This window comes from Gobius niger (genome assembly GCF_951799975.1).
Source record: "Gobius niger genome assembly, chromosome: 19".
Taxonomy (NCBI): Eukaryota; Metazoa; Chordata; class Actinopteri; order Gobiiformes; family Gobiidae; genus Gobius; species Gobius niger.
This window is the reverse complement of record NC_136870.1, coordinates 6,907,345-7,027,701: the sequence shown is the minus strand read 5'-3', so window position 1 is coordinate 7,027,701 and position 120,357 is coordinate 6,907,345. Positions and strand designations below refer to the sequence as shown.

General features: G+C 41.8%; 2 protein-coding genes across 2 annotated transcripts; both read left to right on the top strand.

Moving 5' to 3' along the window:
- The first annotated feature begins 15,482 nt into the window (after positions 1-15,482).
- On the top strand, positions 15,483-86,999 carry pemt (phosphatidylethanolamine N-methyltransferase). The gene is made up of 7 exons (XM_079578011.1): positions 15,483-15,863; positions 18,740-18,847; positions 48,579-48,694; positions 67,902-68,047; positions 77,613-77,724; positions 80,154-80,228; positions 86,818-86,999. The coding sequence occupies exons 1-7, from the start codon at positions 15,774-15,776 to the stop codon at positions 86,870-86,872; spliced, it is 702 nt and encodes a 233-aa protein (XP_079434137.1). The 5' UTR covers positions 15,483-15,773; the 3' UTR covers positions 86,873-86,999.
- A 9,256-nt stretch (positions 87,000-96,255) lies between these two features.
- rasd1 (RAS, dexamethasone-induced 1) lies at positions 96,256-97,762 on the top strand. Its single transcript, XM_079577504.1, has 2 exons — positions 96,256-96,557; positions 97,180-97,762. The coding sequence occupies exons 1-2, from the start codon at positions 96,287-96,289 to the stop codon at positions 97,707-97,709; spliced, it is 801 nt and encodes a 266-aa protein (XP_079433630.1). The 5' UTR covers positions 96,256-96,286; the 3' UTR covers positions 97,710-97,762.
- The last annotated feature ends 22,595 nt before the right edge of the window (positions 97,763-120,357 follow it).

The following is a 120,357-nucleotide window of genomic DNA, read 5'->3' as shown; positions in this document are numbered from 1 at the left end:
ATGTATGTACATGTGCACGGCATCCTCATCGGTTTGTGTTGCATAAGTGTGGATTGAACTCCAAATGCCAGAACTTTGACGTTCCCGTTATTCTTCTGGATGCCTTTCAGCCTCACGTAATATTTGATTGTGCTTCATCCATTTGTTTTGGTCCTTCTGCAGTTCTATGTACTTTCCCCACTTCCTGCAACCCTCCCATTTGACAGCTGTCATTGGCTGAAATTGCCGGGGTGATTATTTTTTTCATAGGCGTTTACAAAGAACAGCGTGTGGCCAGTTTGAGGGAACATATTGTGTCGTTTTAAATGAATCCCAGACATGACTTCCTGAACATTAGCATCTGTTGTTCTCATCACGGTTATTTGCCAACAACCAGGTAGCACATGGAAGGACACGCCTCTTTGTTATTTCCACCTAATGAAGTGTTGACAGAGAGTGACTCACTTGAGGTTATGTCACTGTTTCAACAACACAGGAGCAGCAGCAGGATTAGCCTTGAAGCTCTTAACCCCCACCTGAACCGAGCACATTTTCTCCAGCTCGGCTTTACCCGAGTCTAAAAGCTTCTTGAAGAAAGTGTCCAAAAAGCGACAAACAGGAGCCGAGAGCGAGGATGAAAACGGAACAACACAAAGACGAAAAAAGCGATGAAAAGGTGGCAAAAATGTGTGACGGAAAAGCAACAAGAGGGCTGGAGTTCACTTGTTTTGGGACTTCTATTCTGACCAGTAGGGCGGGGTACCGTTCAAAGATACCAGTCTGGTCTGGGAAAAATAGTTTAGGTTCTACTCTTATCGAAAAAATGAAAGTATCGAAAGCAGGAACCGAAAAAACGAAAAATCTACTCTCTTTAGATCCAAGTTTCGATGCTGTTGGTCCAGGTACAGCATTAAAGGAAGTGACATGGTTGTTTTAGCTCAAATAAAAAAATAAAACAATTTCTTTTTCAATTTCCCAATTTTTTTAGTTTTTTAGCCTTCATTTTTTTGCCATTTTTCCAATTTTTAAAAAATATTTTTGCCCTTTTTTTTTTCTTTCCCAATTTCCCCTCTAATTTTTCCTCATTTTTTATGGCTAATATTTCCCTATTTAATTCCCCCCCCCCAATGCTTCCCTATTTATTCCCTTTTTTCCCCCCAATTTTTTTTGGGCACATTTTTTCCATATTTTTACCACAATTTTTTCCATTTCTTTCCAGTTATTCCCCACTTTTCACACATTTCTTGACATCGGCGATGAACCCGATACTGTAAATGTGCAGCTCTTCCACACATTATTTCGTTTTCTGACAAACCTTTGAGTATTAGAAAAGCATTGTTCATTTATCGGTATTGAAAAAAAACAGAACGGCGCCCCACCCTACACTAGTGGTTTCTATCATGTAACCAGCAGCTTATTGTGAGTGAAGGTCAAGGTCAAGGTTTATTTATATAGCACATTTAAAAACAGAGTACTGCCCCAAAGTGCTTTCCATATTCAGTGCAAAATTACAGACACACAAAAAACATACTGCCTCAACAATGTACAAAAAATTAAAAAAAAACTGCAGCATAATCAAATGTCCAGCTCAACTTGGATTAAAAGCCAGTGCGAAGAGATGCGTTTTCGACAACGACTTGAAATTGTCAACAGTGGAGGCCATTCTTTTTGGCAGAGGCGGAGAGAGGAAAGCACAGTTGTAATGTGCTCTTGTCATCTGGTCCCTGTGAGCAGACGAGCTGCCGCATTCTGGACTAGCTGGAGTCTGCGGATGGACGACTGGTCGAGGCCGTAATATAATGAGTTGCAATAGTCCAGCCAAGTGAGTGAAGACACGAGGCCGGTGAATAAGACCACTTTTCTGTTTCACGCATAGAGGAGCTGATTTCTCCACAGACAAGCGTTAATCATTTACCCCCAAACCGCCTCGTACAATACATCGTTGGATACTAATTTCCCACAGACATGAACTGTTCCATTGTTTGCATGTGAGGAAGTGTGTGTGTGTGGACGAGCGGCACATGCCCCACGACCGAGGCGGAAAAACCAACACGGTCACTCGGGCCAATGTTTAACGGCGCAGCATTAGGCGTGACCTGGGCCCGTGTGCCACTCAGGGCGAGCGGGTAATATTTCATCAGCAGGAAGTTTTATTTACCTCAATAAAACCCGAATCTTCCAACAATCAGATTGACACATTCATTTCAGATTTTGGGCCTGTTTGCTCCCTTGACGTATGAACTTTCACAAATAATTTCATTCATCTTCACAGTAAAATCTTTTGTTTGCTTCTTTTTTAGAAAGATTTTTCAATATCTATTCCCTAACTTTTATTTTTTGAGCTTTGAACCAACAAAAACTAGGCAAAATGTGAATATCCCTAAATCCGTACATTAAACCACGGCTCTATGACGCATATTCAGACACCAAACATATTGGCAATTTTGGCTGTTATTACTCCTAAAAAGTGTGACATGAAAACATCCAATTTTGTGGATAAATCCTCTTACCACTCGCTTGAACCAAGCGCCTTTTCTCTAGTTTGGCTTTACCCAAATCTAAAAAGCTTCTCACTAAGACCTACAAAAGGTTTTTTGTCGCATTTGCGTCTCTTTTCTGTCACGTTTTTGCCACGTTTTTTGTGTGTGCGTTTTCATCACGTTTTTGTCACTTTTTTACCTTTCATCACTCTTTTCATTTTATTGTTTAAGCTTTAAGATTTGGGTAAAGCCAGACTGAGGAAAATGTGCTTGGTTGAAGCAGTACTAAGTAACTCATGCCCTAAGACAGTGTTTCCCAACTAGGGGCACGGGACCCCTGGGGGTACTCGAGGACCTAGCAGGGAGTACTTGGAACTATGTCAGATTGAAAAAAGGGGAAAATGTAACTTAATTTTTATAGGAAAAGCTTTATTTTTCAGTAAAATGTGTTGCTTTGGGAGAATTTTAGGCTTATTTTGACAGCAACATTGTCCTTTTTCTTACAAATACCACTTTTAAAGAATTACTTTCTGAATAAACTGCAACACCCTTGAGGTAGGGGGTACACGGTTGACCACTGAAAGGCCCAAGGGGTACGAAAGACAAAAAACGCTGGGAACCACTGGCCCATAGAGGCCATAAGCACAACTGCAGGTGTCGTAGACAGAGAGATATTGTACATCCAATTACACAATGGAAGTATTTTTTTTCTCTCAAACTACTAACTAAGTGGCGCAAGCCTGCAGTTAGCTTTGCTCGTTAGCCTGTTAGCTTCTTCTCCGTGATTCTATTAGGGTGTATTGGTGGCTCTGGCTCGGTGGCAGTCCAGCTGCAATTGTGGTTTTCTGGCCAGAGACACCAGGGGGAGATGAAAGACCCTCCAATCATCCCATTAACACTTGTATTACCCCCAGAGGGACTAATGAAAGGACTCATTAAGGTAAACACGTTACTTAGTACTGCTTTAAGGCGGGGGATAAGAGGATAACCAAGTCACAATTTCAAATTCCTCAATCAATATCCAACCAATTTAAGATGTGGACGTTTGCATCTGAACTGTAGAACTGAGAGTTTAATTATCGTAAAACATTATGTTGTTGTCGTGTCATTTGTAAATAACTGGCTTTGCTCCTGCAGATGCTTTGCAGACTGACAAGTAAAAGATTCATCCGGCACGTGCCAAGTACAAATGTGCAGCAGCGCTCTGATGCCGATGTGTTTTTCTTCTGATGTAATCTGAGATGGCTCCTCTCTGAAGGCACGTGCACCTCTCATGTAGTGAAGCACACTGGAAGAGGAAGCTGAATATGTACTCTTTGAAGAGGCGATCCAGAGCTCCTTGTTTTGCTCATTGGTTTATTGTTGTGAGGGACATTCTTCTGGGTTTCTTTCAGCGCATGGTGAAATGGGATGAAGGACAGGGGGAGACGTTCAGCAAACAATTGGAGCCGGGACAATTAACCACCACTATAGACTACAGTATCAGCTGTGCACGATCTTACTTTTGGGTCAGGAGATTTCGAATGCTTATGAGCACTGCTGATTTTCATCATGCATTATCCACACAGTATGTTGTTTCAATATTCACCCTTTAACAATTCAATACATATATTTTCAAGTCTTTATTTCATAGTTTTGATTAATGTTCCCCCAAAATACTTTCCCACTGCTTCTTTCCTACTGCTTCAGCTTCATTAATTAGCTGAGCCGAGTGCATTTTCTCCAGTTCAACTTTACCCAAATCTTAAAGCTTCTCGACCAATTTAAAAGCTACAAACCAACAAACTACAAACGACAACTTTTTTGTCACATTTTTTGTTGCTTTCTTGTCGTGTTTTTGTCTCGTTTCTGTCACTTTTTGTTGCTTTTTCATCACGTTTTGTTCCTTTTTTTGATACTTTTTTGCGTTTTAACAGGTTTTTCCAAGCTTTTAGATTTGGGTAAAGCCAAACAGGAGAAAATGTGTTCGGTTAAGGTGGGGGTTAAAGGAACAGGCCACTGAGATATGTTCTCACCTGAGCTTAGACGAGTTGATGCGTACCTGTCTGGTCTGTGTACGTCAGAGTCAATTTTGACAACATATTTTAATTTAGTTTGAGTCTTTTGACTAAAATGTAATTTGATTTTAGTTGAGAGTTGAGTTGAAACTTTTCAATTTTAGTCTAGTTTTAGTCGACTAAAATTGCATGTCAATTTAGTCGACTTTGCATTGATAATATTCATTATAATCATATTTAATCTTGTTCCTCTGCTTCATGGAGCTGCTCCACATGAACAAAGCTCAGAGCTGATCCTTTGGCAGTGAATTTACATGATCTGAGGCTCTTTCAGACGGTCAATAGAGGTTTGGATGATTTTAGTCTCTCCTTTTCATTTTTATTTAGTCTTATTTTAGTCGACTAAAATATCTGGACAGTTTAGTCATAGTTTTAGTCTCATATAAAACTTTTAATTTAGTTTTGTTCCAATTTTAGTCGGAAAAATATCACTTTGACTAAAATTAAGACTAAATATTTTAGTCGACGAAATTAACACTGGTGTGCGTGCCCTTAGTCACAAACAATGACCAAAGATGTATTTGGCCTCTCCCAGCACATTCCTATAGCTCCAAACAAGATGAAGTCAGAAGCGACCACGCTCTTCCACGGGCACAAAGACCAGACAGGTACACATCAACTCGTCTAAGCTCAGGTAAGAACATATCTCAGTATGGAAAAAACGGTGGCCTATTCCTTCAAGAGGTTAAGCCCAGACAAAGCACAGTGCACCCTGTACTTCAGAATAATATTCAGAATTTTTCATCATTTTTTTGTACCTTTGTGTATATTATGTAACCGTTTTGCCAAGCTCGTGTTTCTTCTTCTATCACGATGTTCCCGTATGAACATCACTGTCGGGTGCTTTCAGTAAAGTCCACACAGGATGTTCTCATGGGCCTGTGTTGCGTAAGAGTCGGTGGTACATGTCCTTGGCTTGAATTTCATGTGCAAAGATATCCATTTGATAACTTTTCTACTGATCTACTTGATGCATATTTGATTTGATGTGACTCACCTCCTCGCTCCGTTTCGACAGCGGCGGGTGAATGAAAATTGCTGGAGGGCTTATGTTTTCATAGACAATATTTGCCTCCAAAGAACAGCCTGTGTTGTCTTTGTACTTCAGTAGGTGCAGTTTGTTTACTCTACGCTCCCACTGGCAATCCTGGGCATGGCCTGTCGTCACATTAGCACTTCTTGTTCTTTGTCGCGTCGATTCATTATTTATTTCCTGCTGTCGTTTGGTGGAATCGTCTTGATCAAGAAAGTGAACTAGGTCAAAACGTCCTGATGAAGAAGATGAATTGAAGGAGGAAGTCTTTTTGGTAATTATTATTCATCTCTAGGTTATCTGGGTTGTTGTTACAGCCAGTTCGGAGTATTCGGGGATTTTGAGATTTGTCTAAATGAAGGGGGTGAGCATAAATAACCACTTCCGCTCACTCCTTTTCCTTCTATAACAGGAAGTCAGGAAGAATTTGTATTTTGGTCACTCTGCTTTTGCATATTCAGGGAAAAACAAGTCTTGGCTTCAGTATGACAGTAGCAGTGGTCTATTCCATGGATGAATGGCAAGATGGAGCACAAAATACACAAAGATATGTAGAAACATGCTGCCAGTGACGGTCCGCCATGTACTCTTGAAATACTTTATTTACTGCTAATCCCACGCAGGAATAATAGGATGGGAAAAGCATTTGATCCAATCCTCGGCCGAGGCTTTAGTCTTTGACAAGTGAAAAATTCATGCTGCGTGTGCAAAGTGCTAATGGACTGTTGAGTTCTGAATACTAATGCGTTTTTCTTTCTTCTAAATGCAAAGTAGGTTATATTACAATGGTGATTCTCTGAAGTTGCAGCAATTTTCATGGAATTATCTAAGTATTCTGTCATGCAGGGTCAGGGCATGGTAAAAGGTATAGCCAAAGATAACTTAGGAGCTCAGGTTGGGTTACACCATCCATGCCAGAGACTCGCAAAGTTGGGAGGTTGGGACCTTGCTGGGGGTTGGGAGACTATTTCAAGACACAATAATAAATGTCATTTAAAACAGGGTCAAATGGTCACATTTATTTAGAGCTTTTCTATCTACATTAGACGCTCAAAGCGCTTTACATCAAGGAACCATTCATCCACTCACACTCTCCATGTCAGATACTGGAGGAGAGGCGGGTGAAGCGTTTTGACCAAGGACTGCGGGATTCGAACCGTTGTCCATCTGGTCACCAGACGACCCGCTTCACTATCTACTGTTGCCCCACTTTAAGCAGTTTACAATACTAAAGTAAACATTAATGAACAAGATAATGGAAGCAGCAGTCTAAGCAGAGGCGTCCAGACTTACACATGCCAAGACATTCTCAGACCACATAGAGTCCAGTAGTGCCTCCAGCGTGTCCTATAGTTCTTCTCGCCTGGAAAAATCATTCATTAGACACATGTGGAGGAGCTGTCTCTCCTCTAAGCTCCTACTGGAGGACTGAATTTCTAACCCAGTCTCAACATTGGTGAAGTACTTTTTAATTATTACTTTTATTCGAAATGTCTCATAGAGATGCTTTTTTTTTCTTTGTTAGAATATCACTTTCTCCCCCTGAAGTATATTTTCTTTTTATACACTACATTGAAAGTACAAATTGGGTTGAGTGGCTATTAGGCATCTGAGGAACAAAAGCATCTGTGCTTGATGCTGCCACTTGTATCTGTCCTATTTCAGTCTCCTGCTACCCTGCTTTCTGCTATTGAACACAGTATAATTTTCCAGACATGTGTGTTTTTTAAAGCTTAACCATTCTCCCCTGTGTTTTGTCTGCAGAGGGGGGAGACATGGACACATTTGTACTCCTGCTAGCTGCTGGCTGGAGGTCATTTGTCCGGAGCTGATGAGGCGGGCTCCTGGGCACTGTGAGATGATGAGCGCTCTACATGCACAGTCAGGCAGACGCTCCGCTCATCTCGGCCTCTGCATGGGGCTGCTGCTGCTTAACAGGTGGAGGCCAAACACATGTAATGAGATAACAGGGGAGGGGCCGGGGAGAGAACAATTGTGCCCAGTCATAGGAACCAGGGATACAAGTCAGTTCTGGGGCATTTTGAGCTTTTCACAGATGGAAATCTGATCATATTTGGAGAAGTGAGAGCAAATTGAAGTTAAGGACCCAGAATATTTCTAGCCACAGAAATCGACCTCTAAACGTTTGGGCAGTTCTCACTCTCTCTGCTGCTTGGAGTGACAATATGGCTAATTTACATCTCATTTACATAAGCCATACTTATCTAAATGAAACAGGTAATATATAAAGACATATCTCTTGCATAAATCCATTTCCCATAGAGCCTGTACCTCTACAGCAACTAGCAACACAATGACAACTAGCAACATTATCCCAACACACACACATTTGACCAGAGGGAAAAAAGAACACACACACGGTCATTAGTGCCATGGACAATGACTACATGACTATTTATTATCCGTAACCTGCACACACAGCTTATGACCAAAAACAAAACACAAACAAATTCAATCCAACTGAACACACCACGTTAGCTTTCTGCACAACAATGGCCAAGCGAAAAAAAGCAAACTTTCACTCACCTGTCTGAAGTAACCTTTGCGGGCCTGCTCAGCAAACTCGTTTACTCTCTGAGGCAGGGAGCTGGCTCGGGAAAAATAATAGTCAGCAGGGCGCTGTGCATGCTTACAGCCAGGGCATCATCAGTCGCACTGGAAAAGCTAGCCTGGAAAAGTTCACTGGAAAAACGAACCTTTGTAGTAGTATTCCAGCGTTAGCATTCGGCTATTCAGAGCGTTTGCAACAGCAGCCGGCCTGTGTGAGACACACACGGGAAAGCGTTGCATAATCATGAAGCCACACACGCACAATGACAGGCCCCCACGGTGTGTGCTATTTCACCCTGAGATTTCACGCTTTTAAATATACCAATACTAATAGAAATTAATGAAAATGCATTGGTTTTATAGCACCTTCATGGACACTCAAAGACGCTTTACATTGCACTATTCATTCACTCCATACTTGGTGGTAGCAAGCTACTATTGTAGCCACACCTGCCCTGGGGTAGACTGACGGAAGCGAGGCAACCAGTCTGCGCCATCGGCCCCTCCGACCACCACCAACCACTCACTCTCTCACTACATTCACTAGGCTTCCTGGTGTCTCCCATCCAAGTACCGGCCAGGCCCTTCCCTGCTTAGCTTCAAAGGTCTGACGGGATTGGGCAAAGGCGGTGTGGCCACAAACTGTTATCTAAAACATGCTGAGGCTTCTTCGTGATCTCAACTAAAAGACTCTGCAAAAAAGCAAAAATCCCCATTAAAAAAAAACTGAGTCAGCCGACTTGTGTCGCTGGTTCTCGCAACGGGGGAAAAATATCTCAGTAAGTAAAAATGGTGACCTATTCTTTTAAAGTAATGGAGGAGAAATGGGAGAAAGTTTATTTTTTCTCTTCTTTGTTTTCCCTCTGGCTGCATCGAACATGACCATATATGGGCGATTCCAAAGCTGTTTCTATTGTAGCACAAAGTTAGCTTAAACATTCCGTGCTCAGTCTACTTCCTGTATTCTGATAGTGTTGCCAGGAGCAACGGCGAGGTCATCATTCCCTCAAGCTACATGATAGGAAGCGTAACGCATCACAAACGTCAGTTCGAAACAGCCTCTCCAAACAGACACTGCTTTCACAGGAACACTAGCATTATTGAAAACGTTCACAGCTAAAGACAGTCTTTGCTCATTCTGCCTTGTTCAAACTCTTCAACATGGACACAGGCAAATACTTCATAGCCCTTATTGCACGGGCTAAAGAGTGCAACCTTACCCTGCACCTAAATGAGTCCTATGAGACGCCCCACGACTCCGAGAACCTCTGGTCTCGTATTGAGGCCGGGGATTTCTGTGTAGAGGCACAAGGGACGAGCCTAACGGCTGCCCGGGACAAAGCCTCCATCCAGATGTTGGAGAAATTGGAGAGTTTAGCTCCCAACTCCAACCAAAGCACTGCATCTGTTGACAAAAGCCCCACAGAAATGGAGAACAGCGCGGTTAACACAAAGCCTCACGATCGTCCAGATTTCGGCTTGGGAAAGGACCCTACAATGCGTCTGTCCGAGCTACAAATGGCTCGTAAACAGCCGTACGCTACATACCGGCAAATCCATGGGGAAATCAAAGGAGCAGAATTGCTTTTCTCCATCGCAGCCTCCTTAAGCCAGTTCACCGCTGTCGGCACTGGCTCCACCAAAAAGGAAGCAAAGAGACGAGCATCCACTGCTCTGCTCCAGAAAATGGGCTACCAGGTCCCAGAAACAGACCTTCTGGACTTGGCTGCCCAACAAACCAGCTCCCCTCTTGTCCAGACGCTCAGAGAGGAGCCAACGCCAGTGGAAAGGCCACTACAGAAGCAAGCGAACCAGCCCCAAACAGCCCCACCAACAACCAAGAGGAACAAGACACCGGAGCACATCGGGCCAGACTTCGGTTTGGGAAAAGACCCCTGTTCTCGACTGTCAGAGCTTCAAATGCTCCGCAGGGAGAAGTACGCTGTGTACCGCACGCTGGAGGAGAAAGTGGTGGACAAGAACAACTATATGTTTACCATCGAAGCATCACTAAACGAATTCACAGCGACGGGAAACGGCCGCACAAAGAAAGAGGCGAAAAAAAGAGCGTCCAGGGCTCTGCTCCTCACAATGGGCTTCACTGTCCCACAGGAGGACCTGCTAATCGAGAACGTTCTCAAAAATCATCAGGTCCCATCTGACTGCCACTCCAGAGAAGATCAGCGTTCAGGAGAAACATCTTCACAAGAGCGAGCAGAGAACCTCGACTGTTCAGAGGTGAACGCCCAAGACCAACAGGCTTTAGCTGAATACAGCGAGAGCCAGGCAGACGGAGAGCAGAGTCACAGTTCAGATTCTCAGAGTGAGCAGCAAACTCTTGAGGACATAGAAACATGCTCCCCTGAGAACAGACTGGAAGACATTACAGCACATGAGAAACCAACAGAAGTCAAAACGCCAGAGGGACCCAGAGATGATGTGGATGAGTCTGTCACAGAGGAACCACATGTAGCTCCACTGTCCACTGCAGCACCAGACACTTCCACACACGACTTAGACACTTCCGAAGACTGTCAGACTGTAATCCTCGATCAAGGTCCAGAGGAGACCAGTCCAGTCCACACTTTGGGAGACAGTTCGAAGGACGCTGAATATCCTGATCAAAGTCCACAGCTCTGGTCAGACTCTGAGACCAGCCCCACCACAGAGGAGCTCAGTTCAGCAGATTTCATCTGTTACCAAGACAGTTCCAGCTGCGTTGACCATCTCTGGTTAGACGAGATTTCAAAGCTCTTCCAACTTCCAGAAAACTCCACAGATCTAGAAGGTCAGGAGGAACTTTGCAAAATCACAGAGACCACTGAAGCTGGAGAGATTCTCACCAACACCAACTCTGATGGCCACCAGATTCTGGAGCAGATCTTTAATCTTACATTAAACAGTCCACTGTGGGCTGAAACTCGAGAAGATGTAAACGAAGATCTCACAACAGAGGAGCCATGTGAAGAAAGTCCAGAGGAGCCTTCATACCCTGAAGACATCTGCTCAGAGAACTATCAAAGCCTGGGTGAGAGCCATGATCCAGCCCCAGAAAATCCATCTGAGTCCAAAATCCTACATGATCCCAGAGATGATCTGTGTGATGAAGACTCAAAACTTCACGCAGTCTCAGAGCCCACAGAAGCTCCTGAGACTTTTTCCGATCGCACTTTGGAGAACTTTGTGATCTGGGTCATGGTGAAGAAACTCCTCAAGAATCAGTCGGCCCACCTGAGGTCCTACCAAGATAAGCTAGTGGACCTGCTGGAGAAGGCCGCCCAGGACGACTTCAAAGTCCCTGAAGGAGTCCGCCTCAAAGCAAAGAACGTGCAGAAGCTGGGCAAAGCTGCCGCCCGGGACCTGATGCACGAGTACGGAGGTTCCCTGGAGGTTCTGCTCGCCGCTGTGGGAACAAAGACCGTGGAGTTCCAGAAGGATGCTGTGACACACCTCAACATCCGACTCGACTTCTTCAAGAACCGGCCAAAGTCTGGACTAAAACGGTTCTTCTCTAAATGGGACAAGCCGTATTATTAGACAGCGGCTCCGAGCTTTATTTGATTTATTTAGGTTTACTTTTCTTTATCTTTATGTGTTGTTTGTTTTAATTAATCTCGGCAGAATCAGGAACCTGCTTCAAAGTTACTTTAATGACTTTGGGGGAGACCTGTGTTCTCTGAATACAATAATTCTATTCAATTTATTTTAATTTGGTTTGGTTCGTATCTGCAGAGGTTCTCTGATTGTAGACATGTCTGCTCTGTGTTAGGTTTAAGATTGGTGTAGTGTAGTTTTTCTTTATTTAGTTCCAATTTCTTTGGTTAAGTTTATTTTGGCAGATCCAGGGACCTTCTTCAAAGTTACTGACCTTGGGGGAGACTTAACCCTGTGTTCTCTGAGTTTTAACACTTTATAATTTACCTTCACCTTATTTAGCCTTTATAAATGATGAGTTAACACTTAATTCATCGTGAACATTCATTCATCATTCATTAGTTAAGTGTGACTAACACTTCATAAATACTTAACAATGTATTTGTAAAGTATGTGGAGAACTTTTCATTATTAGTTAGGCATTAATTGCATTAACTGTAGTGCTTTAGTTATTGTTAGTCATACTTCACTAATGAATGATGAATGAATGTTCATGATGAATTAAGTGTTAATTTGTTGTTTATTATGGCTAAATAAGGTGTAGGTATTATAAAATGTCACAGTTTACTTTATTGTTATTTAGTTTCCTTAGTTTATTTAGTTACAGTTTTCTCTATTATTAATTAGTTTCCTTGTTTATTTTATTATGTTTATCTCGAACCAGGGACTGTAATTATTTATGAACATTGAATTATTATTACTTTACGTTTATTTACCTGATCATTCACAAAATAAATAATTAATAAATGCCATTTGTGTTGTTGTTTTCTTCTCTGCACTAATAATTTAAAACAGACTTTTTTTCTGTGTTGTCGTTGCAGGCCCGTACGGGCGCCTCTCGCTCCTGAACTCCACGGGGCAGGAGATCTCTCGACGCCGACAGCCCATCCATCCATCCATCCATCCATCCATCCATCCATCCATCCTTTCATCCTTTCATCCATCCATCCTTTCATCCATCCATCCATCCATCCATCCTTTTATCCATCCATCCTTTCATCCATCCATCCAACCATCCATTCATTCTTTCATCCTTTCATCCATCTATTAATCCATCCATCCATCCATCCAACAATCTATCAGTACGAAATACAAAAAGATTGATGGCAGGAAAATTATTTATCAAAAGTTCATTCTAAAGTTTAATAATGACAGTAAAGCTTTGAGCGAAACAACTTGATTGTAAAATATCCCACAATAAACATAAAACAGAACTTACTTACTAGAAAAATGGGAAAGAATGCAAAAAAATGTACAGATGAGATTTTATTGTGACAGCCTTAGGTATTAGTCACATCTCCACGGACACGAGGAGCTGAGCCGCTCACAGCAAACTCACACAGGTTTGTTTGGACAGTTTTTGGTTATTTTTTTAACAATAAAAATATGTATAATAAATTAAATGCTTGTATTTTACGCTATGTATGGGGTGAAATGTGTGTAGGCGTGGCTTAAGTCATAACTTTGTGTGTCAAGAGCCTTTCTCTTTGGTCGTCACGGTGAAAACGTCCATTTTTATCCTCCTGATCAATCCAAGTTGTGGAGACGGCCAGTCACAGCAATGTCTCCGCAACTTTCCTCCAATGAGATAGGCCATCTTTAGGACCTGATATTGTGTTTCTAAATGCAGCCTGTAGACTAGACTCTTACGCTGACGCTATGTGAAATCTTCAGCTTCAGACCCTTGCGCCATAAGTGGCTCGACTGACCCCCATGGCAATGTTATGTACAGCAGTGGTCCCTTCCCAAGCTTTACCTCCTGTTTGACTGTGTAGAGCGTTTTACCATGTTAATGTAATGTTGTACTCTCATCAAAAACAGACGTGGAGTTGTGTTTGGAGCCACTCACGCATCTTTGAGTGATCGTTGATTCTTCCCTTTGAATATTTGAGGATTAAAACTAGACTAAAAAGAATTTCCTGACGAAATCTTGACTAAAACCAAATCCAAATATGTCTAAATTAACACCATGACCTTTTGCGCAGCAGGTGGCGCTGTTCCAGCTGTCGGACATGTCGCTGCTCGTCTCCATCTTCATGGTGGGCTGGGTGGCTCTGGGCCAGAACAGCAGCGGGAGAGGCAGAGGAGCTGAGCCACTGGGCTGACATGAGGGACGCCAAGGGGTGGCAGGTCTGCCTCTGGCACGCTCTGTTGGAGGACTAAGCGGGATGTCCTGCCGCAACACCAGGCACGAAAGAGAAGGCAGCGAAATGAGAGCCGTACAGACAGTTATAGTTTCTTTTTTGGGCATTTTTGTCTTACGAGGGGCGCTAGAACCAAACGTTTACATCTTTAGGGTGAGACGCTGCAGGTGAAAACATGGATTTAACATAACAGTTTTAATGTCAAAGCAAAAGAAAGACCAAAGTCATATTTTCAGCAGGTTTTTTCTCTTCAGAAAGACAAACACAGCCGGCAACATCAGCTCAACAATCGACACAAAAAAATACAGTCACACACAAGAGAGAAATATTCACGGGGGGCATATGTAGACAAAGTGACTAAACTTTTGGACCGTTTTCTCCAAATGAGGTTTTTATTCCACTCTTGAACAACATCTCCACTTTAGTTGCTTCTAAAGACTCCACACTTTACAGACTCTGACTGAAGATTTTGAAAAAATCACAGGGATTGAAGTTTTACTGTTGTTTACTATGTTTTCACTAATGACTAGTTTATTCGAAAGCTAAACAAGATCCAACATCCCTTCTGAAATAATCTTTGTATCTAATATATCAACAAAATAAAACCACACATTTAAACCTGGCTCCATCCATTATTTTGATTTATTTTTTCCCATATTCACCTGCAGCGTCGCCTTGAGTGGTTCAATTATTGCACATTGTTCAGTCAGATGCCCTCCCAGAAGTCAAGGGTTGGGATAAAGGAAGACGAAGCTGAATTAATCCTGAACACAAAAAATAGTGCTCCATGGTGGTAGTGGTACAATATAACATATACATGCCTATAGTTTACTTTGGAATGCCTAAAATAGCATGATACATGCACATTTGAGGCTTAAGCCATGTTATACTGTTGTCAAAAACATACCTGGGGTAGTACTTTTACTCAGCAATTCTTCCTATATGGCTGCACATTACTGTATATGCAATATTCAATATGCTTGTCTTGAATAGTGCAATAATGTATCTCTATCTATCTATCTATCTATCTATCTATCTATCTATCTATCTACCTACCTACCTACCTACCTACCTCCCTCCCTCCCTCCCTCCCTCCCTCCCTCCCTCCCTCCCTACCTCCCTCCCTCCCTCCCTCCCTCTCTCTCTCTCTCTCTCTCTCTCTATCTATCTATCTATCTATCTATCTATCTATCTATCTATCTATCTATCTATCTATCTATCTATCTATCTATCTATCTATCTACCTACCTACCTACCTACCTACCTACCTACCTACCTACCTATCTATCTATCTATACAGTGGGGGAAAAAAGTATTTGGCCAAAATCCAATAGAATGTCTATGTGAAACTGACCAAATGCCTATAAAATAATGTAATGATAAAAAACATAACATTCTGTCAGTGTTACTTGCTAAGAACAGATATTATAGGTAAAGCTTCTGTAGTAACCCATCATTTGGACCACATAACAACAGGCCCATGTCCAGTGTATATACAAGCTGTCAATAGGTGGCGCTTTAGATGCTATTCAGTGCACTGTAAATGACAGGCATGAGCAGAGAGGAAGGTTGGTAAACAAAAGCCACCTGCAGACTGACTGGATATCGCTACATTGATGAATAAGTCAACAGTGCTGAAAAAGCGTGCACATTGTTAGGCTTTAGCCAACATGGACTGACTGCTATCTCCAGGAAGCAGAGCAGGTCAAGGCTGGACGGACTTTCAGCCTGTGCAGCCCAGATAGCAGCGTGCTTTTGTCACATTTAGATAAACTGGGGACAAAGTTTCCTCTTCTGCGCGTGTTTTAGCCCAGGTGCTGTGTCGGAGGTGAGGCTAGCGTTAGTCCGGGTCTGCATGAGCGACGGCAGAGAAGGACACGGAGCGAGTGGAAAGCCCTTTGCTCTCGACTGCTGCGGAGGACTGAACAACGTGGACTACTCCCAGGTAAACACCGGGCGGGAACGTAAGGGCAGGTCACGGTTTGACACGGTGTGACAGCGGTTTGAATGAAGCGAGGCTAGCCATGAAGCTAACACATGTGTTATGCTAGGAGTGACCGGAAGTCGGGCGAGCGGCTTCAGAATAAAAGCACGCTCAAAACGTAAACATTAAACCGTCTGAAACCTTCGATTTTTTAAAAATTCTATCAATTACTGTTAACAAAAATCACTTTGCAGCTTCTAAGATACGATAAATGTGCCTAAATTCAGCCTCAGTGGCATGTAAAATTAAAAATGTACTGGAGTAAAAGTAATGAGTTCTCAACACAAATATAATCTATATCTGTAATCTTCTTATGCAAGCCCTTATCGTCTTTTAGTTCTAAGTTATTATAGTTTATTATTTATCTAAGTTATGTGTTGTGTTTTAGTTTCATGTTGCACAACTGAACTGAAAAAAAAAAAATCCCAATTGTGAACCTGTTCACAAAAAATGGCCAAAAAAACAATTCTGATTCTGATACTTATCACTAAGTAAAGTAAAGATCCTCAAAAACTCTACCCCGCCTGAACAGTGCACATTTTCTCCAGTTCAGCTTTACCCAAATCTAAAAGCTTCTTGACTAGAGAGCAACAGTGTAACACCTCATTTGAAAGCTAAGACCTACTAAAGTGTTGTTGCTGTGATATTGTTTCATGTTTGAAGCTTTCTTGTCATGTTTCTGTCGTTTTTGTTACTTTTTCATTTTTGTTTTGCTGATTTTTGTTGTGCGTTCGCTACGTTTTTGTCACTTGTTGCGTTTTTGTTGCTTTCCCGGCACATTTTTGTTGGGTTTTGTTGCTTTTTCATTGCTTTTTTTTTGTTTTCGCTTTTTTGTTGTGTTCACTTATATGTTGCTTTTCCAACCTCGTTTCCGTCACTATTTTGATGCTTGTTTTTAAGCTTTTAGATTTGGGTAAAGCCGAACTGGAGAAAATGCGCTCGGTTTAGGTGGGGGTTAAGAGGTTAAGTAAATTTACTTTGATACTGACCCCCTCTGCTAGTATCTAGATACAAAACTAGATACTTATATATGTACTAAACTAAATACTTAATTTTAGTTTTGTGGCAATACTACTATATTTATACTATTCTTATATTAGTTTAGCCGTTGATATTTTATTTGTCTTTTCTTTAAATATAAAAATGTGCTCTGAGAACTGAATGTTAATTTCGAGGATCAAAATGAAATCACATTGAAGTGTTTTCCCAAAATCGTTCTGCTCTGTTTCAAAGCAAATAAAACAAGGAGCTGAACAGCTTTATTGCATTTTCTTCATGTTCTTCACTTTGTAAACACACATTGTCTCTCTGCCTCTCTGGCGTCATTACGCCTGAAGCGTGAAACCACTTAAGAAGTATGAACTCCACGTGGAAGACTGTTATGAGACCTATTCTCACAGAGCTGTGCTCAAAGGCAAAACACAAGTTAGAGGAGATCGGGGCTGGTTGTCACTTTCTTTAAATGTTACACTTTAAACTGTTAAGTTAAGTATATATTTAGGTGAGAGTAAAGGTTTCGGCTTTTTGCCTTGTGTAAACTATACGATTAGTTTCATCTTATAAGATTCTTAGATGTCACATTGCAAGATTCACTGAATGAAAAGTGCATTACAATTAAAATGTATTATTATTATTATTAATATGTGTGGATTGTGCTGCGCTCGTCTCCACTGTGCGATGGTTTAGAGATCCATAACCAAACGATCAAAGTTCGTAGTGAGTTCCAGGCTGCAGGCGACACATGTGTACAGTAACTGAGACGAGATCGGCTCGCTTGTTGTGTTTATTTTCATGGATTAAGTGCAGAGAAAGTAAATGGTCTTGTCTTGATCATGTGCTAATGTTGTATTTGTCACTACGCCTGACAGAGATCCTGGCTGCAGCGACAGGAGGCTCACTCTGCAACTAGCCTTCAAAAACATCAGACGTCCCTGTCCAGGTGGTACTTTAACAATACCAGTCTGGTGTCAGGGGGAAACAAAAGTTTAGGTACAACGAGTATTGAAAAAACGGAAGTATCAAAAAGCATTAACTGGGAAAAAAACGTCACTGTTGCCACGTTTTTGTCACATTTCTTGAAGTCTTTTCGTTTCTTTTTTTTGACGCTTTTTTGTCATGTTTTTGTTTATTTTTCATTGATTATTTTTGGTCGCCATTTTTATTTTGTTATTTTTGCATTTCCATTTGATATGATTATTAATTGAGTATTTGTTGCTCTTCTGTTGCTTCTTTGTCACTTTTTTGTGGCTTTTTTGTGGCTTTTTGTGTTACTTTTCCATCACCTTTTTGTCGCTATTTTGACGCTTTTTTTCAAGACGCTAAATTTGGGTAAAGCCAAACTAAGAGGTTAAGTTAAATATTTTGGTATAGATATTGGAAAAAAAAGTATTGTTCAAGTATCAAAAAGCCAAGTATTGTTAAAGTACCAGTACCCAGCCTGTCTCACTGTACTACAAACAAAATGGTATCCCGTTGTCGTTGTTTAATCCTTGCTCGTTGGGATACTGCATTTTCCCACCTGAAAATATCCAACTTCAAATTTGTCATCGCGACGGGCCTTTTCATTTGAATGTTTTCTGACTGCTTTATAACATACAGCAAGAGAAGCAGGATGTTCAAATTAGTCACAGCGCCCCCTAGTGTGGCTGTAAAAGCAATGAGACAACCAGCCTCAGTCCCCTCTGGCCAAAACAAAAAACAAAAAAGAAAGAGATATCAGGTTGTCAGTCAACAGAGAAATCCTCTTAGCGTGATGTAAGTAGCCGTGACTTCAGATCTGTGAAGAGCTGAAGTGTTTTCGGGCACAGGTTGTACTCGGTGATTACGATGTCTTTCAGATGGATCTGGCGCCGGCGCGAGGGCTCCTCAGGCTGATCGACTTTGGAGAGACGACCTTTTGTGTGGCTGTTGCCGCCATCATCTTCAACCCTTTGTTCTGGAACTTGGTGAGTACAGGACAACGTGTCACCTCCATTTGCCATTTGCATTCGACTTTGAAACGCGACGATGAGATGAGATGTGGTGGGAGTAGAGCAAACCGATTTGAAGAGTCAGACTTTGTCGCTTCATCCATCCCGCCTATGCTTATGTAACACCGAACACTAAATCAAATGAGTTATGATGCTCAAATGATTGTTGTTTCAAGGTTTAATAGAATTATCGTGCCTTGCGTACAAGTTTGTATGTTCTGTGGTGCGCTATGCAAAAGTTGTAGCGGTTGGTTGGTATGAAAGAAGGATGGCAGTTCAGTTAATGTATTATGTGTTTGATAAATGCGACATATAACTAAACAGCTTCAAATACCAAATAGACAATATTTTTGTATTATTGGCTGATCAACACAGATAAAAGGCCGATATCTCCGGAACGGAAAGTGATGGACTTCCCTTTTTTGCACTGGAAAGCTTTAAAGCAGGTGTGGCTAACTAGTCAGAGACCAAGAGCCAAAATTTTCAACCTTGATCCTGTGAAGAGCCACAAAGGCACCGACCATTAGCGAGACCCCGGGGCGGTAGTTTATCGTGATTAAATAGAATGTGACTGTTATATTTAATCACAATAAACTATAACTTTATGCCTGGCCTTTTTCCTTTTTTTGTTCAATAATTGTGTTAGATTTAATGGTTTTACTCCTCAACAAGATTGAAATAAATGTATATTAACTGACATTTTGTGCTGTTCTGCTCTGACTGAGACAGAATTATTTTTTGTTTTATTTTAGTTTTTTTTTATGCTGGGGTGTGTTTGTATGTGGGGCCCTGCCCACTGAGCCCCCTCCTCTGATTCGCCCCTGGCCTGTGTGCTCTGTGCCTGCAGCTTCGTCCTGACTGGACTGTGCAGAGAACGCACTCTAGGCTGCACAAAGTTCATAAACTTTAACCAGGAGCCTCTGGACGTCTGAGATTCTGTTTTAAGTCGCATTTGTTACAGTTGCAGTCACATGTGAAAGAAAAGTCATGACTTTGTGTTTTTCCCTGTTACGATGTCGCGCTTATTTCCTAATTTTGATCTTTTTCTGTGAATATGAGGACAAATTTCATCAAATAAAAAGTAGTCTAATCAGGCACCTGAAAAGCACAGAAGCTGATCCCAAAGCCACGATCTGCCTGCCTGTTGTTTAACCTACATCCCGCTGAACGGGCACCTTTTTCACGCCGCCTCGAAAAGGAGAGAGATACGGAGTCCGTATATCTCAGCATCTGTGCTTTTCAGGTGCCTGAAACAGGGTCTGTAGGACAATGGTTGGATTTTTGGTCAAGATTCATAAAGACTGTTGCAGTTTAAGGGAAACATTTACCAATTATTTTGCAAAGAGCTGCATTGTATTAAACATCTCCAATCATGCAAAGAGCCGCACTCTGAGAGCCGCATGTTCGCCACCCCTGCTTTAAAGGAACAGGCCACCGTTTTTCCATACTGAGATGTTCTTACCTGAGCTTAGACGAGTTGATGCGTACCTGTCTGGTCTATGTGCCCGTAGAAAAGCTTGGTCGCTTCCAACTTCACCCCGTTTGGAGCTATAGGAATACATTGGGAAAGGCCACATGCTAACAACATCTTTGGTCGCTGTGCGTGACTGAGCGCACTCACAAAGACCAGACAGGTACGTATCAACTCGTCTAAGCTCTGGTAAGAACATATCTCAGTGTGGAAAAACGGTGGCCTGTTCCTTTAAAGCTCAGTCAGAGCTTTAAAATGAGCCCTCCCACAACTGCCTCAGATCATATTAAATCCATTTTGCGTTGCAGACTTTTGCCCGTAATTTCGGAACCAAAAGAGATAGAGATTTGTTTTGGAATCATCTGAGTTTTGTCTTTCAAACAAGCTCCAGGGCTGGACTGGCCATCGGGAGAATCGGGAGTTTTCCCGGTGGGCCGACGTACTTTTGGGCCGGTTGGGCCAGTCAGATTGAGTTAAGGCCCGTAATATCTTACACCGGCCCAGAATTAGTGGGAAAAGCCATTAGAATCTCTAACCTTACCTAGATGCAATTACACAATTCCTCCAATAGAGGGATGTGACAACTTTTGTACCCTTCTGGTGGCGCTTTCTTGAGTCATGGTTCCCAGATAATCTCGTATAATGAGCAATGGGCCTCTGGGACATAACACTCATGCCCCTCACATTGTGAATATAAGAGGAAATAGTTTATTGTAACTCCCTCCAGGACCCACAGAACCTGAGACCTATTTTTATACATTTTAGACAAATGTTTGCAAAGAAGTGCATGCTGGGAGTTGTCAGGTGACTCCGTCTTGCCCCTCGTCGTCAGTGCAGTTTGGAAATCTTCTAATTTCCATTGAAAGGATTTACAATGTTTGGCCTTTTTGGGGCTTCTATTCTCACTCCACACCTCCTGAACTCTGTGGTGAGTTTTACCATTTCATCTTCAATCTACAGTGGGATCAGTTGGCTGGTTTTGAGAAGTTTATTTGTGTTGCAGTCGCGAGAGGAACTTCATTAACGAAAGGCACATTTTAAGATTGTTAAGTAATTTTAAGTTCAAGCCAAGGCCTTTTTGTTTTGCTCATCACCTCGACTATTGTGTTAAATATGACTGTTTTTTTTTTTAGAGGGCCGGTCTTGACCCAAAAGTCCCAGGCCGATTTTTTTCTGCTAGTCCAGCCCTGACAAGCTCCCTCTGAAGTACCTCCTTAGCATGGAGCTCCTGGATCAATCCACCCCTAGTAAAGCGCTGTCAGATCAACACATTTTACGGTTTAGAAGCTTCATGCACAGGGTTATAGACAAGACTTTTGGAAAAATCGTCCACAACATCGGCCGTGCATATCGGCATGAGGCTGTCCCAGAGCAGCACAGAGCCTCCGTCATTTTATACAGTACTTAAACATCTCCATTGATTTATTATTATGGAATAATAAACAACACAATCCTGTAACAGGGGCGGCACGGTAACACAGCGGTTAGTGCTTGTGCTTCACAGCTAGAAGGTCCGGGTTCGATTCCCACCAAGGACGGGGCCTTTCTGTGTGGAGTTTGCATGTTCTCCCCGTGTCTGCGTAGGTTTCCTCCGGGTACTCCAGTTTCCCCTACCACTAAAAACATGTACAATAGGCTAGGATGTATGAGAGTGTGTTTGAGAGTGCGCATGGGGGACGACGGATGAAAATTAGCCTAAGGCTACAATCCGGTGTGGCATGTTCATTAACTTGCACTGTCCCTACCAAATAAACCATAAATAAAATAAATAAATAAACTTTGAATGAGAAGGCCTCAATGAAATGTTTTTTTATGTGACCTCAAACTTTCCGAATCTTTTGTATGTAATGTCAGTTGAATACTACAAATTTAGCTTTCAGCAAATTCATACACGGAAATAGTTAGAACTTTGAGAAAGTAGATATAAAAGTAGATGCTGCAAAAATATCAGGGCAGAAATATCCCTGAGAACACGATCAGAGTAGTTTGCACTGATTTCCTATTGTGTTCCAACTTCTGCTCCCACAGCTCATCCCTTACGCACATACGTTGTCAGCGGTGAGGGACATAAAGCAGGTCTTTTTGCTGATATATATAGCCCAAGGCATATACAGTTCATACAATGGTCAATCATCGTCACACAGGAGAAGAACAGAGTCATTTGGCCGTCCACTCAGTGCAGACTTCATCAGCCGCTTGTTATGTAGGTATAAAACAAGTCCCATAGAAAGAAGAAGGAGAAAAACTTTTCTTTTTCAATCTAAAAACATACTCCGTAGTTATTTCATGATGTTTGGCTGTGACTGATGTAGTTTGTAAAAGTAGGACAAATACAGCTCGGGGCGGCAAAGATTAGAATCAGTCCTTTTTGCTTCACCTGAAGTAACAGAACTGATCTTCATAACTGGGGATCTGTGAAATAATATTCCACAAAGACACGTTTGTGTTCGGGAGTTTGAGAAGGGTCTGGTGTTGTGAATGCTTGAAAAGCAAAATTCAAGCTTCTCAAAACAAGAAGCTCTTTTGAAACTTCTGAACAAAGGCAAACACTGTTTAAGTCGTTTTTTTTATTAACTCGATGACTGTTTTTTTTTACCCAGTACCCAGCTGTGCAGCAAAGGGGAGCAAGAGGGGCGGGGTTGGGGCGGTGGGAGGGGCTTAAGGGGAGTTTGCATGAAAACCAGGAAGTGAAGACACTAGATATTTTGTTCCAGCTGATTTCGATGTATTTTGTTCTATGCAGCGGACATATTACTGCAGTACTTTGATTGCTTTGCCGCCACTTCACTTGTTGAGAGAGAAAATCACCAGTCACTTAAAATACATGCTCTGTCCAGTGTTGAAAACCTCTCAGGACATTGGCTGAACAGCTGGAAATGAGCTTGGACTTTCCATTTTATTAGTTTATTTGACCGGGACCATGTACAAAATACATGAATCGTATGTAAAGATGCTTTGTTCCAGATTTAGCTCATACTGACTTCCATCTGCAGTCCCTGGGCAGGTGCACACAGTATTAAAACCTTACATTACAAATATCTGTCAGTAGCACTAACAAATACATGCAATATTAGCTGAACACTAATCATTTAAAAGTCATGAGATTGTTTTCAAGTAACCATCACAGCCTAAAATGTATAAAATACTAAAAACCGTTATACCGATATAACTGAATACATTTGTGTGCTGATGCTGACACAGCTTGTTGAGGTTGTATTTCTTTAAGTTTCGAGAAAATGATTCAGATCTACAGAGAACTTCAGACTGTCTGGGGTAGTTGATTCCATTGTTCAGCAGTTTTATATTAAAGACTGTCTGTGTAAAGGCTGAGGATCTTTTCAAGACGGCTCAGTTTCTGTGAGCAGCGGAGCAGGTTTTTAGATTTGTACATCGAATTGTATTGTGAAAGGTTGAAGCAGTACTAAGTAATGTGTTTACCTTAATAAATCCTTTCCGTAGTCCCTGTGGGGGTAAAACAAGTGTTTATGGGATGACTGGAGGGTCTTTCATCTCCCCCTGGTGTCTCTGGACAGAAAACCATGTTTGCAACTTGACTGCCACCGGTCCGGAGAAAGAAATACACATTAATGGAATCACGAAGAAGAAGCTAACATGCTAACGGGCAAAGCTAACTGCGGGCTAACATCACTTTAAACAGTATTTACAGCCAAGTTTGAGTGAAAAAAAATATTTCCATTGTATAATTGGGTGCACAGTAACCCTCCCTCCCTTCGCCTTTCCTGTTGGCGTAGTATTTACTCTCCAAGACAATTAATAAGTAAAAAAATCGTAACTTGCTACGACACCTGCAGTTGCGCTTATGGCCTCTAGGGGGAAGAGTTACTTAGTACTGCTTTAATATTTTATAATTACTGAGAATATTGCAGTGATGTTAACGAAAGGGCTTTTCAGTCGAGCACCACTAGCACCTTTAGACTAACGGTCAATGAAATGTCTAATGCTTGAAAATAGTGAATGAAAAGTAAAAAGTCCCATTCATTTTATACATTTATTTTTGTTTAAAAGCACGGCGCAGGCGAATCAGCCATGTGCTAACTTTTATACTATACTTTTAAAGTGAAGATTTCTGTAAAACTTTATCATCTGATGAGTTATAAAGTCATTTCCCCATATTGTGTTTTCTTTCTTGTAAAATATCTGCGCGGTGGTCGGTCGTGAGCACATAACCCGGCGTCGTGCTTTTGAACTATTTCGAAATGCATTAAAATGACTGGGTGTTTAAGTGCTTCTGGCTCCCAGCAGGTGACGGAAAGTGGGTGGGGCTGTTGAGCCATGGTTTGAGAACAGGTTCACAAACTAGGAATGCGGAACATAAAACATAACACAGAATTTAGATTAAAAAAAAGCTATAAAAACTTTAAAGCTCTGAGGGCATGCATGAAGAAGGTTAAAATAAATAAATTCCCTTTCACCGCTCGCCATCAGAATAACACGTTAATGTTTTATCTTTGAGAATGAACCATTCACAAGCATATAAAATGTTAGTGATGTGCAAACTGCTGTAGCCCGTCCGGTGAAAAAGTGTGTACCTGCTTCTTAAACTTGATCAATGAGCCCATAGAATCACACACATCAGACCTTACATATGGGTGACTCACCTCTTCTCAAACAGCAGCTGCATCGGCCGACCTTCAGCGGTGACTCACATGACACGACCCACAGTCACCTCTCCAGAGAAACTCTTCATCAGAAAACTCCATTTCCACTTGTGGCTCAGAACAAGAGGGTCCAGACCTGAGCGTGTGAATGACTCTCATGAGTTATGTCATCTGCGCTTCAGATGACATAACTCATGATTTTTGATTTTTCCCCAAATCATTTTATGTTGTACATTTGCTCATTGCTTATTATTGCGTTTTCATTTTTGAATTATTATGCCCAAACTAGTCCATTCGAAACAATTTGACTTTGACGCCATAGAAAGTGTAAGGATAATAATGTAAATCGTCGTTCTAATGACATCAGGGTAAATCAGAGGTTCCCAAACTTAGGGCTGTGCAATTAATCGAAATTCGATTACGATTTTGATTATTACACTAAACGATTACAAAATTAGCATAATAGAAAAAAATATATATATATATTTTTTTTTCCAATTTTTTTTTTCATTTTTCATTTTTTTTTTCATGTTTTTCTGGCAAAGCAGACTTGCATTATTTCACGGCGCTGGGATTATTTTCCCTTCACATTTCCCGTGTCATGGCTCATGCTTTTGCCTGACATAAAAACAACAGCGCTGTGTGATGATGTCATCAGGCCGCGCTGCTCAGTTTGCTTGCGCAGGTGTGAGGGCCGGCCAGCAGGGGGCAGGTGTGAAACAGAGACCTCTCCTTAATCGAGGCGTACTTGAAATCATTTGTACTTTTATGACTGTTCAGAAAACAGAAAATATTCAGCATTGTTTTTTTTTATTAATAAATGTATAAATAAAATAAATACTTTTTTTTTAAAGGCAACAAATAATCGTTTGAATAATCGTGATTTCAATTATGACAAAAATAATCGTGATTATTATTTTTTCAATAATCGAGCAGCCCTACCCAAACTTTTCAGGCGCAACCCCAAAATCACGCAAGAACAACTCAGGATGGAACCCCCTTCTGTAAAATGTAATTAGCAATTATAATTTTTCAGCTTCAGACATTTAAAATCTGGTTTAGTGATGGTAATTTGGACACTGCATTTTGCTTGATTTCAGTTAAGCATACTCTTGAACATACTCTTTTCAAATTCAATGTCAGAAATGTGAAAAATATGGTCTTAAAATCATCCTGCGACCCCCCCCCCCCACACACTTCAGTGTCCTGCGACCCCCACTTTGGGAACCACTGTCTTAAATAACAGGACGAAATGAAAAACTATTTACTTACAACTTCCCACAAAAATGCTACTCAAAGTAAAGGCTTAAAGTGATAGTCTGTGAGATTGCAAAGTGAAGAGAGAGAGAGGTTAAACAATCAAGTCCCACCCCCTGTTCCCCTTCTGATTGGACCAGAAAGCCACTCCTGGTTTGCTGAATGAGGGGGAAACAAAAATTGCAAAAGTTAACGATCAAGCTCCCTCCCCCTCCTTCCTGATTGGACCTGAGAGGCCGCTTCACAGGATAAGGCCGTCTCATTGGTCAAAGTGATGACACCGGAGATTCTGATTAGTTGCGGGGAGGGACTTAGAAATATATATAATGATTTAATATTACTCGTGTTATATCAAATTGCAGGCCCAGACTGTCACTTATACGCAATCTGTTCAATTTGTGAAACATTTAAATTTACAGATTATCACTTTAAGATAATTCAATGGAAATGGTCGTCTTTTAAGGTGGTTTTAATCAGAGGCTTCTCTCTTGACATGTGTTAGAATTGACAAAAATCAGACTGAACTGTTCTTCTTCCCCCTCCTTTCGTTATATAGGGCACTGAAAGCTCATGCCCACACCGAGAGTCCGCCGTCTTCCATGTTTGGCAGCGTGCAGTCTCGCTCCATCACGTTTTCCACACCCACGCCCTCTCCCTTCTCCGACCTCAGACAGGAATAGTGCGTGAAGAGGAGGTGGACGGTGTGTTATTTGTTTATCTGCACGATCTCTTTTGTCATTTTGCAGTTGCATGTAGCAGGTAGGCCGCATGAGGTGCACGGTGCCCTCTCGGTTCGGCAACAGATTTGTTTTGTTCCGACCCACAGACTCCACGGAAATCGCAATCAGGCCGAGAAACTCCAGCGGCGCGGAGGACAGAGTGACCCAGGCCCCGCGTCTGGGATGAATCTGTATCGACCTGTATCCAATCTGTATCGAATCTGTAAAGATGAATCTGTACCCGCATCATCACCAATCACTTTTCAGTTTGATATCACTTTATTTATCTTGAACTATACTCGTTAGTTAAGTTATCTGGCATCTCAAGGAGTCTTCTGATCGGATATTCATCTCAAAACACCCAAGCAAATATATGAAAAAACATATCATGTAAGATGTTTTTGTACCTGTGATAAATCAACATTCACAAGTGGAAATTGTTGGAATGACCAGAATAATGAACCTTTTTGGGTTCATTTTAAAGCAGTATTTGAATTGAATATGTTTGCCTCATATCTGGGCACACAGACTAGCAATGTTTATGAAATACGTTAAAAAAAAATCGTAATAATTACTGGAATAACTTAGTAGCGTTTGCGATTTTCTAATGGTCGATTTAGACTTCTGCAGGGCATTCAAATGGATTCCAGCTGGAATCTAAATTTCTTGGGAACTGGACATTTCTCCACTGTTTTTAACGATATAAGTTCTTGCATCAATCCATCTTCTTCCACTTGTCCGTCGCCGGGTCTGGTTCACAATCGTGGAATCACATTGCACCAGCCCCCTATGGCTCCTCCTGCAGGTGGTGGGTCCACAGGAGGACGGCTTCACGATTCTAACCGGGCCCTAAGAGACTTCTGAACCGCTCTTCGTCTGACCCGTCACCTAGGACCTGTTTGCCCAGGGAGAAGCCCCTGACAACAGAGCTCCCAGGATCATCTGGATGCTCAAACCCCTCCACCACGTTAAGGTGGCGGTTCCAGGAGGGGATTTAAGTTCATTGAAAATACAAAACAAACAATGGTTAAAGCTCCTTCAACTGCAGTTTGGCTGTAATTGTACTATTCACTCAGATGTTGGCCGTTGTGTCCAATTTGCTTTTGAATATCAAATGATCTCCTCATTCCTGTGCTTAATGGAATGTTTGCAAATGTAGCAAATGGCATTAAAAGTATAATATTTGGGCATTAAATTTGATTTGCCGATTTAATCCTGCAACCCCACTTGTAAAAACAATGGGTTCACTGGACTTGACTTTCTTCAACAAGCTGAAAAGTCTGTCAGTTTCAGTGCTCTGAACGCCGCAGAACCAGTTGAAGAGTATCTCTCCTCTAACAATACTTCCGAGCGCTGCCGTTTCAAAACCGGAATAGCACTAATGACATCCCTTCGACTTCCTTTACATGATCACACTGAACATTGCGTGCCTCTTGGAGACTGATACCCAGCGAGGCCTCATCCCCCAGCGCTGTGTGCACGCCATGTGGATCAGGACGTACGGGCACAAGAGCGGCGGTTGGGAGTTTTTCCAATTTCCAGCCTCAGTGGGGTCACTGTGCCAAATGTGCTCCGTCTGTGGCACATTGACATAATATGGAAAAGGGGCCAGGCCCCTGCAGGACTCCCGGTGGCCTAAGGTGGCACTGGCTCGGCAGCTGCAGGCTCTGTCTGACTCCGTTACCGGACGCAGCGGGGATGGCTCGGTTACATGGATGCACTGTACATGGATGTATGCGTTTGGCCTACATACAGTATGAGTCAGCGGGGTTAAAGATATCCATCCTCTTATGGCTTATGGCTTCAAAACAAAGTTGATGCGCCTGTGCTGTTTGAAACGGGAGGATAAGGTAAGGTGTACATCGTGGTCCCCTTGGGGACATTTGTCCTACATTTGACACATCCGTTGAGGCTGCTGGTGCCTTTTCGTTCTTGTTTCATCGAGAACTTCTGAATTTTGCATATATAGCCGATTCACTATGTCATTTCGCCGGATTATTGTGGAGAATATCAAGACTATACTAGACTTTTGAAAACTTAAAGGGGCTAAATGCAAATTGGCCATGTTACACTCACTACTGCCACCTCAGGTTGTACGTGTATCTACACCTTCTATATTAAGCTTGTGCATGACGGCACTTTTGGACCCGAAGTAACACGTTTTTGAGTGACAGTGCAGGATTTTAGAGGCAGTTGTGGTGAACAGGTCTGAGCTCATTCTACACATTAGGACATCATTTTAACATTTTTAAACTCTGAAATAAGCAACCAGAAAAACAATGTTTCCATTTGGTCTGATATGTAGAAAAAAAAGGTGCGACGATTGCCAGAATAGCATTTATATGGGGAGTAAAAAATGTAGATTAGTGAAAATGTTCGTTTGGTCCAATCAAAGACGTCAGTGAAACCCTTGTCATCTTATCCACGGTGTTGCCGTAGCGATAACCAGAACTCCACAGTTACTGTAATGGAAAAATGGTATAATTGCACAATTTTACAAAATGACAAGGGCAAATGGAAACTGCGGACGGAAATTAGCTCTGAGCTAAATCCGGCATATTTACAGCACAAGATGTCTGTTCATTAATGTGCATTGTCCCATTGAAATAAATTCATAAATTAAATTAAATGAAACTGAAAATGTAAATAAATGAAAATGTTTTGCTCATTGCTTATACCATAAGGTTTCCAAAAATATATAGTTTTCATACTCAACATGAAAATCCAACAGTGAGCCTAAAATCTTCTCAAATATAACTACAAGTCAGTTCTGGAGTCAATTATTCCATTTATTTAATTATTCTGATACCTTTTCCTTTTTTTTTCAAGCTGATCCGATAGAATTACAAGTCCAGTCGGATACCACGTGGTGTTAATAAAAATGTACCCGGTTTAAGAGTCCGCAGAGCCCCAACGCCCACATATAATCGGTCGTGAGCGTTAGCGATAGCATTAGCAAACACTCACGACCACGGTGTACGTCCAAATGCGTGTTTATTTTTGCCCCCCCCCCCCCTGTTATTGTAGATCTGATAAACCCAACATTGTATGTAACCGTCCCACTGATAACGTTTAATATGGTCACTTCCTGTTCGCTCATCGCTGGAATAGAAGCGTTTAGATTCAGCCTGGTCTCCTCTTTGTGTTGGTTCACAGCCGAGTTCGATCCCCTTTGAGGATCTTTTGGATGTGTTGTGCTGTGTGGGTCAACTATCCCATCCACCTTTGAAAATCTTGGAGAGAAATGCAAAAATGCAAAACTGTCTGAGAATCTATCTTGTGACATTGCAGAAGCTTATCGGAACTAATCAAAGCTGAAGGCCATTCAGCAAAATAAGTGTATGACCTTTTTTGGGGTTTTGTTCTGAACATATCTTAATAATAATACATAATAAGCAGGGGCGGACTGGCCATATGTCCATTCTGGAAGAGCACAGAAGGGCCACTGGCTCTAGGGCCACCAGTCCCGCCTCAACCGAGCTTTACCCCAATCTAAAAGCTAAAAAGAAAAGCATCAAAATAGCGAGAAAAAGAGGATGAAAAGTCAACAAAAACATGAGAAAGACACAACAAAAAATTATAGAAAAAATAATTAAAAAAACAACAAAAATCTGACAAAAATGTGGCGACGTGACCAAAACTTTCCATCACTTTTGTAGGTCTTAGCTTTCAAATGAGGCGTTACATTGTTGATCGCCAGTCGAGAAGCTTTTAGATTTGGGTAAAGCCCAGTGTAAAAAAAACATGAATCTAAAAGGAATTCCGTGGAGTATGGTGTGCCACAAGGGTTAATTTTGGGCCCATTATTATTTATTATTTATATTAATGATTTTGCTTCTGTTTCTACGACCACCTTTCCCGTTCTTTTTGCTGATGATACCAGTCAAAAAAATAATCATAAAAAGCCGAACTGTTGTGAGAGGTTAACCCCTTAACTCCCACCTGAACGGATCCCATTTTCTCCAGTTTGGCTTTACCCCAGTCCAAAAGCTTCTGGAAGAAAGCTGTGAAAACGAAAACGAAGGAAATGTGACAAAAATGTGACAAAAATGTGACAAAAAATGACAAAAAAAATGACAAAAATGACAAAAAATTGCCAAAAAAATTACAACAGCGCCACCTACTCTCCAATCCCAAAACAGCTACGAGAAAGAACACTAGGCCCCGTCTGACTTTATGGTTGAATTCAAGAATCCCAACCTTCTGTATAAACTTGTTGACTTGTTATGGAGGAGTCTGCGGCTGCGCATCATTTTTTGTTCAAAACTGAACCCTCACAGTTTAGGTCATTTCCACATTGCAGCTCAGAATACTTTTCCCTTTGTAGCCGTTTCCTTCATAAATTACGTAACTGTACCTGTTAGATATTTCATTCTGTGTCATGTTTATGGAAAAAAAAAAAAACTGACATATTGATGCATCTGATTTGCAAAAATGATTCAGTGTCAATTATTACGTGTCTCTCTCACTATTTATAGCTGTTCAAAAACCTTATGCTGCGTCGATAGCTTGTCTCTTTTGGGGGAGACTCTGCAGGCAAGGACAATTTTTTTCAATTGACCTAATCTTCCCGCCAATTTTTCTTCATAGATTGACATGGGAAATGATTATTTTTAATCACATTGTGGCAATTACATCTGACCCAGTTGCTGTATGAGTGGTCAGCATGGCGCCTTTACTTTCCATCACCGTGCTCTCTTGGACGCTCTAGGATCACTTGTTTGGAAGGTTTTCACTGCAGACCTTCATCCTGGATCCTGGAGTGTCCTAGTGACCACTGTGATTGAAATCAAAGGCATCATGCTGACCACTCATACAGCAACTGGCAACCGGGTCACTACAAGGTCAAGCACGAAGTTTCTAGTCTTATTATTGAGTTTTGAACCCCAAAAACAAGGCAAAAATGGAATTTTACACTATTAACAACCTTTTTCAAAACTTAAAGGGACTAGACAGAGTTTAAAAATGTGAAAATTATGTATTTTCAACCCCAACATGTTCCAGCCATGTCCTAATGTGTAGAATGAGCCCAGACCTGTTCCCAAGTACTTAATATAGAAACAGCAGTGACGCATAAGACCTGAGGTGGCAGTAGCGAGTAAAAAAATGTTACTTCTAGTACCTTTTAAACAAGATTTACACATTTCCCACTGTACAAATCTTAAAAAAATAAATAATAATAATAATAATAATAATTTATTGATTAATTTATGTTGTTTAGTAATTTGTTGCTGGAAAGACCGGCAATTCTGACCATACAAGACCTTATTTTTATATTAAAAGACAGAAAACCTGCAATACAGTAGGTCAATAATCTACAGCAAAAATCTCCAATTGATATCACTATATAAATGTTTTTCTTCCCTTTTCTTCTGCGGTGTTTCATCTTATAGAGCTTATTTTATGCATACTTGTTTCTTTTTAAGCTTTGAATAATGTTCAAATGCTACACTCAAAAAAATATACCTGTTTCATTTGTGCAAAACGAAAAACCGCCAGCCCACTCTCCAGATGACGTCATACAGAGAAATCCACGAGGCTCCACACATGACGTGCGTTATTGTAAATTTGTTTAAAAAGTGTTACCGATTTGTCCTAACATAGACTATAGTGACTCATCATCTACTTTTTTTCTGCGAACTTTGGAACCGTCAAGTAATAACAGTCTTTTAATCCGATTATCTCTGCATGACGACCTTGTGACGGGTCTATCAGGGAGCTTGCTCAAATTTGACTTTAGTTGCACAAGTCTGGGCCGTCGATCCCTTTATCAAAGCACCCGATCGGCCGCTTATATAAGGACCTGCGCAGCGAGCTCGCCCCGGCTGAACCACCGGCGGGATCAAAACAAGCCCATTGTTCAGAAGCAGCCAGCCTTCTGAAGAAAAGACACTTTTACAAGATCATTGTGCTGTCGGAGTTTGGTCCAACAAGTGAACAGAGTGGTCCTGTTTAGTTTTTCAATCATTTGTCCATGCACTTATGCCAAATTGTGTGCAGACAAAGATGTTTGGAGGTAACAGATGAAACTTTAGAAACTCCACATCGACCAAACAAAGCATCATTTCCTCAAAAAATCAGTTGGTTTCATACCCAAACTCAACTCTGTATTTTTACCTCTACAGCAAATGTCCACATAATATCTCCCAATGGCTATGTTTCCATCATTTGAGTTGAATGCACATTTTGAGATTCAGAGCATTTAAAGTGATAGTCTGTAAGTTGGCAAAGTGAAGAGAGATAGGGTGAAATGTGAAAGTGAACTCCTCCCCTCTTGGACCAGAAAGCCCTTCTTAGTTTGGCAAAATGAGGAGAGCAGGAACAGAATTTTTAAAAGTAAATGATCAAGCTCCTCCCCCTCCCTCCGGATTGGACCTGACAGGCTGGTTCACAGGAAAAGCTCGTCTCATTGGTCGAAACGGGAGGATACTAGACTCTGAAATCTGGGATGGAGGGACAAAACAAAAAATAATTTAGGTATATTTGTACTTACTTTACATCAAAATGCAAAACCAGGCGGTCAATTTTGCACATTTTATAAAATTGGTAAAACATTTAGACTTCCAGACAATCACTTTAAAGCTGGGGTGCCCAAATTTGGCCCGCCAGAGAGTGACCTACTTTCGCACCGCATAATGTGGTTAACACTGACTCTCTTCCCATTCATTCTCAGTGGTAAATATGGATGCAGTACACCTTTTCACCACTAGCGTCAAATTGGGGGCGCTGTTTCACTCCTTTCGAAAAGTTAAGGAAACACTGTTGTGATGTCTAGGTGTTTATCAGTAGCCTGGCATCCAGACTAATCTCCGATGTTTATTAATTAATAAACGGGAGACTAGTCTGGCGACCGTGTCGTAGAAAAGCTACTGCTTGAGGCGGGACTAATGTGGGACAACGGAAGTGCATAGCAGCCAATGAGAACATAGCGGATGTGACGACAGAAACAGTGACAAGAAAGTTGTATCATTCGGACATTAACAATGGCGCTCCTGCCACACGGAGTTCAGTAAATGACTTCTGTCGTTTATGTCAGAAAGACTTAAGAATACAAGCATACTGGAGCATTATGTGAAGTGGTTGCTTGTGTTGAAAAACTACAAAACAAAGGCGCAACAACGTGACGCCCGTTCAGGGAGCTGATCTGATTGGTCGGTAGGCTCCATATCGCTGCGTCACTTCCTTTGAAAGCGCGCAATGGAGTGTTGCCAGACCCTCTTCTGTAAAGAAGCGGAGTCTGGTTGGCGAGACTAGTTTATCAGAGCGTTGTAGTATCAACTTTCCCAGTTTTCCAACTTTTATTTCAAAGGTTGTTGACATCAACAAAGGTGGGTGTTAAAAATCGACTTATAAAATAATATAAGCTGAACTGACACTTTAAAAATGATCTATAGGGCATTTTCTTTGAGTTACTAAATGAATGAGGCAAAGTCACTGTAGGTGCTGCAGATACAGGTGTTGTTGTTGTTTACATTTTGCACTATATTTCTACAGTTGTTGATTTTGTTTGCCTAAAACTAGGCTTTTGCCATAGTTAACATTTGTATTAATGTAACATGTTATTTGCGTAGATAGAATCAAATGCACATGTATATCGAAAGTGAAATAATATAATAATAATAATAACTAGAAATGCAATGGCTGCGCCATTGCGATTGACTGCGGAAATGCGGGAAGTGAATGCAGAAATTGCATAAACTGTTCAAATTGCATAAATTGCTAAATTTGCATAATATAATTTGCATAAACTGCATAAAATGTCATGTTGCACAAACTGTATGAACTGCATAAAGTGGTAAAATGCATGAATGGGTTAATTTGCATAAAATAAGTAAATTGCATAAACTCTTTAAAATTCATAAATCCTAAATGGCATAAACTCTTAAGTTGCATAAACGGTTTAAAATGCATGAAGTGGTTAAATCCCATAAAGTGGTTACTTTGCATAAATTGTTAATATTGCATAAACTTTTATATTCCATAAACTGGTCAAACTGTTGAAAGTGCTTGATTGGCAGAAGCTGCACAAATGGCTGAAAGTCCTGGAGTCTCCCCATTGGCTGGATTCCCCCATACACACCAATGCAAAAATTTCAAACTCTCATATAAAAAAACTGGAAAACTGCAGAAGGACGATTTTTTCTCAAAACCCACAAGTTGCATAAGCTGAACATGCACAAGTTGCATAAGCTGAACATGCACAAAGTGCAGAAATTGCATAAAATGCAGAAAAAAGTGCAGAAAAGCATGGATTTGCGGCAGCCCCATTATAAGTCAATGGGAAAAATCTCCGACATTTCGGCCGATTGCGGAAAAACCGCAAGTTGCAGAAGTCCCAAAAGTAATAGCATCCTTCTCCTCAACATGCGGAACATTTTGATGCATAACTTGCATAAATTGCACAAAGCATGAAGGTGCTGAAAGCTGGAGAAAATCGGGAAAAAGATGGAAGAGGAATAATAATAAAGAACATGAAAACCAATAATTGACTGCGGAAGAATTCCGCAGTCAATCAATAATATTCTTTGCAGGTATATGTGTTTCACGCTTGACATCGCCGTGTATGGCCCGCGACCCACAGGCACTTTTTCATTTTGGACCTCGGAGAAGTTTGGGCACCCCTGCTTTAAAGTTAATCCGCTTGTTCTGTGAGATTTCAGAGCAGTGATTGTAGTGCACACAACATTGAACACTTTTGTCATGCCCAGTTATTGTGGAAAGGGTAGACATAATATATATGCACACTTGAAAGACCCATCCTCATCTCAGTACGTGACCGACGTTGAGCCGTGTTTCATTCCGCCCACGTGTCCGCGACGCCACTATGTCCAATCTCGTCTCCCGGCTATTGTGCCGAGACCAAAGCGCTCCCTATCTCGGTATCCCGCGCGGAGCCGATTATCTGAAATCTCGGCTGCGTTTGAAACCGTGTCAAGCTGACCCAGAGCCGTTGCAGGGAGAAGCTGGTCAGCCTGTTCCTGCTGCTGACATCTCTGTAACGTACTGCCTGGCCATGAGAGGAGCCTGGAGATAACGCCACACTCTGACTTTGGCTACGTTGTCTTGTCTATCGAAGCTATATTTGGTCACGCTGCGGTCCGTTCAGAAGTGTGATGAATCTTTTAATGGGATCATTGGGTTCTTAAACTTGTCACTCCACATCAAATATTTCCCGTTCGATGTACCGCCAGGCCTAGATCATAGTCAAATGAGGACTGTGCTGAGTGTAAACAGCTAAATCATGGTGAAACTGGGTGTAAACCATGCCCCAGGGTGAGGAGTGGGTGGGGATGGCTTGTGTCTTTCCCCCATGTATTTTCGTTTACAATGCTAATGCTAGTTTACAATGCTGATGCTAAGGCCCACTGTTTGCTTCGTGAACTTGCTTACTTCAGTCGCATAATGTTTTCCTAAATTGCTATTACGATCCACGGTAACTCAGGAAAATGGTGACGGTGACAAAACAGGTCCAATGTCTTCAGTGTGTCAATGGGTTTCATCCAGTTCTGAACAGCGTAAAGGTCAAATTGACATTTTTGCGTTGTGAGCGGGTGTTTGTCAGCGTGATATGATCTGGTTGACTGCATTTAAGGTGATGCAGGCCAGAGATTTCCCATAAATAACTACAAGGCGTGGCCTCGTCTTCATTCATGAATATTGACATGTTTGGCGACCGAGATGACACTGTAATCCAAATGTGTTTTTTTCCCTTTCTTGGCTATATCCATTATTGTGTTGTCCATTAACATCAGAAAACACATCTTCAAAATCGTGCTGGCCTAGTTCCTCTATTGTTCCTACATCCATCCCTCCATTTTTTTCCCGCTCTATACTGCGTCCGTAAGGGAGAGGCGTGCTTGTCTGGAGGTTGGCAGGGCGGTTGTGTAAGTCCTTTTTTGGTCAGCGTTCTGCCTTGGATGGAAAAAGAACATCCACGTGAGTCATCAGAATTGATATGGAACTAGGTCTTGGACGAGACACAAGCCAGTGGATAGTTTTTAATGCTGTTTTTTTGTTTCGTCGTAAGAGCCTGGATGGATTGGGGAGGCGATGGAACCACACAAGCCGGAGGTCTTTTCCATATCAAGCTTTGCCATGTCAGTCCAGTGCTCGAATTGAAAGCGATTTATGGCAGAAAGAAATATTATAGATAAAGCATATTAATGTAGAATCAGCATATTGCCTCATGTTTTCCTAAGTTTTACGCTGGACGGACGGAAATTTATGAAACGCACTATTTGCTGAAAGACATTTTAGGATTTGTTTATCAGAATGTAATGTCTTTTTCTTCCGCGATCTCAATTTTGCATATGAAAATAGCTTTGGACATCTGAGATCTGCATTTACGTCACAAGTAAAGTTATTTTACCTTGTGATGATGTTTTGAGCTGATTTGAAGCAGGCGCCTGGAATGATGAAAAAGAGAGTTGGCAAAACAGACAAAACCTTTTTGATTGGCAAAAAGAATAAAGCCCAACTGTCTGAATATGACAACAGTGTTAATTAGCTCCGTGCAGAATGACGCATTTGCTATTTGTGTTGATTCTACATTTAGAAAGGTAGGAAACGAATCCTGCTCTCAGCCTTAATCATTTTAATCCAAATGTGTATGGTTCTCAGATGCCACAGGTTCGACTGTTGTTAAATCCCATCACGAGGCCACATCATGTGTGCTGTGAGTTTATGTTAACTCTTAACAAATTCACATGTAACAAATGTACTGAAATACACGGTCCACTTTATTTTACCGTGAACTTTCAAACACGTTGATTTATCAGCGGGCTGCTTGTAATAGAAGATGGAAATCAGATTGACAGAAAAGAAAATCTTGTCCGCTTTAGCAAAAAATGCGAGTTGCAAGGTATGTACATTTTCACTCATGTTAGGAATGGTTGGACATATTGGCTGCATCTATGCAGTAACACACTTTATTAACAGCTTTCCTGCACTGTTTTTAATGCGCACAACATAATTCTTTACAATCATAATATTTTAATAAAACCTCCAGGTATGTGAATCATCATGTTTATCAGGGGTTTCCCTGCGACTGTGGAGATTTCAAACACTTGTTTGCTTTCAGGTCTAACCGACCACAGTGTGTGACCTTGTGCGACACAGTCTGATCCAGCCTGTTGAAGTAGTTGCATGTTTTGATGGAAAAGCGTTGGCAAAAAGTCAAGAAAACCTTTGTTTGGACGATACCCCTGTTTTTGCAAATTTGCTTTCTGACTCCTCTCTATAAGACTAAATGGAAGTGCTCCGAAGGTAATTCTTTCTCTGTGATAATGTTGTTAGCAGGTGCAGAGCCTCCTCAGTGAGAGTATTAGCGGCTGTGGATGAAAGCGTTAGCATTAGCGAGTGCACAGCAAGAAGCCTGTTTATTTATGATGAAACTTTGTTTAAGTGGATGTTTGACTTAGTGATCAGGTGAGTGATACAGTGTGAATCAGATGTTTACATACACTTTGCAAAAAGACACATTTGCATGTTTTTCTCACTGTCTGACATGAAACCAGAATTAACTTTTACTTTTTTTAGATTTTTTGAAAATATTTAAATTTGCTAAATTCCAGAAGAATGAGATTTTTTTTTTTGGAAATGTTTTTGTTGTAGTTGTTGCTCCAATATTTCCACATAGAGTCCTTTCTTCATGATGTCATCTATTTTGTGATGTGCACAAGTCCCTCCCACTGCAAAACAACCCCACAGCATGATGCTGCCACCCCCGTATTGATGGTGTTGTCAGGCGTGCAACATTCCCACTTTTTCCTCCAAATGTGACGATGGTCATTATGGCCAAACAATTCTTTATTTTTTCTTCGTCAGACCACAGGATATGTCTCAAAATGTTTTAAGTATTTATCCTTTTATTAATAGCAAACTCCAAACTGTCTTTTTAATGTTTCTGTTGGAGTAAGGGCTTCTTCCTACAGAGTTCCCTATCTCAGCCAGGACTTGTTTCACTCTGGATAATGACAAACTCTTACCAGGTTCAGCATCAACAAAAACATTTCTAAAACAATTCCATCTCCCATTCTTCTTGTCATTAGCAAATAGAAATATTTTAGTTTTTAATTCTAATTGACCTAAAAGTTAATTGAACAGACAGTGAAAAAAAAGTGCATGTGAACATCAGGTTCTACCTGCTGACCAGCTGACAGGCAACATCCGCTTTTTCTTCTCCGTTTTGTGGAGCATATTCCTCATACTTGAGCTTTTCCGTGGCTTCGAAGGTTTTCCAATTTCCAATTGAACTACAATATTTTCGATTGAGATTCCCCTGTCCCACAAATAGTTCTTCAGTTCCGACACCTTTCGCCTGTTATTGCGCGACTCGAGTAAATCTTGGCCGAGAATGAAATTCGTAAATCAGGAATTTCATCAGACTTGCATTACCAGATTTGTGACCTCAAGAGCGTGCATTTGATTACCTTATTGAAGTAATCTATATTTAAGCACCATTCAATGTTCGGTCTCAGTATGACTTCAGCGTGCTGTTTCTGCGTGTTAAATTCAACAATATTATGATTTCATAACCTCGCGTATAAAGTCCCGTAATCTGTGACACCACAAAATGTCATGGTTGAATGTAAATCGGGGGTAACCGGTCTATGCCTTCTTTGTATACTGCTGCGGCCTCAGGCAAACGGGAGCGCGACTTATTGAACTTCAGTGCCGTATTTTTATGGAGTGACGCACTTTTGTGGCCTTGTGCATGAAGTCGTTTCAAGTCAAACTTAATGGATGTTATATTTAGAGTGATTATTAGTGGGCTGCGTCAGTGGAGGAGCTCAGCTTTCAGTACTTCTCGCCGTTTGTAGCTTGGGAGAGAAGTTCAGGCGAAAGTTAGCGGTCAGAGGGATGCGATACTGGCCACATGCATTATCAAAAGGGCCGTATGTGCTGCTGGAGCCAATGGAGCAGAAGCGCCGCATATTAAACATCATCTGATCTTCTCGCTGCATGAGTCATGAGGGTGCTCTGCCAAGTGACCCACATTCACAGGGCAACAGTCATACCAGCACCTCCATGAACCAACCCACCCACGATCCCACACGCAATTCAGCCGAGAGAAGTCAGAGTGATCGATAACATGAATAATGGCAGCACCTTGTCTACAGTCGCAGTCTGTCCAATCTGTTATATCTTCTATAAAATCGGAAACACAGTAGAATTAATAAATGCAAGAAATATATTAAGATTGCATTTGCAGTAATAAATAGTAAATATAATACATAATGGCCACTCAAAGGAAATATTCACAAGGGGTGCTTCAACTTTAACCTTAAGATCACAGGGTTCTCCTGACTTACAGCTTGGGTTGGTTGCACACTGCAATTAGGTTCACCGGAACATTATTTAATTGCACCACTTTTTAATCAATCTTCTAAAACTGTACATTTTGCATAATAATAATTTAACAATGATCTTAGCAGGAAAAAATCGGGATGCATGCCTGAATTATTGTAGGCTTTTACACTTCCATAATAGACAGACATGTTTCACTCCTGATATCTAAAATGATTTCATATACTGTACCCAAATCTCTTCTAGTGGTCCACTGTGTTTCATAACTTGTTTTTAATAAATACAGGCGCTTAATTGTGAGGACAGTGTGACCCTCTGGTTACCTGCAGATGCATTATATTGGATAAAATGGTTGTCCCCTTATTAAACCTTTGCTTCAGGCTAGAAGACGGACTAATCCTCAGATTAATCACAAGTGTATTACATAAGACCACGCCAAGGGGGGTTTTAGGGACGAAGAGGAGGCAGCACGCAAGTCGTTTCATTTACCTCTCAAGACCCACCAGACACACCAAAAGAAAGCAGTCTTTATGGCTGAATTAACACTTGAGACCATTCTTTGTTCATTTCTTCATTTGTTGATTATAAAACTTTCAGGGTCAAGGATTTCAGATGTTAACTTCTAGCTGGCAACAAATAGGAAGAAGTGCATTAAGCTACGGGCCTATTGAGCTGCACTGCTGTAAGGCAGCTTTGGTGAATCTGTTTCACACACCGCAGACTCACTTCATCAAAGTCTTTATGCAACACATCAATAACAAAAACAAACTGAAGTGTCTGACCTGAACTGACCCTTTACGTTCTCCTTACACTCTTTATCCATTGTAGCTGCGTAAACTGTACAAGTCTGGTTGAGACGTGAAGCATGAGTGCTAACAGCTGTGCTACCGTGCATACACTGCCTTAATCTAATATTAGCACTTTTTAACAGTTTTGCTTAAGCCTCTGCATCTGGCTCCATAAGGAATACATTTACTGTGAATCAGTGCGAATGATATAAGAAGTGATATACTGTAATATATTCTACCTCTCTTCAGCTCTGACGCACATGACGACAGCCATGTAAAAGGTCACACTATGAAAATACTTCAACTATCTTGAGGTTCTTGTAGCTTGGAAAAATAATGCCATTTGTAATGAGGTGGCTAAACCCACAGTTTAGACTGGCTCTCGGTGTCCAAATGTATTCCAAAAAGTAAAGTATGGGTGCTCTTGAGAAAGGGATCCAACTAGCAAAAAAACAGCAAACCCCTTACACACTAAGCACTGATGAAGACCGCATGGTCGAAACATGTTGGCTTGGCCATCTAAAGAATTAAAGGCCTTTTAAGTACCTCCTTGTGCTGTGAATATTTGTTTGGAGTGCCTGGGTTTGATGTTTTTTTCCACAGTTTCGACTGTTTGCATGTTGACGACAAACCTTTTAAAACATCTAGAGGTAGAGACAGTCTTGCTTTGTTTACATCTTACTTGTCTGATAGAAGACCATGTGGGTGATACCATCTCATTAATCCTAGAATGCCCTGCAGGGGTCCCGCAAGGCTCTGTATTAGATCCTATACTTTTTGTATAATTTTTTTTAGCTTCATTCAAAGAAATGGATTATCTCAATTTACACCTGCCACAAGGGGTCAGCAACGAAACAAGATTGAACTAATGAATCCGTTTAGGTAACAACGTCACCAAAACAAGTTCACCTAATAATAATTGGTGTCACTGGAATCGCATTGTCGTCACAAACTAATGACTGTATTAAACTAGACGCTACCAGCTCATGTGAACCTACCTCACAATAGGAGTTGTCTCAAATGTCTGGTGTCATACTGGGATACAGCCATTTGCAGCTGTAGTCAAGGTCAAAGAACAATGGGAAAGGCTCTTAGAGAAAGTTTCAGGTTCTCTCAAACCGTATAATCCCTTCTTAGTTGCTACGGTGCATCAGACTTGTTGCTAGTGTTCTGTGCCAGCTTTTTATTTGGCATAGCAACAAACAAAGTAGATTGAGAAGTATGCTATTTCATTCTTGGGTTTAGGTTTGTTACGAGGTTCCATTCGCAATATCACGCGCCTCTTTAAATTTCCAAATCCAAACTGTTAAAATGAAATCATCTATCCATCTGCTTCCGGGACCAGGTTGTGGAGGCAGCAGTCTGAGCGGAGATGCCCAGACTTTTCTCTCCACACACAAGCTTCCTCCAGCTCTTCCATGCAAAGGCCGGCCAGCCGGGACATCGCCTGTAGTTTGGGATCCAGCGTCATTTCCACAAGTAGAAGGGTGAGAGTAGAATTTGAACTGTATCTCCAAATCATTGCTCTCATAACCCTTCCACAAATCCTGATTTTGTGACTTAAATCTGAGTTTACTGTCATGGCAACACATTTCCCAATACATTAGTGGATATGTCCAGGTTAGCGAACGGTAAAACTAGTTCATAATACAATGCAGACTTCAAGCAGACGTCCAGTTTTTCACAAATTGCTGCTTTTTTACGAGGCTGCTTGTCTCGATAAACTTGGCACATTATGGTACAAAACCTTAATTCACGACATGTTTTCCCTTCGTGTTCGTCGAAGCCTCTTGTATCGCACCTGACTGGTGTTTTGTGACACGCTGTCCACAACGCACCAGAAGACTCGATTAGTGTGATCTGAATTAAGGAGCTTTTAATCAGTTTCTCCTTGTTCTTGTTCTGCCTTCGCTTTCCTTCGAGGGAACAGCACGTCGGTCATCAGACTTGCATGAGCCCACTTGTGGAGGCTTTCTACACCTGTTGCACCCACGCCTAATGAATCTGCCTGTCTTTTCACATGTCTTCGTGATCATAAAGGGATTTTATGACAAGTAATTAGATTTTGGATTTGTTTTTCATAAGCATGAAAGGGCCGTGTTGTCAGCTTTTTAGATCTCAACGAAAAACAGTGGCAATGAGTGGCAATGAGTGGTCATGCACCCGATCCGAGATGTACAAACTGGTCTTAGTCATGGCACGTGCGAGAAGGTCTCAGCTCTTCAAGTCCTTTGTCGTGAATCATGGAGGACGGTTGAGTGCTGACACGAGTCACTTTCTTGCGACCGTTACGAGTGTCACGTCTGTTCGAGTGGCTTCATCTGGGGCCTAAGTGGGCTGATGGGCACACCGGAGCCGCCTGTTATCCCAGCCATGATTGAATTTGCACTAACGAGAAAGAGCGGCGACTGGTCCCGGGCGGGCTCCTCTCGAATCTTCTGCCACCTCCATTTGATGAGTGGTGTGATGAAGGATAACAGCATTCATCTGTGGTCTCATGGCAGAACAGTATTTTTAGCCTTTTGAAGGAGCGAGCGGTGAGAGCAGCCACAGTGCGCTCGAGAGAAGATGGATCACTAAAAATACACATTTTACTGTCAAAGTTAGGGCTGTGCAATTAATCGAAATTTAACTATGATTTCGATTACAAAATTAGCATAATCGCAAAAAATCGCTTATAATTTGTTTTTGTTTTTTGCAATTTTTGCTTTTTTTGTTTTTTACAAACCAGACTTGCGTTATTTCAGGCTGCTGGGATTATTTTCCCTTCGCTTTTCACGTGCCACGGCTCATGCTTTTGTCTGACATAAAAACAAACAGCGTCATCTGGCCGCACTGCTTAGTTTGCTTGCGCAGGTGTGAGGGCTGGCCAGCAGGGGGCAGGTGTGAAACAGGGACCTCTCTTTAATCAAGGCATACTTGAAGTCATTTGTACTTTTATGACTGTCCAGAAAACATAAAATATCATCATAGTGTTTTGATTAATAAATAAATAAAATAAAGATCGACTTTTTTTTAAAGACAACAAATAATCGTTGAATAATAAAATAATTGTGAATAATCGTGATTTCAATTATGACAAAAATAATCGTGATTATTATTTTTTCAATAATCGAGCAGCCCTAGTCAAAGTTTGAACATCTATATTGTGCTTTTTGTCCAGTTGTAACCAGTGGTTTTGTTAGTGATCTTTCTTTCCTCGTTTTGATTGGGAGGGTCGCAAAAAATCCATCATTTTTTTTATGTCATTTTGTGTGTTTAAAATCTAGATGTTTATAAGAATAATAGTGCATGGCTTACACTTGTATTGCGCATTGCAAGCCTTTGTTAAAGGTGCACTATGCAACTTTTTATGTGAAAAAGAAAGTTTATTTGTGCGTATTTGACCTTTCAGTGACCCAGTGGCTGTATTGGTGGTTAGCTTGGAATGGAATGCGTATTAATATCAACATCTTTTTACATAAAAAGTAGCATAGTGCACCTTTAAAGGAACATGTTTTTTTCATACTGAGATTATGTTCCTACCTGAGCTTAGACGAGTTGATGCGTACCTGTCTGGTCTTTGTGCGTGCCCGTGGAAGAGCTTGGTCGCTTCTTACTTCACCCAGTTTGGAGCTATTGGAATATTCTGGGAGAGGCCAATGCTACAAACATCTTTGGTCTTTTTGCGTGACTGAGGACACACAGTTCTTCCATAGTGTGATATGTTCTTAGCTGAGTTTAGACGAGTTGATGCGTACCTGTCTGGTCTTTGCGCGTGCCCGTGGAATAGCTTGGTCGTTTCTTACTTCACCCAGTTTGGAGCCATAGGAATACATTGGGAGAGGCCACATACGCGCTACAACATCTTTACTCTTTTCGCGTGACTGAGGACACGCACAAAGTCCAGACAGGTACGTATCAACTCGTCTAAGCTCAGGCAAGAACATATCTCAGTATGGAAAAACGGTGAGCTATTCCTTTAAGTTTCTTTGTTCACTGTCTCCGGTGCGTAGGTGAAAGTAAAGCACGTGTCAAAGTTCAAAGGCCACAGTCACATGCTGCATGAGAAGTTTCATCACAGCTTGATTTTCAATCCATCAAAATGAAGGACGGTCTTTAAAATTTCCCGTCACCTAATAATAAATTCTCTTTTATGATGTCCTCCATTTAATATGAGGGTCATCCATTCAATCTATCCAAAATAATGGAAGCGCAGTTGAACAAAATGGTTTAGCAAGACAACCGATCAACAAATAACCATCAACTACTCGTATAGCCGTGCAAACCATGAACTGATCAAATAAGTCATTTAGTGTCTCATCAATCACAAAAAAAAGAAAGAAATGAAGCAACATGTGAAAAGAGTCTGACAGGTTTGCACAAAGAGCTCAGTGGTTACAGCGTTTATTGACAAACCTGAACGCTCTGCCCAGTGCAGCTCAGCCTCTCGAGTGGTGTTTTTGGAAATGAAACCAGCTTTTCTCACATAGCCTCTTTAAATGACTCACATTTGTTCGAGTTACACTTCACTGCATCTCGAGGAGAATGTATTTTCATGAAAGCGAGATTATTCGGCCCTTTTATTGGCCTGGCTGTAAGATGACTTTGGCAGGTTTGTGAATAACGATCAGGGTAAACATTTGGATATTTTTTTATCAAAACTGTCTTTCCTTTTGAGTTGTATCGGCCCCTGATCCCATGAAATTCTGACATGATAATCTCAAATATAATTTCAGCACTGTACATTCTATTAAAAGCACTTCTACATTTATAGCCTCTTTTGTTAGATTTGGAGAATATAATGTAAACTTGAACACATCAGGCTTATTCTTATTCCCCGCAAATTCCTACTTTTACATTGTACTTTTTTTAAATGAAGGTTTTAGGTTTTTAGGTCCTTTAAATCTAAACAAAAGTGGTGAGTGACAAATTGTGACAAAAGACTTAACAGTGCATTAGTCCTAAATTAGTTCAAATATCAAGACTAAATATATATATATATTTTTACACATAAGGAAATGAGAATAAATAAAAATAGAATGAAAATTAGAACAGACTGTAAAAAGTAGAATATCGAGGTTCAAAGTTTACAGTCCTAGTGCAGGTTGTCAGTAAGTGACGCTGGTGCAGGGAATAAAGTGACGCTGATACAGAGATTATTGCACGTAGTTTATCAAAGGGGTTATTGCACATGTTACTTTATAGTCTTGTTGTTCAGTCTGACAGCAGTGGGGATGAAGGTCCTGCTCCTTCTTGCACTGAGGGTGTCTCAGTCTGCCACTGAAAGAGCTGCTCAGCTCTTCTACAGTCCCATGCAGTGGGCGGGAGGTGTTGTCCATGATGGAGGTGACCTTGGCTAACACCCTCCTGTCCCTCACCTCCTCCACAGAGTCCAGGGGGCAGCCCTGGACGGAGTTGGCCCTCCTGACCAGCTTGTTCAGTCTGTTCTTGTCCCGCTCTGTGCTGCCCGGGGCCCAGCACACGGCAGCGTAGTGGAGAGCAGAGGCTACCACAGAGTCATAAAAAGTCCTGAGCAGAGGCCTACTCACTCCGAAGGACCTCAGTCTCCTCAGAAGGTGGAGGCCACTTTGGCCGTTGGTGTTGTGTTTGCGCTCACACCAGTCCACGAAGTCCATGATAACCGAATGGTTCTCCAGGTCGTTCCCCTCAGACACACAGCCCACAATGGCGGAGTCATCGGAGGACTTCTGCAGATGACAGCTGTCCGTGTTGTATGTGAAGTCCGATGTCACTGGTTATGTGGTTTGTATACTGGATTTTCGCGATAGGGACACTATATTCTCCGATGTAGTCTGCAGCCCTCTTTTACTTCGATATATCTTCATCCATTAATCCGCTAATGTAGGTCAGTCTAAGAAAGCCAGAGAAACAGCAGTGTCCTGAAATAAAATCCCATACTTTTCGAAAAACCTTTCTTTGTATTCAAGTGGCACAAATGAGTATCTTGACTGTGAGTCATTGAAGTTCTGATTAATTCATTTAAACTTTGAATAAACAAGTCTCGAAGTCTGGTAAAAGGAGGTTTCATAATCAACCCTATTAGTGTTATGATTTCCCCTCTCTCCATGTACTCATTAACGGCTATGACTAAGCAAAAATCAAAGGTGCTCACAGACGAACTTCTGAAAGTTTGATCCACCATTCATTCGTCTTCCTTATATCCTTTCCTCCTCTCCTTTTGAACGCTTATGTAGTTCCCATGGTAACGTTAGTGTCCTTTTGCGGCTGCAGTTCCTCCAGCCCACACACGGCGCAGGGTGTCAATAAGTTCAACGTAAGTCAAGGTGGACATTTATAAAGACAGACTTTCACGGCACTTATTACTTCCATTTGAGTGGGTGGTTCGGGGGGAAAAAGAGTGCTTTTCTCTTTTCTTGTTTGCTTTTTTTTCCCCTTAATGGCATAAAAGGGTTGAAATGCCTTGCGTAATGGGGATACTGTATGAAATGTGCAGCACTGTAGCACAGCGGTTGGCCTTTGTGCTTCACAGCTAGAAGCTCCGGGTTCGCTTCCCACCAGGGTCGGGGCGTTTCTGTGTGCATGTTCTCCCCGCGTCTGCGTAGGTTTCCTTCGGGTACTCCGGTCTGCCCTACCACTAAAAACATGTACATTAGGCCTGAATGAAACGAGTGAGTGACTGAGTGAGTGAGTGGAGGGCACAGACTTGGTTGCCTCACTTCTGTCAGTCTACCCTTGGGCAGCTGTGGCTACAATAGTGAATAATGCAATGTAAAGTGTCATTGAGTGTCCATAAAAGTACTAAAACCAATGCATTATTATTATTACTCACTTAAAAATGAGCCAAAATCTAGACGTAATGCAAATTCTGCCATTTACAAATGTGTGAAAGTCATCCACTCCACTCTATGATATTCTCCCATGTTGAATATTGTTTCACGGCCTGGTCCTTTGCTGGTGCCACTGCGCTTAAACCCATTCAGCAGTTGTACAAAGCAGCTAGTAAGGTACTTGATCAAAAACCCCAGTCTTTTCACATATGTGCTCTAATTAACAAATATACATTTTTTTATTTTGAAAATCTACAATGTTTTAAAATGAACTGTCTTGTTTATAGAGTGCTACATGACCACGCCCCGCCTCCTCTTCGAGATACAGTTCCGGAGGCGCATGTTTTCTTAAAACGTGCTTTCCATTCAGGCTTGTTCTAGTTGGAACACTCAGTTAGAGAGGTTCAGGTGTGTGAGTGGGAGGGATGAGGGGAGTGGTGTATGAAAGAGATGCACTTTATGTATTGTGTAGCTGTTGTCCTTACCTGTTTTGTCTGTAATGTACTGCTGTGTGTTGTGGCGTATGTGTTTTATATTTTGTATGTTCTTGTCTTGTTTTTCACCTCATGGGACTGCGGATGGAAACTAGCCTTGAGCTAAATCCGGCATATTTACAGCACTAGTTGTCTGTTCATTAATATGCACTGTCCCATTCAAATAAATTAATAAATGAATCCATACAGGCTCTCTACCCATTGGCTAAAAACACTGAATAATCTTCCAGTATTGAAATGTGGATTTTGTTGTGGACTAGGTGGCCAGATGGGAGCACCGCACAAGGAGGCTGACCGCTCTGTTTGGGAGTCCCTACGTGGCGTGTTACTGCCTGGGCTTCGTTATTCTCCTGCTGAATGTTTGCCGCAGTCACAGGTAAGACACTTTTGTGCCATGTAAAATGATATTTCAGTGTCATAAAGGTAAAAAAAAACATCAATCTCAGACACCTTTGATGATTAGTCGTCAGGTTAAGGGAAAAACTACTGAAAAAGGAGATTAACTATTATTAAGCAGACCACCATTTTTAAGCAATATGGGAAAGAAAAAGGATCTCTCTGCTGATGAAAAGCGTGAAATAGTTGAAAGCCTTGGACTAGGTATGAAAACCGTTGATATTTCATGAAAGATGAAGCGTAATCATCGTACTGTTAATAGATTTGTGGCTGATTCAGAGCACACACGGGTTTGTGCAGATAAAGGCACAATAAGGACGGTTTCAGCCAGACAAACACATACGATTAAGAGAACAGCTGCTACAAAGCAGCAAACAGGTATTTGAAGCTGCTGGTGCCTCTGGAGTCTCACGAACATCAAAGTGTAGGACCCTCCAGAGGCTGCAGTTGTGCATAAACCGTCTATTCGCCCCCCCCCCCTTCCCTAACAAAATCATCTTCATACAAGACAACGCACCATGTCATGCTGCTCTGCATCTTTGGCTGCTATGGGCATAAAGTCCTATGTTAAAATGTAACTTGACCTTTTAAGATTTTTTTAAATTCAAATAGCTTTTGATCTTCTAATGCCGCAGATTCAACAAATTACCATTTTCAGTTCTTTACAACCTATAAAATGTATTGAAACTATGAGTTGCATAATAATTTGCAACACTACATTTTAAGTTGTTTATTGTAGTTATTTTTGAATAAAATACTGTTGTCCCTGGGAGGTTTTTTCAATCTCATTCAAATGATCCTCGAACAGTTAAAGACTGACTGTCATTTGAGTTGAAAATCTGAGAAAATTGTCATTTGCATAATAATTTGGAACACACTTCACTCTTCATTTCGAGTAGTGCTAGATTTTGATGTAACTCTTGCTTTGTCTGATGGACAACATTTCCTCTCACTTCACGGATGTACGTTGAGTCACTATAGTAGAGTTCACATTCTGTCCAAACCATTACCTGGCTGCCTGAGACCGAACCGGACCTTGATCTGGACGTAGCGTCGAGCTTCGGAAATGTGACCCATTTTTCATCGCCTGTGTTCAAAAGCATCAGCATATTTTCTACAGATTCCAAGGCGTACAGTGAGTTCCAGGAAGATGATACTGATTGTGTGTTGAATACTTGATGTAGGATGTAAATACTTCAGAGGAGGAGAGGTCTTTGTTTAGAAAGCTCAGGCCTTGAAGCTGAACTGCTCATGTAGATATGATGAAGTAACACAATTGTTACTGTGTTCTTGGTCAGGAAATGCATTCCTGACAGCTGCAGTATGCCATGAACATTTTCTTTCTTTATTGTTAATATAATTGCCAGTTTCTGCCGGTGCTTTTTTGCTTAACCTATTTCCTGGCTTTCTAAATGGCAACTTTAATTTCCTGTCTTTCAAAAGGCTGAGTTCAGTGGGGGCAGGCTGTCTGTTATTATCCTCTCACCAGTCCACTGTGTGCCAGCGCAGCCCTCACAGGAGAAAGCGCACCCACGCCTCCCACCAACCAGATAAATGTCGACTTCACAATTTATTTACTTTTTACATCCTCCAGCCATTCATTTTGCCCGGGATCCGTTGTGCCCTCAGCAGTGGCTCAAACGTTTGAAGGATCAGCTACAGCCGCTCTTTTATTGCTTACCACTAACTTCTACCTTTGCACAGAAATGTAAAGAGGGAAAGGACATGATAAATGTGTACGTCGAATACGTTCGGGTCGAGACAGTGGAGGAAGATAGACATGAGAAGAGGAACACAGACCAATAGGGCAAGGAGCACCTTCTCCACTACTGCTGTCCCTGACTTTGGAGTCGCTGGTCGCTTTCGAAAGGCGATCCTATCTGCAAAGGGACTCCCATCAGCCCCGGGTCTGTCATAGCCTAACTGTCCAAAAGGAGTTGGATCATCTCCTTTGAGGCCAGACACGGCAAGCCAATAGGTTTTTCTTTTTTTAACATGAGGGAAAAAAAGCACTATTAGAAAGTGATGATAAAGCAAATAAGAGTGACAAAAGTCTGCTGATAGAGCAAGAATAACACTATTAAAAAGTGACACAGACGTGCTGAAGAAAGCAACAAAAAGACGACAAAAAGCATATGAATAAAGAACAGACAAAAACATGACAAAAGGCTTAAAATGTGACAAAAACGGGGCAGCAACACAACAGGTGTAGGTCTTAGCTTTCAACTGAGACGTTACACTGGCCTATAGGCTGTGACCTCCAGTTGAGAAGCTTTAAGATTTGGGTAAAGCTGAACTGGGGAAAATGTGCTTGGTTAAAGTGGGGGTTAAGCGGTTGTTTTCTCAGGTTTAAATAAAGGTCAAATCAAAATAAATACAAATACTAATAGGGATGATATAGATATGTTTTTAAAGTTAGGACTGAGTTTGAACCACACTAAACATTTGAATCTAGTGGTTTCCTATCTCAAGTGCAAGGCCTTAAAGTACAAGACGAGAAAGTTTGGCCCTAAAGTTTTGTACTGTCTCCACATGCGTCTGTACATTGCTACCTTTTTCTCCAAGAAAGGAAATGTGCTGCACTTTAAACCAAACATGTCAATGTTTGAGGAATGCTGAACGGATTTCCTGAAATACTGCGACAAGTCAAGGTAAAGTCAATAAATAAGCATCGTAAAGAGGGAATTTGGTCTTTCTTTTAAACTCGGAATTGGGTGATAGTAAAACTATTTGATTTGATGAGGCGTCGGAAATTATCAGAAAACATGTACGTTCTTATGGAAAATGAGCCCCCTACCTGTACATGGGAGATCTCTTGATATAGTAGACATCGTCCTACAGGTCACTGGGTTGTCTTTGAATCAAACTCTCGCCTTGCAGGTTTGTTGAGACTTTTGTGCAATACATTTGTAATTCTTTTTTCTACCACCTGCAGTCTAGACAGGCTCTAGTCAGAAGATAAGCTCTTCAAAAAGATACCGACGAGCAAATGGCCAGAAGAAGTACGGTTTTGAAATATCGTAACGGCCAGCGAGTTCACCGAGACACCTCGCCGACATTTCCACATGGCGCGCAGGATAATAGACTCTGTATGTTCTGCGTCTTGGAGCCTCCTCGTGTGCTCCATTAGGCGGGTGTTAGCGAGTCCAAACTGCAATTACCTTCACTCTCGTGCGGGAGTCTGTGGAGTGAGAACCTTAGCGTTGCAGCGGGAAGGGAACTTTTGTGCAGCATAATAGCACACAGGCGAGAGCAGCGGCTACAGGACCATTTGCAGCCTGATTAAAGCCTGGTTTTAGTCCATGGGGGGGATGAGAATTATGTGTGAGTAGCTGCATGGAGCGTAGACTTTGTAGACGGTCTCATCCTATGCTTTTATTGTGCAGCTGTGAGAAAGAAAACAGCTAGATTTTTTCAATGCCGCAGCCCTACATTGTACATCATTCAGCATTTATGAATATGAGTATGAATGGGTGAGTGGATCCTTGCTGTAAAGTGCTTTGAGTGCCTAATGTAAGTGGAAAAGCGCTATATGAGTTGAGACCATTTACCATTTAGGCTACATCCTCTTTAGCCCCTTAACTCCCACCTGAACCAAGCACATTTTCTCCAGTTTGGCTTTACCCCAGTCCAAAAGCTGTGAAAATAGCAACAAAACTGAGACGAAAACAATTATGGAAATGTGACCAAAAAAAAGTGAGAAAACACTGGCGAAAAATTGATGAAAAAGTGGCAAAAATGTCACAAATTTGACAAATATGTGACAAAATGTGGCCAAAATGTGACAAAAAAAATGATAAAAAATTGACCAAAAAATGACCAAAAAAGTGACCAAAATGTGACAAAAAAAATTACAAAAATTTGATAAAAAATTGACCAAAAAAATTACACAAATTTGATTTAAAAAATGACAAAAATTTGACAAATAAAATTACAAAAGTGTGATTAAAAAAATGACAAAAAAGTTACAAAAATGAGTTGAATACCTAACAAAAAATGATGGAAAAAAAATCTGATTTACATGAGGATAAAGATCCTCTCGGTTCAGGCGGGAGTTAAGAGGTTAAGCTCACACCGGACAAACTACAGACTTTATTTAAAGGTGCATTATGCTACTTTTTATGGGGAGGAAAGTTCCTATTAATGCATGTTGGGCTTTTCAGTGACCTAGCGGCTGTAGAGTTAACGTTAATCTAACACATGCTGAAGTTGCGCTGTCATCGGCAAAATGAACTGTTTCAACAATGCATGATGTTGTGAAATATTTAATTTAGTGAGGGCTGTCCTCTATCCACGTTAGTGTCAGCAAGGGCCTGGCCTGGACAGTGAGGGCCCTCGCCTAACAGGGTAGACCAGGCACTGGGCTGGGTAGAGCCTGACAGTGGAAACACGGCATTACGGCATGGACAAAGCAAAATGACAGTGGACAGACGTCATATAATGAGCCTCCTTTGTTTCCTCAGAACTTTAAGTGTACTTTGCTGAGCAATGCCGAGCCCAGAGTCTACTGTAGCCAATATTTTTGCTGGGTGGAATTTACCGATAATGCAGCAAAATGGAGCTACCTTTGTCATTCATAAAAGAGTTCTCTCTACAGTACGAGTGCATTAGCGTTCGGTCTCCCGTGGGAATGGAGTTTACGGTGGATGTAATTGAACAACAAACTGATTTTTAGAGATTGCTCTAAACGGTTCCAGGCATTAGGAGCAGAGAAAGGTTGTTCAGAAGCAAAATCTGTCTTGTACTACAGAAAGCATTCCCATCCGAATTTCAGTGCTGACGTTCTGTTCTTATTTTTTGTTTTTTACTTCGATACTAGTCACGTCTAAAGTGATGCTATTTCTGTCACGCAATTATCCCAGACGATGCAATCAACGCGCTGCCCTGCGGATTTTACCGTCGGCATATTGTCCGTTAATAACCAACCAGTTCTATTGTTGTAATTGTCTCGCTCAGTGAGGCAATAATTCTCACGGCGGCTCTCATTCTTTTCCCTGCTCTATTTTTAATTGACATAAAAAAAACGGCTGTTATTTTTAGCCGCTTGGGTCACAGCTTCATCAGGGACTTGGGGACGGTAATAAAGCGGTCTGGAAAAGCTGGTGTCGTTGTATTGAACCAGCACTAACAGAACTTAATTAGATGAAATCAACATCTTCATAGAAATGTCCGCGTTCATCTTTGCTTTTAATCCGTTACTTGCAGGGGGCTAGGGCTGTTGAACTAGTTTGTAATGGGGGCCAAAAATGTAAACAATGCCTAAACATTTTGGTTTGGTTATGATTTGATATGATATGCCTTTAAATATACTGCTACATTTTTTAAGCTTCCAGGGATTTTCATAAGGCTACTGTTTGTTGTGTATTTGAAAGTTAGAAATACCAACTCAAAGGCCACAAACTCAGTAGTTCGGTGTTCCTGATTACAGTGAGTGACCTGCATCCGACTGGTCCGACTCCTGAAAGTCCGTCCTGTGTACGGCTGGGTACCGTTAAACGGTACCTACTTGGTACCGACCGAAAAGCTCCGGTAGGGGGCGGTATCAAAAACCTTTTTTTTTTTTCAGTGCTAATTTTCGGTACTTTTTCTCTCCAAACGTCAATAAATGATCCGCAGTGAGTCTAAAAAAGCCTGAACTCATGAGCAGCTTCAGCGCAAATGCAGAAGCGAAGCAAAGCTGTAACTTACTCACACTTCTGTCATTATCAGAGATGGCAGAGCCGCGGTCTGAGCCAGGACTAAACCGGGACTAAACCAGGACTTACAGTAAACTGGTTAAAAACCAGGACTAAACCAGGACTGAATCAGAATCTAGAGCTCTTAGACAAATAGAAGAGCAGTGACAACACGATAGTGACAACACGGTAACACATTGGCTTTACCTTTAGCGAAAGCCCCGCAGAAGTTACGCGCTGTTGTTTACAACTCCATGCTGCACCGGAGCATTTGGGATCAAAGATTGTTTTTTGGAAAAGGTGAGCGCTCACTCTGCATTAGCCATGTTTGGAACAGTCATGGTACATTTTCAGTGACAGAGTGAGCACTCTCACTATGTAACAGATCTTTGACGTGTGAGGAGCTTTCACTGTCCAACAGCGCAATGTGTTTAGAAAAATTTAGCTGAAAGAAAACGGTGCCTGATGTGGATCTGGTCTGTTCCTTCAGCTCAGAAGGTGAAAAAATGTCCTTTCTCTCTTTTTTATCACTGCTTTAGTGGGAATTCTGCTCCAGGTGACGCTGCTGCTCCTGTTTTCTGATGTGTTTGTGCCGCTGTGCTGTTTTTTTCCTGAACGATACTTCTTATACACATTATTTTAACTCAATTAAAATAACATAGGTATCGAAAAAAGTACCGTTAAGGCACCGGTACCGAAAAGCTGGTATCCTTAAAGTAGTGGTATCGAAAAAAAAACGAACGGTACCCAGCCCTAGTCCTGTGGAGTTTGTTGAGCGCGTCTGATCGGCTGAACTGCGTGATGGAACTGTTGTATTTGTCGTGGATAATTTGAATATTTTTTATACGTAGCTCTTGAGATAACACTACTGAAAATGCTCACCTTTTGCTGAAAGGAGAACAGCTGTTTAGAAGCCTCGATATCCTTTGCCCAGACGCTGGTTTTGTGAAGAAGAGTCTAAAACTCTTCTTCAGGAGCAGATCTCAACGGAGCTCATAGCAAACTCGTTATGCCACTGGGATGATTGTTTTTGTTCCCCTTCGCATTTCACGCGCCACTGGCAAATGCTTTGGTCCGACATAAACAAACAGCGCTGTGTGATGATGTCATCAGGCCGCGCTGCTCGGTTTGCTTGGGCATTTGTGAGGGCTGGCCAGCAGGGGTCAGGTGTGACATAGAGCGTATTTTATATCATTTTGACTCGTCCAAAGAAATTATTCAGCTTTTTTTTTTTTCTAAGATTTTTTTTTAAAGTCATTTGAATAATCATGATTTCAATTGTGACTAAAATAATTGTGCTTACTTTTTTCTGTAGTCTATAGTCGAGTCCCACTTTATGTTTTTGTAACACTGGTTCACTGCAGCTGCATTAGGTTCAGCATATTTCCTCCTCCACAAATTCCCCAGTGCAACGTACTGAACAGTGCCCAGTCTGTTTGTAACTCAACCTTGTGCTTGATGTTGTGAGCAAATGACGCTCCGGGCCCATTACCGTGTCATTGCGTCGGACACGGGCCAGGTTCGGGCTTTGGTTTTTTCCTGCCAAACAAAGTGATATGTTGTGCTGATATTTTTTTACCCGCCAACTCTCGCCACAAACATGGACAACATAACCAAAAAGATTATGTATGGCCAACTTAAAACAGTGGACAACAAATGAGAAGACGTTGCCGCTGCTGGCACGTCTGGCCCGCTTGGTGCTGAGTGTCCCGGAGAGGAGGACTGGACTTGTCCCGGACACTGTTGATGCTGTTCTGTTTCTGCATGATGCCAAGTAGACAGATGTTTCCTTTGGAACAGAGGACTTTAAGGGGATCACTGCATCACATTGTTCAAAGTTATTTCATGAGGCTACTCTCAGTTAAGACAAGCTGTTATCTAATAGCTAGATATTTTATTTGTTTATTTTATTTTTGTAGGCTACATTTGGCTGCAAGTCAACTGTTCTGTTGCTGTGTGCGCCGCAGAAGAAGTGTTTATTTATTCTTATTATCCGGCTCTTCACAACATAAGTAGAACGCTCCATTGATTTGAATGGGATTTTCCAACGTTCTACCGGTCATTATTTTCTGATAAAGGACGTCTGAAAAAAATAATGACCGCTGCCAACGGCAACTGAGTACTAGCCTTGCTGCTACTAACCTAGCCAAACATTGCCAAGAAACGCGCAAACTTTTGGGAACTATTTGCAGCGGAAGTCATTAAATAAACCTTTGGGCCTTCATAAAAGTGTATGAAGTTTACGTTGTGTGTGTTCAGTTGGCAAATGGCCGTATGATAAGCGGGATAATGTATAGAACGCTGGTCATTATCGGGAAAATAAGCACCGACAGGGCGAACCGGACCCCGACGCGAAGCAGAGCGGTCTTGTTTCGCCCTGAAGGCCATAAATGTAAGCAATAGGCAGTGTTTATGTTTATGTCAGTGAAATGTAATGGACCACAAAACATTAACTTCATTTAAACTCTTGATGCTTTGTGGACAGTTATAAATTATAATGTCAATGATGTTTGTGTTTGTTTTGTCCTTGATTATTCAAAGCATAAAAGTGCATAACGTAACCTTATTATAAAGTGTCACTTCACAGTGGGATTGTGGAATAAATTACAGTTCTCTGTGAAACTGTGAAAGGATAAATGCAACTAAAATTTGAGAGGCTGCAGCGCGATGGAGATTTGGAGAAATGAACGTGAGCTGAGGGAGAAGGGGAAATGGAGAGAGCGCTGCCCGAGAGAGCCAGACATCGGAGCTGCACGTAACACATTCAGCTGATTCTGTCTGTCTTGGTTGAAATTTGTCATAAAGAGTCATCTCATATAGTCTGTAAATGAGTATGGGACACTGGTAGGCTAAGAGTAAATCAGTCGTATTGTCCCTGCACACAAAATGATCTTGTTGCTAGGTAATGGTGGAGAAATGTGGTGAAGTCAAGGAGTGCAGCTCAATCGTCTCGACCAATCTACCACCTCAGCCACTGTCTCGTCCATAAACGTAGATAAAAGAAACACAACAGCTACTCTACTACAGACTGATATCACAAATATGTTACAGGAAAGCTTTGCAGGAGGAAACCAGCAGCACACATTTCCAGGTGTATTTTTCGATTTGGAACCAGCATTATACATGATCTTTTTAATCTTGACATAAGGATGGGTTGCACATACAGTAAATAGTTCCAAGATGTGAGTCAGATCTGTAGAAGCCTCAGAATTAGGTTAAAGCGATTTCCTGAGAGACCACTCTACCACCAGCACCATTACAGTGTCGTGCGGTGTCCATTTTTAGGCTTGGATGGACAGACTGCCTGCGGCCAGTGTTCCAGCGTTTCTGTCCTTTACTGTGTGAAATAGAAAACCTAAAAATAGACTGTGTTGTTGTTCCATAAGTGCCGCTTTGTTATCGAATTTTGCAGTGGTGCCCTGAGACTGCGGAACACTTGTTACTTGGAAACGGGCTATTATTGTTTCTATAACATGTGTTTGTGCGTACAAGGATTTTTGAGGAGAAGTGAGCTTTTTAAAATGTATTTGTCTGCAATCAGATGTGTGGGTCTGGAAGAGAATCATGTTCCATGCCTTATAAAAATTAATTTGCCTGCATAATTAGTTGGATGTGTGTTCTAAATGACCGTGTTATTGTACAAGGAAAACCTATTCAAGAGAGAAATCTGGTGTACAACTTAAATGCTGAGTACCGGATTTTTGTCTTAAACAATGAAAACGGTAGCGTGAAAATTAGAAATAATGTCAGCTGCAGCCCAACTAATTTTCTAGCTGAACGTTTTTCTAATATCCCAGTTCCTCAAGACTTTATGAACATGTTTTGCAAATCTGACCTAGCAACACTGTGACATTAATGTGAACAACAATAAGCTTCACATTGATAATAAGGCTTTACACACCTCTTGCTGTAACTGTTCTGATCTGGAGTTGTTCATTGGATCTCCTTTAGCGGGGACCTATGCCTTAGAGCCGTGGTTCTCAACCCCTATTCACGGCACCCCTGTATATTTTTTTGTTATCCATACAAAGCCATAAATCAAATCTATTTATATAGCACATTTAAAACAACTTTTGTTGACCAAAGTGCTTCACAAAAAGGTCTAAAGTCTGATGTGATCATGTGTCGCTGTTTTATACTAATTCAGGGACATTGACAGAATGATGCAGGTTATGTCAACCACAATCATATTATCAAAAAAAGTTCTTATTTAATAATCCAAGTAATAATCCCTGTTTGAAGTGCCAGATCCAATCATTTTTGTCTCTTTTTGAAGATAATGGCCTAAATTGCGCTGTTTTAAAGGGACTAAACAGAGTTTAAAAATGTTACAATTATGTATTTTCCTCCCTTCATGTTCCAACAATGTCCTAATGTGTAGAATGAGCCCAGACCTGTTCACCACATCTGTCTCTAAAATCCTGCACTGTCACTCAGAAACGTGTTACTTCGGGTCCGAATTGCAGTCATGCACGAGCTTAATATAGGACCTGCAGTTACGCCTAAGACCTGAGGTGGCAGTAGCGAGTATAAAAATGACCATCTTGCATCTAGTCCCTTTAACTTGGACTAGTAAAAGTAGATACTTCCAACATAAATAAAGCATATCCTGCTTGAAGTAGTTATAAGAGTTATCAGTTTGTTGCAACATTTGCTGAAAGCCCAATCTCCTCCTCTCTCCTCTCTCCTCTCTCCTCTCTCCTCTCTCCTCTCTCCTCTCTCCTCTCTCTTCTCTCTTCTCTCCTCTCTCCTCTCTCCTCTCTCCTCTCTCCTCTCTCCTCTCTCCTCTCTCCTCTCTCTTCTCTCCTCTCTCCTCTCTCCTCTCTCCTCTCTCCTCTCTCCTCTCTCCTCTCTCCTCTCTCCTCTCTCCTCTCTCCTCTCTCCTCTCTCCTCTCTCCTCTCTCCTAGCACCAGCTTCTCCACTCAGCACTGGCACAAACATTATGGGAAGAGACTAATGCTTAAATACCTCCTTTTCAAGTCAAATGTCAAGGAAAACATTGTTGACACATGTTGAAGCACTGTGTGGATCGATCGGCATCGCTTGATCGTGAGCGCATTTGAATTCGCCTGGTTCTCGGATTCAAGACTTTAACAGGATGTTTCTCAGTCGTCCATGGGCCGAGAAATGTTAAAATTTCAACTGCTTCGATCTTTTCATGGGAGCTCGCTATGGAAAAAGAAATAAAGTACAGGACCTTTAAATACTCGATTGTAAATCTTTTCAGTTTTTTTCCAGATGCCTCCAAGCAAAGTCCATCGCAGTGGTCAGTTTGTAGCGCGCCTCCCCCCGGCCCCCTTTCAAGTCCAATTCCAATCTCAATCCCAGCGGCACGCCTCGCAGTGGTGGCCCATTCCGTTGCGTCATATTTGCCTAACAAAGCCAAACGTCCACAACATTCTCATTGCCGACCCTCTGACCCACTTTCCCCCAAAGACCCCAAACCTACTTTAGAGTCCGAAGCATTTGTCCAAGCTGGAGCTGTGAATTGTTCCAGATGCCCCCCACAGGTGCTCACATGGCTACTGCAAAAGTGTCTCTGTCCAGTGCCACCTGTGCGCCTTTCTATAAAGTTATCATTGGGAGCCTTTTCATCCTGGAAAATGTGAAATCTGGAGTCCAGTGGCGTGCGCAGTGAGGCTTATACAACATCACGTCTGCTAACTACATCAGCGAGCTTGTTAGAGGAAATGAGAGGCCATATTCATATTAGATATATTCACCAAGCAAAGAATAGATTGTCGCTTAATGTCTTCCACATCCGTAGTTTAGAACAAAATGGGTCAGTATGTCAAGGTTGCGTTAGCTGAAAATCGTAATCATAAGGAAGGCAATTCGAACATTAAATGAAATGAACGTGAAACATTAAAAACAAGACACATTTTCATTCCATCTATCTACACTTTCTATCTATCTATCTGAGGCGATGCAATAAACATAGTTATAATTCAGATTTGCAGCTGATGCAATGCAGGAAGAGCTTCTGGCAAGTGCAAATTTTCAACTCCTGTCCCTGACTTGGCCTTTTTACGCAATTTACCCCATCCATCCATCCATCCATCCATCCATCCATCCATCCATCCATCCATCCATCCATCCATCCATCCATCCATCCATCCATCCATCCATCCATCCATCCATCCATCCATCCATCCATCCATCCATCCATCCATCCATCCATCCATCCATCCATCCATCCATCCATCCATCCATCCATCCACCCACCCACCCACCCACCCACCCACCCACCCACCCATTTTCTTCCACTTGTCCGAGCTGCTTAAATCACATTGCACCAGCCCCCTATGGCTCCTCCTGCAGGTGGAGGGTCCACAGATTCTCAGGCCTGTTGGTCTCTCATAAGGGGCTTCTGAACCGTTCTATGTCTGAGCCGTCACCTAGGACCTGTTTGCCCTGGGAGACCCTACCAGGGGCACGAAGCCCCCGACCACAGAGCTCCAGGATCATTCGGTCGCTCAAACCCCTCCACCAGATTAAGGTGGCGAGGGGTACAATTTACAATAGTAAAATATAATAATGCAAAATGGGTACAACTTTGGTTTGTTTTCAGCCAAGACGTGACCCTTTTAGTGAACATTTTAAATTAAGTTCCATTGGTAATGAGTTTTGCAGCTTTGGACGTTTATTAGAGAAGATAGACTGACCAAACGAAGTCCTGCAGCACAGTGGAATCGTACACTTGTGACTGTGTTAAACCATTGGTTCTAAAAATCTCCTCATGCCATACATGAATGTATTATAAAGATCTGCGTAGGGAGATACACCCCACAGAGAATATTGACAGGCTCAATTTTTAAAAATGTTGGATATGGTGGAAATTACTTACATAAGATGTCATTTCTTTCCATTCAAAAAATCTTGTGTCCTGTATCTGTTGATCATACCTGAGCAGTACTGGCAGTTAAAATGCTCAAAATTACCCAATATTTTAACTGCAGACAAAACGGGGAACCACTTACAACCCGTTCCGATGAAAGTAATTTATCTTTTTCTTAAAATTTGATTCAGAACAATAAAAGGGTAAGTATATTTCTCAGTGACCAAGCAACCGACCAGGACCAAACGAGTAGGATTATTTGAGTGGCAGAGAAAATACAGGATTGCCGAATTTGACAGTGCGGCATGACGTCAATGAAAGTTAAAAGCTTTCCTTTTAAGAGGCACTTTCTGCCGCTCTGCACTTAAACACACGTCCAGCAGACACACTTGAAAAGCTGGTGGGAGGCAAAGTAACCGAAGAGGCACTTTCCTTCGCTAATGTTTTAAAAAGTAAATGAAATTTGTAGAATAATGGTGGTTTTCCACAAAGTTACAATTGACAAAATGTTTCAATGCTGCCAATAATCACTCATTTCACATGGATTCTGAATCAGGAGGAGTTTTGCTGTTATACAAGACCCGCAAGATGGGGAACAGCGGTGTCCATGAAGCTACTGAACCGCGTAGACTTTACTACCATGTTCACATTTTCACTGTTGTTCCCCAAAAGAATTCGCTTGTCATAGATTCCCTTTTAAATGTATAAATGATTGTGTACTTGTCCATCCATCCATCCATTTTCTTCCGCTTTATCCGGGGCCGGGTCGCGGGGGCAGCAGTCTCAGCAGAGATGCCCAAACTTCCCGATCCACACACACTTCCTCCAGCTGTTCTGGGGGGACCCCGAGGCGACACCAGGCCAGCTCGGAGACATAGTCCCACCACCGTGTCCTGGGTCTTCCACGAGGCCTTGTCCCACTAGGACATGCCTGGAACACCTCCCGCGGGAGGCGACCAGGAGGCATCCGAAACAGATGCCCGAGCCACCTCAGCTGGCTCCTTTCGACGTGAAGGAGCAGCGACTCTACTCCGAGCTCCTCCCGGGTAACTGAGCTCCTCACCCGATCTCGGAGGGTGCGCCCAGCCACCCTGCGAAGGAAACTCATTTCGGCCGCTTGTATTCGCGATCTTGTCCTTTCGGTCATTACCCAAATCTCATGACCATAGGTGAGGGTGGGAACGTAGATCGATCGGTAAATCGAGAGCTTTGCCCCGACTCTGCTCCCTCTTCACCACGACAGACCGATACAGCGACCGCATCACTGCTGACGATCCGTCTGTCCATCTCACGCTCCATCCGTCCCTCACTCGTGAACAAGACCCCGAGATACTTGAACTCCTCCACTTGAGGTAAGGACTCCCCACCGACCTGGAGAGGGGAAACCACCTTTTTCCGGTGGAGAACCATGGCCTCGGATTTGGAGGTGCTGATCCTCATCCCGGCCGCTACACACTCGGCTGCAAACCGCCCCAGTGCGTGCTGAAGGTCCTGGTTTGTTGAAGCCAACAGAACAACATCATCTGCAAACAGCAGAGATGAGACTCTGAGGCTCCCAAACCGGACACCCTCCGGCCCCTGGCTGCGCCGAGAAATTCTGTCCATAAAAGTAATGAACAGAACCGGTGACAAAGGGCAGCCCTGGCGGAGACCAACATGCACCGGGAACAGGTCTGACTTACTGCCGGCAATGCGAACCAAGCTCCTGCTGCGGTCATACAGGAAACGGACAGCCCTTAGCAGAGGGCCCCGGACCCCATACTCCCGGAGCACCCCCCACAGGGCACCACGAGGGACGCGGTCGAACGCTTTCTCCAAGTCCACAACATGTGGACTGGTTGGGCGAACTCCCACGAACCCTCGAGCACCCGACGGAGGGTATAGAGCTGGTCCAGTGTGCCACGACCAGGACGAAAACCGCATTGTTCCTCCTGAATCCGAGGTTCAACTATCGGCCGGATCCTCCTCTCCAGCACCCTGGAGTAGACCTTACCGGGGAGGCTAAGGAGGGTGATTCCTCTGTAATTGGAACACCCTCCGATCCCCCTTCTTAAAGAGAGGGACCACCACCCCGGTCTGCCAATCCAGGGGCACTGTCCCCGACCGCCACGCGATGTTGCAGAGACGTGTCAGCCAAGACAGTCCTACAACATCCAGAGACTTAAGGTACTCAGGGCGAATCTCATCCACCCCCGGAGCCCCGCCACCGAGGAGCTTTCTCACCACCTTGGTGACTTCAGCCCCGGTGATGGGCGAGCCCACCTCCAAGTCCTCAGCCTCTGCTTCCTCATCGGAAGACGTGACGGCGGGATTGAGGAGGTCCTCGAAGTATTCCTTCCACCGTCCGACGACATCCCCAGTCGAGGTCAGCAGCCCCCCACCCGCACTGTAAACAGTGTTGGTGAAGCACTGCTTCCCCCTCCTGAGGCGCCGGATGGTTTGCCAGAATTTCTTCGAGGCCGACCGATAGTCTTCCTCCATGGCCTCCCCGAACTCCTCCCAGACACGAGTTTTTGCCTCTGCGACCGCACGAGCTGCAGCACGCTTGGCCTGCCGGTACCTCTCAGCTGCCTCAGGAGTCCCACAAGCCAACAAGGCCAGGTAGGACTCCTTCTTCAGCTTGACGGCATCCCTTACTTCCGGGCGCCACCACCGGGTTCGGGGATTGCCGCCGCGACAGGCACCAGAGACCTTACGGCCACAACTACGAGCAGCCACATCAACAATGGAGGAGGAGAACAGAGTCCACTCGGACTCCATGTCCCCCGCCTCCCCCGGAATCTGGGTGAAGCTCTTCCGGAGGTGGAGTTGAAGACCCCACTGACAGAGGGATCCGCCAGTCGTTCCCAGCAGACCCTCACAACACGCTTGGGCCTGCCAGGTCTGACCGGCTTCCTCCCCTGCCAGCGGATCCAGCTCACCACCAGGTGGTGATCGGTTGACAGCTCAGCCCCTCTCTTCACCCGAGTGTCCGAGACACACGGCCGGAGGTCAGACGACACAACTACAAAGTCGATCATCGACCTCCTGCCTAGGGTGTCCTGGTGCCACGTGCACTTATGGACACCCTTGTGCTCGAACATGGTGTTCGTTATGGACAAACCGTGACTAGCACAGAAGTCCAATAACAGAACACCACTCGGGTTCAGATCGGGGAGGCCGTTCCTCCCAATCACTCCCTCCCAGGTCTCACTGTCGTTACCCACATGGGCGTTGAAGTCCCCCAGTAGAACAATGGAGTCCCCAGTCGGAGCACTATCTAGTACCCCTCCCAGGGACTCCAAGAAGGCCGGGTACTCTGCACCGATGTTGGGCCCGTAGGCCGAGACAACGGTGAGAGACCTGTCCCCGACCCGAAGGCGTAGGGACGCGACCCTCTCGTCCACCGGGGTGAACTCCAACACGTGACGGCTGAGCTGGGGGGATATGAGCAAACCCACCCCAGCCCGCCGCCTCTCCCCGCGGGCAACTCCAGAAAAATGGAGAGTCCAGCCTCTCTCCAGGAGTTGGGATCCGGAACCCAAGCTGTGCGTGGAGGTGAGCCCGACTATATCTAGTCGGTATCTCTCAACCTCCCGCACAAGCTCAGGCTCCTTCCCCCCCAGCGAGGTGACGTTCCATGTCCCGAACGCCAGAAGCTGTGCATGTGGACCAGGTCGTCGAGGCACCCGGCCTCGACTGCCACCCAGTCCTCTTAGCACCCGACCCCTACGGATCCCTCTGCGGGTGGTGAGTCCACAGGAGGGCTTGTCAATAGATAAAATACTATAGGTATTTTCACTCCAACTTGGCTGTAAATACTGTTTGGTGTGGCGCTAGCCCGCAGGTAGCTTTGCCCGTTAGCCTGTTAGCTTCTTCTTCATGATTTCATTAGTGTGTATTGGGGCCTCCGACCCGGTGGCAGTGGTTTTCTGGTCAGAGACATGAGGGGGAAATGAAAGACCCCCCAATCATCCCATTAACACTTGTATTACCCCCAGAGGGACTACGGAAAGGATTTATTAAGGTACAGTTACTTAGTACTGCTTTACGATCACATTTTTTAAAAGTTTCCAATTTTATCAGGAAAAAACGGCATCATCAAAGCTGCTCTTTTGCACACTTCTCCATAGCTATGTCAACAAACGCTGAATTACGGATGTATTTCTATCAAATAACGATACAGAGACAAACAACAAAATGTTTCACTGGCACAAATTTGCAAATTAATAAAATGGTGTTTCCACAGGGCATTAAAAGGTAATTAAAAAGCATTAAATTGGACTCTAATCTAACTTTATTGGAAAACTATGGCATCGCTCAATAACTTTCACAGAATAAGTTAATTGAAAATACCAAAATAATTGCCTAAAACGTGTTGCACTGCCATTTTGGCTGAAATTGTCCACATTCTTTTGCTTAAAAGTTGCCTGTTTTGAGGCGGCAGTAGTGAGTATAAAATAACTTGCATCTAGCCCCTTTAAGATATAATCATAAAAGTGCAGGAAGAGGCAGAAAACCCAAATGGACTTATAATTACGCCTCCATCTATCAATAGATATAAAACTGATACATTCTTGAGCATAAAATATTTAAAAAAAATTGAACAGCAAAGATACGTTAATTATAAAAATAAAATACAACAAAACTAAAACATTTCTCGTTCCTCTGGTTGATGAAATGTTTGCAAATCCTAAGAAATTAAAAAAAAAAAATCTGCATTTGGGGGCATTAAAATATAGTGTTTGGGCATTAAAAATTGATTTAAAGCATTAAATTTGACTTGCTTCTGCCTGTATAAACCCTGATGAAAAAAGAAGACTAAACATCCTAACATTAGCTGCATGCTACATGCTAGCGGCTAGCTTCAAGTGCCGATTTTTCACTCCTATTGGACACTCTTGTTAATTCTCTAATGTGAGAAAATGTCATAAGGACCTGATTTTGACTCGCTTCATTTGTGTGTTCTAAATATGCTCACAGTGTGCAAGAAAATATCTAAAAAAGTGAAAAGAATAGGGATTCCTACAGCTTTATCCCCCCACCAGGCCACGCCCCCTAGCATGACGCATTGCCCACTGCGTCTATGGGACTCGTGTTTCTGATTGGTTAACACGTCTGAACTTAACAAATGATATGATTCCCCTCTTGGGCCAGGACTCCCCTGTGTGTGGGACTATCCTGGTTAAATAAAGGTCAATAAAAAAATAAAATGAATAATAAATATGAATCTTTAGCCCACATTGTTTTATGATATCATTAAAGGAGCTATATCATGCTATTTTAACCATTCCAAAGTTAAGTATAGGCATTTATATGATATATTGTACCTCTACCATTATGGAGCACTCATTTTTGTGATAAATATAAGTGTTTTCTGGAGGTATTTTTCGAACCCGGAAGACACAACGCTTCGATTCAGTTAACTCCGCCCCCTCTCTCCGCACATACAACTTTACCATAATATAAATAAACAACAATAAGTGAAGTCGCTTCTCGATGCAGTTATACGGAGTTGACATCTGCAACACAGCTTCATAAATGGCTAACACACACAAGCTAATATGCTAACACACAAGCTAACCCGCGTTTGGACTGACTCACCGCTCTGCTCCATCGCTGTTTACATTATGGGACTCGCGTTGGTTATAAAAGTTAATCCACATTGATTCTGGCGAAGGTTCACCAAACATCCATCAGAGACAGTCACAGAAAAACAATATTTTGGCTGATAGTCGCTGAATCCCGGAGAAAAAAACAGCTGAGTGGCCTCTTCTTGAAAAAGGTTGAATAAACTCCTCGTCCTCGTAGCCAAACGCGCTTCTTTTTCTCCGTGACATTATCGTTAAGTAAGAATGAAGAACAGATGTGTCAAGAGTAGGCAACGAGCTCCATCTTCAGCTGCAGCGCAAACATGACTGATCTGTTCAGACGCTCAGGGATGTGTTTGTTTTGGCCTCAGCTGACCTGGAAGCACTTTGGGCACATCCTTTTTTTATTTATTTTTTTATGTATTTATTTTTTACTCTTTGTTTCTCTCTTACGACAGAAATAATGAAAACGCTGTTTTACAAATTAAAATCCGTCCGTAAGCATAGAATTAAGACATTACATTACAGACGTCGAGCACTTCCGTTCCGTTGTTACGACACAACTGAACACTCAGTCGTTCACCAGGAGAGGGAGGAGCAGCTGCTCAGAGAGCAGGATTCAGGAGGATTACTGAGAGCTGCGTGAATGAAGCCACAAACCACTCTGGGGGTGTTTTTGATAAGGAAATAGCATAACAACATGGCTAAAAGCAACAAAAAGTCGATTTTGCATGATATAGGACCTTTAATGACTTTCAAAAATGTCTGATTTATCAAATACAAAGATTTTTTTAAATTTTTTTTTAATACCCAGCCACTGAAGAATTCACACCTCTTCTGTAATAGCAGTTACGTTTCTAGCGTTTTTAGCGTAATGGTGCGACTGAACACGCTTTACTCAACTCTTTGTGTGACAGACACGCTTTACAAAAGGTCTGATTTAAAAACTAGGTCAGCACATCGCTTCCTTTTCTTGAAGAGCTGATTTCTCTTCTTCTCTTTGTCATCAAGCCATTCACTTTTCGTCCTGCTTTGTCATAAATACGATGTGCCTCTTAACGCGCTGCATTAGAAAAAACGCATGTCCTTGATGCTCTTTTCAGTATGACGGTGGCCATGAAGGCTCAGCCCAGGTGGGAGGTGCTGGAGCGGACAGAGGTCTACTACACGGGCGTGGTTCTCATGGTGGTGGGCACGGTGCTGGTGGTCAGCAGCTTCCTGGCTCTGGGATTTACTGGAACCTTCCTGGGTGAGTGTCCAAGGTGTCACCAGGGCATGTGGTTTTCAAACTCTTACCCCATTTATGGCTATGACTATTTCAAAAAAATACAGCAGAGAGATTCGAGGACACTTGACTAACTATAGGTATAGATTAATCCAGTGAGAGATCAAAAAGTGAGTACAAAATTTCAACACGAATAAAGAAAATTATTCTAGCATGCTCATAAAACTCATGTAAATGAAATAACTACATCAATGTTTGCATATTGAGTTAATTGTAATCAAATGTAAATGTCTCCAAGAAATGTACTGTCATTTCTAGGGATGGGTACCGTTCGTTTTTTTTCGATACCAAGTACTTTAACGATACCTGCTTTTCGGTTCTGGTGCCTTAACGGTACTTTTTTCGATACCTATGTTATTTTAATTCAATAAAAATAACGTGTATTAAAAGTATAGTTCAGGAAAAAATCCTAAAACGGCACAGCAGAAGCGACCCAGGCCACAGCAGCGTCGCCTGTGACTTTGTGTTTTGAGCACAATTTCCACTTAAGCAGTAATAAAAAGAAAGAAAGGACGTTATTACCTCTTAAGCTGCAGAGACAGGACAGATCCACATCAGGACATGGTTTTCTTTCAGCTAAACATTTCTAAACACACTGCGCTGTTCGACGAAGCAAAAGCAACTTCACACTCAAAGATCCTTAAATGGTGTGAGCGCTCACTCTGCCACTAACAATTTACCAAAACTGGACCAACAATGTCTAATACAGAGTGAGCGCTCACTTTCAACAAACAACAAACAATCTTTGATATTCCTGTCGCTGCAGCTGCTGTAAAGTTGTAAACAAGAGCACGTATGCTCAGCCTCCGGGTCTGTCGCTAAAGGTAAACACGTCTTTCTTGTTGTCACTGCTCTTTTTTGCTTTTCAGTTTGACTAAAAGCTCAAGTTTCTTATTCAGTCCTGGTTTAGTCCTGGTTCATAACTGATTTTGTTTAGCTCTGGGTTTTACCCGGTGTAGTCCACGTCCTGGCTCAGTCCTGCTCAGTCCTGACGCAGACCGCGGCTCTGCCATCTCTATTACAGAAGTTTAGCAAGTTATAGCTTTGCTTTGCTATAAGTTAGGCTACATCTATGAAATATATCTTTGCTTCGCTCCATTTGCGCTGAAGCCGCTCAGTACCTGCACACGTTCATGTTGCTTTTTTAAGACTCGCTGAGGGTCATATATTGACGTTTGGAGAGAAAAAGAACCGGAAGTTGGCACCGAAAGAATTAAAAATTTTCGATACCGCCTCCGACCGAAGCTTTTCGGTCGGTTCCAAGTAGGAACCGTTTAACGGTGCCCATCCCTAGTCATTTCTGGACTACTGTACTGGTACTAGGTCTGGGCGAAATGGACCAAAAGTCATATCCCGATATGTTTAGGTTGAATATCGATATTTTTTTGACAGCTGTGAAATGAAATGTTAAGTCAAAGTCAAAGCTGAGTAGTTTTATTGAAAACTCACTATAAAATGATAAACACTATGTAACAAATAGGGCTGCAACTAACGATTATTTTGATAATCGATTAATCGACCGATTATTTTTACGATTAATCGCTTGGCTGTGAAAGGTGCATGGAAATTGTATTTTTTTTCCAATTTTTTTATCACATAAAGCTAAGGTGGCGCCGCTTGAGGACACGTGGATGGAGTAAACTTAAAGTAAACATTTGTAGGAGGCTCTTTGGGCTAATTCTGCTTTGATTGGACGAGACAAAGACAGATATTTAGGTAATTTACGATGTACAAAACACTACAGACCCTAACTTTAAAAAACAAAGTAGGTTTTCATCCAAAATACATAATTATCATGTCGTTTTTGCTCAATTTTAGTCTGTGTTTTCTAGAAAACGATTAATCGATTACTGGAATATTTTTAGTAATCGATTAGTTGTCGATTAATCGATTAGTTGTTTCAGCCCTAGTAACAAAGCTCCGTAAGGTTGAAAATCTTAAATAAAAAGCCTATAAAATAAGGATTACAGCGCAAATTTGAACGATATCGATATACATATCATCTAATTCCAAATCTCATTTAAAAATATATTAATATATCTTAAATATCGATATATCACCCAGCCCAAACTAGTACTACTTACTTTTTTCCTATGCTTTGAACATGCAGCTTATACAACGGTGTGGCTAACGTATAGATTTTTTCGGTCATACTAAATACTGTGTCATGTCATCAAAAACACTTTGGCTGTTTCTAATGAAACTCCAACATGAGAAAGACACAAAAACAGCTGCAAATCCAAACATAGAGTAGTAGAGACGATGGAGAGTTAACTCGGTTCCTTTAGACTCATCTGCACAGTAAGTTTGATACTTATATTCAGGTGCACTCAATAGTTTAAAATGTTGAGGAAGTTCAATGGAAATCACATGTTTTAAGCTGAAATGCAAACACAATAACGAAGCCTCCACGGATGTTCCATAGAACAGTCCCTCTCACCGCTGAGACAAAGCAAGTCTGCTCAGATCTATGTAAAAGTACATTTCTTATCACGAGCTGTGGTTAATACTTGTATTTAGGTCATGTTTATTAATGCTTGTGATTTGGAGACAGAGCCGATCTGCCAAACGAGCAGAAGGTGTGAATTGTGCACGGATGGTGGTCAAAGCCTGTGAGAGCCGGCCATTTGTTTACACCTCATAATCCCCTGTATCAATGTGTGTTATTGTGCCGTTGGAGTCTCGAAAAGTAGGTCAAGCATCAGTGCACTTGTATGATCATGACACCATGGACGTGATTGGTTTGTCATGACAAGTACATATGACAAATACATATGACAGCTGTATTTGTCATATCGTTAGCCACATAGCATTATTGCCTATCTCAGTTTTCCACTGTTTTTGGAAAACATGTAAAAAGATGTTTTTTAGGAAACACATTGTTTTTCTCTTATTGCCATTTTAAAGGGACTATACGGAGTTTTAAAAATGTCAAAATTAAGTATTTTCCTCCCCCTTCATGTTCCAACAATGTCCTAATGTGTAGAATGAGCTCAGACCTGTTCACCACAATTGCCTCTAAAATCCTGCACTGTCACTCAAAAAGCACAAGTGATATTTAGTCTGGGGACCACCAATTCATTTTCTCATAGGAGAGGTGTGGTTTACGGGGCGCTACGAATGTCTATCGTAGCCACAGCCAATCGTATCATCGTATCCGATGACGTATGACGTACCCGCTGTAAACTTTCGAGCTAAACTATTTAGAACACGGCCTAAAGCTTGATCGAAATATAGCGTTGCGTCTGCTGCTGTCATGTTTGATCCGTAAATAAACTTTTTTTTTTTAATCCGTAAATAAACTACAAGCTTCCGTATATCGAATAGCTCGTCATCATCTTGCCGTCCCTTCTCGTTCTGTGATTGGTTCCCAAATCCATGTGAATTTTTCGGCCATGGTCCCCAGGCTGTTGTGCAGTTTGAAATGATTCAGCGCACACAGCAGCCTGGCGTTAGCCAGGTTACAAAAACATGTTATTTTGGGTCTAAAGTGCCGTCATGCTCGAGCTCAATAAAGAAGGTGCAGTTACACATTTGACCTGAGGTGGCAGTAGTGAGTATAAAATCGCTAACTTGCATCTAGCCCCTTTAACTATACAAAATGACTAACAATATGCATTAAAGTACAAAGTACCAAAAGCAATGAAGAAAAGTTTTTTCCCTTGTACTCTGTTGAATAAAGACTAGCAACAGACGCTTGTCCTTAGCAGGAGCCATGTCCTCTTTTTTGTTCGGTCTGGAGAAGAATGGGCACAGAATTTCATGAAAGGAACATTTGTCCAACAGTTCGGTCCGGAGGTGGATCGATCGTGTTTTGGGGCTGTGTTGCAGCGAAAAAGGTGAAGTTAAAAAGCAAATGGCTTTTGCACATGGGTAAGGAACGTAAACACACATCAAAATCCAGGATGGATTACATCAAGAGGGGCAGTCTGAAGTGTCAACAAAACGTTAGTCGCACTGTGTTCGTTTGTTTAACAGTTTATACAGCCTTCTGCCTAAAAACAGGCTCTGAGGTTTGGGCCTGATCAAAGAGTGAACCTGAACATTAAGTTAAATTATACTTTATTAATCTTTATAGAGAACTCTCTGCAGAGAAATGTGTTCTCTGTATTTGACCCATCCTCAATGTCGCTGGGTGACCTGTAGGAGCAGTGAGCTGCCAGCATGCTCGTGATTTGGAGACAGAGCTGATCTGCCAAACAAGCAGAAGGTGTGAATTGTGCACGGATGGTCAAAGCCTGTGAGAGCCGGGGCTCAAGGACCAATCTCCATGATGTGGAGCCAGGCTGGTGGTCAGAAACACCTGGAGGATTAACCTACACACCTCCTACTTTTATTTTGGTTCTATACAAAACACAAATAATCTCATTCTTAGAGATTCAAAACAGAGAAGTGTTTACTCATTATCTTGGCACTTTCATTTCATTGTCTAACAAGATTTTCCAAAAATACCTTTTATGTTTCTTAAATTACTGTTGAGTTGTTTCTTTTTGTAATATTCACCATAAAATATAAAATAAAACGTCTCAAAAGTAACTTACTTTCTTTTTAAGGTAAAAAAAAATATATATATATAAAAAAATAAAAAATAAATCACCCTCCGCGGGCGGTCTCTTTTTTTCCTCCAAGCTCGGGTCCTCTACCAGAGGCCTGGGAGCTTGAGGGTTCTGCGCAGTATCTTTGCAGTTCCTAGGACTGCACTTTTATGGACCGAGATGTTTGATGTATTTCCTGGGATCTGCTGGAGCCACTCCTCCAGTTTGGGGGTCACTGCCCCGAGTGCCCCAACGACCACGGGCTCCACTGATGCCTTCACCCTCCAGGTTTTCTCCAGCTCTTCTCTGAGCCCCTGGTATTTCTCTAGTTTCTCGTGTTCCTTTTTCATGATGGTGAAATCGCTCGTCAACCACAATAGCTTTCCTCTGCTCTTTGTCCACCACCACAATGTCCGGTTGGCTCGCCATTACCATTTTGTCCGTCTGTATCTGGAAGTCCCACAGGATCTTGGCTCGGTCATTCTCTACCACCTTTGGAGGTGTTTCCCACTTTGACCTTGGGGTTTCCAGCCCATATTCTGCACAGATGTTCCTGTACACTATACCAGCCACTTGGTTATGGCGCTCCATGTAAGCTTTCCCTGCAGCATCTTACACCCTGCAGTTATGTGCTGGATTGTCTCATTGGCCTCTTTGCACAGTCTACACCTGGGGTCTTGTCTGGTGTGATAGATCTGGGCCTCTATTGCTCTGGTGCTCAAGGCCTGCTCCTGTGCAGCCATGATGAGCCTCCGTGCTGTCCTTTAGTCCGGCTCTGTCCAGCCATTGGTAGGATTTCTGAATATCCGCCACTTCAGTTATGTTTTGGTGGTACATGCCGTGTAGGGGCTTGTCCTCCCATGACGGGACCTCCAGCACTTCATCTTCTGTTCCCCATTGTCTGAGACATTCACTGAGCACGTCATCTGTTGGAGCCTGGTCCTTGATGTACTTATGGATCTTGGATGTTTCATCCTGGATAGTGGCTCTCACACTCACTAGTCCTCCGCCTCCTTCCTAACGGCTAGCGTACAGTCTCAGGGTGCTGGATTTGGGGTGGAACCCTCCGTGCATGGTTAGGAGCTTTCGCGTCTTAACATCTGTGGTCTGTATCTCATCCTTTGGCCAGCTTATTATATATATATATATATATATATATATATATATATATATATATATAATGGGCGGCTCGGTGGTACAGCTGTTAGTGCTTGTGCTTCACAGAAGGTCCCGGGTTCGATTCCCACCTGGGCGGGGCCCTTCTGTGTGGAGTTTGCAGGTCTTCCCCGTGTCTGAGGGGCCGATGGCACAGACTGGTAGCCTCACTTCCATCAGTCTGGCTGCGCCGCCCCATGGCAGCACTGATGAAAGCTTCATTTCAACTCCCACAAGTGGTCCGGCTCCTGACCACTTGCTGTGTGTTGACCTGCATGTGACAAATAATCTTATCTTACCTTATCTTGTCTACCCCAAGGGGCAGCTGTGGCTACAATAGCAGCTTACCACCACCGAGTATTGTGTGAATGAATAATGACAGTGTAGCACTTTGTAAGCCATTATTATTGGATTTTAATACGTATATACTGTAATTGGAAGTAGGTACGAAACAGCCCCCCCTTGGTGTTCACGTCACCAGCCCCCACTGCTAAAGAGTAATTTGAGTCAACACTCAAATGTACTAAAGTAATGGGACGTCTTTTCCAAGATCTTCCTACACACGAGCCCTGTTAAAACGTGTACATGGTGACGGTTTGCTGGGAATTGCGCCTTCTCTGTTCTATATAAAGCCTCTTTGAGTCACCGTGACCTGACAATTGAAAGCCACGACTCTGGAACAAAAACAAACATATCAGCGCAATGTAATTACAGACGCCTAATGGGCCGAGGAGATGACCCGGGCTCAAAACAACATGCTCTTCCAAAGACCCACTATTGCTTCTGTGCTAACGCTGAAACCAGGTTGATCGCCACAATAAAATTACACAACGCTCTTCCTCGGCGTATGTACGGTCTGCATCTGGTGACTTTTGAGGTCAGGAATCAGGTTAGCGCTTTACACGTCATTTTACTATTGAGAATTTGTTTATATAATGCCCCATTCTCTCCCCAAACAACTGTAATCCAATTTGTTATAAAATAGTGGATTCAGCCAGAACGGGGTCAGCTGCAGCCCGTGTGTGACGGCCACAGGTTTCGGGTTGGTATCTACTGGTAACTTGAATCGCTGGAAAACTCAAATGGGTCAGATTATGGTTTGTTGCGCACAATGTCGGGACAATTCATTACATCGTGAGCCACAGCGGGTGATCAGGTTACTGCAAGCCATGGCCTAGTTCACCTGTATGGCAATAGCGCACACACCGCCCACCTGTTGCTACATTTTCACTCCTGACCTGGACACTTTTTTCATCACGGTGAAATTTAACGCCACTATCGCAAGAGAGATTTTTTTTATTATGATTTATTTTACGGAATATATACATTTATTGCATATTAATTTTAACCTCTTAACTCCTGCCTGAATCGAGAGGATCTTTTTCCTCACGTCATCAGATTTTTTTTCCATCATTTTTTTTTGTTGGGTGTTCAACTCATTTATGTAACTTTTTTGTTAATTTTTTTTGTCATTTTTTTGTCAATTTTTTATCACATTCTTGTCACATTTCTGTCTTTTTTTTGTTGTCATTTTTTGTCAAGTTTTTGACATTTTTTGGTCAAATTTATATCACATTTTTGTCATTTTATTGTCACATTTTGTCACATTTTTGTCATTTTTTCGTAAATTTTTATCACATTCTTGTCACATTTTTGTCATTTTATTGTCATTTTTTGTCACATTTTTTGTCACATTTTTGTCATTTTTTCGTTAATTTTTTATCACATTTTTGTCATTTTTTCGTTAAATTTTTATCACATTTTTGTCATTTTTTTGTCACATTTTTGTCATTTTTTCGTCAATTTTTTGTGAATTTCTTGTGACATTTTTGCCACTTTTTTATAAATTTTTCGTCACTTTTTTGTCAATGCAGCTTTGCTGCTATTTTCACAGCTTTTTTCCAGAAGCTTTTGGACTGGGGTAAAGCCAAACTGGAGAAAATGTCCTCGGTTCAGGTGGGAGTTAAGGGGTTGAAAAAAGGACAAAGCAGAATAGACTTTTGTTTTTAAACTTTCCAGTACTGTTGTTTTTCTTTATTCATGCAGTTTTGAGTGATCCTCTTCACTTTAGTCGTTTCTTCTTCTTCAGCCAAAGCGCTTTGATTTGTATTTAACATGTGTCATTCCCGCTGCTGCCTGGAGAGGGCGTTCCAGGCATCACATGAGACTCCTAAGTGTTATTAAAGCATAAATTATCTTTCATTAAAATGAGTAATGTGTGAAATTCCAGATGACCCCCCAGCAGCTTTATTTGTCAGGGGCGTTTCCAGATAGTTAGTGGTGACTCCAGGGCCGTGAACACTTTCTTTTAAAGGAATAGGCCACTGTTTTTAAATACTGAAATATGCTCTTACCTTAGCTTAGAGGAGTTGATATGTAGCCGTCTGGTCTTTACGTGTGCCCTCAGTCACGTAAACAGAGCACAGACGGTGTTAGCATTTAGCCTCTCCTCTTATCATTTATGGCCCCAAACTCAAGCGAAGTTTGAAGCGACCAAGCTCTTCCACATTGTCCCTATGTACATACATACATGAGCCTGTGACAAGACACGTTTAATTTTGTGTGATTATACTTGGATCATGTAAAGGCTTGTGTAACCGTATTTAAATAGTGAAAACGTGGAAGAGCTTGGTCGCTTCTAACTTCGCTTCCGTTTGGAGCCATAGAGGAAAGGAGGAGAGGCTAAACGCTAACACCGTCTGTGATCTGTTTACGTGACTGAGAGCACGCGTAAAGACCAGACAGGTACATATCAACTCGTCTCAGCTAAGGGAAGAACATATCTCAGTATTTAAAAAGGGTGGCCTGTTCCTTTAAAGTGGACGCATGTTGGGTAGAAAATGCCCACCAGGATTTCACGGACATTTGCCGTGATTCTTGCGGAAAGAAATGCCTGATTTCACGAGCCATTTCTCCAAAAGTTGCAAAGTTAAAACAATGTATTTTATCAGTATCAGTATCACGCTTTTCTTTGCATTTCACATCATTGTAAACCAAAAAGACGCAAATATCGCCAAATAAAGATCCAGGAGCAGAGAAACGAAACTCAGACAGAGGGTGAAAGGAGCTCACAGCAGCTCGCTGTAAAGTCAGACTCAGGCGAGTGAGAGGCGGCGGAGCAGATGCTTCAGTCTGAATGACTTAAACCCGTGGAGGTGCAAGACATGACTTCCTACACACACATATAACAACTACAATGGACTTTTTGGAAGTTTGCTTGATTTTGCGTTAATAGTTGCGATCGTGTGTTGTTTGTAGTAGCAAAGCCAATTTTGCGTCTTGCTGCTTCGTGAAGGAGAGGTGAGCTCGGAGGCGGGTGCTGGCTGGGAAGGTAAAGAGAGTTCAGATTCCAGGGCTCGCCAGCGTTACGGTTCAGACAGCTTAAAAGGTCTTCTGCTTATTCACTAAGTATATGGTTGAGCACTTATAGATGGAACAGCCATTCGCACACCTGGAAGCCCCAGGAGGCAGCAGAGCAATTTACCGACTTTAGCTGCTCACCACCACTCACGCCACTATTTCCACTTGAAACTGTTCAACCTGGTCTTAATTTGTGTCAGTGTTGGAGAATCAGGCTTACTGGTAACTTCTATTAGCAAGGTTATGTTGAAGTTTAATTCAAATTCCTCTCACGCCGCAGTGTCCTTTGACCCTGAGAGCTGCCGTAAATGTTTTTCCAGATGGAAGTCGTGACCACGTTTGCCCACTGTCACACAAAACCAATCCACTCTGTTTTGGAGAATTTGACAACGTTTTCATTTTTTTACGCAGTTATGAAACTGACTCAGTCCTTGCTAGAATGTTCTGTCCAATAACACAGTCTGTCTGGTGTTTTTCAGGCGATTACTTTGGCATCTTGATGGATGAGAAGGCGACAGGTTTTCCTTTCAACTTCGTAGAAAATCCCATGTACTGGGGCAGCACTGCCAACTACCTCGGCTTAGCACTGATGTAAGTCTACACACACCCACACTGACTACAAGCACCAGTACGTTTAGTTGTGCTCATTTGCGTTCAACTTTAAATAAATGTGTTTGTGACCATATCCTTGGTTACTTCATTTACGTCAAAGCGCTTCAAAATACACTTGACATGATATCAGTGCACATGCCCTTCTTAAATGGCAGTGAAGTAGAAACTTTTCATGTGTGCTTAGTCTCTATGACAACTTGTTGCTACGCGCACGCTCCAGATCTGATGAAACACCGACTTTTCCCAACGCATGGCAACATGATACTTTGCACAATGGTACTGTGTTCGGCCAGTTTAAGCTCAAATCTAGTTTCATATCCATGCACCTCGCAATGTGGACTTAAAGTTTTATAATCATGATTCAGTTCCAAGTGCGGATTTTAGTGAACTTCAGAAACTTATTACCGTCCTTGTCATATGAAATGCATTTCAGATGAGGTTTAAACTACAGCTACAGCTTTTACACACATGGAGAAAGATTGTGGTTTTCAGAGGGCATTATATTTAATCTAAATCATTCCAGTCTTTCTGTTTTTGCTAATTGCATGATGATGGCTCTAGTAATAGAGGAAGGTCCGTCCATTCCCTGACAGAGTGGGGTCTTCCAGAACGTAAAAAACACTTCCAGCTTCTATGAACAAAACTGAGGTCAAGATCTGGTGATGGGTCTCTGGTCACACTGACTGTTTGCCCCAGAAGCCTACTTTTATGACCACAAGAGTGAAGGAGCAGCTCCTAAAACGTCCTTAACCTTATCAAGTCAGTCCAGATGACGTTATTTAAGCTTCACTACGATGGATAATTCCTGAATGGCTGAGAGCCTTCACGAAACTCCCTTTTACCAGAATTAGGTCAGTAGTGACTTCACTGACTCCTTTATCAATTGCTGATTACCTGCTTGATGCTCGTATGTTTGCATTAGAGACCACTCCAGGATTTCATAAAGGTCAGGTGTCATCTGTGCATTGTTAAGTGGAGCAAAGAAAGTGGGACTTTCGAAACAGAGAGCTCCCGTGACCCATCAGTTAGAGAAAACATCTGTTACCTGGACTGATGGCAGAGGTATAACGGAGGGAAAAGATTAGCATTTGTAGAATAATTGTGTTCATCCGGCCAAACTACAATATGTGTTTGTGGGTCAGAGCCGGTTATGAAACCAAGTCGGCTGAATTAGTGGGTCACGCTGGTCATGTGTGACACACGTGTTTAACCTGGCACACAATCACAGGGGTGTTTTCTATAGAGGTGGAGTGAGTAGTGATGATGTTTGTCACAGTCTCATTCATGTTGTACTATAGAAATAAGACCGCCATTAAAATGTTACAAAGGCTGCAGTTGTTTTGGTAAATAATGTCCTCTGCAAACAAACTATGTTGTCTCAATTGGGTCTGGAGAGAGAACATACTGCAAACCCATAAAAGGATTTAGTTGTGAAATGGAACACAATTGTGGAGAGAAATAAAGAAGACCTTTGTGTGCAGTGCATTTGTATCAATCATAACTAGCAGGCGAGCAACAACATGACAGTAAAGCCTCCTGAAAGTTATGAAATGTGCTCATAAACTGTGAACCCGAGTTTACAACATAGAAATGGCCAAATGCGTACACTTACCAAGTCAGCTTCACCAGAGATGTTTCGTTAGCCATCTATTTTTCCATTAGCCGTTAGCATTTAGCCACCAAACATCTCAAATGGTCAACCATGAGCGAAAATGTCAACCCATCGACCACATTAGCAAACCTGGTTAGAAATCGTTACTAAATGTACAGACTTTTTGAGATTTTGCTTTAGATAAGAATTAGCGTATAAAAGTGGCCTTGGAGCTAAATGCTAAATCATTTAACGTAAAGTACAGGTTTGGGAAGCCTGTTTGCTAACCTAAGTGCGCAGTTCTAAGATCAAGCTTAGACAGCGGAACATCGTTTCTGTGATTTCTGTGCCTCCGACTGAAACAAATATGTTCTGAAATATATGTGTGGTTTGGTTTAGCAACAAATACTTGACTCCGATCTATTTAAAATGTGTGCAATGACCTGAATTTTGATGTGAAAAATGCATCTATAATATGCAACACTATTTCTGCAAGTTATAGGAATGTGCGGCATGTTGTTCAAGACTCAATGGACAGAAAATGAGCTCAGAAATGAATACAATTATTTTCCTTTTAAATACCAGTGTTACTTTCACGAAGTTCACTACATTGGTTTGACTTGTATTTCCCCTTTGGTTGTTGCAGGATTTGTGTCGAGAGCTGTAAAGGCTGTTTGTGCCATTGCTTTATGCAGTTAATTTACAGATAATTTTTTTTAGTAATTTACAATTTGAACTAGCCTTTCATTGTGCATTTGTGTTTACATTTTGTACAGATTACCAAACCTTTCATGTTCTTCTGCATTTGGCTCTACAGTGGCTGTAGTCCTGTCGGCTTGACCCTGACAGCGATCGTAGCAGTGGTGTACAAGGTGGCGATACAATTTGAAGGGTACGTATTCTATTCTTGTTAATGTAACATAGTTTACACCCCGTTCCAAATTATTATGCAAATGATATTTAAGTGTCATAAAGGTTTAAAAAACAAAAAGGTTTTCAATGAAACTCATGGACGGTATTGTGTCTCAGGGCTCCTTGAATCACTGACATCAATCTCAGACGCCTGTGATGATTAGTTGTCAGGTTAAGCCCAGTCAAGGGAAAGACTACCGAAAAAGGACGTTCCACATTATTAAGCAGACCACCATTTTCAAGCAATATGGGAAAGAAAAAGGATCTGAAGATGAAATAGTTGAATGCCTTGGACTAGGTATGAAATCTTCGATATTTCACAAAAGATTCAGCTTAATCATCGTACTGTTGAGAGATTTGTGGCTGATTCAGAGCACACACGGGTTTGTGCAGATAAAGGCGCAATGAGGACGGTTTCTGCCAGACAAATACATCAGATTAAGAGAACAGCTGCGACAAAGCAGCAAACAGGTATTTGAAGCTGCTGAAACAGCCACGCTAATATGTGCATTACGATCGTGCGCGCGAGCCGTATTTCAGTCATTTTGAAACCGTTTATCGCTCTGCAGAAAGAGAAAGAGAGCACAGCACACACAGCTGAGGGGATTCAGGGTCGGGTCCAAAGTCCGGATCCAAGGTTCGGGTCCGGATGGGCTGGCGCATGGGTCTAGATCAAGATCGAGGTCCGCCGTTTAGTGACCTCTGCTGTAAAGAAAACCTCTGCATCACTGGCTGCTATGGGCATAAAAGGAGAGAAACTCATGATGTGGACCCCCTCCTCCCCTGACCTCAACCCTATTGAGAACCTTTGGAGCCTCAAGCAAAACATCTATGAGGGTGGGAGGCAGTTTTCATCCAAACAGCAGCAATGGGAGGCTATTCTGACATCCTGCAAAGAAATCCAAACAGAAACTCTCCAAAAACTCACAAGTTTAATGGATGTAAGAATTTTGACGCTGCTATCACACAAGGGCTCCTATGGTAAAACTTAACTTGACCTGTTAAGATGTTTTTGATTGAAATAGCTTTTGATTTCAGTAAGTATGACCTCCTAATACTACAAATTCAACAAATGACCATTTTCAGTTAATTAGAACCTTTAAATTGAATTGAGTTTGCATAATATGAGTTGCATAATTATTTGGAACAGTACGTTTTCAGTTGTTTATTATATTTATTTTTTGTTTTTTCAATCTCATTAATATTATCCTCTAACAGTTAAAGGTTTGAAAATGATGCTGACTGTCATTTGAGTTGACAATTTCGAAAATCTTAGAAAAATGTAATTTGCATAATAACTTGGAACGCGGTGTAGTATAACATGACAGTGATGAAAGGATCAGTTTTTCAGTGTTGTTTATTGTTGGACATTACGTGACCGGCCTAAAAATGAGTTTATGAGCGCCGCACATGAAGACCTATATTCGCGCCCTCCTCCCTGCTCGCAAAAATTCACAAATGTGCCGTTCGTTCGGAGAGCAGCTGCGCTCTTACTCATCAGCACTTTCATTGTGTGGCCGAGGTCAGAGAAAGCAGGTGTGCGGCTGTGTACTGGACGTGTCGGCATAACTACAGGCTGAGGATGCACTGGAAGAGTGTGCTGTGAAAAGCATAGAGTCGGAAAATAAGTTACATTAAATTAAAGGTGCAAAATCAACTTTATAGGTATCAATGTTATAATAATAATAATAGTGGCTTACACTTGTGTTGCGCTCTACAAGCCTGTGTTACCAAGTTTCTTAAAGGGGGGGTATTATGCAAAATCGACTTTTTCAAGCTTTACATCATGTTATTATGTCATTCCCTCATTAAAAACATGCCTTGGCACATTCACGTATTTTTGAGTAATCTGTAAAAACTCTGATGGCGGCCATTTTAGGGATAGGTTTGCCTGAGTCCTCCTAGGAACGCCCCCACCTCCTGGAGACGCCTCCGAGCTTTCGTCACCAGCCGAGTAACCAACCACTGCTCCTCAGCAGAACCCCCTCCCCACTGATGGCACAGACAGCGTGTGGAGGGGGCGTGTCTGAAAGAGTCAGAGGTTCTTAAAGAGACAGAGGCCTATTTCAAGACATTCACTACAGCCATTTTGAGAGAGACATTTTATACAAGGCAGATATTCTAATTTACTGCATTTAACTCCCTTAACTCCCACCTGAACCGAGCACATTTTCTCCAGTTTGGCTTTACCCCAATCCAAAAGCTTCTGGAAGAAAGGTGTGAAAATAGCTACAGAACTGAGACGAAAAATATGATGAAGATGTGACAAAAAAGTGAGAAAACTTTGTCAAAAAAAGTGACGGAAAATTGACAAAAAAAATAACAAAAAAATGACCCAAAAAAATAACAAAAAAATGACACAAAATGTGACAAAAATGTGACAAAAAAAAGAAAAAAAATGAAAAAAAATGAAAAAAAAAAATCATCCATTTTTTTAATCAAAAAATTGATGAAAAAAAAAAAGACCAAAATGTTACAAAATGAGTTGAAAGTTGCAAGAAGTTTTGGATTTGGATTTAAATGGAAAAGTTCTAAAATAATTTCGCCGCATTTTCCCTTGCGAGAAACCAACGCATTTAAGTAACCAGGAAAAGCATTCCCTACGTTCCGAATTCTTGTGAAGTGTAGCATTCGTTGCAGGAGAGGAAAATGATCCACCCATGCTAGCAAGCTCTTGGTGAACCAGGAAGTAAGGCTGTGGCAAAAAAAAAAAATGGCGTAAAATCATGATCAAGCTGTGTTTGGGATTATACTGGGATAATACTTGCAAAAAGAATATTTCCCCTTAAATTCTTCACCACTTGACAGTGACCACTCGACCACCAGGTTGCAGTGCTTTTTATTTGAGTTAGTAATAGCTCATGCTACAGGTACATATATTTAGTACTTAATGCCTGTGTAAATATGTCTTGTTAGTCTTTCAGTGTTAAGTTACATAGAATCTAAAAATAGTTGCCTGCCTGTAGGAACGGCCCTTAAATATCACAGAGCTGCATGTTGTGAATAAGAGCCCAGGTGTAAATGTGCCCACAGCTTTATTGTCGTCGTGTCATTCATGAGAAATGGGTAATTTGCAGGAAGGTATAGGTGAGACGTTTCCCCACAAGCTGTGAGGGGGAATAGACTGGAGTTATATTTGTCTGAGGCCCGTGGCACTGATTCAGGATTATCTGATTTGGGCGAGTTTGAGAGCAGTGTGTGAGCGGCCTGGCTGGAAACGACTTCACACTGTGATTTCAGGTGCCTGGGACTCAATCTGTAAAGTGAAAATGGAACAGACACAATGTCACATAGTCACAACCTTCTACTACAAGCTTTTCATCTATTGATGTCAAGTATGTCACGATGTTTGCTTTTGCAGTCTTTCTTGTGTCTGCCTGTGTATGTGCAACAGTTGCAGCTCATTCTTTGGTTTTTTTTATGGTCGTTACTGGCTAAGGAGACTTGTATCAACATTTGAGAGAAGACGTAAATATGAAATACTAGAATCACATGCATTTTAGAATAGGTGAGTCTAAGTAAACTTTATTTGGACTGAATGATGATTTTAGTTTCAAATGTTTTCTGGGCTAAACATGCACATTCTTGTTGCCTACGTACAGAGCACTGTGAGTCGATTGGTTCACCCACACTTGGGTGCCATGCAGGGGCGGATCTAGAAAAAAAATCACGAGGTGGCAAGCAGGGTCAGGGAGAACTTCTGAGGTGGCAACACATTTTACAATGTTGAATGTTTATAGCAAATGTTTAGCTTGATCGCAAAGCAATTTTTCAGTTTAGCTGCAGGCTGAGCCCCCCATACATACATTGTACATAATATAAGTAGGGGGTCTGACTCAGGTAATATTGAAACTTTTGTAATAAAAAACAATAAAATAAACACAATCTTTGGCGCCACAGTCTTTGTCCTGTCAAAGAAGTAGCTTCTAGACCAGATGTGAGACGTCACATGACAATGGGGGGGCAGCTGGGGTGGCAAGACCTTTAATAGGACCCCATGTCACCCCTCTAGATGGTCCCAGGACCAGGAGCGGACACTACGTTGTAACCAAATAAAGAAATATGTGAGTATCTCTGTCTGGATTTATGAACTACTGATGTGCTAGCCTTTAGATTTTTTCTAAACTTTATTTGTATAGCACTTTTCACAGACACAATGTCATAAAGTGCTTTACAGTCGTAAAACAAGAATAGAAACATTTACAGTCTATTTCCAGGGAACATTTATTTCTATTAGTATCTTCTGATTGTTGTTTTAGTTATTTTATAGGTTTCTTCAATACTTTATTACATTACTTTTACATTACATTACAATATAATGATGTGGATATGATTCAAACTGCAAAATTACAATTTGGTAGTGATGGCCAAAAGCTTTTATATTGCTCTTCCTGGAGCAAACTGTTTCAATAACAGCTGGTCATGTGACAAAAGTCTCAGTTGTCTGGAAAAGTTCACTCGGTTTGTTGCGTATCAGTGTCTCAAAGCGGGTCATTGGCTCGGAGCGTTTCACTGCTGCCTTGAGCGGCGAGGCGCTAAACCACAGATGTTTTCTGGTCCATATAGCAATGAAAATCATTAGTGATAAGATAATGTGCTGCATTTCCCCATTTCAAATTTAACCGCGTTCATGTGGTGAAAGTGTCTGCGCCAGGCTGTGGGCCTGCTACTCCTGACAAAGTCCTGCTTTTGAAGAGATTAGCTCATGTGGATGGCTGACCGGGCGAGGGAAACATAAGAAGCGCCATCTACTGCAAACAGTGGATAAATTTGCTCTGACCAAATGAATCAAAAAGATTGCGCTTTGATGTCCTGCCTCGGAGCAGCAGAGCCCCAGGTGACTGAGTTGGCCCCGCCCACTGGAGCTCTGTGACGCACAGACCCACGTTATGAAGAAAATGACGCTTATCAGCTTATGATTGATTTGATCATTCAAACATCAATATCAGGCTGCAAACAATAAAACCAGTCAGTCTGAAAGTTCTCTTGCACACATGATTGTGTCGGTGCTTCAGTCGTGTTGATGAGAATTTGCAATTATACGGTTTGTCCACAAGAGGTCAATGGTCACATTTATACAGCGCCTTTCTTCCTGCTTTAGGCACTCATTGTGCTTTACATCAAGGAGCCACTTACCCATTAACACTCTGATCCACACACACCAGTGTACGCTCTACTCTCTGCGTCACCGTCAGTGTTCAAACAGAATCAAACAGCCCGGAGACTTCCAACCTTACAAGATCCTTACAAGGCTTCAGTTGCCCATTATTACTATACGGGTCGTGGCTCGTCATGGCCGGGATGATGGTGGATTTCAATACCAGTTGAGAACCAATGGTCTTTACTAGGGATGCACCGATACCACTTTTTCTAAAACCGATACGAGTACGAGTACTTTGATTTAAGTACTCGCCGATACCGAATACCGATACGAGTACAAGGCATTTTCTTCAACATTCTTAGTAAATTTACTCATTTATTCATTTATGTATTTTTATTTAACAATAGTATTGAGATGTTTCTTAAATGGTCTCTTTTCGTCTTTACTTCAGCTCCTGTAGATTTTCTCGTGTGTTTGTAGTAACTTAGTGAGAAGCTACAGTGTTTTCATTGTTTTGCTGCAGCTCATTTTCTCTCAATATAAACATGCTGTATGTCTTTAATTTGGATTTTCTGAGGACTTTTTAGTCGCTGGGTTAGTTTTTCAGATGAACAAACCCCTGGGCATAAAACGGTGTCAGAATGGCCAAAACTGCTAGCCGCGAGTTAGCAACGTTAGCCTGTATGTTGTAAACACTGCAGACGCTGCAGCGCTAACAACATTTAGCTCTGGTTAAATCCAGCTCAGACTCTGGTTTAGAGAGCGCAGTCTGTAATAAAGTCAGCTCTATGTGGAATATTGTATTTACACTAAACAATTCTCCAGTTGTTATCTTCTCTCCTCAGCTGAGAGCTGCGCCTCGTAGGAGCGCTGGCCGCACGTCAAATGGTATCGGTTTCTGGCATCGGCACCTCATGAATGAGTACGAGTATGAGTACAAGCATGTGGTATCGGCCCGATACCCGATACTGGTATCGGTGTCGGTGCATCCCTAGTTTTTACATCAGTCATTGTTCCCATCAAGACCACATGCTGACAGAATATTTCATTGTTTATAATTTGCAATTTGTCTCTATTCAAATAGCGATTTTTATGTGATTTTTTCTTTACATAGAATGTCTGATCCTATAAATGACCCATTTCTAATTTTGACACATTATGAGCATTAGAGGTCAGTTTCTCTAGCGAGTCCAACAGTAGCTTGTTAAATGTCTTCCACACCATTTAGCCGTCTTTCCCCAAGTATCACTGTGGAATTAGTTGTGGGTCATTGGCGGCGGAGCAAACGCGATCACATGGAGAGTGACATGTGCGGACACGAGAGTTCCTGTTCCTGGACAATGGAAATGCTCGTTCACTCATCGCCCGACGCTTCGCTGAGCACACGCCGGGTCCTGGCACCGAGCGGTACGGCATTCCCCTCCCTGATTTATGGTCCCATTTCATGTTTGTCCTGTTGTATTTACAGACCATTCACGGAACGGATTTATCAGGAGAGGAGCCGTCGGAGCAAACACGAATAATGGACTCCCCGGAATGGATTCCCAGACGCCTCGGCATCCCCGTCCGGTTCACGACGCCGACCCACGGGGAAATCACACTGCCCAAAATCCTGATTAAATGCTTTGTACATTCCTTACGACAGTATTGAGACAACCCAGAGGAAAGAAAATCCCAATTTGAGATCTTAATATTGTCTCAGTTCTTTCTCCTAGACCATTTTGAGCAGTGTTTAAGACCAAAGTGAGCTCATGGCTTATTGCTCCTGTTTCTTGTTTTTGTCTCTTGAGCAACAGGCTGTGCAAAAGCTCAGGTCAGACTCCAGTGTAGATTTGAAAGAGATATCACTTTGTTCTTTATCAAAACTCAAACTGTCTCCACATTGGTGTCTTCACTTCTCAAGTTTAGAAACCAGAGAGATTTCACTTCCAACTGAATCAGGTCTCATTCCAGGCTCTTTCTGTGTCTCTAAAATTTCCCTTTACAGACAATAAAAACCCAAGAAAAAAAGAAAAAAAAACAGTCTTAAAAAAATTGTTACCTGATTCATAAATAAAGATTTGTATTTATCATGAATAACACATTTTTCTATGCTCAACACCATACTTTCAATGTCTCTATTTGGTTTGACTCAAGTCATATATATATATTTTTTTAAATTATTACTATAGTTTATTTATGCTGTGAATTTGTCATTGTCTAGCCTATGCATTTGGGGGAGGTAAATAAATAAAATGGAATTGCATGGATGCTATATTATTATACACGGTAGTAATTTATAAATAATAATCTTTTTTTTTCTTTTCAAACAAACGGTTCGCGTTCGCAGCTTGAACAAGGATGAGCTACAAAGTCATTGGTTAGCGCCAATTTTTCAAATTCACTATCAGTCATGTAATTGGCTAGGAGCCTTGTCGCTCACTGTTGCTGAGCTCTGATTGGTTGATTTGTCCAAAGTGGCTGGTGGTCAGTGGCACCGAGCAGCAGCGCACGGAATACAGCAAAACTACTAATAATCCTGATGGAAAATATTATCCACCAACTACAACATTGAAGGTAAGACCAAGTTTCATTTCTGTTTAGCCTTCCTAGTATTTACTGTGGCTTGATTTCCCTACAAGGCGCTGCGAGTGCAGCAAAACAGTTGCGTAAGCTATGTTGTATTATAGCACTATGCTAACTAAACGGGCATCGTTTTACTGTCTAACTCTCTCCCAACATGGGCATGCTATATAGCGTTGGAAAGCACAGGACCTCCCGAGTTATGTCGTCGTATTAATTTAACTCCCAGAACGACTTTTTTCCGCCGCGATCGCGGCTATGCTAGCCTTAGCTGGTAGCAATGTTGTTAGCTTTGTGTGCACAAGCTGTAACGAGGAATCGGAAATTACATTTCTTTGTGGAGACATGAATGTATTATTTGTTAAGATTAGGAACACCAATTGATATATTCTCATAATAATTATTATAATCCTATAAAGCAACGATATTTGTATCAGAACAGTGTGTGTTTTAACTTTGCACTTCTAACTAAATGTGCCTTCAGCTAACTTTGCTTGATGGAAACAAGAGGATGGGGAGAAGAGGGAGACACTCCCACATACACCCTGAAATGTAAGTTCACTCTCATTCATTTATGCATAATATTAGGCAGTGTCTTCAGAACTGTCTGGCTACAAACTCGTTTTGCTATTTTGCTGTCTCCTTATGAAAATGTATAAAGACATCCTGTTCAATATATCCTCTTAGAATCAGTTTGAGAAATAAATTAAATTATTAGTTATTACAAGATAAACCTAACCTTTACCTACCGGTAACCTAATCAAAATCATTTCCCAAACTTTAATTGTTTCTATACTTACGCGTTTTCCAACGCCTGGCCCTTAACCGGTAGAATTTGTCCATATCAAATGCATGTGACAGCAAAATAGCTGAGAAGCGTCCCACGACATTGTAGACACTTCTGTAATATTAATATTTTTTACTCTGAGTTTGCATTTACTATAGGTCATATTCTTTTTTCCTGTTTTGATTTTCAGATCTGATTGCCATGTCCTATAACAGCCTCATGCACGGCCCTCTGAACTCAGAGACATCCACCGTTCTCTACTAGTATACCCCAGGCTCCTGCTATCCCTCAGCCAAGTGGGAGAGTTGACCAACTAGAGGAGTTTCTACAAAAAGTAAGTAGTATTTATCATTTAACATTATGCTTTTTATTTACAGTATAGGCTATGCCTCATTTACTTATTACTTTTTATGGTATTTTCCTTAAACATAATCGTGGCTGAAATACATGACCTGAACTTTTCCTCCTGTTTTTCTGTGTTGCAGGTTGTGTACAGCTGGAGGCAGGACACAGATTTTGCCCAATACCATGCTACCAGCTTAATTACAAGCACTTCAAAAGTGAGTTTTTGATTAGAGCAGGCATGTGACACCAGTGGTTTTAAATCCGCATGCAGCTCTTCAGCTCTCCTCTTGTGGCTTTTGGTTATATCTGGGGGAAAAGGGGTCTTGTGACTTAAATGATTGGCTGCATTTCCTTGCAGATACCGATTTAATTTTTCCAGTTAATATTGCAGACTACATAGTTCTTCTTACACATTAAAACATATTAAAAAAAAATATATATATATATATTTAATATTTCATTGCTGCAGAGTCTTGTCCAAAGACCCACTGTACTTTACTGGCTTTCAACTCAGAGTTTTGTAGTTTATTATAGCGTTTACTCCAATTGTGTTATTTATATATTTTTAATAGTTTATGCTTATTTCTTTTGGTAGTTGCACTGTTTTAAGTGCATTATTTGGATGTAGTATATTATGTTTCTTTTGTAAACAGACAACAGTTTGTATATGTAATTGGAACTTTTGGCAAGTGTATGGCAATGTTTGATCCTTAACCTGAATAGGACGGTCCGCAATGAAATGATGACAGACATTAAACATTAAATGTTTTTGTTTGTTTTGCAGCAGAAGAATGAAGAAGGGGAAAATGGACACCAAGCAGATGTTGCCACCGATCATCTTAAAAAATCAAGATTGAACCCCAATGTGATGACAACAGAACATCCCCAAAAACATTGAACTGTTTCCAGAAGGTGAACAAATCAGCAACTTTCCTGGACTAACGGACTGTTACCTTTGGGCAATACTGAAAAAGTCCAGAAGGATAAAAGCTTGAAGTCAAGACACAGGACCTTTACATAATCTAACATCATCTGTGGGATCTTCAGCAAGGGTGCCCAAGGGCAGCCTTTTTTATTACTTGGGTGTCACACATTGTTAGAGATGGAACTTGTTACTTTAATAATTCTACTCGATTGAACTCTTGTTAACTTAACAGACAGCTGACATTAAAGTTCAACCTTGCACCATTTAATGTATTACCAGTTCCTCCAGGAATAATCCGCTATTTTCTTTGCTTCTTCCCTGCAAATACTATTTCCTATCAGTAGAAATCCATTTTACTTGTTACTATTGGCATGTGCCAAAAACATATATTTTTTTCCTCTAGGGTTAAAACAGGGAAGAAAAGTTAGATTCATTGCAACTTTTGGAAAAATGACTGTGAAATCAGGCACATACTATATCCTACAACAATAACAAAAAAGGCCTGCAAAATCCTGGAGGGACTGTTTTACTGCTTTGACCATATGCTGTAGCTGCTCACACTTCAATAGGTGGCCTTCGATGAAAATGTTTTTATTTATGTATGCTAATATTTGTTGTGTCGCATACATTAAATAAATGTATATTTTGCTATTTAAGTGAGATTGAATCTTTATTTCTCCATTATGGCTTGTTTAGAAGCTTTAGGAGCCATAAAAACTTTCTCCCTGGTGTCTCAAGTGGGTCTCACCTCTAGTCTCATTTGTTTCTCCCTGGTGTCTCAAGTAGGTCTCACCTTAGTCTCATTCGTTTCTCCTAAAATTCACTAGGAGCAATAGAGGAGAATCTCATTTTCGTCTCTTGAGCTTAAAAAAAGCCACATTTGAGCAGCAAATTTTTCCTCTGGGAAGCCACTCTCCAGGAAATATTTCAACTTTTTTTTTTTAATGTTTTCAATACTATACAATATGAGTAGTTCAGATTATGCAAGCATTTTTATCTGAGCATGATGCCACTATTCACTTTTGAGAGCCACTGCTGTAGATGCCGTGCACTGTATCGTTCGATTAAAGCCATAGCAGTTGTTCCACTGTACACGGTTAAATGTAGAAGACCTTTGGAAACGTCAGGGGCAGGGTTGTTCTTCCAACAACCCGCACCGAACGACCGTATATAAGCTGCCCATTGATGAAGTAATGGATTCTTGTTATGTAATAAACTGTGAGTCAGGGGTCAAAGCCTTTCTTGCCTTTTTATTTGTTGTGGAACAATTATTACCGCAAGCACTTATGAAGGGGGTTGATTGTCTGGTCTCTAAGGTACAATGTCTTGGAGAGCGCTCTATAATTTGTCTGTTTTTTGTTGTTGTTTTTAGAAGTAGTCGTGAAATGTAAAAATGTAACAGTTGTGGTTCTCAAAACTTTATTCATTTTAATTAGAGATCATTTCATTTACATTTTGGTGAAGTATTTAAGTTGGGTCCAATTTGGATCTGCTTTCACCCTTTTTAGCCCCTTTAGTCTTTAGTCTTGACCGAGACCTGATTGTAAGGTCAAAACATCTATTAGGAGCTTAGAAGGTCAAATATTTACGAGGTTATAATTGATGTAAAACCTTTTTAGACGTTTTATTAGATTGATTAAGTAAAAAAAAAAACTGCAGGTGAAACATTTTCTGTGTGGAATATATCCTGACTGAACAGGGGCAGAAATACTTGGATCAAAGTGGTCTCCACTGCTGCTCAAGTTTCCCAGAGAGAGCAGACCTTTTTACTGTATGTGAAACTAGATCAGTGCAGAACAAAGGATGAGTGGTTCTGAGAGACGCTGAGAGCATTGGGCTCTCACGTGTTGCTGGAGGTGCCCCTCTGCTTGCACTTCTGTCAGACACACAATAATGCTGAAAGGTACTCTAAGCCGCCAGCAGAAGTACTCTCGCCACCCAGTACGACTGTCTCCCTCTTGTGCGACTCCTGCCTCACCCCGCCCGGCCATGGAGACACCCAGGTTTGTATCGATCAGCGACACAAAACTCACTGGCCTTGCCCTGAAAACACCCAACATTGTTCGAAATATGATACAGCTTTGAATATATTTTAGCTATTGATGGTCAGTGGTTAAGTTGCAGGGCAGTTCAAAAGTCTCTCTCCTGTTAGGAGTTTGAATAAAACTGTACTTTAATTTTGTCTTGTACCCATGAGAGAACAAGCACCAACACAATCGCATTCCCTGACCAGCCAAACTACATGCTTTTGCAAAGAGGTGTAGTCTGGGAGCGAGAGGGATCTCAGCAATTTCTCAGTGGCCGTATTTGACAGACGCATCAACCAATAAGAGAAACGCTGGATAAGACACAGGAACCTTTTCAGTAAACATTTAACAAGGAGAGAATGGCATGTCTGCCAGAACAACCCTGTCTCCACGCACGCCAGCTTTATGTTTTGGAAGAGCGCAGTGACAGTGCCATGAACTCTCGCCTCACGGTCTGTGAGTGGACCGATACTGGACTGATACTACTCCTTTGAACAGAAAGGAGAATCGTCTGGCTGGTCAGGCAAACAATCGCATTGAGCGTTAGGGATGGAAACCAAGACATCCCTGTAGAACAATGACATTAACAATATGAAATATGAAACAATATGAAATGTTCAGACTGAAGTGAAGCTTGCCTCACTATCCAACATCTGCTTTCAAGAGTGGAACCTCAAGGCAACGTAGGTTTCTGTAACACTTCTCAATAGAGTACAATGTTTAATAACAAAGCATTGAATCATGACACGTTTACTCAATGCTGTCACATAACGGAATGAAATCACAAAACTACTGAAACACACACAGATGTGGAGCAGGAATGAAAGTGAGGGCTTCCGCTACAACCTATGATTATTTAACTGATGCTCAGACAATGACTTGGATCTGGATCCAAAGCATGACACCAGTTGGTCAAGTTTGTTTTACTGTATGCGTATTTTTCACAATTTTAAGCTTTTTAGCCCCATCAATATAATTCCATCAGTTCCAGTCTGACATGTGACCTCTGTTTTACACCAACTTACCAGGATGGTTTTCCCTAACTGTACCAAGTTTGTGTCTCCAGTGGAGTGCCTGAGGTGCAGGTTAAAGTCATCGGACTGGTGAACAGCTCTCACACTGTGTGGTGAAGAGCAAACAATGGCCTCTTTCATCATGTCTGGTTCAGAGGCTCAGGAGTCAGTCACACACAACAGCGTCTGTGGGAACTGCTCCACACAGGGCTGCAACATGTCATGACTCAACATTTGTGGTCTGCAGCCTGTCCCACATTTAGGTTGATCTTTGGTCCATCGCTCCCTCGTTGAAGGCAGTTTACATAAAGAAGACGTTTCATGATCATGTAAGATTGTTGTACCATGTTATATATGCTGAAAATGATGCCTGAACTGGAGCTTTGTTACAGTAATTCTGCAGACAGTATTTAGTTAGTCACCCTCTTCTGCACTTAAAGCACCAGCCCACACTCTGGTTTCCATGAGGTCTTTCTGTCTTGTCTAGACCCTCAGCAAACTTGTTTTTGGTCAAAGTCAAACTCCCTTCCAGCACAGTTTAGCAAGTCTGTCCATTTGTAAACACAATTGATTCAATACTTTCCGCCTCACTGCAGTAAGAGTCAGGTTTAAATGTGGTCTTTTCTAGATGCGTTAATGTAAGCTGAGCTAAAGGTTTTGTTGTTTTGTTTGAGAGCATATTTTTTTGGAGTTTAAGCCACAGGGATAGTATTTTTTTATACATGATAAATCCGTATGGAAAAAGATTTTTGGTAATTTTCAGGGGACCTAGTGAAATGACTAATGAATAGACACTGCCAAGCTCTCCACAAATCTCCTTAAGAATATTACAGCACTATAGTTTTTAAGCAACTGTATTTAAGATGGACAGAGTGAACTATTGAAACATTATACAGTAGCAGTTTTGCAGCCAGTCGATGTTTACACAATTGTTAAAATAAAGCTTTGGCATAAATTCAGCCTGGAAGACCGACCTGCAGCACTCATTCATTGCCTCATCTCCGACTTGGATAAATCATCTCTTCATCTCTTGTCGCACCTCTGTGACAGCCAATCACCACAGCAGCACGTTCCTGCTTTAGCCAATAATCGCCCAGGATTCCCCTCTTAAGCCCCTCATTCACTGCTTCTGCCATAGCTGTGCTGCAACCCTCCTCCGCCCCTCCTCCACCAGGCCTCGCCTCTACTCTGCTCATCGAGGCTCGTTGTCCACTGGCCTCCTCAGACCTCATCCCCTGCCACCACCAGTGCCCAGACTCCAGGGGAGGACTAGTGTAGCTTCTACGAATTTTAGTCAAGTCAATCTTCAACGTGTAATCAAAGACAGGACGATGTGCCAACACGAACAAACCGGTCATCTGGGATCTGCTCCTGCAAACACAGTCCAAGTGACAGCATTTCTCTGTTTGGTTTTGCGCAGCTTCTTCATGCATGCTGTCTGGGCAGAGTAGACCTAGACAAATGATTAACGTGAAAGCAGACCAGCTGAAGGTGCGTGTTGCACTTGCACAGCGCTGAAAATATAGTCTTAGAATTTGAAGGACACGTTTGTTACACTCCAACTCGCTCATATCCTTTTGAAGCTTGCCAGGGGCGGACTGGGACTGAAAAACAGCCCTGGACTCTGACTAGCCTGGCCCAAATTAGCGTAATTGTGCACTTCCACAAATACATATTTTAACCTCTAAACCGCCTTAACATTAACGAGTGCATTTTCCCCAGTTCGGCTTTTTATTATTATTTTTTTTATCGGTATCATCAGCAAAAAGAACGGGAAAGGTGGTCGTAGAAACAGAAGCAAAATCATTAATATAAATAATAAATAATAGTGGTCCCAAAATTGAACCTTGTGGCACACCATACTCCACGGAATTCCTTTTGGATTCATGGTTTCTTATACGGGGCTTTACCCAAATCTAAAAGCTTCTCGACTGGAGATCAACAATGTAACGCCTCATTTGAAAGCTAAGACCTACAAAAGTGATGGAAACTTTTTGTCACGTCGCCACATTTTTGTCAGATTTTTGTTGTTTTTTCTATCATTTTTTTGTTTTTCTCATGTTTTTGTTGACTTTTCATCCTCTTTTTCTCGCTATTTTGACGCTTTTCTTTTTAGCTTTTAGATTTGGGTAAAGCTCGGTCCTTCTGTGCTCTTCCAGAATGGACTTATGGCCAGTCCGCCCCTGAAGCTTGTCCTTTTCTGAGTTATGGCCACATGGTTGTTTTTTCTCAATGCAACAAAAATATTGCCATTATACAATATATATCTATTTGTTGTACATTTGCATGAAAAATAAATGAAGACCTTGAATCTACCATATTCCCTTTAAGGTAAAATATTCGCAATTGCTATTTTTATGCACACAGACGGCTCGAAGTAACTGCAGTACTCGTGCCCTCTGACTCGTCGTACCCGGAGCGCCCTCTATTGGCCTCAAATAAAAGTACACGTTATGTGCGCCTTCAATCAGAGCCAAAAGTCCATCTTCAAAGTAATCAGATGTAGAGTCAAAATATTATATTAACATTCTGATATTTCCAAAGAACATACCATTGAGATGACATGACTCGAATCATTCTTAAGATACAAGAAAATTAAAAAAAATTTTTAGCCAATGTCACGTTAAGCTTTTGCAAACATTTATCGTACTCAAGTAGAAAGAAGCAAGAAGTAATGCTACACTCCAACCTCAAAAACGCGCTTGAGTAAATGCAATAGACCCGCTTCTGTAAACATTTCCACATGTTTTGCAAGTTTAAACGAATTTCTCGACGGTTTTGGGCACATGTCAGGCTTTATGCAACTATGCGGCGACTTACACGCTCCGTTGGTTATTAGGAAAAATATTAACCAGTTCCAACGAAACTCATTTCCTTTCCAGTTTTGTTTTTTGTACAAGGGTCAAGTCGGAGTTAAAACAAAACATCCTGGACACATTAATGATTCTTCAGTGACAGCTCGTCTTGATTTCGCGATAAAGCTCGTGCGTCGTCTTCCCGCGGTGGCTCCAGTGGCCGTTCATGAGAAACAGCGGGCTGACGCAGCAATGGGAACGATACAGTCAATGGACGTTGTGTGAATGTGTGCGCGCGCGTGTGTACGTGTGTGTCCGTGACGTAAAGAGAAGGAGGGGCCGCTACGCCGTCCGGGGGTTTATAAAGCTGCGCTCCTCGGCTCCCAAGTCAGAACCGCACAGAGAAACACTGAGAAAACCTAACGAAACCTCACCTTTAAGAGTTCACTCACCTTTAAGCGTTTACTCACCCTCGCCTTCACCATGATAAAGAAAATGTCGCCGTCCGAGAGTGACTACGACATCCCGGCCAAGAACTGCTACAGGATGGTCATACTGGGCTCCACGAAAGTTGGGAAAACTGCCATCGTGTCTCGCTTCTTGAACGGCCGATTCGAAGAGCAGTACACGCCGACGATAGAGGACTTTCACAGGAAACTGTACAGCATTAAAGGGGACGTTTACCAGCTGGACATACTGGACACGTCCGGCAATCACCCGTTTCCCGCCATGAGGAGGCTGTCGATACTGACAGGTGTGTAGAACCTTAAAGCTAGCAGAACTTTGGTCAAAATACATAACTTCAGGGTTGTTTTAAAAGTTTCTTACCTTAGAATTATGAAAAGCCTTGCTGTAGTGAAGTTTTAAATGTTTGCCGAACTACAAAGCAAAGTTGTCTCCGCTTTTTTGAAGCGCGTGCATCTCTCGCAGGTTACAGTGTATCAGCCGGACCGCATCACTTGTTGCATTACTCGGCCAATAGTAAATAAAGCTTTATGCTAGCTCTTTGCAAAAATGGTCCGATATTTAGTTTTTGTTTTTTTTTCAGCATGAATGTAGCAGTGTACAAAAAAAAGAGTTATCTATACTCAATAATGGAATAGATGGATTTTTTTAGACTGCCAATAACACCGATTTTAATTAATAAAAAATAATGTATTGAAGTATTTTATTATTACTACAGTGGGGAAAATGTACTGCAGGACCAAAACACTAGTGGCATTCAAAAAATAATGGCATACAACTGATCCAGAAAGGAAGAATTCAAGTTGATAGTATACGACACTGAAAGTGCTTATAAAACATCACTTATGTGCTAGTCTGAATGCTGTGTAATAACTTGTGACTAATATTCCCCTGTCATTATTTTTCATCAGGCGATGTGTTCATCCTGGTCTTCAGCCTGGACAACAGAGACTCATTCCAGGAGGTGCAGCGTCTCAAGCGTCAAATCTACGAGACAAAGTCCTGCCTAAAGAACAAGATCAAGGAGAACATCGACGTGCCGCTGGTCATCTGCGGCAACAAGGGCGACCGCGAGTTCTACCGCGAGGTCCAGCCGGAGGAGATCGAGCAGCTGGTGGCCGGCGACGACCAGTGCGCCTACTTCGAGATCTCGGCCAAGCGGAACGAAAACGTGGACAAGATGTTCCAGACTCTGTTCACTCTCGCCAAGCTACCTCACGAGATGAGCCCCGACCTGCACCGCAAAGTGTCCGTGCAGTACTGCGACCTGCTGCACCGGAAGTCCCTGAAGAACAAGAAGCTGAAAGACATCGGGGAGGCGTACGGGATAGTGACGCCGTGCGCGCGCAGGCCCAGCGTGCACAGCGACCTCATGTACATTAAGGAGAAAGCCATAGGGGGCGGGCAGGGCAAGGACAAAGAGAGGTGCGTCATTAGCTAAAAGCGACTCAAAACAAAAAAACACCAAAGTGATTTTTAAGCCGAGAGTCAGCATGCAGAAGCGCTGACTGCGAGGAAAAGCGGACCCGAGCGCTCACGTACGCTGCAGCGCCGTTTCCATGGAGACAGGGGCCGGCGAGCGCTCCTGCTATCCACAAAAAAAAAAAAAGACAGACACACAGACCGGGAGGCGTCTGAGACCGACCCGAGCTTACCTAGACCCGCGACGTGGCTTCTTGCTTGTGAGAGTGGCGACTGCCGATGTGTTGTGTTGACGTCACGCCTTCCTCGATCCGACGACTGACAAAAACGAGAGACTCTTGTCCCGGGAGACTTTTAACAAAGAGGGAAAAGTTGTTTACATTTTGCTCACAGACTTTACACGGTCGAGGGCACTTGAATGTGTTTGCAATCGAAAGTATTTTTTAATGTGAATGTATATTTATTGGCTGTTCATTTTTATTGCAGAGACTAAGTTAAAATAAAAAAACAAAATGATGAAAAGTGAAATATTTTTGCTCCAGTGTTATTCATTGCACACATTGCATTACACACATGTGACAAAAGCACCCAGAGTCCGGAGACAAAGTGCGGAGCTGTGACGAATGCCTGGATGAAGAACCTGCAGTGTAAAGTGTTAGTTATAAAGGGCACATTTGAGTAAACGTGTTACATGACAACAACATGCTAGTCTGTCATTGCCAGCCAAAACATTGCATCACCGTGTGTGCAAACGCTCATTTGAATAAAGATGAACCCCAGCAGGCGGTTCAGCTCATTATGTCGGCTGCGTGCTGTTCACGGCCGCCTTCTAATCTTGACCTTTTCCACAATGTCCAGTTCCCTCCCGGCTGGTGCGTGACGTGCCTGGCCCTCACTATCAGCAATCACAGAGTCTACTGTATCCAGCCCGCGGGAACATCGCGTCTGATGGCGAGCGTGTTGGCGTGCGCCCAGCCTGCATCGTAGCACTCGTTACCTGCCCCGTCGCCCTAAGCGTCCATTATGGTAATGTCCAAGCTAATTAGCCAGTCCATTAGCGCCATCTGATCGCCTGTGTTAGAAAATCCACTGCTGCGAACAAATGAGGCGTGCAGACGGCACTCTGTTCAGTCCACATCTGTCCAATATGAAACATCAGTGTGCCACACATCAGTCTGTTCTCCACTGGTCAGTCGGGACTCAAAAGTGGGTTCTGAAACCATTTTCACTGGGTTACAACTTACAAACTGAATTAATTAATGACTGAGTTGTTTTGATCATGATTTCAACCTTATATTATTATTCAATACAACTTCATTTTCATTTCATTTATTCTTTTTTCATGGTAATGCAACTCAAGATGAAACAACAACAACAAAAAACAAACAATAATGCATTCCATGAGAAGAACAGGAGTAGGATGAAGAAACAATAAATACATGTGTATATGTACTGCATATATATAATTTAAACATGTAGCCCAGACCAGATGTAATCAACTTTCGATTTGAACAATTTTCTTTTTTTTCTTTTTTCTTACTATTAATAATCATTTTGCTAAAACAACAGTGATGCAGTGGTGACAACAATGGCAACGGAAACACCGACGAGGCCATGAAACTACACAACGCACACCCACATACACGTACAGGAGGCGTGCACGGGCACACACACAAAAAAATCAACAATTGTGTAAGGAACAGTGTTTTTCATTACAATAGATCAGGGGTTCTCAACCTGGGGGTCGGGACCCACTAGGGGGTCGCGAGACAAATTTCGGGGGTCGCCAGAGCATATAGATAAAATATATATTTTAATATTATTATTATTATGGTGTCGTAGCATACATGCTATTTTACCAGGGTGCCATTATTTGTTCTAAATGTAATTCATTTTTGTTTTAGCCATTGTTTTTTTCTTTGTTTTTTAAGAGTTATATAGGTTAACCTCTTAACTCCCGCCTGAACCGAGAGGATCTTTTTCCTCACGTCATCAGATTTTTTTTCCATCATTTTTTTGTTGGGTATTCAACTCATTTTTGTAACTTTTTCATCATTTTTTTCATCATTTTTGTCAATTTTTTGTAATTTTTTAGTCAAATTTTTATCACATTTTTGTAATTTTTGTGTCACATTTTTGTCATTTTTTTTTTGTCACATTTCTGTAATTTTTTTTTGTCAAATTTTTGTCATTTTTTTGTCATTTTTTTGTCAATTTCTTGTGACATTTTTGCCACTTTTTCAACAATTTTTCGTCACTTTTTTGTCACATTTCCATCATTGTTTTCGTCTCAGTTTTGTTGCTTTTTTCACACCTTTTTTCCAGAATCTTTTGGACTGGGGTAAAGCCAAACTGGAGAAAATGTGCTCGGTTCAGGTGGGAGTTAAGGGGTTAATGTCCCTGTTTTTCCCATGGTCTGACCCAGGTGGGGGTCACGATCCTAATTAACTGTTATAATGGGGGCCGCGGCTCTAAAAGGTTGAGAACCACTGCAATAGATAACTAATTATATTCTTCCTGGGTCACAGCTTGTCTTTCAAGGGGGATGTCGGATTCCAACGCTGTCCCAGTTTAGAACCACTGCCATTCACCGATATTAATTATAGATCGGTTTTCATTCATGAAGATCTATTCTACTGTAATTCGCACTTTTCAGACGCTCAAAGCTTTGTGAGATTTATTCACTCCTCCCACTCACTTCCACTTTAGTGCCCTGCAGGCAGACAAGCTTTGGGCCTGATGCAGGGGCGGACTGGCCATTTGTCCATTCTGGAAGAGCACAGAAGGGCCACTGGCTCTAGGGCCTCCGGTCTGGCCTCTCACTTTACCTCACCGAAAACCGAGCTTTACCCAAATCTAAAAGCTTAACCTCTTACCACCCGCCTAAACCGAATGCATTCTCTCCTCTTTGGGCCTGAGTAACGCCTCGTTTGAAAGCCAACACCCACAAAACTGATCTTTTTCCTCATGTTGTTGTCACTTTTTTGTTGAATTTTTCTCTTTGTATCACTGTTTCTCTATTTATCACATTATTGCCACATTTTTGTCTCTTATTTGTCACTATTTTGCTGCTGTTATGTCGCACTTTTGTCCCTTTTTTGGCACTTTTTAAAACATTTTAGTGTTTTTTACTTGCGCTTTTAGATTTGGGTATAGCCAAACTAGAGAAAATGTGATTGGCTCAGGGTGGGAGTGAAGAGGTTAAAAGAAAAGCATCCGAAAACAAAAATGCGCTGGATAAGCAACAAAAAAAAGTGACAAAAAAAACAACAACAAAATGTGACGAAAACGTGACGACAAAGCGGCGAAAAATGCGATGAAAAAACAACAATAACGTGAAAAACCCCCCCCCGAAAAACAAGAGACGAAAACACAGCGAAAAAGCAACAAAAAAAGTAATGAAAAAAGCAACAAAAACATGACAAAAATGCAGCGACAACGTGACAAAAAGTTACCATCACTTTTCTAGATTTGAGCTTTCAAATGAGGCGTTACGGTGTTGCTCTCCAGAAGCTTTTCGATTTGGGCAAAGCCGAACTGGAAAAAATGCTCTCGGTTAAGGCGGGGGGTAAGAGGTTAATATGTATTTGTGGAAGTGTCACATTTACGCTAATTTGGGCCAGGCTGACCAGAGTCCAGGGCTGTTTTTCAGTCCCAGTCCAGCCCCTGGCCTGATACTAATACTCGTAAGTATAGAAAATGATTGAGGCGTATTGTGCAGTTTATTCCAGATATACTCGTGAACAGTATTTCTGTCCCCGTGTTACTCAGCACTGATGCTCCAGACGTGACGACATCGCGATCGCTTCAATTTACAGCGTGTTGTGCCTGGTTTATCATTAGAAACTGGCTCCAAACCTGATCTGTAACTAAGTGTTGTGACTTTAACAAACACTATGTCCACACAAATACACACACAAAGTCTTTTACGGGCTTTAGAAATCTGTAGGGCATTTTTGTGTCTTATCCACCATGCAATATAATCCAGAAAGTGCAGCTCAAAGCACAAGTTTGTGGTGATAAAAAAACCTTCCGATTTCACCAAGACTCCGTGTACCAGGCTTGGGTCAATATTGAGAAATCATAAAACTGGCGCGTAAATGAGCGCGTATGAACGATCCTAAGCGGCGCTCAAAGGTCCCAAAACTGGAGTTAAAAAAAAGAGCCGCAGCTGGCCCAGCTTTGAGGATTAGCTGTTTTGGTTGCTCGCTGAGATTGTGGTTCAAACAAGGGAACAGTACGTGACCTTCTGCAGCGTCCGGACTTGAGTCAGCAGCCCCCGCCGAGCACAGTGAGTTTTAAATACACGTCCCGTCATGTCGTTGGGGATTGTTTGCTATAATGCTGGGCGATTGCAGGAGTATTTATTTATGCATCCGTTTAATGTACAGGCAAAAACAGTCAAACGCAATGAAAAACACACAAAAAATAATAAGAAAGTCAAAATCAATCATCGTTAGTCATTGGGAAAAGAAGAAGTTAGTGTGTGTGTGGAAGTTCATGTTGATGATGTTGTGCCCAGAAACTGTCCATTTCTACAACCTCTATGACCCCCCCCCTCTAGACCCGCCCCTGGTTTAGGGTTAGAGTTAGAGTTATGGTTTGCAATCATGCACATCCAAATCTCCAAGCGTATTGACAGGAGAGTTTACAGCCTCTGTGCCAGATGTGTGAGATCTGTGTGGGTGGAATACATTTTACATCACATTTGCCTTTCCTAGTGATAATAATAATAATAATAATAATAATAATAATAATAATAATAATAATAATAATAATAATAATAATAATAATAATAATAATAATAATAATAATAATAATAATAATAATAATAATAATAATACTACACAAGTCTTATATAGCACTTTTCAAGGAACTCAAAGACGCTTTACAAATGAGACAAACAAACAAAGTTGAGAGTTCTGTTGTAGGTGGTGTTGTTGGAGCAGTTTTTTGTAGGTGGTCAGTGAGTCTGAGTTCTTACTGTGGATGGGGAGTGAGTTCCAGAGCGTGGGGGCGGCAATGGCAAAGGCTCGGTCCCTTGATTTGGTGATGGGTTTGAGAAGAAGGAGTTGGCAAAGTGGAGTTGACGGTAGTGGTGGCGTTGTAGGAGGTCTGTGAGGTATGGAGGGGCCGGGTTGTAGTAGTAGAGAATTTATTGTCCCCGTGGGGAAATTCATTTGCAGTGAGTACACAAATACAACAATGACCACAGCAGATAGATCCAAACATTGACAACATACAAAGAACAAACCACGGCCCGTCAACCTCAGTTTAAATTATGTTAAAATCATTACCTACATTCCTTAAAAACCTTCTCTGACAGACCAGCTGTGCAGAATAATAAAAAATAATAATAATAATAAAAAATAAAAAAAAATCACTGTTGGTTACTTCGTATTGTTGGTTTGTTTAATTGTAAAATGGCTTGTGGCACAAATGACTGCCTGGTCCTGTTTTTGGTCAGGGCGGGGCTCCTGTACCTTCGACCTGAGGGGAGCAGCTCAAACTCTCTAAACAAAGGATGTTTTGAGTCCAATAATATTATGTCTGCTTTATTCAGAGCTCGAGCAAAATAAATGTCCTGCAGACCCTTCATAGGAACACCCAGGATTTTGTTTGCAACTGTACATATTTTCCTAAGGGAGTTCTTTTGTGCCTCAGTCATGGCCCCGAACCAGCAGATGATACAGAAAGTCAGTACACTCTCCACAAAAGCACTATAAAACATTTTCAACATGGTTTTATCCACCTGAAAGGACACCAATTTCTTCATAAAATATAGTCTCTGTTGACCCTTTTTTGTGATGTGATCTGTATTTTTATCCCACTTTAATTTGTCATCTAAGATCACACCCAGATACTTGTGCTCAGAGACAGAATCAATTACTTCTCCTTTGATGATGGTCGGGCTGTGTGTGGACTCCCGCCTGAAGTCGATGGTCAGCTCCCTCGTCTTTGTTGTGTTCAATAGGAGATGGGAGTCGTCACACCAGGAGATGAACTCGTTTAGGACAGGGCCGTGTTCAGTCTCGTCCTCCCGAAGCAGGCTGATAAGGGCTGTATCATCAGCGAATTTTACCAAGTGCCTGCCAGGGTGGGAGCTGGTGCAGCCATTGGTGTAAAGAATGTAAAGCAATGGCGATAATACGCACCCTTGAGGAGAGCCGATGTTAGTGACTATCCTGTCTGAAAACACAGACCCCATCCGGACCTGCTGCACTCGTTGGCTGAGGAAGTCCAGAACCCATAAAATGAGTCCTCCTTCTAGAGAAAAGTCCATGTCTAGTCTCTGAGCCAAGATATTTGGCAGAATAGTGTTGAATGCTGATGAAAAATCAAAAAAAATGATTTTAGCGTAATTTTTTGATGTGTCCAAGTGGGAGAGAACTAAGTGCAATAATGTTGCTATGGCATCATCAACACCCTTATTGGGTTGATAGGCAAACTGAAACGGATCTAATTTGTGTTGCGTTTGCTCGATTATGTGTTTTTTTATGATCCTTTCAAAGCATTTCATCACCAATGGGGTTAAAGCTATAGGGCGAAAGTGGTTCAAGTCACAAGGTTTAGTAGTTTTCGGCACGGGCGTAATAGTTATATCAGTGAAGACAGGGGACAGTTGTTCGGCACAATGTTTCAGCACATTACCACAGATGTTATCTGGGCCAGGACTCTTGCGTGGATTTATTTTTTTGAAAAGGGAACACACATCCCCCTGACAAATAGTGATAGTGTGAGTGTCCGATGTCACTGGGTATACTTGATTCAGATCATGTCCATTTTCATGATGGGAGAAAAATTCATTGAAGTCATTGGCTGAATGTTCCTCCCCTCTCCTCTCATGGCCTGCTGTAGCTTTACCCTTGTGGGGAACATTGGTAATTGCCTTGATGCCCTGCCAGGCTTCTCTACTATTTCCAGATGCCATAGCCCCTTGCACTTTATCTTTGAAGGCAAGCTTATCAGTTTTGACCTGCCTTTTAATTTCCCGTTGTATTTCTTTCTTAGCTATCTCATTTTTTTGGGTGTGAGCCACTCTTTTTTTATGCAATAGGTATTTCAGTTTTTTGGAGACCCATGGATGGTCATTAGGATATTTTTTCACAGTTTTTGTGGGCACGACAGAATCAACACAGAATTGGACATAGTCAGAAATTGCTGATTTAAGTCAGAACAGTTAAAAGTGTCCCATAAGGTGCATTCAAAACAGCCTTGAAGAGCCTTAATACTGTTGTTGAGGGCTTTGTAGGTGATGAGCAGAACTTTGTAATGGATGCGCTGTTTTACGGGGAGCCATGATTAACCCTTATCATAATCATAATCCCTGACCCTAACCTGAACCCTAACCCCCTGATCAAGGGGGGGGCAGCAAGTAACAGGTTAAAGGTGCATTATGCAACTTTTTATGTGAAAAAAAAAAACTGTTGATATTGCATGTTTGACCTTTCAGTGAGCATCCCAGCGGCCTGCAGGACGCTCCAGGAGCTATTGTTTTCTAGGTTCTGGAAGGTTTTCACTGCTGATTGAACCGTCTCCATGGTTACGCACACTTTCCATTCAGAAAACTGACCAAAAAACCCTAAAAACCCTGAAGTAAAATGGATCCTGAAGCGTCATAGGGGCCACCGGGATGGAAACTAAAGGTGTTGAGCAAACCACCCACACAGCCTCTGGGGCTCTGAAAGGTGAATTACATAATGCATAACACACCTTTGAATATCTACTGTGTATTAGGATATTGGTTTATTCATACAGTGCATACTTTTTTACATCGTACCAGCGTTCATGTGAAAGCACTTTTAAATCTAATTTTATTTCATGTCTTGAATAACGTTTTTTTGTAGAGCACAATACAAAGTGCTTCAAAGTTACATAAAACTACAAGGCAGATCAAATCAGTCCATCCACATCAATATATAAAGTAATCAATTAAACACAGTAAAAGGCAAGGTTGCAGATAAAATACTTTCATTGTCAGAGTTGAGGCCTGTCTCTCATCCTCATGATTTTAGCCGCATGAAACGGAAACGCAGCCTCACCGTGTTTAGTCCTGACTCTGGGGACCACCAGGAGGCCCCTCGCTGAAGCTCTCAGGGCCGGTTCATACGGCTCTAACATGTCAAAGATATACTTTGGTGCTAAACCATGAAGAGACTAAAAGCACCAACTTCTGCACATTCATTATGCAACTGTGTTTCCGCCATAATGAGGCAGTAAACTGTGACTTCCAGCCTCCCCGGCAGCAGATGGCAACGCACTACAGGCATGTATGGAATTACACAAGGTCTGTTTACGTCATATAAACAGTGGCTGTATGAGCTGTCAAAGATAAGCCGTTGTTTGCACTCAATACTTGAGAGTCTTTAAGTATTAGCCGTCAGTCCGTCCATGTGGAGGGGGGGGATTTCATGCTTGTAATAATAATCATGGCAAGAACTTAAAACTCAAAATAACTGCTGTTGATTGATCAAACCTAATAAATTGTGTTATTACCACCTCTTCTGTATTTCCTAGGTTTGCAGGGCACCTGTCGGGCTGAACAGACCTTTTGAGCTTTTGAATGAATGAAGAACTTTATTGTCATTATACAATTTTTTATACAATGGTTTCATACAGTAAATATCCCTATGTGGAACATGCACTCAAAACATTTGAGCACAAACGTGGTATAACATGCACTAAAAGGCTTATGTCATTGAGTTACGTTGTGTCTAGTTAGACCCGGCTTTGGGCACATCATCATTGAGTGTGTTTACACTCAGTGATGTAAACACACTCAATCATGGCTTCATTATCCCAGCTATTAGTCGTACAGCAGTTATGAAGTATTCTGACATGATGTTTGTTGTTTACATGTGCTCGGCACTGCCAGGATACTGTCTACACACAAGAAGTAGAAGTACAGTGTATGTGTAGGTTCCCAAACAGTGTTAATTACCTCGACTAAAATATTTCTTAATAATTTTAGTCAAAGTAATATTTTTGCCCACAAATATTAGACAATTTTCTTTTTTTTTTCAAAGAATAGCAATAACACAAAGAAATTAATTAACCATAGAGGAGTCCTTTAGCTTGAGAGGGCCTGTAATAGAATAAACATGGAAATGCTGATGTGCAGTGTAGGCGATTTTACAGGAAATATTAGCACTCTAATATACACAAGATCTGACTCCATAAGATCAATTTAAACACAGTTAAATAGTTAAGTTTAAAATATTAAAGTATCAAAAAGGTCTCGCCAAGCGTGTTCGTTGATCCCAAGGTCCAAGAAGAAATCACCAAAATTCAGTAGCTTTAGTCAAAGAAGATTTATTCCCTATAACAATTACAATTCTAAACACAGATTCTCCAAGCGCTAAAGTCCCTACGCTAATACACACACGGTGCTCGAGCGGGGCAGTCCCGGGAAAAGCATCGTCTAACTGCGCCCTTATATATATTATCAAAAATGTGACGTTCACGAAGAGATAGGAAATGAGTTGAGCTTAGGCCAAGGTCAACAAGCTTTTCTCTCAGTAGTTTTCCACTAGAAGTGTCTTCCTGATGCCTTATTTGGAGTTATTTTTGGACGTCTCCATAGATATGAGCAAAAGAATGCAAGAGCGAGAAATGGGTTATTGTTGCAGCAATGTGCGTGTGAAAAGATTGTTTTTCAACTGAAACTTTAAAGCACATAGATTAAATTCATCAAAAACATTCAATAGCATTCTAAAATGTAACATTAGCTAAAAATCATCAATTTCCCACAGCAGGTAATGTATCATGGACCTTTACGATGTGGACACTGCATGCCCTGATGTCCTGAGTTATCCCTGATGCCCTGAGTTATCCCTGATGGCCTGAGTTATCCCTGATGTCCTGAGTTATCCCTGATGGCGTTGTCAGGGCCTGGGGCTGCACCCTGTATCTTTATGATGGGGGTGTGGCCTCAAGGCACGTGTATGTGTGAATGTTCCCACGGCGAGTCGCGGGACGTATATAACGAAAAAGAACATTTTTCCAATAAATGAATAATAATAATAAGCTGTGATTTGGTCAAAGCCCCAGCCTGACTGTGGCTTCATTAATAACAGCGGCTCACACTTGTATTGCACTTTACAAGCCTGTGTCACAAGTCCCTCAAACTACATAGTCATTATTCATTCACTCCACACTCGGTGGTGGTAAGCTGTTATTGAAGCCACAGCCGCCCTGGGGCAGAGTGTCAATTTATCACGTAGCTATATCATGTGTTGTTCATATTCTGAGCTCTTGTTGTGTCGGTGCCCTCTGCTGGACACGTGTGGAACTCTTGCCGTTTTTTTTTACATCCTCTGGAATTTGTGTTCTATAGGGCAGGGGCCGGATCCGCCGGCCGTATGTTTGACACCCCTGATGTAAAGTATAAGACAGCCTCCAATTATTATTTTTCTTATTTCTTATTTTATTTTGAGTTATTTTATTTCATTTTATTTTTTCTCTCATTTTATTTTGTCCATTTTGTTCTGTAAACGTTTTCCATGAGACTAAAACTATGACTAAAATGTCCAGATATTTTCGTTGACTAAAATAAGACTAAATGAAAATGAAAAGAAGAGACTAAAATCATCCATATGACAGTTTGAAAAAGCCGCAAATTATTTACTTTCACTGCCAAAGGAGCAGCTCTGAGCTTTGTTCATGTGGGAGCAGCTCCATGAAGCAGAGGAACAACATTAAATATGATTATAATGAATATTATAAATGTAAAGTCGACTAAATTTACACTCGACTCAAATGACTAAATCTAAATCTGGACTAAAGTGAAAGAACATTTTCATCAAAAGTAAAAACTAAATTAAAATAAGTTACAAATAAAATAAACACTGGTCCCATAGTGACAGTGACATAGTGCAGAAAGCCACAGGAACTACGGCAAAGTGAAAAAGTGTTTTTGTGATCTGTACTGCAGTGTACAGTGTGTTTTTTCAATCCTCAGAAATAAGAGCTCGATTCATTTGCACAAATGCTTGATTTTAAGTTACGAAACCAAAGCTAAGACGTTGATGACACATCAGTGCCTGATGTACCTAAACCTTGAAGACCTCGCAAACAAATGTGCTGGACTTACAGTGGGAAGAGACTGTTATATCCATGAAATACATATATAACCCTGGAGGTCGCTGTTATGAGCAGAGCAGTTAGTACCTTTGTGAGCTACAGTTTCCATTAGTCGCCTTTGAGACATTTTTTTGTTCAGTATTACAGTGGTGGCATTTGGATTACTTAACGTGGCTTTACAGACTCGCATCCACTTGATTGACACTTTCCCTGTTCGTCATCTCCCCGGCTGCTAAAGGGTAAGCATTGGGATGATTGCACAAGTGAAATGATGATTCTCCTTGTTATATAGGAGCGGCTGTATGTTAAGTGGCGGCGCTCTGGAGAAGCGGCTCTGAGGGCTGTTACGAGTCTCACAGTGAAGAGTAGGTGGATTTCCGTCCCCACTCAGGACACTTCAGACGGCAGCAGAGCGAGTCCAGCTAGTGCAGAGACGTCAGTGCAATCGGCGTCAAGCAGGACGAGTGCAGGACGAGTGTTTTTTAAAAGCTCGGATTTATTCCCTATAAATAAATGTGTCCCTGCATTTTCAACTGCCATCAAGGGCGGACTGGCCATATGTCCATTCTGGAAGAGCACAGAAGGGCCACTGGCTCGAGGGCCAGCCGGTCCTGCCTTAACCGAGCTTTACCCAAATCTAAAAGCTACAAAGAAAAGCATCAAAATAGCGAGAAAAAGAGGATGAAAACATGAAAAAAACACGGACAAAAAAACACAACAAAAAATGATAGAAAAAATTATTAATAATTCAACAAAGATGTGACAAAAATTCAACAAAAATGTGACAAAAATTCAAAAAAAATGTGACAAAAATGTGACAAAAATTCAACAAAAATTCAACAAAAATTCAACAAAAATTCAACAAAAAATTAACAAAAATTAGACAAAAATTCGACAAAAATGTGACAAAAATTTAAAAAAAATTCAACAAAAAGCTCAACCAAAAAGTGACAAAAATGTGACAAAAATTCTACAAAAATTCAACAAAAAGAAAAAAAAAGAACTAGAAATGCAATGGCTGCGCCATTGCGATTGACTGCGGAAATGCGGGAAGCGAATGCAGAAATTGCATAAACTCTTCAAATTGCATAATCAAATGTGCATAAACTGGTAAAATGCATAAAATGTCATGTTGCATAAACTGTATAAACTGCAAAAAGTGGTAAAATGCATGAATGGGATAATTTGCATAAATTATGTAAATTGCATAAACGCTTCAAAATGCATAAACTGGTTAAATCCCATAAAGTGGTTACTTTGCATAAATTATTAATATTGCATAAACTTTTTAAATTCCATAAACTGGTCAAACTGTTGAAATGGTCTCAGTGCTTCAATGGCAGAAGCTGCACACATGGCTGAAAGGCCTGGAGTGTCCCCATTGGCTGGATTCCCCCATACACACTAATGCGACAGGTCCACATACACACCAATGCAAAAATTTCAAACTCCCGTATAAAAAAACTGGAAAACTCCAGAAGGCAGAAAATGCAGAAAATGCAGCAAAAAGTGCAGAAAAGCATGGATTTGCGGCAGCCCCATTATAAGTCAATGGCAAAAATCTCCGACATTTCGGCCGATTGCGGAAAAACCGTAAGTTGCAAAAGTTCCAAAAGTAATAGCACCTTCTCCTCAACATGCGTAACATTTTGATGCATAACTTGCATAAATTGCACAAAGCATGAAGGTGCTGAAAGCTCTAGAAAATCGGGAAAAAGATGGAAGAGGAATAATAACTAGAAATGCAATGGCTGCGCCATTGCGATTGACTGCGGAATTGTGGGAAGCGAATGCAGAAATTGCATAAACTCTTCAAATTGCATAAATTGCTTAAATTGCATAATCTAATTTGCATAAAATGGTAAAATGCATCAAATGTCATGTTGCATGAACTGTATAAACTGCATAAAGTGGTAAAATGCATGAATGGGTTAATTTGCATAAATTATGTAAATTGCATAAACTCTTTAAAATTCATAAATCCTAAATGGCATAAACTCTTAAGTTGCATAAACGCTTTAAAATGCATTAACTGGTTAAATCCCATAAAGTGGTTAATTTGCATAAATTGTTAATATTGCATAAACTTTTAAATTCCATAAACTGGTCAAACTGTTGAAAGTGCTTGATTGGCAGAAGCTGCACAAACGGCTGAAAGTCCTGGAGTCTCCCCATTGGCTGGATTCCCCCATACACACCAATGCAAAAATTTCAAACTCTTGTATAAAAAAAACTGTAAATCTGCAGAAGGCCATTTTTTTCTCAAAACCCACAAGTTGCATAAGCTGAACATGCACAAAGTGCAGAAATTGCATAAAATGCAGAAAAAAGTGCAGAAAAGCATGGATTTGCGGCAGCCCCATTATAAGTCAATGGGAAAAATCTCCGACATTTTGGCCGATTGCGGAAAAACCGTAAGTTGCAGAAGTCCCAAAAGTAATAGCACCCTTCTCCTCAACATGCGGAACATTTTGATGCATAACTTGCATAAATTGCACAAAGCATGAAGGTGCTGAAAGCTGGAGAAAATCGGGAAAAAGATGGAAGAGGAATAATAATAAAGAACATGAAAACCAATAATTGACTGCGGAAGAATTCCGCAGTCAATCAATAAAGAACATGAAAACCAATAATTGACTGCGGAAGAATTCCGCAGTCAATCAAAAAGGAAAAAAAAACATACAAAAGGTGACACAACACAGCAACAGCGCGAGGAAAAAGGTCAGTTTTGTGGGTCTTAGCTTTCAAATGAGGTGTTACACAGCCAAAGAGGACAGAATGCATTTGGTTTAGGCAGGTGGAAAGAGGTTCAAATATGTATTTGTGGAAGTGTCACAATTACGCTAATTTGGGCCGGGCTGGTCAGAGTCCAGGGCTGTTTTTCAGTCCCAGTCCGCCCCTGACTGCCATATTCAAAGAGTCAAATGCTACACTTGGTGACATAAACTGCTACTCTTTACAGCCTTGCCCCGTGACCAGCATCTGAAAACAGTCGCCTAAATGAACAGGGAACAGTCACTGCTGTCGCACCAAATAATGTTTGAAGATTTACCTTTAAAATGCTCCCAAACATACTCATGAGTCAAGTACAAACTGTAAACATGTAACTACAGTGGGGGAAAAAGTGTTTGGTCAGCTTCCCATAGACTTTCTATTGGATTTTGGCCAAATACTTTTTTTTCCCCACTGTATGTTTGGCATTGATACATGATTTAATTTTGTTAAGACTTTTAGAATAAGAAATGAGAAAAATTGCTTAATATTCAATGCTAACAGATACATGTAAACAAATGGCAGCGGCGAGCTATGCTATGCATAGGAACAGAAAAATGAGCTGGCCATTCTGATAATCAATGTCCGACAAAAGCTATATCCACATTAAAGTTTGATATTATGACCAAATACCTGAAAACAAAAACATTACAAACACACTGATTTACAATCAAACTGGCCATTTGTGTGAAAGATTTATTCATCATAAGTTACTCAAATTTAAATAAGTTTACAGTCATGCAGGTGGTCAATTCTAGGTTAAAACAATGCGACTGGATTTCTGTGTTTTTGCACAAATGCCAATGTTTCTCTCTCCATCAAGGGAGCATCCTCATGTCGGTGATCCAGTTAGGTTCAGTGGGTCTTCTAGTGACGATGCTATTATGTTCTTACAACCAGACCTTTATGTTGATTTCGTACCTGACAGTTTCGGATACAACTGTGGCCTCAGAGGTCGTCACGTGGTGTTTCTGGTCAGCTGATTTAAACAGTTTTTGACTCTGTCTTCCTGCTTGTAGTAGCAGGCTGACAGCGCCATCTGCAGTCCGACTTCTTCAGAACTGTGTCCCAGGTGTGGGAAAGTTGGTATGGCCTCTCGTCCTGGTTCACAGTCTGGGGGTCGATTGGTTGGATCAGAGAATCACGAAATCAACATAAAAGTCTGGCTATGAGAACAAAACAGAATCATCGTGTCGGGTTTTTTGTGCTGATCAGGCCCTCCTGACATCGCTCTGGTAAGAGGAACAGCTCTGCTCCTGGTGCTCGAGATCTGGAACCTGAGTCCTCCATGCCTGGTGAGGGCCAGGCTCATACAGTTCTCTTTTACCTCTATCTCAAACCACTGCGGCTCTTTTTCCTACAGACAAGTGTCCTAGTGCTCAAAAGATAGATTTATTTTATGACAACAGGCAGAAAACACATATCTAAGATTCTTACCCTTTGTAAAATATTTGTGTGTACGTCACTTTACCAGCTGGGAGTGTTTCAAAGAATGTTGCATATCCCAGATTCTTGGCCTTTATGGTAACCATGAAAGTAAAGTGAAGACTCTTTGATTCACATACCTAACACAAACCCCCCGCTTCTTCTCAGAACCTAATTAACGGGCCTTCAAACATGGGCTATCATGAAATCAGGATTTAATCAAATGGTTGGACGTCATGAAACCCATCAGAATGGATAGATGTAATTATAGCATCGGAGTAATGATACGGCAAAGGTCTGTGAAGACGATTATGCAACTGGATGTTATAACCGAGGAATGTACAAGGACTCATTATGAAATCTGAAGTGTTTCAAGGTTTTAATGGTGTTGGGAAGAAATGTTGGACGACTGTTTCCGGAAGGGAAATTAATATAGTGTTAGAATGAGCTTAGAAAACAGGGTGTTAAAACAATGGGCGAGAGACAAAAATGTCCAATAATGATATGAGAAAACAGTGACAAGGAAAAACAGTTGGAGGTTGAAAGAAATAAAAACTGAAACAACAAGTTTTAAACTTTTAGAATGGTGTCTTTGTAACTATTTCTTTTCCAAATCTTTGTATCTTGTCTGATGACTCTGCGGTGTTGGGGTGTATCAGAGATTGGCAGGAGCTGGAGTATAAGACTCTGATGGCAGACTTTGTGGAGTGGTCCCAGGCAAAACATCTGCTCCTGAATCTGGACAAGACCAAGGAGCTGATCATGGGCTTCAGGAGGAAGAGGACGCCAGTAGAGCCCATCACCATCCAGGGCATAGGGGTGGAGATAGTGGATTGCCATGTGATCAAGGAGACTGGAAGGACAACTGCAACAACAGCTCAGGTCTTTCAATGTGTGCAGTAACCTGTGGGATCTTCTACCAGTCCGTGGTGGCCAGCGTCCTCTACTTCTCTGTGGTCTGCAGGAGGAGCAAGCAGCACCGCAACAAAAGACATCTCCCAGATCGACAAACTGATCAGCAAAGCTGGACAGATAATCGGCGGGTCAGCTGGAGACATTTGAGACTGTGAGAGACATGGGGACACTGGACAAACTGCTCCCCATCATGGACAATCCTGCTCACCAACTCCAGACCGTAGAGGGGCAAAGGAATTTCTTTCTCTCTAACTGTGACAGATAACTTTGCCATTCATGTAAATCCTCCACTGCTTTAGTATTCTTCTTCTTCTATCGCTTCTGTCTTGTATTGCAAATTGTATTATATTGTCCTACTTTTATAATTGTGTACTTGCAAAGCACCTATTCTGCTTATTTTGTAGCACATTTGTTAAAAGGACATGAAGTTCGTTGGCTTGAGAGCAGAGGATGCAGAGGAGAGGGTCAGACGGAGGCAATGACGAAGAAAGCCCATTAAGAAAGACACGAGTGCCTTTTCTGTGAACTCGCCAATGAGTCACGAGGACTCTGATCGTTAACGTCTCGTTGGATCTACGCAGAACCTGAAGTCAACCAAGAAATCTGTTTGTATTGGTTTGTTTTGTTGTTCTGGCCATGGTCATGTTGTGGTGTCGCTATAGAAACTGGATTTCCTGCCTATTGGACCAGAATTTGGGCCAGTGTGCGCAACAATGATTTCTACGGCCTAAATGAGCTTTTATCTTGTGAATGATTCATTAACCTACTTTTATTGACATGGGTATTAAAGCCTCAGACGTCCAGATGGTTCATTGATTGGTCCAAGTTTGGGTGGATGAAGAAATATTAGTTTTAATTGATGTCAGCAACAACAAATATTTTGTTCATTTTTATGAGTGACCATTACAAAGCGCATCTTTGTGCTGAGGCTTTATCCCCGTAGTTGATGGCTCGGGGCAGTCAGTGGAGATCAATAAATGGCATTTTAAAATGACAACAAATTACTGTCTGACGCACAACATTCCCGCAGGCAATTCGAGCAAAGACACTTGCCATCGGGCACAACAACGAGTACGGAGATCAAACAACAAAGCGATTTTTGGAATGACGAAGTCTTTAGAAATCAAATCTTGCTGCTCTGGGGAAGAGGATATATGGAATTCGGAGCCTGGTTGCAAACGCCACGGAAGGAGCCATAGACACAACCAAAGAAGGCGCGAATATGCGGTTCTTCGAAGAGTTGCTGCGAAAGCTTCAAAGATCACTCAAAATTCAACTCTAGTTAGGTTTTGATGATGAAACAACATCATAAGGTGGCAGTTCTAAAAAGTCCAATCATCCATCCATTTTCTTCCGCTTTATCCGGGGCCGGGTCGCGGGGGCAGCAGTCTCAGCAGAGATGCCCAAACTTCCCGATCCACACACACCTCCTCCAGCTGTTCTGACCCCGAGGCGACACCAGGCCAGCTCGGAGACATAGTCCCACCAGCGTGTCCTGGGTCTTCCACGAGGCCTTGTCCCACTAGGACATGCCTGGAACACCTCCCGCGGGAGGCGACCAGGAGGCATCCGGAACAGATGCCCTAGCCACCTCAGCTGGCTCCTTTCGACGTGAAGGAGCAGCGACTCTACTCCGAGCTCCTCCCGGGTAACTGAGCTCCTCACCCGATCTCGAAGGGTGCGCCCAGCCACCCTGCGAAGGAAACTCATTTCGGCCGCTTGTATCTACGATCTTGTCCTTTCGGTCATTACCCAAATCTCATGACCATAGGTGAGGGCGGGAACGTAGATCGATCGGTAAATCGAGAGCTTTGCCCTCCGACTCAGCTCCCTCTTCACCACGACAGACCGATACAGCGACCGCATCACTGCTGACGCCGCACCGATCCGTCCCTCACTCGTGAACAAGACCCCCCTTCTAAAAAGTCGACTTTGGATAACACTCCCTCATCTTCTAAACTATTCCTTGCGCAACTTCTTGGCAACTTTCCTCCAATAATCGTGTAACCAGCACGCACGTCATCGCATCTGAACTCCAGCCTTTGCACAGCCTGGATCAAGATCTTAACCAACCATACTGTCATTCTTGAGGATCGCATTGGAGACACCCTCAATGGACGGATTGCGAAACCGAACAGCAGGCGTCTCTGGCACACTGCTCCACTGCTCCACTGACTGAGCCCACATAATCCGCTGTTTGAGGCTCTTAGCGCTGATGTAATGTGCAGTACGTGTGTTATTCAACGCTCGATTAAAAAAACATTTCGGAAAGTACAACACAAGACGGTAATAGCAATCCAAACGTCTTGCCAAAGGAGTAGAAACATTGATGTTCTTGTGCTGTCAAACGGGATACATTTCGTAAGGGGAAACATTATGACGTTTTCGATGTCAGCAAAGGCGTCTCTTCTTCATGAGAGGATCTTTCACACAATGCGAGACTCTGTGCTGGACATCCTCGCTATAGAGACTGGGCACACGTGAGGGGTCTGTTGAATATTGATGCGGACCTTTGCTTAACTGTTCGGGCCTCCGATTGGCTGAGGGGCCCCACTGTATAATGCGACCGCTGTTGGGTTAGGATGTAACAGAGAGACAGGAAGTGCCTCCGGTTAAACAGTAACGTCACAGTGTTTTCTTATGGACTGTCTGGGTTAAGCCTGGTTATCGTGTGCACAGTTCGCTGGCTCCGCATGACCTGTATGTTTTCTGGGCTGGAGTAAATTTTTAAGTGTTTTCAAATTGTAAGGCACTTTCAGTGCAGTATGTGTAAATACAGCTTGTTCACGGTAAATGTAGGCACTCACTTTGGTCGTTCCACTTATGACGGCTATGAGATAACTTTCCACTGGACTCATTTCTCTCAAGGTTAGTGGCATTGCTTTTTCTTAGAAAGATGCAATAGTTCATGTTTTTTTACACAAGGGAATGTTGCTGAACACAAACGCAGAGGCACTTCCAGCCTCTGTGTGCTGATCACTTCCTCGGTAAACGACAACCTTGACACACTTAAACATGCACTGAAAGTCTGAACAAATTGTTCTCGGGGACATTTTCTGTGACTCGGAGGTTTTAATGAGTGATTTATTTATTTATTTTTGCCCCATGTTGCTTTAATCTTGCACAAATTTACCACTGAGTATAAGGTATAAATTCTACTGTCTGTTTTTAATTATTTATTCAAAGGTGCATTATGCAACTTTTTATGCGGAAAAAAAAAAAGTTGATATTTGTGCGTATTTGGCCTTGTAGTGACCCAGCAGCTGTATGAAGTGGTCAGCATGGCGCCTTTACTTTCCATCACAGTGGTCTCCAGGCCGCTCCAGGATCAATTGTTTGGAGGGTTTTCACTGCTGACAGACCCTCTCACCAGAAAACCTACAAAACTACTGATCCTGGAGCGTTGTAGAGACCACCATGATCAAAATGAAAGGCACCATGCTGACTACTCATACAGGCACTGGGTCACTACAAGGTCAAATACGGGAAAAACATATAAAGTTGCATAATGCACCTTTAATGAGCCATTACACTACAGGAGAACTAAAAAGGTTGCGGGATAAATCTATCATGGTTGCAATCTTTGATTTATCACAGGCTCTAAAATACTCAAAATATTTGGAATATGTTTTTTTCAGATTTGAGTAGAACTGCAAACATCAATATGTATTTATTAATATTAATAATATTGAAATCAAAACTGTCCTTCAAAATTGACCCGTTTGAGCAGTTCTGCGCTCAAAGTGCGTTCATTACAGTGGCATTGATTTGCTAGCATGCCGTTAGCGAAAAATGAAACCTTGTGTTTCCTATCCTCCCGCGAAGGCCTCACTTATGCCTGGTCAAAATCATGACCAGCACAGTCCTCGTTCATGTCCACGTAACTGTGCTTGTTGAGATAAAGATAGAAGTGTCCAAAGGGACCTATAGCAGCACGCTTTGCCAATAGCAAACTCTAGGTTATAGTGGCCCAATGTTTCAAAATTCAGTTGATAATTACACAGTGAAATAACAAAGGAGTAAATATTTCACTGCAAGGCCTCTCATGCACATTTGCCAGTCCCTCTTGGCACTGTTTTACACATTTAAAATCCTACTGTCTGGTTACAGTTTCTCAGTTTTAATGCCTGGACTTCAGTGTCCTCAAAAGCCATTGCAGGACATGTCTTTACGCTAAACAAAAACATTGAAAAAGTATTAGTTCCAAACACAAAGAACGGAAAACAAAAAAAAGTACTTTTTGTCTCAATATGTAACAAGGCCCTTGTGACTGGAGACAGCGGAGAAGAGAAAAGCCTTTACTGAGTCAAATACACAGCAGAGGTTGATTCCACAAATCCAAAAACTGAATAAATAAATAAATAACTAGAGAGCTCTGAACACTGGGGTGTCGAAAACAATCTGTCAGGGATAAAAACAAAGGATAAAGCTGGAGCAAAATACTCAAGACACACTGGGGGCGACGGTGGTGCAGTTGGTAGAGCGGGTCGTCTCGTGTCTGAATCCCAGCTCCCGCAAATGCACACTGTCGTCGTGTCCTTGGGCAAGACACTTCACTCTACTTGCCTCCAGTGTCTGCGCACACTGGTGTATGAATGAGAGGGTGACTGGTTGAGTCCATTTACCGTTTACTTTAGGGTGATGCAGACGAGCACAAAGGCGGGAAACAGCAGCACAGGAAGTGAACCTGAAACAAAAGCAACATGTCAGTATTTCAATATGAATCAGCAATTCATTTAGAACGTTGTGGTGTGTAAGGGCCAATGAATCTGGACTAATGGGTGAGGAACGCACTTCTACCACCCTGTAGTGGCCAAGGGCGACTCCAAAAGACACTTGATAAACAGCGCTCTTATGAGCACTTTGTTTGACCTTCCCTTGAACGGCTTAAAAGCCTGGCTCCAAAGAGCTTTTCTTTTTCTAAAAAATGATGACCCATGTGACAACACTGGGCAATGTTGTCTTATTTTTAACCACGCTGGTATATAAGAAATAAAAAGAGGCCTAAATCTATGATTGACAGGCTCTGTGTCATGATTTGTCTTTTGTTCCTCTGTTTTGGTATGTTTTGTCTTTGGTCTTGTCCTGTGTTTTATTTTGACACGTGTTCTGTCCTTGTGATTTTGCTTTACTCCCCTCATTACCTGCCTGCTCCGCCCTGATGTGTTTCACCTGTTCCCCGTTTCCTCTTGTATTTATACCCCTGTGTTTCCCTTGTCCTTTGTCGCGTCATTGTCTATGTCACCCCCGGTCTGTTTCAGTTTTGTCATTTTGGTTTTCATCGTTCATTAAACATTGCCAGTTTTTGTTGCAGTCCTGCATTTTGGGTTTTACTTTCTTCACTCCACCACCATACATGACACTCTGGAGCTCTGTGTTAGCTTGTTGCCGGTCTGGCTTCCCACCCTTTTGCTCTTTTAAAGCAATGCTAAGTAACTTGTTTACCTTAATAAATCTTTTTCGTAGTTCCTTTGGGGGAAATACAAGTGTTAATGGGATGATTGGGGGGTCTTTCATCTCCTCCTGGTGTCTCTGGCCAGAAAACCACAATTGTAACTTCGCTGCCTCCGGGTAGGAGTCACCAATACAAACTAATGGAATCACGAAGAAGAAGCTAACAGGCAAAGCTAACTGCGGGCTAGCGCCACTTAAACAGTATTTACAGATAAGTTTGAGTGAAAAAAAAAGTCTCCATTGTGTAATTGGATGAACAATATCCATCTGTCCCTTAGTCTTTTCTGTCAGCGTAGTATTTACTCTCACGTACAGGTAATGAGTAAAAAACCGCAACATGCTACGACACCTGCAGTGGCGCTTATGGCCTCTAGGGGCATGAGTTACTTAGTACTGCTTTAGGGAACAGGCGTCGTATGAGATTGAACAGCCATGCCATTCTGATTAACTAGTCTCTTCATGTTTTCAGCCCGGTCAAGACCCGGATTTTCGGCCGGGATTTCAGGAAGAAAAACTGCTTCTGTTTTATGTAGCAGAATAAAATTAAAATAAAAAAAGAGTCCTGAAGTATATTTTAAAAGTAATTTGTGAAAAAAGACCGTTTTGCACTGTGTTGTTGGTCCCTGAAAGTGCTTATAACCTCATCCTGAAAAAAATGTGGGGTAATAAATGTGATAAGAATACTTTCATGCGCACCGTTTCATTTTTGTGTACATTTAGAAAGGAAATAGAAGCAGGAACATGGCCTTTAACGTCTGTTCTCACATTGACGAGGGGTGACGATGTTTCTTGAGGGCAAGACTGTGCACAGTGTTTTGTTAAAGATTACAATGCAGAAAGTCAGTGTCCATATTTAGCGGCAGCAGGCTGTGCGGTGACACCAGAGCTCCCGAAGGTGCAGGGGAATGACGCACCTGAGGGACACATTCCATTTTTTAACTCTGAGCTTATTTCATGTCTGTGTACGCTGTGGATAAAACAGTGAAGCAGTGTCAAATGTTAGACCTCTAAACCTATTA

What these genes read in the sequence shown, in the direction of transcription:
- rasd1 (XM_079577504.1), top strand. Translation starts at nt 96,287, where the DNA reads ATGATAAAGAAAATGTCGCCGTCCGAGAGTGACTACGACATCCCGGCC. An exon ending in GAGGCTGTCGATACTGACAG is followed by an intron (nt 96,558 to 97,179) that starts GTGTGTAGAACC and finishes ATTTTTCATCAG; the next exon opens with GCGATGTGTTCATCCTGGTC.
- pemt (XM_079578011.1), top strand. Translation starts at nt 15,774, where the DNA reads ATGAGCGACGGCAGAGAAGGACACGGAGCGAGTGGAAAGCCCTTTGCT. An exon ending in ACAACGTGGACTACTCCCAG is followed by an intron (nt 15,864 to 18,739) that starts GTAAACACCGGG and finishes GATGTCTTTCAG; the next exon opens with ATGGATCTGGCGCCGGCGCG. An exon ending in ACCCTTTGTTCTGGAACTTG is followed by an intron (nt 18,848 to 48,578) that starts GTGAGTACAGGA and finishes GTTGTGGACTAG; the next exon opens with GTGGCCAGATGGGAGCACCG.